This window comes from Girardinichthys multiradiatus, chromosome 1 (assembly GCF_021462225.1).
Source record: "Girardinichthys multiradiatus isolate DD_20200921_A chromosome 1, DD_fGirMul_XY1, whole genome shotgun sequence".
Taxonomy (NCBI): domain Eukaryota; kingdom Metazoa; phylum Chordata; class Actinopteri; order Cyprinodontiformes; family Goodeidae; genus Girardinichthys; species Girardinichthys multiradiatus.
In genome coordinates, this window is record NC_061794.1 from 105,391 (window position 1) to 249,569 (window position 144,179).

Here is a 144,179-nt window from a genome sequence, read left to right on the forward strand (position 1 = left end):
GCCTCAGACTTGGAGGAGCTGACCTTCATCCCAGCCGCTCGGCTGCGAACAGCCCTAAGTGCATGCTGTAGGTCTTGGCTAGAGGGGGCCAGCAGGACCAAGTCATGTGGAAAAAGAAGAAACGAAATCCACTGATCCCCAAACCAGGCCGCCTCCGGCCCTTTCCGCCTAGAAATCCGGTCCATAAAAGTTATGAACAGGAACGGTCACAAAGGGCAGGCCTAACTGAGTCCAACATGAAGGCCAGGTACTCCCCACTCCAGAGTAGAAGAGAGTCCAGCCCCTCTTGAGGAAATGGGTTCCAGAGCCAACACTGTGAGGTGAGCCCGACTATTTCTAGTCAATATCTCTCGACCTCCTGCAGAAGCTCGGGCTCTCTCCTTCCCAGCAAAAGTATCCGGAGATCGGGCCGCTGAGGTCTCCGCTTTTGTCTGCCCAATCCTCTTTGCACCGGACCCTCATGGTTCCCCTTGCAGGTGGTGGGCCCACTGCGGGATGGCCTCGCATCTCTCATTCGGGCTTGGCCCGGCCAGGTCCCGCGAGGGGCAACCCAAGCCACCAGCCGCTCTTCGATGAGTCCCAACCCCAGGCCTGGCTCCAGGGTGGGACCCCGGCTCCGCTGTTTCAGGCGACATCACATGCCTCAGTTGTATGGTCCTCATGAAGGTATCTTGAACCTTCCTAGCCTGTAGGATCATTCAAGCACTCAAACCCCTCCAGCACTTTAAGATGGCGGTTCAAGGAGGGGCCTATTCCTGTTTCTCCTATTCCCATTTCTCTTAAAGTCTACAAACGTCTCCTTTGTTTTATTTATTTATATACCAGACAGATCCTCTCCCTGCGTTTACACTCAAATGTAGTTGACATGAGCAACCTCCACCAATGAAAAACTAATGTACTTTGCTGTCCTTAACAAATGCATTTAATCATAATGTTTATTCTACTATTCAGCCATCCTACACTTAATCTGTTGTCAGAGTAAACGCATCTCACCCTGATGATTTGATGTCAAAGAATTTTGGCAGTCTGGCTGAGTATTGGCTCACAGGCTGTCCCTGTGAGCGATATTTTACACAGGTAAAGTATTACTGAAGGGATACTGAGCTGTTGCTTATATTTTAAAAAATTCTTTAGTTTCTCTTTCTTGTCGTGTTCTTACATTTAGTAATGGGTTGCGACTACGTTTTTGGAGTTTAAGATGTGTGACAAAAATATGCTGGTTCTGCGTTATAGTACAGTCGACAGGTTTTTTTCTTATTTCTTTCTTGTTTAGATGACAGCTAACATTTATCTGTGGAAAAAAACAATATCCTTTTTTCCTTCCTGCCTTTCGGGCAGGGTGCCTCAACTGTGAGGTTTTTTGTTACACTTTAATGGCAGCTTAACAGTCGAATGAGCGCTCACACAGAACAGAAGATCAAGAAGACACACAAGATGGCAGATGGTGCGGAGGCAAGTACTGGTGTTCCAGGCCAAAGTCACCCTCGAAAAAAGCCACTGATCTATAAGACAATTGATGGAAAGCTCATTGTAGAGGATGAGTTTTTCAGTTTTCTTGTAGTTAAAATTAAGACTGTGTGCCAGGATGAACTTGTTTTGCTTGCATCAAATACATTTGACTCTGAGTTGATTGAGTCCTCCAGGTAAGTTCTTTTTGAGCTGTGCCCTAATACTAAGCAGCAGTATGTGGCTTTTAAAGGGAACCAGAAAGGCGTCAACAGCATTAAAAGCTGTTAAAAGGTTCTGAATAAGTGCAGACAGTGACACGCCAAGTGGATGTCGGGGAGAAGTTGCGTGCATTTACCACTACCATTGACCACAGGGTAGCAGCAGTGGAGCAACATTTGGTGCCCTATTGCGGGGAATTGCACAACAAGGATATGATTGCTCCAGGAATCCTCAGCGCCAGTAAGCTGACAAGCTGGTAAGCTGATAACCTAGAGAAGTGACAGCGTACACGGATTCCCCCGTTCCACGGATGATGGTAACGTCACCATTGATGATTCAGCTTTGTTTACCAACGTGACACACGTGGTGTACTAGAAGTACCTAGGAGGCTATCACGGTGAGTAACATCTTGAAATGCACAGCAGTTGCACATCCAAATTCACCTATAAAACAAAGGTGACCTATGAAAGCTGAGAGTCATTCTGCCCAGGAAAAGAGCACAGCTAAACACACGAGTAAAAGATCTGCGCCTATTATTGGTACTGGTGTTCATAGCACCATAAAAGTGGTCCAGACGAAGCTTGTAAATGTCTTTGCTACAAGGTTTTTCCCAGATCTTGATGAGACACTTACGGACTATCTTGAAGAAAACCTCAGGCGTAATGTTTATTGTCAGTGCATTGTTACTAGGATATCGCTCTTTTAAAGTCAGTGTGGAGTGTGAGAATGTTGATGAGGTGTATAACCTGGAGCTGTGGCCAGAGGGTGTGTAGTGCGGCGTTACTATGAGCCACAAAGTAGGCCCATGAGGGATAAAAGGCCTGGGGTGACTACTTCCGGTGATGCAACTGGATTGGTTGGAGTGGCCGCAGTACATTTGTTGTAAACTAAATGCATGTTATATCCTACAACTGTTGGGGACTCCATGTTGGAAATACAGCACCAGATATAACGTGACATGTGGCCATGTTGGTTGTTGCAAAAATGCAAGATTCTTGGTCTTCAAGAATTTATCTAAACAGGATTTGGGAAAACGGAACAGTATTAACGACTGTTTCTGTGGAGCTGGGGAATCTACTATGGACCTTACTATGGGTATAGTGAGAGACCGAATACCAGGAGGAATAGCCATTTTATGGCACAAAAAGTTGGACTCAGTCATAAATGTTATTAAGACTGGTGTTGATTGGTCCATTGCTGTACATTTAAACATTAAAAACAAAGATCTTGAAATTATCAATGTTTACACACCATATGAATGTACTCAGAATTAAGACATTTATCTGAATGGACTTGCTTTCATTAACTCTTTCAGTGATGAGCATCATTTTACCTTTATTTGTGTAGTAGGTGATATGAATGCAGACATATCTGAAGGGCAGTCTCTGTTTGCTAAAAATACACTCACCGGCCACTTTCTTACGTACACCTGTCCAACTGCTCATTAATGCAAATTTCTAATCAGCCAATCACATGGCAGCAACTCAATGCATTTAGGCATGTAGACATGGTCCAGACGAACTGCTGCAGTTCCAACCGAGCATCAGAATGGGGAAGAAAGGTGATTTAAGTGACTTTGAACGTGGCATTGTTGTTAGTGCCACACAGGCTGGTCTGAGTATTTCATAAACCGCTGATCTACTGGGATTTTCACGCACTACCATCTCTAGGGTTTACAGAGAATGGTCCGTAAAAGAGAAAATATCCAGTGAGCAGCAGTTCTGTGAGCGCAAATGCCTTGTTGATGCCAGAGGTCAGAAGAGAATGGTCAGACTGGTTTGAGCTAATAGAAAGGCAACAGTAACTGAAACTATGCATTGCTATGGCAGGCCCCAATAACCACTCATTACGACCAAGAGAAGAAGAGCATCTCCGAATGCACAACATGTCGAACCTTGAGGTGGATGGGCTACAGCAGCAGAAGACCACACTGGGTGCAACTCATGTCAGCTAAGAACAGGAACATGAGGCTACAATTCGCACAGGCTCACCAAAATTGGACAATAAAAGATTGGAAAAATGTTGCCTGGTCTGATGAGTCCCGATTTCTGCTGCAACCTTCAGATGGTAGGGTCAGAATTTGGCATCAACAACATGAAACCATTGATCCATCCTGCCTTGTATCAACGGTTCAGGCTGGTGGTGGTGGTGTAATGGTGTGGGGGATATTTTCTTGGCACACTTTGGGCCCCTTAGTACCTATTGAGCATCGTGTCAAAGCCACAGCCTACCTGAGTATTGTTGCTGACCATGTCCATCCCTTTATGACCACAGTGTAACCATCTTCTGATGGTTGCTTCCAGCAGGATAACGCACCATGTCGTAAAGCATGAATCATCTCAGACTGGTTTCTTGAACATGACGATGAGTTCACTGTACTCAAATGGCCTCCCCAATCACCAGATCTCAATCCAATAGAGCACCTTTGGGATGTGGTGGAAGGTGATATTCGCATCATGGATGCAGCCGACAAATCTGCAACATCTGTGTGATGCTATCATATCAATATGGATCAAACTCTCTGAGGAATGTTTCCAGTACCTTGTTGAATCTATGCCATGAAGGATTAAGGCAGTTCCGAAGGCAAAAGGGGGTCCAACCCGGTACTAGCAAGGTGTACCTAATAAAGTGGCCGATGAGTGTATGTGTCACTTCTGTGATGATAATAGTCTTATATTGCCCAGTCAGCTGCTTCTACCAGCAGATAGCTATAACTACATAAGCGAAGCATGGCATACAATATCATGGCTTGACCATTGCATTAGCACTGCTGATACCCATGCTGTTGTAAAATCAATAGAAATTCTGTATGAGTGTACTTTTTCAGATCATGTACCATTTTTAATGATGCTGGACATTGAATGTCTTCCAGAGTTGACAAAAGGTGTAAATAATGGCTCTAAAGTCAAATTGTAATGGTCCCAACTTTCAAGAGATGACCTGATAACATACTGTATGAAGACTGTTTTCCTGACTAATTTAAGACTTCCTCTACAAGGTATTATGTGCTCAGATGGTAATTGCAATAATACTTCTTATTGTAAAGACCTTTGTGCTGTGTATGATAGTATTGTGGGTACCATGCATGAGAGCACTAGATCATACCTGACATGGTATTTGGTAACTCACCAATAAAACCAAGTAGCCATGTGTTAGAAATGCTCCCTATAAAATGGGAAGTATTGCTAAGAGAGATATAATGATAATCACTCCTAATAAAGTTAAGCAAGCTTTAGCACAGTTTTGATAATAAGGCAACAGCGGAACATCTGAGGTATGCTAGTCAAAAAGTTGCTGTGCTGTTTGCCATGTGTTTCTCTGGGTTTTCAATTCAATTCAATTCAATTTTATTTATATAGCGCCAATTCACAACACCTGTTGTCTCCTGCAGGATGGTGTTCAAGAACTTCTGTGTTTTCAAATCACACATACCGACATCAAAAGCAGCAACCTGCAGCTATGGCTCCAATCCCCAATATTATTTAACCTGTCATGTTGAATATTGTGCTGTGCATTGTGATGACTTAATCAGCTTCCTTTCACATTTAAAAACTCATTTTAAGAAAGGAACAGATGTAACCTGTCCATTTAAGCAGTGTAAATGAAAGTTTAATATTTTGTCTACATTCACATCACATTTATCAAGAGGTCATAAGGGAAGGACAGGGCAGAATCTGCTTGAAACCATTGTCCAGAAAATTAATGACATTGAAGGTCCTGAGGAGAAATCGTCTGTTACTATCGTGGTGTGTGATTCAGTTGACAGGTGTAATGGTACACCTTCATATGACGCTATGATAGAACACGCGGATGTTAATGCTGAAAATACAGATGAGGACTTCTTCAAAATCTGGTACTCTTTCATTTAAAGCTGCAGGCAAAAAGGTTACTTCCTTCATCTGTTATTCAAACTGTCATTGAAAGATTCCAAGAAATACAGGGGTTGGACAATGAAACTGAAACACCTGGTTTTAGACCACAATGATTTATTAGTATGGTGTAGGACCTCCTTTTGCGGCCAATACAGCGTCAATTCATCTTAGGAATGACATACACAAGTCCTGCACAGTGGTCAGAGGGATTTTAAGCCATTCTTCTTGCAAGATAGTGGCCAGGTCACTACGTGATCCTGGTGGAGGAAAACGTTTCCTGACTCGCTCCTCCAAAACACCCCAAAGTGGCTCAATAATATTTAGATCTGGTGAATGTGCAGGCCATGGGAGATGTTCAACTTCACTTTCATGTTCATCAAACCAATCTTTCACCAGTCTTGCTGTGTGTATTGGTGCATTGTCATCCTGATACACGGCACCGCCTTCAGGATACAATGTTTGAACCATTGGATGCACATGGTCCTCAAGAATGGTTCGGTAGTCCTTGGCAGTGACGCTCCCATCTAGCACAATTATTGGGCCAAGAGAATGCCATGATATGGCAGCCCAAACCATCTCTGATCCACCCCCATGCTTCACTCTGGGCATGCAACAGTCTGGGTGGTACGCTTCTCTGAGGCTTCTCCACACCGTAACTCTCCCGGATGTGGGCAAAACAGTAAAGGTGGACTCATCAGAGAACAATACATGTATCCACAGCCCAAGATTTGCGCTCCTTGCACCATTGAAACTGACGTTTGGCATTGGCATGAGTGACCAAAGGTTTGGCTATAGCAGCCCGGCCATGTATATTGACCCTGTGGAGCTCCCGACGGACAGTTCTGGTGGAAACAGGAGAGTTGAGGTGCACATTTAATTCTGCCGTGATTTGGGCAGCCGTGGTTTTATGTTTTTTGGATACAATCCGGGTTAGCACCCGAACATCCCTTTCAGACAGCTTCCTCTTGCATCCACAGTTAATCCTGTTGGATGTGGTTCGTGCTTCTTGGTGGTATGCTAACATTACCCTGGATACCGTGGCTCTTGATACATCACAAAGACTTGCTGTCTTGGTCACAGATGCGCCAGCAAGACGTGCACCAACAATTTGTCCTTTTTGAACTCTGGTATGTCACCGATAATGTTGTGTGCATTTCAATGTTTTGAGCAAAACTGTGCTCTTACCCTGCTAATTGAACCTTCACAGTTTGCTCTTACTGGTGCAATGTGCAATCAATGAAGACTGGCTAGCAGGCTGGTCCAATTTAGCCATGAAACCTCCCACACTAAATTGACAGGTGTTTCAGCTTCATTGTCCAACCCCTGTACAGTTGAATGGAATGAATAAGTTACATGAAAAACTTGCGTGGAGTACCCAAGACAGATATAAAACAAAGTGTTAGATGAAGTAAAAGATGATCTTTTCCAGAGTTGCAATACTCACGAACTAAAAACAGATCATAAGCATCTTTAAAGAAAACCTCACTTACATAGAACCATACCCAATTTGTTTGGGGAACAATCAAGCAGGAAAGGAATGTTTTGCTCAGTACATTCCAATAAATAAAAAAAACAATTGCTGGTCTTTTGCAGAATGAGTCTGTTAGAGAGCAACACCAATCACCCATCTGGGTGTTGGTCAAAAAGATATATTGAAGGATATCAGGGATGGCAAAATAATCTCCCAAAATGCGTTGCTTGAGTGTAATCCATTTTCTGTGGCTTGATTCTGTTTAAGGACATATTTGAGGTGGCTAATCCTTTGGGCAAGTAAAAAACACAAACTCCTTGCAGTCTACCTCAGTGTAGAAGACATTTTTTCCCATAACCGATCGTCTACAGGTCATATGTAATTTGTTCTTTGCAGAGACCAAGATTTCCGCTACTTTGGACATGACCTGGTGCTGGGAACACTAATGAAGGATCTAAAAGACCTTGAGGTGAGTGGTGTTGAACTGCCAAATGGTGAGATTCAAAGGGCCAGCCTCTCTGCCATTGTAGGTGATAATCTGGGGTCTCACGGTATTGGTGGTTTTATTGAAAATTTCAGCACCAGCAGTTTCTTTTGCTGATTCTGTAAAGTTAAATAAAAAATTGCAACTGACCCACTTTCAGCTGGACCTGGTAGGACTGCATAATATAAAACTAATGCCCAGGCTGAAGACTTGGATCAGAAAAAAATGGGTCAGGTTTGTCTGACTGTTTAATGAGCTATCAAACTTTCATGTTTGCAATCCTGGCCTGACCCAATGTATTGCTCATGATCTTTTGGAAGGCATTGTTTCCTACGATTTGGCCCTATACATCAAACATCTTGTAAAAGTTGACAAACAATTTACACGTGTCGACCTGAATCACAGAATAGATCAAATCAGTTACCTTGGTAATGATGCAAATGATAAGCCATCTGAAGTAAATCCCAGCAGTGAAAAACTTGCAGGACAGGCTGTTCAGCTCTCGTTTCTTTCAGATTACTGCCAGTACTAATTAGAGACAAAATAAAAAAGTCATCTGAAAACAATGTCTGGCAGCTTGCCCTATAGCTACGACACATGGTGGAGTTCATTTGTGCCCCAGTTACTTCCTTTGGTCAGATGGCCTACCTAAAAGTAATGGTAGAGGACTACTTGTATTTTAGAAAAATAACTGTTAAATGGCCATCATTTGAGGTCAAAGCACCACTATTTCCTTCATTTTCCAAAGCTGACAGTGAAGTGTGGGCCACTCATACACCTGTGGACGCAGAGATTTGAAAGCAAACAAACATATTTCAAACAGCGTCTAAGAAAACTGCATAATTTTGTCATAATGTGGGTTTCTGTTGGACCAATATGTGGGGAAGAACTCCTGAAGCTCGAAGTTTGCAGGTAAGACAACACTTTATTGCTCATGGCTTGGACACAGACAGGGTACCTGGCGAGCACACAAACACAAACAACACATACACATAACAAACCTTGGATCACCAGTGACCTGAAGGACCTGCTTAACAAGAAAAAAAGAGCCTTCAGAGAGGGAGACAGAGAATTATTGAGGAGTTTACAGAATCAACTTAGAGTCAAGATAAGAGACAGCAAGGAGGTGTACAAGAAGAAGCTGGAGAGCAAGCTCCAACAAAACAACATCAAAGATGTGTGGACATTAATGAAGAAGATCACGGGCTTCAGGCAGAGGGATGATTGGACCGATGGAGGTCTGGACAAAGCCAATGAACTGAACACATTCTTCAATAGATTCAGTTCAGAAACAAGCTTCGCATCCTCCTCTCCTGCTCACAGCCAAACAGACATTCTACCCTCTTTTGACCCACAGGACCCACAGCTGTCCAGTAACACCTCAAATTTTTTATCTTCCACCTCAGCCCTAGACCCTTCTGCTTCTACATGTTTGCCTTCAACCATATCAGAAGATGCTGATGCTTCCTTTGCCTCCCCCTTCCACCTATGTGTCTCAAGAAGTCGAGTGAAGATGCAACTGGAGAGACTGAATCGGAATAAGGCTGCAGGTCCAGATCATGTCAGCCCTAGAGTCCTGAAGGCCTGTGCAGAGCAGCTCTGTGGGATTATGCAGCACCTCTTCCACCTTAGCCTGGCCCAGAAGAAGGTTCCAGTGTTGTGGAAGACCTCCTGTCTTGTTCCAGTACCAAAGAAAACTCACCCATCAGTCCTCAATGACTATAGACCTGTTGCCCTGACATCCCACATCATGAAGGTCCTAGAGAGACTCCTGTTGGCCCACCTGAGTAATCAAACAGTAAACCATCAGGACCCCCTTCAGGTTGCTTATCGCTGTGGAGTTGGAGTTGAAGATGCCATCAAACACCTGCTTCAACAAACCCACTGTCATCTGGACAAAGCCAGTAGCACTGTGAGGATCATGTTCTTTGATTTCTCCAGAACATTTAATACAATCCAACCTGATTTGCTTTGTCAGAAACTCCAGAAGACTCAGGTGGAGGCCTCAACAATCTCCTGGATCAAAGACTACCTGACAAACAGACCACAGTTTGTGAGACTGAAGGGTTGCAAGTCTAACCAGGTAGTCAGCAGCACAGGAGCACCACAGGGGACTGTACTCTCACCATTCCTCTTCACTCTGTACACCTCAGACCTCCAGTACAAGACAGACCTCTGTCATCTGCAGAAATACTCAGATGATTCTGCAGTCGTGGGGTGGATCAGAGATGGACAAGAAGCTGAGTACAGGAAGGTGGTGGACCTCTTTGTGGCATGGTGTATTCACCTGGACAACAGACTAGAGTGGAGATGCAACTGTGAAGCCATCTACAAGAAGGGACAGAGCAGACTGTACTTCTTGAGGAAGCTTAGGTCCTTTGGTGTTTGCAGCAAGATGCTGCATATCTTCTATAAGTCTGTTGTGGAGAGTCTGATCTCTACTGCCATCATCTGCTGGGGAAGCAACATCAGAGCCAGGGACTTAAAAAAGCTCAACAAGATGATAAAGAAGGCTGGTTCTGTTCTGGGGACTCCTCTGGAACCTCTGGAGATCATTGTGGAAAGACAGATTCTTCATAAAATGAAGAACATTATGGAGAACCCTGAGAATCCTCTTCATGAGACTGTCCTACAACAACAGTGTCTTCAATCAGAGACGTCTTCAGATCTGCTGTAAGTTGGAGCGCTACAGGAGATCCTTCCTGCCCGCAGCCATCAGCATCTACAATGGCTCTTTGAAGAAACCTTCATAATGAGCTACAACAACATTTAATTTCCCTTTGGGATTAATAAAGTATTTTTGAATTTGAATTGAATTGAATTGATAACATAAGGAACCAGCGGGGAACAAAAGAAACAAACAGGCTTAAATAAAATAACTGAACAGCAGGGGGAACCAATGACAAACGTGACAAAACAATCAGGGGAAAACACAGAACAGGTGTGGACTTGAGGTTGCAGGGAGACAGAAAACAAAGGACTAGACCAGGTAATATAACAAAAACACAAGCAGGTATGACATAGACCCTCCCTTTAAGGGCGGATCCCAGATGCCCACAAAACAAAAACAAAACAAACATCTGACCAGGGTATGTGGAGGAGACCTCGGAAGGAGGGCAAGAGTTCAGGCGGCTGGCCCACAGGCCATTCCCGGCAGACCCAGAGTTCAGGCGTCCCGGGCAGATCCGGCGATCAGCAGGCCGGCGATGTAGGAGTTGATGATCAGACCGCCGGCGACGTAGGACCTGATGATCTGAAGGCCGGCGGTGGGACCAGGAGAACCCACTGTAGAGCTCAGAGGCGCAGTGCGGAAACCACTGAAACCCAGGCGAGTGGTGCAGAGACTGCTGATCTGACGGCCAGCGGCGGGACCAGGAGAACCCATGGTGGAGCTCATAGGCGCAGTGCGGAAACCGTTGGAACCCAGGTGATCGGTGCAGAGACCGTCGGGACCTTCGGCGAGGCTGTGGAGATCTGCGGCGCAGCCGCTGAGGCACAGCATGCATAGAGGGTGCGTCCTCGCTCTCCTCAGGGACAGGAACGGGAAGTGGTGACAGGTCCTCCACGAACTCCTCCAGAACGGGAACCAGGGATGGAGGCAGTTCGTCCTCGGAGCCCTCCAGGACTGGACCGGGAACAGGAGCAGGGAGTGGAGGCAGTCCATCCACGAGCCCCTCACAGACAGGAACAGAGTGTGAAGGTGGCTCGGCTTGGGACCCCTCCGGACAGGACCAGGAACAGGATCGGGTGTGGAGGCGGTTCATCCAAGAACCCCTCCGGAACAGGACCAGGAACAAGATCGGGGTGTGGAGGTGGTTCATTCAAGAACCCCTCCAGAACAGAACCAGGAACAGGATAGGGGTGTGGAGGTGGTTCATTCATGAACCCCTCCAGAACTGGACCAGGAACAGGATTATGAGTCGGGATCAGCGGCGATGGCTGATCAGGAGCGAAGCCATGAGCCGGAAAACTGTGTCAAGCTTTGGTGGAGAGGTGGGTGAAGGAGGGAGCAGGAGATCTCCTCATAGAAACGACAATTTCTTCCAGGGCCCTATGTCACTTGGCCTCAATGGTGTGGTGGATCCGAAGATCAGGGGAAAAAATCCCTCCTCTCCTCGAGCCAGTCTTGGAGGCTGCCAGCCATTTCCAGCCTTCTCCATGGTGAGCTGGGAGAGGTCACCAGGTGAAAAAATTATTTGGCCAGAACCTCACCCCTCTTGAATTCCCTCACCATTCCTCCCGCTTGGTCCCATTGGCTGGTTCCTTCTGGCATAATGTGGGTTTCTATTGGACCAATATGCGGGGAAGAACTCCTGAAGCTCGAAGTTTGCAGGTAAGACGACATTTTATTGCTCATGGCTTGGACACGGACAGGGTACCAGGCGAGCACACAAACACAAACAACACATACACATGACATAAGGAACCAGCAGGGAACAAAAGAAACAAATGGGCTTAAATACAAAAACTGAACAGCAGGGGGAACTAATGACAAATGTGAGAAGACAATCAGGTGAAAACACAGAACAGGTGTGGACTTCGGGTGCAGGGAGACAGAAAACAAAGGACTAGACCAGGTAATATAACAAAAACACAAGCAGGTATGACAAATTTTAAGAACTTGGGCTCCACTCTGGCTGAAAGGCAATAATGACAAAAGAGATGTTCTTGATGATCTAGACTGTCAGGCAAACACCGATTTCACATGAGGCAAAAGTGAAAGGGACAACATATGTGAAGTGCCTTGAGACAACATGTGTTGTGAATTGGCGCTATATAAATAAAACTGAATTGAATTGAATATGTTTCTTGTGGTGGATCAATGCAAAGAAGATATTGTCTTTTTAAAAATCAAAGCTAATACACTTAAAGGAAACTCTGTCTACTTCTTGACAGAATGTTATAGCTCTGTAACAATCAGTGCTCAAGGCTGTGTTGTGTTAGTCAGGAAGAACTTTTGGATTACTATCGATTACCCATATATAAACTGTGTGGTTTGTCGGTGCTTGCTCTTTTCCTTCTCTAGTATAATGTCAGCTACTATAAGGGAGGAAATTCAGAGGACTACTAACAAACCTCTTCCTGGACATCCTCAAGTGAAGTTGGAGAAGCTGGTGGAGAGGTTAGAAATAGCCAGGCTCACCTCCACACACAGCGTGGGCTTTGGAACCCATCTTCGAGAGAGAGAGACTGGACACTCTCTGGAGTGACCCGCAAGGAAAGTCGGCGAGCTGGGGTGGGTTTACTTATTGCCCCCCAGCTCAGCCATCTTGTGTTGGGGTTTACCCCAGTAGATGAGAGGCTTTTGGGTGTGGGACAGGTTGTTTTGGCCTATGGGCCAAGCGGTAGTGCGGAGTACCCTGCCTTTTGCGGTCCCTGTCAGGGGTGCTGCATGGTGCCCCTCCCAGGGACTCCATTATTCTGCTGGGGGACTTCAACGCCCACGTGGGAAATGACAGTGACACCTGGAGAGGTGTGATTGGGAGGATTGGCCTCCCCGATCTGAATCAGAGTGGTTTTTCATTATTGGACTTCTGTACTAGTCACGGATTGTCCGTAATGAACAGCATGTTCAAGCATGCACTTGGGTGTTCATCAGTGCACCTGGCACAAGGACACCCTAGGCAGGAGGTCGATGATCGACTTTGTTGTCGTGTCTTCAGACCTTTTGCCGCATGTTTTGGACACTCGGGTGAAGAGAGGGGCTGAGCTGTCCACTGATCACCACCTGGTGGTAAGTTGGATTTGCTGGAGGAGGAGAAACCCGGACAGACTTAGCAGGCCCAAGCGCATAGTGAGGGTCTGCTGGGAACGTACAAGTGGTCAATGTTCTCTGCCTTTATTGTCGATGCTGCTGCCCATAGCTGTGGCCGCATGGTCTGTGGTGCCTGTCGCATTGCAAATCCCCGAACCTGGTGGTGGACACCGACAATAAGGGATGCTGTCAAGCTAACGAAGGAGTCATATCGGCTGTGATAGGCTTGTGATGCGGCTGACGGGTACCGTGGGGCCAAGCGTGTCAAGGCCCCGGCTGTGGCAGAGGCAAAATCTCGGACCTGGAAGGACCTCAGTGAGGCCATGGAGAAGGACTACCAGTTGGCCTCGAAGAGATTCTGGCAAACCATCCAGCACTTCAGCAGGGGCAAGCAGTGCTTCTCCAACACTGTTTAAAGTGGGGGTGGGAAGCTGCTGACCTCACCTGGGCACATCATTGGGCTTTGGAACAATTACATCAAGGATCTCCTCAATCCTGCCATCACGCATTCCCTGGTGGAAGCAGTGGCTGGGGACTCTTTCATTGCCCAGGCTGAAATCACCAAGGTGGTTAAAAAGCTCTACGGTGGCAAGGCTTTGGGAATGGATGAGATCTGCCCAGAGTAACTCAAGTCTCTGGATGTTGTGGGGCTGTTGAGGCTGACACACCTCTTCAACATTGCGTGGTGGTCGGGATCAGTGCCTCTGGACTGGCAGACCAGGGTGGTGGTCCCCTTTCATAAGAAGGGTGACCGGAGGGTGTGTTCCAACTATAAGGGCATCACACTCCTCAGCCTCCCTGGTACGGCCTATGCCAGGGCATTGGAAAGGAGAGCCTGGCTGATAGTCAAACCTCGGCTTCAGGAGGAGCAGTGTGGTTTTCATCCTGGCTGTGGAACACTGAACCAGCCCTGCAACCTCTGCAGGGTACTCAAGCGTTCATGGGAGTATACCCATCCGGTCCACATGTGCTTTGTGGACCTGGAGAAGGCATCCAACTGTGTCCCTCTTGGTGCCCTGTAGGGGGTGCTCCAGGAGTACGGAGTCGGGGGCCCTTTACTAGGGGCCATCTGGTCTCTGTACAGGCGGAACAGGAGTTTTGTCCACATTGACGGCAGTAGGTCGGACCTGTTTCCGGGACATGTTGGACTCCGGCAGGGCTGCCCTTTGTGACCGTTCCTGTTCATAATATTTCTGGACAGGATTTCTAGACGCAGCCAAGGACGGAAAGGGCCGGAGGGGGACTGGTTTGGGGATCAGTGGATTTCTTTTTGCAGATGACTTGGTCCTGCTGGCCCCCTCTATGCAAGACCTACAACATGCACTTAGGGCTGGTCACAGCCAAACGGCTGGGATAAAGGTCAGCTCCTCCAAGTCCGAGGCCATCGTTCTCAACCGGGAAAAGGGTGGCTTGTCCTCTTCAGGTTGGAGGGAATTCCTGCCTCAAGTGGAAGAGTTCAAGTATCTTGGGGTCTTGTTCAAGAGTGAGGGGAGAATGGAATGGGAGATCGACAGACGGATTGGTGCGGCTGCTGCAGTAGGGATTACAGAGACAGCATATGATGCTGTGCTGGTTCGTTGTGGCAAAGACAGAGCTGAGCCGAATAGCAAAGCTCTCAATTTACCGGTCGGTCTACATTCCTACCCTCACCTACAATCATGATCTTTGGCTCATGACTGAAAGAATGAGATCCCTGATACAAGCGGCTGAAATAAGCTTCCTCCGTAGAATGGCCAGGCACTCCCTTAGAGATAAAGTGAGGAGTAGAGCCGATGCTCCTCCACATCGAGAGGAGTCAGTTGAGGCTCTGGTATCAAAATTGGGTGCCTCCTGGATGCTGTGTTCCAGGCACAGCCCACCAGGAGGAGGACCAGGGGATGGCCCAGGACAAGCTGGACGGACTGTGTCTCTCGGCTGGCCTGGGAGCGCCTTGGGCTCTTTGGGAGGACCTGGAGGAGGTGCCAGGGGAGGGGCAAGTCTGGTTGTCTCTACTGAGTCTGCTGCCCCGGAGACCCGGTTTCGGATAAAGCAGAATACAATGAGTATGAGTATAGTACAAGGGGACTAAACCTACATTCCACTCTGGTCTTGCAGCACTTTTTGCACCCCTCCATGTATGAGTATCCAGTGGAGGCAACATGCATATTCAAAGGTGAGAACTAATTCACTAATCACTTTGCTAAACGTATCCGGTAGTTTAGAAGCTTCTGATTTAAAAATGCAATATGTTCCCTAAAATTCAGAAACAGTTAGTTTGAATGTTAGCTCTGGCTACTCCAGCTTCCTCAAGCCGTCCAAAAACATGACTGTTAGGTTAATTGGTCTCTCTAAATTGCCCATAGGTTGAATGGGTGTGTGCATGTTTGTTTGCCCTGTGTTGCCCTTCGATGGATTGGCGACCTGTCCAGGGTGAACCCTGCCTGTCGCCCATAACCTGGTAGAGATAGGCACCAGCTCCCCAGCAACCCTGTACAGAAGAAGCGAGTATACACAGTGGAAGGACGGATGGTAGTTTAAAAACTAAGCTATATGTCTCCCGTCTGTTTTTTGGAGCTTTATTGGCCTCAACTCTGAAAAAGAGGAACAAAGACAGCAAAAGAAAAGGTGACATCAAAAACGACAGGATGACTTGAGCAAAAGAAACAGACAACAGTGAACCCACATCTCCACTCTCATCTGCAAATTCATGGACTACCATTGGAACTTTTATAATGGTAAGATTACACATTTAGCTACAATCTGTTCTCTCTGTTATGTGTTCTTTGTTTTTTTTCTCTTTTCCACAAGCTTCAGTAGACCAGGATCAACCACTGTTTTAGACTCCCTCTCTCACTGTGAAGGAGTCTAAAACAGTGGTCAGATACAGTAAAATCTCTCTCTCTCTCTGTGACATAACTGCGGTCCAATCTGCATTACATTTCATGTGTTGAATAAAACATTTCTCCTTTCTTTATCTTCTAGCAACCCTTTAATGAATTACTTGGATCAGCAGCAGGACCTGGACCAGTCTACTTTATTTTCAGAATTGTGTTCAGGACTCAGCACTCGTTCACGTTGGTTTTGTTTGGCTGTTCACAATATTTTAAACTGGCTGAAATTACTTATTATTTTTCCATCCATCCATACAATCTGGAAATTTCACATGACTAACTTGCAAAGCCTTGTTCTTATGCCTTTGGTTGACAAGCTTGTTTGGAAATTTTGACCCTTTGGCACATTTATTTTCCAGGTTATTTAACAGCTTGTATGAATTATAATGTTATTACCATGGGAGTTTTAAAATGGTGTCTGAATTAATAATGTTTTTGAATCAATTCTTGCCAGAGTAATTTTTACATTCAGGTTGCAATACTTTTTGATGTTTCTGTTAAAATATTTTCTTTTATTTTGATTCATTGTTGTGTGTTGGTTTCGAATTGACAATGAAGTAAAGTAATTTTATATATTGTTCTTTTATTTCCTTAAAATAACAACAGATATGGATATTTATTGCGAGTTTGTTAAATTAAGTTGAACTTTGGCATTCAACAGAAAGCAATAGCCATAGTATACAGTTTCAACTGAATTACTGTTGAAGTTACATTTTAGGAGGTGCTCTTAGGCTACTGTAAAATAAAATAACTTTTACTGTTCCAGAATTATATTATTATACTGTTGACACCTGTAACAGAATTACAGTAAAATTGTTATAAAATCACAGTACAATTGTAATAGAATTACAGTAAAAAATTTAATAAAATCTTTACAGGTTACTGTAAAGATTAAACTAACTGGCTGGAAAACCCTGTTGCCAGTACTTTACTGTATATTTTACAATTACTTTTTGTACAGGGTACACTTTCTCACCTAAAAGGTCTTTTTATTTTCATGAGTATTTACATTGTAGATTCTCACCAAAGGCAACAAAACTGTCAATGAACACACATTGAATTATATAGTAAACAGAAAATGTGAAATAACTCTTAAACTGTTTTATATTTTAGATTATTCCAAATAGTCACCATTTGCTTTTATTACTGGTTTGTTTTCTTGGCAATCTCTCCAGGAGCTTTATGAGGTAGTCACCTGAAATGGTTTTCCAAAGAGCCTAGAAAGAACTTCCCACGGGTTCATTGAGAGACAGCCAAAGGTTAATATTTTAGTCCTCACAGCAAAGGGTGGCTGGAGGCCATTCTCCCCTTACTCTTGAACAAGACCCCAAGATACTTGAACTCCTACACATGAGACCGGAACTCCCCTCCAACATGAAGAGGACAAGCCACCCTTTTCCGGTCGAGAACCATGGCCTTGGACTTGGAGGAGCTGATCTTCATCCCAGCTACTTCACACTCGGCTGCGAACCGCCCCTGCGCATGCTGTAAGTCTTGGCTAGAGGGGGCCAGCAAGACCACTTCCAATGTAAAAAGAAGAGACGAAATCCTCTGGCCTTGGCTGCGCCTAGAAGTCCTGTCCATAAAAGTTATGAACAGGACCGTTGACAAAGGGTAGCCCTGCCGGAGTCCAACATGCACCGGGAACAAGTCCGACTTAGTGCCGGCAATGTGGACCAAACTGCTGCTCCCCTTGTACAGAGAACGGACGGCCCCTAATAAAGGGCCCCCGACTCCATGCTCCTGAAGCAACCCCTACAGGGTACCACGAGGGGCACAGTCGAATGCCTTCTCCAGGTCCACAAAGCACATGTGGACCAGTTGGGCAAACTCCCATGAACCCTCAAGTACCCTGTAGAGGGTATAGAGCTGGTCCAGTGTTCCACAGCTGGGACAAAAACTACACTGCTCCTCCTGAAGCCGGGGTTCAACTGTCAGCCAGACTCTCCTCTCCAATACCCTGGCGTAGGCCTTACCAGGGAGGCTGAGGAGTGGGATCCCCCTGTAGTTGGAACACACCCTCCGGTCACCCTTCTTATGTAGGGGGACCACCACCCCAGTCGGCCAATCCAGAGGCACTGTCCCTGTCCACCACGCAATGTTGAAGAGGCGTGTCAACCATGACAGCCCACAACATCCAAAGCTTTTTAACCACCTCAGTGACTTCAGCCTGGGTGATGAAACAGCCCAACCCGAGTCCCCAGCCTCTGCTTCCACCAGGGAATGCGTGATGGCAGGATTGAGGAGATCCTCCAAGTACTCTTTCCACTCTTGCCTCTGCCACAGCTCGGGCCGCGGCACACTTGGCCTCACAGTACCCGTCAGCCGCCTAAGGAGTCCCACAAGCCAACCACAGCTGATAGGACTCCTTCAGCTTGAAAGCGTCCCTTACTGCCGTGTGCACCACCGGGTTCGGGAATGTCTGCCACGACAGGGACCGCAGAACTTACGAACAGCAGCATCAACAATAGATGCGGAGAACATGGTCCAGTTGGACCCTGTCTCCAACATCCCCCAAAATCTGGTCAAAGCCCTCCCGGAGATGGGAGTTGAACGTGCCTCGATTTTGTTGTCCTCATAAAGGTGTCTTGAACCGCTCTTTGTCTGACCTGTCACCTACAGCCTGTTTGACCGTACCAGTGTCAGGATCTGGGTTGTTTTTGTGTTTTTGTTCTTGCTACATGTGTTCATTTTCAGATGGTGCTGGAGCTCTCAGGTGTGCTGGGTGACACGTGCGACTTATTCCACTGATTACTCTGAGGAGTACTTAAGCAGGAGGCTGCCAGCACTTCGATGCCAGAGTGTTTACCATCAGTGGTACAAGCTCAAGCCAAACACTAAGTTTATGCTTTGTTCTTCGACCTCGTGTAACTTTGTGTATGCTCCTTTGCAGATTTAGAGAGCCTAAGCTTTGGATCTATGTCACTGTGTATTGACTACGTGTCCAGACGTTTCTCTGGATGATCAAGACTACCTATGTTATGTGGATTTCATATCCTATCTCCTGTCTTCGTTTGGATTCAGATCAAGCTGGCAGTTTCCTGCTCCCTTTGTCTCTTGGACCAAGCCATAAGTGTAATCTGTTCACCCTCCAACGTAAGCATCTGCACACCGAACTCATTCCTGTTCGCTCCGAGCTCACACAGGACAGCACCTAAGGAATCATCCACAGACTCACCTTCGACTAACCTGGATCCCGAATCTCTCTACCCCTGACCACAGCAACTTAGTAAGCAGAACTCTCGATCATATTAGTTTATTGTTTTTAGTTTCATTAACTTTTCGGTTCCCTGTTTTCACTGGTTTTCTTCCCCTCTTTCCATACAGTTGGAGTTTCGACCATTATGTTCCTGATTATCTTCTTTCAAATAAACAACCTTTTACCGATTTTGTTCTTCGGAGTGTTCTCTGAAAGTGTGTCAGATCTATTGCAAATACAATGACAACCAGGGGCATTTAAGCCCCAGGCGACATAGCCTTGAGGATCATTCATGTGAAGTGCCTTGAGACGACATGTGTTGTGAATTGACGCTATATAAATAAACTAAACTGAATCATTCGAGCACTCAAACCCTTCCACCATGTTAAGGTGGCGGTTCAAGGTTGAAGTAGTGTATCTGAATTTTTTTACCCTGAAATTAATGCTTCCTATCTTTATTAGTGAATTGTCACCTGTATTTATCAGTATTTTCATATTCAAAATCAAAATGTCATGTTTAAAAAATTACATTGAAATAAATGTAGTTTGTGAAAATACAAAGTTTAGAATTCTGTTGCTAAATTTTCAAGATGCCATATTCAACCACCAAAATTCAGCATCAAAATAGGACGTCTGAAATTCATGAAAACAGCTGAGATTCTAGATCAAGTCAAACCAATATCCAACCTCTTCATTAGGTCTTAATGTAAAACAAAACAAAATTGTGTCAGCGTTGCTGGAGATGATAGCTGACTAACAGAAACAGCTGGACAGATGAGTTACCAGCTGTTCACTTTATAGAAAACAGTTTTATATGAAACCCTGATAAAAATGCTGGATATTGATTCAACTTGATCTATAATCTATTGCTTTTCCCTGGGATCTTAGCTGTTTCAAATTGTATTTCAGACTGCATATTTCGACACTGAATTTTGCCAGTTGATTTTGACGGCTTGTTAGAATTTCTATTAGAATTATTTTATTAGACTTTTTTGAAACATGAAATTTTGATTCTGAATACGAAAATAGTGAAACATTGCTATTGAAACTTTGAAGCAGTAAATTCAGGGTAAAAGCAACTCAGGTATGCAGTTTCAATGCATTAATATTCACTGGTAACAATTCTATTTTATTTTTAATTCAAATCAGATGAAACAGATTTACGCTATAAATTTTGAGGATTATTATTATTTTTTAATTTATTTATTTCAAATTTATTGATGCACAAGAATGCACTTTTATTTTCATTGTATTTACATTTTTCAGATGTTTTTCTGTGCTTGCCTCTTCATGGGCAATAAAGTTCAATCTTAAGAAATCCTGTTTGCTTTTAGGTGTTTTTTTCCTAACTTGATATTAACTGTCATAAACTAGGGTGAAATATTTTTACATTGTTTAAAACGAATATTGATGTCAGAATTGAACTAACTAACTCTCAACTAAGGTATCTGCGATTGTCAAACACACGTAAGTCTTGTCTGATCAGCAAAATTAATTAGTTGTTTTGTGTCATTTTAAAATATAGTTGTACCCACCCCATTAAATTGGATCATCCACACTTAAATCAAACATGGGTGAATATGTTGAACTAACCTTTAAAAATTATGTTGGATTTACCTCTTGTAATTAAATAACAGTAACACCGACACATTATGTTGATTCGGCATGTTTACATTAATTTCACTCAACAAAACTTTCACTTGCTAAATGAGCATATTATAATTGGGTGGAAATACTTTCCATGAATGTTGTATGTTCACCCAACAAAATATTATTATGTTGGACTTACCCCTTGTGATTGAGTAATAATAAGACCAACACCATACACTGAGTTCGCTTCGTTCATCCTGGTCGGTGTTTACATCCCGCCGCAAGCTAACGTGCAGGTCGCACAGCGCATGCTCGCCGACCAGATACTGAATGTGGAGCGGACCAACCCGGACTCCTTAGTAATCGTCGTTGGTGACTTTAACAAAGGTAATCTGACCCACGAACTTCCCAAATATAGACAGTTTATAAAATGTCCGACCAGAGAGGACAACATTCTGGATCACTGTTACACCACCATCAGAGACGCTTATCACGCCGTCCCACGTGCTGCACTGGGCCAATCCGACCACATCATGGTCCACCTGATTCCTGCATACAGGCAGAAACTAAAGCTCTGCAAACCTGTTGTGAGGACGACAAGGGAGTGGAGCAGTGAGGCTGTGGAGAATCTCCAGGCGTATTTAGGCTGTACAGACTGGGATGTGTTCAGGACTACAACCAACAGTCTGGACGAGTACACAGAGACTGTGACTTCCTACATCTGCTTCTGTGAGGACAGCTGTGTACCATCATGCACCAGGGTGAGTTACAACAATGACAAACCCTGGTTCACAGCTAAACTCAGAAGGTTAAGACTGGATAAGGAAGAGGCCTTCAGGAGTGGGGACAAAGACATAGCCTCTCTGTATAAGTACAAGTTTGGCAAGGCAGTGAAAGAGGCCAAACGACTGTACTCTGAGAAGCTCCAAAACCAGTTCTCAGCCAACGACTCTGCGTCTGTCTGGAAAGGGCTCAAGCAAATCACCAACTACAAGCCGAAAGCCCCCCACTCCATCAACGACCGACGCCTCGCCAACGACCTGAACGAGTTCTACTGCCGCTTTGAAAGAGAAAGGGACAGTCCTGCAACCATCCCCCACGACGCCCCCCAACAGCTGCAGCCACAATCCACCACCCCCACCTCCCCAACCTCAAGAGGGGCCTTGGCACCTCCAACCCCCACCCTGACGTTCCCCCCCACCAGCCCCCTACCCACGCCGAGGACGGCTCTTTCCATCCAGGAGAGGGACGTCAACAAACTCTTCAGGAGACAGAACCCCCGGAAAGCTGCTGGTCCGGATTCTGTCTCACCAGCCAGCTTGAAGCACTGCGCTGATCAGCTGTCTCCAGTCTTCACAGACATTTTTAACACCTCACTGGAGACATGTCATGTGCCAGCCTGCTTCAAGTCCTCTACCATCGTCCCTGTTCCCAAGAAGCCAAGGACCACAGGGCTTAATGACTTCAGACCCGTCGCCCTGACCTCTGTGGTGATGAAGTCCTTTGAGCGCCTTGTGCTCTCACACCTAAAAGACATCATCGACCCCCTCCTGGATCCCCTGCAGTTTGCCTACAGAGCCAACAGGTCTGTAGATGATGCAGTCAACCTAGCCCTTTACTTCATCCTCTGGCACCTGGACTCCACAGGAACCTACGCCAGGATCCTGTCTGTGGATTTCAGCTCTGCCTTCAACACCATCGTCCCAGCTCTGCTACAGGAGAAGCTCTCCCATCACTGACTTCCTGTCTGACAGGAAGCAGCGCGTGAGGCTGGGGAAGCACGTCTTTGACTCCCTGACCATCAGCACCGGTTCCCCCCAAGGCTGTGTTCTCTCTCCTGTGCTCTTCTCCCTGTACACCAACAGCTGCACCTCCAGTCACCAGTCTGTCAAGCTTCTGAAGTTTGCGGACGACACCACCCTGATCGGACTCATCTCTGATGGTGACGAGTCTGCGTACAGATGGGAGGTGGACCATCTGTTGGACTGGTGCAGCCAGAACAACCTTGAGCTCAACGCTCTAAAGACAGTAGAGATGGTTGTGGACTTCAGGCAGAACCCAGCCCCACCTGCCCCCCATAACCCTCTGTGACTCCACAGAGTCCTGCGGCAGCTGAAGAAATTCAACCTGCCAAAGAGTATGATGGTGCCTTTCTACACAGCCATCATTGAGTCCATCCTCACCTCCTCCATCACCATCTGGTACGCCGCTGCTACAGCCAAGGATAAGGGCAGGCTGCAGCATGTCATTCGGTCTGCTGAGAAGGTGATTGGCTGCAGTCTACTGTCGCTCCAGGAACTGTACACCTCCAGGACCCTGAAGCGGGAATTCTGGCTGATCCCTCCCACCCTGGTCACAGACTCTTTGAGACTCTCCCCTCTGGCAGGTGGCTGCGGTCCATCCGGACCAAAACCTCACGCCACAAGAACAGTTTTTTCCCATCTGCCACCAGCCTGGTTAACAAAGCCCGGAAACCACCCTGACACTCTCCCTTTCTCACCCCCCCACCCCTTTTTTTGCTGACAGGACACCTGTAACCTGTAACTCTATGCGTTACATTAACGCTCAGCTTGGACTCCTGCTTTACTTGCACTGCCATACTTGCACAATGATCACCTGCACTGTTGTACTGCTCTGGCATCCTATAGTGCTCTACATTTACTTTCACTCACTTAAAACTGTGCACATATATTTATATTATATTGTAGATATGTTTATACTGTTTAATTTGTATTGTATTGCACCGACTACGCCAAAACAAATTCCTTGTATGTCCAAAAACGTACTTGGCAATAAAGCTTTTCTGATTCTGATTCTGATTCTTATTCTGATATGTTGAACCAGCATATTTACATTTATGTCACTTAATAAAACAATTTCTTGCTAAATTAGCGTATTATTACTGGGTGGAAATAATTTCCATAATTTTTTTATGTTCACCCAACAAATAATTTTTTGAGCGATATATAAAGCCTTTAATAATCAAGCTCCATCATACATCAGAGATCTGATTGTTCCATATGTTCCCAACTGAACACTCGCTTTCAGACTGCAGGTTTACTGGTGACTCCTAGGGTCACCTGTGTTTGTTTTTTGTGTGTATGCTCAATCTTCTCGAATCCTTAGTGGGTTGTGGCAGATGGACACTCAGACACTCACACTGACTCAGGTTCTGGTTCTGCTGGAGGTTTCGTCCTTTTAAAGAGGAGTTTTCCTTTGCTCAGTATGAGGGATTGCTGCAAAGTCAACAACATGATGCAAGCGAATGTCCACGGTGGCTACATGCACATCCATGAGCAGTGAATGCTGCAAGTCAATGACTCGATGCAATCTGCTGGGTTTCGTAAGATAGAAAACGTTTTAACCAATGTGAATACTATTCTTAACGTGACTTTATTGTTTGATAACTAGGATCAATTGGAATGTACAGTACAGACCAAAAGTTTGGACACACCTTCTCATTCAAAGAGTTTTCTTTATTTTCATGACTATGAATATTGTAGTTTCACACTGAAGGCATCAAAACTATGAATTAACACATGTGGAATTATATACTGAACAAAAAAGTGTGAAACAACTGAAAATATGTCTTATATTCTGGGTTCTTCAAAGTAGCCACCTTTTGCTTTGATTACTGCTCCACACACTCTTGGCATTCTGGTGATGAGCTTCAAGAGGTAGACACCTGAAATGGTTTTCCAACAGTCTTGAAGGAGTTCCCAGAGATGCTTAGCACTTGTTGGCCCTTTTGCCTTCACTCTGCAGTCCAGCTCACCCCAAACCATCTCGACTGGGTTCAGGTCCAGTTACTGTGGAGGCCAGGTCATCTGGCGCAGCACCCCGTCACTCTCCTTCTTGGTCAAATAGCCCTTACACAGCCTGGAGGTGTGTTTGGGGTCATTGTCCTGTTGAAAAATAAATGATGGTCCAACTAAACGCAAACTGGATGGAATAGCATGCCGCTGCAAGATGCTGTGGTAGCCATGCTGGTTCAGTATGCCTTCAATTTTGAATAAATCCCCAACAGTGTCACCAGCAAAGCACCCCGACACCATCACACCTCCTCCTCCATGCTTCACGGTGGGAACCAGGCATGTAGAGTCCATCCGTTCACCTCTTCTGCGCCGCACAAAGACATGGTGGTTGGAATCAAAGATCTCAAACTTGGACTCATCAGACCAAAGCACAGATTTCCACTGGTCTAATGTCCATTCTTTGTGTTCTTTAGCCCAAACAAGTCTCTTCTGTTTGTTGCCTGTCCTCAGCAGTGGTTTCCTAGCAGCTATTTTACCATGAAGGCCTGATTCACACAGTCTCCTCTTAACAGTTGTTCTAGAGATGTGTCTGCTGCTAGAACTCTGTATGACATTGACCTGTTCTCTAATCTGAGATGCTGTTAACCTGCGATTTCTGAGGCTGGTGACTCGGATGAACTTGTTGTCCGCAGCAGATGTGACTCTTGGTCTTCCTTTCCTGGGGCGGTCCTCATGTGAGCCAGTTTTTTTGTAGCGCTTGATGGTTTTTGCGACTGCACTTGGGGACACTTTCAAAGTTTTCCCAATTGTTCGGACTGACTGACCTTTATTTCTTAAAGTAATGAGGCCACTCGTTTTTCTTTACTTAGCTGCTTTTTTCTTGCCATAATACACATTCTAACAGTCTATTCAGTAGGACTATCAGCTGTGTACTGTATCCACCTCCTGCACAACACAACTGATGGTCCCAACCCCATTTATAAGGCTTGAAATCCCACTTTTTAAACCTGACAGGGCACACCTGTGAAGTGAAAACCATTTCAGGTGACTACCCCTTGAAGGTCATCAACAGAATACCAAGAGTGTGCGGAGCAGTAATCAAAGCAAAAGGTGGCTACTTTGAAGAACCTAGAATATAAGACATATTTTCAGTTGTTTCACACTTTTTGGTTCAGTATATAATTCCACATGTGTTAATTCATAGTTTTGATGCCTTCAGTGTGAAGCTACAATATTCATAGTCATGAAAATAAAGACAACTCTTTGAATGAGAAGGTGTGACAAAACATTTGGTCTGTACTGTATGGAGTTGACTTGGAATCTACAGGTCCTTCTCAAAATATTAGCATATTGTGATAAAGTTCATTATTTTCCATAATGTCATGATGAAAATTTAACATTCATATATTTTAGATTCATTGCACACTAACTGAAATATTTCAGGTATTTTATTGTCTTAATGCGGATGATTGTGGCATACAGCTCATGAAAACCCAAAATTCCTATCTCACAAAATTAGCATATTTCATCCGACCAATAAAATAAAAGTGTTTTTAATACAAAAAACGTCAACCTTCAAATAATCATGTACAGTTATGCACTCAATACTTGGTCGGGAATCCTTTTGCAGAAATGACTGCTTCAATGCGTTGTGGCATGGAGGCAATCAGCCTGTGGCACTGCTGAGGTCTTATGGAGGCCCAGGATGCTTCGATAGCAGCCTTTAGCTCATCCAGAGTGTTGGGTCTTGAGTCTCTCAACGTTCTCTTCACAATATCCCACAGATTCTCTATGGGGTTCAGGTCAGGAGAGTTGGCAGGCCAATTGAGCACGGTGATACCATGGTCAGTAAACCATTTACCAGTGGTTTTGGCACTGTGAGCAGGTGCCAGGTCGTGCTGAAAAATGAAATCTTCATCTCCATAAAGCTTTTCAGCAGATGGAAGCATGAAGTGCTCCAAAATCTCCTGATAGCTAGCTGCGTTGACCCTGCCCTTGATAAAACACAGTGGACCAACACCAGCAGCTGACACGGCACCCCAGACCATCACTGACTGTGGGTACTTGACACTGGACTTCTGGCATTTTGGCATTTCCTTCTCCCCAGTCTTCCTCCAGACTCTGGCACCTTGATTTCCGAATGACATGCAGAATTTGCTTTCATCCGAAAAAAGTACTTTGGACCACTGAGCAACAGTCCAGTGCTGCTTCTCTGTAGCCCAGGCCAGGCGCTTCTGCCGCTGTTTCTGGTTCAAAAGTGGCTTGACCTGGGGAATGCGGCACCTGTAGCCCATTTCCTGCACATGCCTGTGCACGGTGGCTCTGGATGTTTCTACTCCAGACTCAGTCCACTGCTTTCGCAGGTCCCCCAAGGTCTGGAATCGGCCCTTCTCCACAATCTTCCTCAGGGTCCGGTCACCTCTTCTCGTTGTGCAGCGTTTTCTGTCACACTTTTTCCTTCCCACAGACTTCCCACTGAGGTGCCTTGATACAGCACTCTAGGAACAGCCTATTTGTTCAGAAATTTATTTCTGTGTCTTACCCTCTTGCTTGAGGGTGTCAATAGTGGCCTTCTGGACAGCAGTCAGGTCGGCAGTCTTACCCATGATTGGGGTTTTGAGTGATGAACCAGGCTGGGAGTTTTAAAGGCCTCAGGAATCTTTTGCAGGTGTTTAGAGTTAACTCGTTGATTCAGATGATTAGGTTCATAGCTCGTTTAGAGACCCTTTTGATGATATGCTAATTTTGTGAGATAGGAATTTTGGGTTTTCATGAGCTGTATGCCAAAATCATCTGTATTAAGACAATAAAAGACCTGAAATATTTCAGTTAGTGTGCAATGAATCTAAAATATATGAATGTTAAATTTTCATCATGACATTATGGAAAATAATGAACTTTATCACAATATGCTAATATTTTGAGAAGGACCTGTATATGTATGATCTTTTTGTAGTGCCTTGAAATGTGTTGTTAATTGTTGCTATATAAATAAACAGATATTAATTAAATTGGCAGAGGCCTGGATAACTGAACAAAAGATCACTGTCATTGGAACAGCATGTACCTGTACCAGGATGGCTGCAAGAAAGCTGCCATTGAATCACATGCCTTGTTTTGCTCATAAAATGCAAACCACAACATTTTGCCTTGATTACAGTGGGGTTATTTTTGCTAACAAAGGGTGATGACATAGTAAGTTGATTTTATCATACGCCAGCCAATACATAGGAACTGCATCAGGAGCAAACAGCACTTGGGCAAGAAAAAAAAAAAAAAACTTATACAGAATTTTCACACAAGGTGAACTTCCATGCTGGATATAATCTCAAGTCTTTAAAAGACCAAGAGGCTGCCAAGGGTACACTTGACAGAGGCACAAACTACCTGAGTGGAGAAAATAGGAGAATCTATTTAACATCCTTGAACTATGCAGAACTATTTTATTAATAGGATTTATTGTTAGTTATCATGCATTTGGAAAGCTTTTTAAATTGACTGTTAATTGGTATAACTCCTTTCTCTTTGTTAAATTATTTACTACATATATGTGACTGAGGTCCTTGGAGGTTTAACTTACATCTCATGTTTTGTAGTGTTACCCTGTGCTTTGCCACATGGGCACCATGAAGATCTCTGATGAGGACTGAAACTACATATAAAGTTTTAAGACACCCTTCATGAAGGACCTATCTGACAAGCAATTTAAACTGAACCCTCAAATGCTTAAGGCCAGTATTTACCAAGAGGAGAGCATGGCATTGGATGACCAGCCTTGTGGCACTGCGGTAGGAAGAATCTAGCAGAGCTGGAATAACCCAAATTAGAATGTAAATAATCTCCAGGCGTATTTAGGCTGTACAGACTGGGATGTGTTCAGGACTACTACCAACAGTCTGGACGAGTACACAGAGGCTGTGACTTCCTACATCAGCTTCTGTGAGGACAGCTGTGTACCATCATGCACCAGGGTGAGTTACAACAATGATAAACCCTGGTTCACAGCCAAACTCAGAAGGTTAAGACTGGATAAGGAAGAGGCCTTCAGGAGTGGGGACAAAGACATATACAGAGAGGCTAAGTACAAGTTTGGCAAGGCAGTGAAAGAGGCCAAACGACTGTACTCTGAGAAGCTCCAAAACCAGTTCTCAGCCAACGACTCTGCGTCTGTCTGGAAAGGGCTCAGGCAAATCACCAACAACAAGCCGAAAGCCCCCCACTCCATCAACGACCGACGCCTCGCCAAAAACCTGAACGAGTTCTACTGCCACTTTCAAAGAGAAAGGGACAGTCCTGCAACCATCCCCCACGACACCCCCCAACAGCTGCAGCCACAATCCACCTCCCCAACCTCAAGAGGGGCCTTGGCAACACCAACCCCCACCCTGAAGTTCCCCCCCACCAGCCCCCTACCCACGCCGAGGACGGCTCTTTCCATCCAGGAGAGGGACGTCAACAAACTCTTCAGGAGACAGAACCCCCGGAAAGCTGCTGGTCCGGATTCTGTCTCACCAGCCAGCTTGAAGCACTGCGCTGATCAGCTGTCTCCAGTCTTCACAGACATTTTTAACACCTCAATGGAGACATGTCATGTGCCAGCCTGGTTCAAGTCCTCCACCATCGTCCCTGTTCCCAAGAAGCCAAGGACCACAGGGCTTAATGACCTCAGACCCGTCGCCCTGACCTCTGTAGTGATGAAGTCCTTTGAGCGCCTTGTGCTCTCACACCTAAAAGACATCATCGACCCCCTCCTGGATCCCCTGCAGTTTGCCTACAGAGCCAACAGGTCTGTAGATGATGCAGTCAACCTAGCCCTTCACTTCATCCTCTGGCACCTGGACTCCACAGGAACCTACGCCAGGATCCTGTTTGTGGATTTCAGCTCTGCCTTCAACACCATCGTCCCAGCTCTGCTACAGGAGAAGCTCTCCCAGCTGAGTGTGCCCAACTCCACCTGCAAGACTTCCTGTCTGACAGGAAGCAGCGCGTGAGGCTGGGGAAGCACGTCTCTGAGTCCCTGACCATCAGCACCGGTTCCCCGCAAGGCTGTGTTCTCTCTCCTGTGCTCTTCTCCCTGTACACCAACAGCTGCACCTCCAGTCACCAGTCTGTCAAGCTTCTGAAGTTTGCGGACGACACCACCCTGATCGGACTCATCTCTGATGGTGACGAGTCCGCGTACAGATGGGAGGTGGACCATCTGTTGGACTGGTGCAGCCAGAACAACCTTGAGCTCAACGCTCTAAAGACAGTAGAGATGGTTGTGGACTTCAGGCAGAACCCAGTCCCACCTGCCCCCATCACCCTCTGTGACTCCACAATTGACACTGTGGAATCTTTCCGCTTCCTGGGAACCATCATCTCCCAGGATCTCAAGTGGGAGCCAAACACCAGCTCCCTCATCAAGAAAGCCCAGCAGAGGATGTTCTTCCTGCGGCAGCTGAAGAAATTCAACCTGCCAAAGACTATGATGGTGCACTTCTACACAGCCATCATTGAGTCCATCCTCACCTCCTCCATCACCATCTGGTACGCCGCTGCTACAGCCAAGAATAAGGGCAGGCTGCAGCGTGTCATTCGGTCTGCTGAGAAGGTGATTGGCTGCAGTCTACTGTCACTCCAGGAACTGTACACCTCCAGGACCCTGAAGCGAGCAGGGAAGATTCTGACTGATCCCTCCCACCCCGGTCACAGACTCTTTGAAACTCTCCCCTCTGGCAGGAGGCTGCGGTCCATCCGGACTAAAGCCTCATGCCACAAGAACAGTTTTTTCCCATCTGCCACCAGCCTGGTTAACAAAGCCCGGAAACCACCTTGACACTCTACCTTTCCCCCACACACCCCCCTTTTTTGCTGACAGGACACCTGTAACCTGTAACTCTATGCGTTACATTAACGCTCAGCTTGGACTCCTGCTTTACTTGCACAATGATCACCTGCACTGTTGTACTGCTCTGGCATCCTATAGTGCTCTACATTTACTTTCACTCACTTAAAACTGTGCACATATATTTATATTATACTGTAGATATGTTAATACTGTTTAATTTGTACTGTATTGCACCAACTACGCCAAAACAAATTCCTTGTATGTCCAAAAACCTACTTGGCAATAAAGCTTTTTTGATTCTGATTCTGATTGACTTGCTGTCTTTTTGTACGACTGCATTGAATTGACTTTTAGTGTAAATTGCCTTAACACAACATTTGTTGTGAATGAGTACTATATAAATATTTCTGTAAATTGGAGTGTACTATTTTTGAATAAGTGCACGCACATTTTACTTATGCTGTAAATCTGCTCTTTCTGTACATTCTCTTACTCTTACTTTCTGTTTCTATATTTGTACCTACACTGCTCAAAAAAATAAAGGGAACACTCAAATAACACATCCTAGATCTGAATGAATGAAATATTCTGATTGAATACTTTGTTCTGTACAACGTTGAATGTGCTGACAACAAAATCACACTAAAATCTTCAATGGAAATCAAATTTATTAACCAATGGAGGCCTGGATTTGGAGTCACAGACAAAGTTAAAGCGGAAACAACTACAGGCTGATTCAACTTTGATGTAATGTCCTTAAAACAAGTCAAAATGAGGCTCAGTATTGTGTGTGGCCTCCACGTGTCTGTATGACCTCCCTACAACACCTGGGCCTGCTCCTGATGAGACGGAGGATGGTCTCCTGAGGGACCATCCCAGACCTCCCAGACCTGGACTAAAGCATCCGCCAACTCCTGGACAGTCTGTGGTGCAACGTGACGTTGGTGGATGGAGCGATACATGATGTCCCAGATGTGCTCAATCGGTCACAACCTCAGACCTCGATCAGGTCTGGGGAACGGGCAGCCCAGTCCATAGCTTCAATGTCTTCATCTTGCAGGATGAAGCCATCCACACTCCAGCCACATGAGATCTAGCACATGAGGTCTAGCATTGTCCTGCATTAAGAGGAACCCAGGGCCAACCGCACCAGCATATGGTCTCACAAGGGGTCTGAGGATCTCATCTCGGTACCTAATGGCAGTCAGGCTACCTCTGGCGAGCACATGGAGGCCGTGCGGCCCTCCAAAGAAATGCCACCCTACACCATTACTGACCCACTGCCAAACTGGTCATGCTGAAAGATGTTGCAGGCAGCATATCGCTCTCCACAGTGTCTCCAGACTCTGTCACGTCTGTCACATGTGCTCAGTGTGAACCTGCTTTCATCTGTGAAGACCACAGGGCACCAGTGGATAATTTGCCAATCCTGGTGTTCTCTGACTAATGACAAGCGTCCTGCACGGTGTTGGGCTGTGAGCACAACCCCAATTTGTGTACGTCGGGCCCTCATACCATCCTCATGGAGTTGGTTTCTAACCGTTTGTGCAGACACATGCACATTTGTGGCCTGCTGGAGGTCATTTTGCAGCGCTCTGGCACAGCTCCTCCTGTTCCTCCTTGCACAAAGGCAGAGGTAGCGGTCCTGCTGCTGGGTTGTTGCCCTCCTACAGCCTCCTCCACGTCTCCTGGTGTACTGGCCTTTCTCCTGGTAGCACCTCCAGGCTCTGGACACTACGCTGACAGACACAGCAAACCTTCTTGGTACAGCTCGCATTGATGTCCCATCCTGGATAAGCTGCACTACCTGAGCCACTTGTGTGGGTTGTAGAATCCTTCTCATGCTACAATGAGTGTGAAAGCACCACCAACATTCAAAAGTGACCAAAACATCAACCAAAAAGCATCGGTACTGAGAAGTGGTCTGTGGTCCCCACCTGCAGAACCACTCCTTTATTGAGTGTGTCTTGCTAATTGCCAAAGATTTCCCCCTGTTGTCTTTTCCATTTGCACAACAGCATGTGAAATTGATTGTCAATCAGTGTTGCTTCCTAAGTGGACAGTTTGATTTCACAGAAGTTTGATTTACTTGGAGTTATATTGTGTTGTTTAAGTGTTCCCTTTATTTTTTTGGGCAGTGTATAATAATATATATAGAATAAATAATATTCTATATTTTATTGTGTGAATCTGAATTTCTCAACTTGCATGTTACTGTGTTGCTGATTCTCCCCACTGAAAGATAATAAAGGTTACTTCTATTTTATTCTAAATAAACTAAGTTGAATTGAAATTGTACTCTGATTCTCAAGATGAAAGGGGGGGGGAACTGTGTCCTAAGTCTCTACAAAACTGACCCCTGCAATAGACTGCCCATTGCTAAAGGGCAGCAGCCTTTTGCTCTCGAGGATGTGTCACCCTGGCTTTGGGAAACAGAGACTAAGCTGAACTCAGGTGGGAATCCCTCCCTCTTTACCTCCCTAGGGCTAGATCACCAAGCAGGGTATACCGTGCCCTAAATTAAGTATGTATGCAAAAGAAAAAAATATTTTCTCTTAATTAAGTTAAAAAAAGCAGAAATTATGCAATATCATCATGACATTTTTTTCTCAAAATAAAGAAAATTCAAGAAGATGTGAATTTCTTCAAGAGTATTGGAATTAAATCTCACCTGACGTTCCATGTACTGCACAATATCGTGCTGCACCCTCCACTGAGCAATGCTTTTGTCACTCTGTCTGTGTTCAGAATGGAGGTGCCTGAAGGACAAAAGAGGTTAAGGTTATGAGAACAACACTGCTTTGAAATTATAAAAACTTTATTTCCTCAACACAGACAAGGCACTTGAAATAGAGAATCAGTCCACTCCTTGTGAAGCTCCCTGAAATTCTTAAATGGATTTTACTTGATAATTCTCTCAAGGTTGCAGTCATCCCTGTTTCTGGTGCACCTTTTTCTACCACACTTTTTCTTTCCACCTTTCATGTATCATATATTTTCACAATATTCAAATTTATAAAATTATCTGCAAGCCATAATCATGAAAATGACAAGAAACAAATCATTGAAATGTTTCACTCTATGTGTAGTGAATCTATATGATTTATTGCACTTTTTAAAATGAAAGACAAAAAATATTAAGCTTTTTTTTTTTTCGAGCTGTATTTGTAAAATCCTCCCCAGCTATAGAGCTACATATACAAAGCTTTAAACATGTCACCCCTTTACCCCATAGTACATCTGGAGTAGCTTGAGAATCTTTTGACAGTACAACTATTAGTCATGTATTCAACACATCTGTTCCTTAATGGAAATGTGGCTTCAAGATAATCAGTGTTGAAAGGAAGAGTTACATATTTGCTACAATCATGAGTGGCACAAAACTAACACTGCAAATCACACTGAACACAGAAAATCGCCTGTGAAAAAGGGTCTTGGCAGTATTATGTTGTGGAGATTGCTCATCTTTGGGAGGGACAGAGATGCTGGTAAATGTTGATAGAAAGAAGGTGGGTCCAAAATCATCTTCTTCTTCTGGCTCCTCCCTTTAGGGTTCGCCACAGCAAATCACCTGCCTCCATCTTACCCTTTTCTTTTTTCTCTTCACTGTTATACCAGTCATCTCCATGTCATCCTTCACTATGTCACTATGTTCATGAATCTTCTCTGGGGTCTTCTTTTCTCTCCTACCATCAAGCGCCATCTCCACCATTCTCTTTCCAATGTATCCACTATCTCTTCTCTGAACATCTCCATACAATCTCAACATTGCCTTTCTCTAACTTTTTCTTCAATTCTTCTAGTTCCTCTGATCTGCTCATATCTTATTCTATCAACCCTGGTCACTCCCTAAAAAAATTCGCCTCCAGCTCAGCCTCCTGTCTTTTGGGCACCTCCACTGTCTCCAACATGTACCTTAACAACTTTCACTACTGTCTTAACTTTTCTCTTCCTAGAAGCTACAACTGGCCTGGCTCTGTGTCTACCTGTGACACCTTTATGGAGAGGGAAATCGTCCGAGCTTCTGCTGGCAACAACTTAATGCTCACCCTCTACAGATGATCCGCATGGCCCTGTCTTTTACTGTTTAACCCTTTCTCTCTCCTAGACATGGCTACTGACTGAGCTTCTACTGTGACTAACTCTATGTGCTCTCTTTCAGACTGTAACCTTGAAAACTGGCTCAGAGTTGATCTGTTCTTTCTTTCTAGGTGAAACGACTAAAGGAGCTACATCCATTAACATTTACTTTTCCTTCCCATAGAAAGTACTCCTGGATCAGTGCTTCTTTGTTCTCTTTGTGTCTCTGCTCTGTTCTCTCAAACCCCCAGTCGGTCGTGGCAGATGGCCGCTCACACTGAGCCTGGTTCTGGTTCTGCTGGAGGTTTCTTCCTGTTAAAAGGGAGTTTTTCCTCTCCACTGTCGCTACATGCATGCTCAGTATGAGGGATTGCTGCAAAGTCAACACCAGTGACTGTCCACTGTCTCTACATGCTCATCCGGGAGGAGGGAATGCTGCAAGTCACTGACTGGATGCAATCTGCTATGTTTCCTTAGACAGAAATTTTTTTTAATCCAATTTGAATAAATAACTAACTTTGACTGCACTGTTCAATGGTTAGGATTAATTGGAATGTATGAACCTGACTGTTGTGAAGAGCCTTGAGACATGTGTTGTGAATTGGTGCTATATAAATAAACTGAATTGCATTGAATTAAAGGCTTTTACTCTCAATCTTGGAGCTATCCCTCTGTGACAGATCACTCGTCTACATCTACTCCACCCTGCCCATTCTCTTCTTCACCTATATTTTACACTGGTTGCTGTTTTTAATGCTTGACCCCAGGTAGTTTCTTTCTCCAGTTTCACCTTTACACCTGTCTCCCCCTCATTTACACACATTAATTCTTATCTTGCTTCTGCTGAATTTTATTCTTCTTCTCTCTAATACAAACATCTATCTCTCTAAGTTCTCCCCCACCTGATGTCTACTTTTATCACAAATTACAATGTTATTAGCAAAAATTGTGGTCCACGAAACCTCCTGTCTGACCTCATCTATCCACCTATCCATCATCACTGCAAACAAGAAGGGACTAAGAACTGATCCTTGGTGTCCTTTCTGTGCATAAAACCAAACCCCAGCTCACAGATCCGAATGTCTCGTCTTATCCCCCGTTCAACTAATCTCTTTCAGAGCTTCATCGTGTGACTCTTCAACTTAATCTGGCTGAAGCTATTACAGGTCCTTCTCAAAATATTAGCATATTGTGATAAAGTTCATCATTTTCCATAATGTCATGATGAAAATTTAACATTCATATATTTTAGATTCATTGCACACTAACTGAAATATTTCAGGTCTTTTATTGTCTTAATACGGATGATTTTGGCATACAGCTCATGAAAACCCAAAATTTCTATCTCACAAAATTAGCATATCATTAAAAGGGTCTCTAAACAAGCTTTGAACCTAATCATCTGAATCAACGAGTTAACTCTAAACACCTGCAAAAGATTCCCGAGGCCTTTAAAACTCCCAGCCTGGTTCATCACTCAAAACCCCAATCATGGGTAAGACTGCCGACCTGACTGCTGTCCAGAAGGCCACTATTGACACCCTCAAGCAAGAGGGTAGGACACAGAAAGAAATTTCTGAACGAATAGGCTGTTCCCAGAGTGCTGTATCAAGGCACCTCAGTGGGAAGTCTGTGGGAAGGAAAAAGTGTGACAGAAAACGCTGCACAACGAGAAGAGGGGACCGGACCCTGAGGAAGATTGTGGAGAAGGGCCGATTCCAGACCTTGGGGGACCTGCGAAAGCAGTGGACTGAGTCTGGAGTAGAAACATCCAGAGCCACCGTGTACAGGCGTGTGCAGGAAATGGGCTACAGGTGCCGCATTCCCCAGGTCAAGCCACTTTTGAACCAGAAACAGCGGCAGAAGCGCATGACCTGGGCGACAGAGAAGCAGCACTGGACTGTTGCTCAGTGGTCCAAAGTACTTTTTTCGGATGAAAGCAAATTCTGCATGTCATTCGGAAATCAAGGTGCCAGAGTCTGGAGGAAGACTGGGGAGAAGGAAATGCAAATTGCCAGAAGTCCAGTGTCAAGTACCCACAGTCAGTGATGGTCTGGGGTGCCGTGTCAGCTGCTGGTGTTGGTCCACTGTGTTTTATCAAGGGCAGGGTCAATGCAGCTAGCTATCAGGAGATTTTGGAGCACTTCATGCTTCCATCTGCTGGAAAGCTTTATGGAGATGAATATTTCATTTTTCAGCACGACCTGGCACCTGCTCACAGTGCCAAAACCACTGGTAAATGGTTTACTGACCATGGTATCACTGTGCTCAATTGGCCTGCCAACTCTCCTGACCTGAACCCCATAGAGAATCTGTGGGATATTGTGAAGAGAACGTTGAGAGACTCAAGACCCAACACTCTGGATGAGCTAAAGGCCGCTATCGAAGCATCCTGGGCCTCCATAAGACCTCAGCAGTGCCACAGGCTGATTGCCTCCATGCCACGCCGCATTGAAGCAGTCATTTCTGCAAAAGGATTCCCAACCAAGTATTGAGTGCATAACTGTACATGATTATTTGAAGGTTGACGTTTTTTGTATTAAAAACACTTTTCTTTTATTGGTCGGATGAAATATGCTAATTTTGTGAGATAGGAATTTTGGGTTTTCATGAGCTGTATGCCGCAATCATCCGTATTAAGACAATAAAAGACCTGAAATATTTCAGTTAGTGTGCAATGAATCTAAAATATATGAATGTTCAATTTTCATCATGACATTATAGAAAATAATGAACTTTATCACAATATGCTAATATTTTGAGAAGGACCTGTATAAGTCTGTACGCCTACATTGTTCTCAAAAAAAAAAAAAAACGGGCCCCAGCATGCTCCTCCTACACTTTCCAAGCATGTTCTCACTCTCCGGGGCTCCATACCTCTACAGGTGTGTCATGTGGACCAAATGTCTGTTTCACACGTCACCCTGTTCAAAGCTGCCCTATCGAAATCCTTACTATTTCCCTTACTTTCTCTATTCAACATCTCTGCTCCTCTCTCCTCCTCTCTGTCTCATTTCTCATGTTTCTTTCTCTTCATGTATCAACTTCTCAAAGTTCTCCTTCCACCTTCTCACCAAAGTCTGCTCATTCACTAACACATTCCCTTCTCTATTTTATATAAACCCAAACAGTTGTATTGTCCTTCTAGCTCTATCCCTTTGTTTAGCTAATCAGTACAGATCCATTTCACTTTTCTTACTGTTTTCTAACCCCTCTTACAGCTCTCACAGCTAGAAGCCTTCTTCTTTGCCGTTGCTACCACTCTCTCTCTACTTGCTGCATCTCTCTGACTGTCCCACTATTTCTTTGCTACCTTTTTCCTCTGGTTGCTTCCTCATTCCACCTCCAACTTTTTTCATCTTCTTTCGTCTGGCCTGTAGTTATGCCACACACATTCCAACTAGTTCCTCTTACCACCTTAGCTGTCTTTTCTCAGTCCTCTGGTAGCAATTCACCACTCCCAAGAACTTTCCTTAACTCATCCCTGAACTTTCTACAACACTTCAGTTTCAACCATCTAATCCGTGGCTCTGACTTTGCTCTCTCTCTTCTTTGTTTTCACTTTTATCCTACGCACCACCATTCTATGCTGCTTTGCTACTACTTTACAATCCTCTACTTCTATCAGGTGGCATTTCCTACAAAGGATATAATACACCTGTGTGGATCCTCTTCCATTACTAAATGTGACCCTATATCCCTTCCTCTTCTTATAATACATGTTAATCACAGCCATTTTCTGTCATGTTAGAAGAAGTGCAGATTGGGAACTAGAGAGTATAATGTTGAATAGGAGAATTTAATTAATACCAAAACAAACTCACAACTGTTGTGGCACATGGAGAACAGAACAATGACCACAAAACAGGCAGATTAAATGGAGAACCGGAGTAAATGGTAGCAGAATGGAAGGATCTGGTGGAAAACATTGGCCAACAGTGAACTTAAATCCAGATGGAAGCATGTAGAAGGACAATGGAAGCTGTTGTGTGCGCAGCAGCTGAGGCAGAAGGTAGGCAGGAAGACTAAGGGTAACTAATTAACACAGAGGAGTGGAACTAAGACAGAAAGAAACAGTTAACCAATGGGAAAAGACAAATACGTAATACATAAGAGAATTGACTAGAATACACAAGGAACAGAACACAGGAAAATACTAAGAAACTAAACACAAAGGAACAATCTAATAATGAACACAGGATAAGGCATGATCTTTTGAAACATAATAAACAACAAAGAGATGATGAGAACACAAATGAAAACCAAAACCTAACATCTACAGGATATAAGATTTTCATCCTCTTAGCAAAATCCACCACTATCTGTCCTTCTGTGTTGCACTCTTTTACACCATACCTACTAAGCACCTCCTGGTCAACTTGGTTTCCTTCACCATGTTCATTGAAATCTGCTTCTTTCACATATTTCCCCCCTAGTTTGCTTCAGATATCCTCTTTCTCTTCCAACTGACATCTTGATGTGCATATGGGCACCGATAACATTCGACAACAGACCCCCAACTTCCAGTTTCTACATAATGATCTTGTCTGAAACTCTATTTTCCAGCTTTACCAAATTGTTCTTTCAAGATTATCTCTGCCAAGGGTGTGGCGCTGGTGGTGCAGGGGTGCACGACTGATGTATGGTGGCCTTAGTCCTCGATGCAGGCTGTCGCAGGATCGAAACCCAGCCCTTGTGACATTTTCTGCATACACTTCCCCCACTCTCTCCATCAATTCCTATCTGCTTAGTGTCAAAAAATAATAAAATAAGACCACTAGTGCAGCAAAAAAACATTTAAAAGAATATACCTACTCTATTGCTTTTCGTTCCTGTACCATGGTGGAACAGTTTGAAACCACCAACGAGTCTCCCGGCCTTGCTTCCCTTCTCTTTGGTCTCCTGCACTCATAGAATATCTTCCTTACTTCTCTCCATCATGTTTGCCAGCTCTCTGTCTTTACCTACCATTGTCCATATATACAAAGTCCCTACTCCAACCTTTACACTCCTGCCTTTCCTCTTCTCTTATTGCCTCCCAACATGCTTTCCTCTGATCCTTCTCGCTGGCTGTTAGCCAACAGTAGTCCTATTTCCTTCAGGACCCTGTTGATCAATAAGCACTGGAGGGGCGCATTGTTAACTTAGGCCTTGACTGATCTGGTATGGCAGTCATCCCAAGGTGTATGTGGAATGCTCTTCTTCATGACACAACCTTCCAGTTATCTGAGCTTCAGACCAGCACTGAGAGATTACACTAATTACACACCCACAATGGCTGTTTTGAGAAAGTTTGAAATAAATACTAGGTGATACTGTTAGGACATGTCATGGGCTGTAAAAAGCTTGAGACCGGGGCAAAGATTCACTTTCCAACAGGAAAATAAACCTAAGCATACAGCCAGAACTACAATGAAATGGTTCAGATGAAGGTATATTCATTGATTAGAATGGCTTGATCAGCATCCCAATTTTAATACAACTGTGGCATGAATGCTTTTAGAGGACACTTTGCCTCACATTTACAGTGCTATGGCAGGTATGTAATAGCAAATACATTTCTTAACAGCTCTGAATGTCACAGATGGACAAGAACAACATCAAAGGTAAAAACAAAATGGCACACTATAAAAAGAAAATGACGGAACAAATAACTCAACATATCCTTACACAATAGCTAAATTAAAATGTTTCGTCTTCTGACCCAATACACAAACATTACATGGGGAAGCATCCTAAACAATATACAGATGTTAATTACATGACAGGATTTTACATTTATCAACGCTCTCTTTTTCTGTTTCTTTACATTTGGAGTCAAGTAAAACATAGTTTCAGATGTATAAACACAGTCAAAAAGAAATGGTGACAGAATTACAATTCAGCACATTAGTTTATAAAACAGCAGTTATAGAGTCCATGACATGGTGGTAAATAATCAGCCTAAAAGTGCTCTGTAAATCTAACATCAACCACATCGGGTGTGTTCACTAGTTTCCACAACACATCTGGTAAGCGGAAACCATCTCAGTTAATTTATCCTAAGATCCTAACTAACAATAAGTCAGAAAAATATCTAAGGTGGATTGGGACCGTCAACATTTATCATCCTACAGTTGTCTAACAATTGGATTGATTAAGTGCTGTTTAGGAGACTGTTTGGGAGCCTACTTACTTTAGGAAAGTGGAGAAATTTTCGAATACCAATCCACAGCCTGGCCAGCGGCAAAGACCGCTTACAAACAGTGCACTCATCACCTCTGGAATGCTAGGAGAAATAGAAAGGTTTTTAGTCTTTCTCGGTGTTAAACAGCAGAAAAGGCCTGTAAAGTAATTAAATTCATTTCAAAATGTTCTGATGACCACACCCATGAACCAACTAATGAAACCTATCCACCCCATGTGAAAACACATTAGTGGTTCATTGAAAATACACAAATCTGGTCTAAACATTATTAAAAGGCAGCAGGGGAGCCCACCATTTAAAAAAATAAAATAAAATGAGTGAAAAAAGAAGAAAAAGTGTTGGTGAGTTGGAAGTCTAGAAAGAAACAAGAAGGGTGTAGACACAGTGCCCAAGTCTAGTCCTACAGATCTACTACCGTGCAGCTTATAGATGCATACCTTCTCCAACACACCTGAATTAAAAATGTCTGAAAGTTCAAACAAATCTCAGCAGAGAAGGGGTCCACATATTCACTTAAGAACAAAAGAGAGCAACTCTCAAAAGGGTTTACAAGTTATTGCTTGGAAACAATTACTGATGTGAAATCAATCATTATACACACAAAAGAGGCAGGATGAACAATGAATAGTTCCATGTGTATGTTGTTAGATGCGTGGATATTACAACTTTTGACTTTTTAGAAACAATTTTAAGATCCTGATCAAACTCACAGAAAAAAAATATATTACAAATTTTCTTATTTGTAAGATGAATAAATATTTGTGTGAGAAAATTATAATAATTATAACTATTATATAGGAGAAAAAATATTTATTGTAGAAGGATCATGTCTTATATGTGCAGTATACAATGCTACAGTAATATGAACAATACATAATTTCAAGTACCTAGTACTAAATACAAATCAAATAAACATATTTTAAATAAGCTGTATAAAATATCTGTAGACATATAAATAGGTTAAGTCCCACCAGGTCATTGGCAGTAAAAGCAAAAAATTAATGTCACATGTCTCTTGCAATTTCAATGTCTGTGTAGCTCTTATGTTATCGGCATGACACAGATGTGGAGCAATTCTGGATTGGAGCATTGGAGCAAAAGCCTGTTTCCCTAGAAAGACGTTGGGTGTTTGAAAAACAGAGGGACTGAGTAAAGGGGAATGGAGTAAGGAACTAATGTACAGGGGGCACTAACATTTATGCATCTAAAGGATCTATAACCATTAATGTTTCACTTTTCTGTCCTTTTGAAAGAAATACTGGCTTAGTGCTTCTGTGTTCTTTTTTTTGTCTCTGCTCTGTTCTCTCAAACCTCCAGTTGGTCGCCACAACCGACAGGGGTTTGAGAGATGGCCACAGATGGCCGCTCACACAACTTTGTTCTGCTGGAGGTTTCTTCCTGTTAAAAGGTAGTTTTCCTCTCCACTGTCGCTACATGCATGCTCAGTATGAGGGGTTTCTTCAAAGTCACTGTCCACTGTCGCCACATGCTCATCCAGGAGGAGTGAATGCTGCAAGTCACTGACTCGATGCAATCTTTTTATTATTTTCAATGATAAACTGGATCCGACTCCACTGTTTGATAGTTAGGAATAACTGGAATGTATGTACCTGACTTGAAATCTGTATGATTCATTTGAATTGACTTTGTGAAGTGCCTTGAGACGACATGTGCTGTGAAATGGCGCTATATAAATAAAATTGAATTGAATTAAATTTATACTCCTCCACTACCTCGATTTTTTTCTCCCATGATGGAATTAATGGTTGACCTATTCCCATTTCTCAAGAAATCTACAATTCTCTCCTTTGTTATTTTTATATTCCAGATGAGATGATTGCTACTACACCTTGCCAAAAATCGATCCACCTGCTCTCTCTACTCTCTGATACACCCTACGACTATCAGAGATGGACAAGAAGCTCTTGATGGATGTTATGCTCAGCATCCATCAAGATGCTAAGTACAGCATCTTAGTGTTAGTGAGCACAAGATGGGTTATCTGCTCATTAATACAGATTTACACAGATTTGTGAATAACACTTGAGAGAAATAGGCCTTTTGTGTACATAGAAAAAGTCCTAGATCTTTGGTTTCAGGTGACGAAAAATAGGCGCAACAAAAGTGTTGCATTTCTATTTTTGTTCAGGGTAAATAGTTGTGCCTAGCGTTTTGCTAAAAGTTTCAGGCAGAACTTTTGTTTTGCATCTTGTGTAAGTTTTGCTTTTGCAGCATTGTGACTTTTTCAAAATTTCCAAAAGGAAATCTGGATTTTATTTACTGACCTTAACAAAAACATTAAACTTCAATGTGAATATCGATATATGGTCTTCACTGACGCTAAGTGATCTTGCTCTTTTATGATGGATGTAGTAAATTCATTAAGTTTGCATTTAATTACCAATTATTAAGCCTGGTCTTGATTGAAGGTTGCTTTGGATGGTCGCTGCTCGATGACAGAAAATAAAGGCTTGGGCTTGTTGACAGCATCAGAGTGGAATTTGACCAGGGAAGATGACATGTATCCACCTCCTCTTTACAAAGAAAACTAGATCCTTTACTGTCTGTATGATAGGGCAGAAATTAACTTTGTTATACTTTGAGTTATAAGGTACATAGAAAGTCAGTGCATGTAGCTTGTTCATTGGTAAAAAAAAGGATAAAAATATAATCTTTAATAGATAAAATAAATCTTTAATTTTAAAATTGCCAAACTTTTGTAAGACTACACTAAAATTCAGAATTAGACTGATCTGAAGTCAACATTTGGTATAGTATAATTGCCATGGATGTGCATTTTTGACTACCACAAGTCAGACAAAAATATTTTCTTACCATGTTGTTGTCTGGAAGCTGTTTGCGGAACATGACGCAGCACTGATGGTCTCTTATGTTTATGCGACAGGATCTCATCCATTCTGCTCCAAAACTAAAAAACAAAGAACCATCGCTGTCAGCATCCACGTATCCATGATACACCCTTAACTGCCTTCTAAAGCACAACTCTCAGACAGAAAACCGAGAATTTTAAATAGCTATGCTATTAGGAAGCATACGGGTATTCAAATTATTATGGCATGTTCAAGGTGTTCAGAAAAAGGCAATTTGAGTTCATCAGAGAGATAGCCTGGGGGGAGAAACTGTCTCTGTGGCTGCTGGTTTTTGCAAATAGTGTTCTATTGGTGTCCGGGATGTGTGGGGTCTATAGAGATGTTAGCTGCCTTTTCCTGACCCTAGACCTGTACAAGGATGGAGGGAAGGTTAGGCCTAATGGTCCTCTTTGCAGACCTGATTGTTTGTTGATGTCTGGACCTGTTTTGTGCATGAAACAAACCACACAGGGCACACTGAGTGTAGAAGACGAGCAGCAGTTCCTGTGGTAAGTTGTACTTCTTGAGTAGCTGCAGGAAATAAAGTCTCTGTTGGGCCTTCTGCCGAACAGTGTCTATGTGTGAGGATCAGCTCAGGTCCCGAGAGAGGGTGGTTCCTAGGAACTCCAAGTGATCCACAGTAGACACAGTGTTGTTGAGGATTGAGAGGGAAGGCAGTATTGGGGTAGTTCTCCTTATGTCCATCCCTGCGTGGTCATGGTGGTGAGGGATAAGGTGTGGTCCCAAGTTGACTGCATCATCTCCTGACCTGTTTGCCCAACTTCAGGGGAGCCTGTGATGCCCTTTAGATGCTTCAACACCAGTTGCTCAAAGGATTTCATGACCACATACATCAGGGTGACAGGTCTGTAGCCATTTAACCCCATAATAGTGCATTTATTGAGGAGCAAGAAGATGGCAGACAAGGGACAATGCATATGGTTTGAACTAGAAGCCAGAAAAATTAAACCACAATCTAGCACATCTCTGGAAGCAATGCTGACGTGTGTAGATTTAGGTTAGTAAAACCAGAGGAAACGGAAACAAAGACAGAACTGGAAAAAGCTCACATTACCAGGAACATTAACCCTTTAAATACTGAAAGTGTTGTTTGACCAGCCCCTTTGTTCTCTGCTCTGCAATGTGGTTCAGGCCAGTATCAATGCTTGGATCCCAAGGATTCAAAGTTTTTCTTTTTACCCACGAAACTCTGACAGACAGAACTTTATCCACTGCTGCTCCCACACTCTGGAACACTCTCCCTAAACACATCTGTGACTGTACAGACCTATCCATATTAAAATCGTATCTTAAAACCCACGTTTTACAACTCCTTTTAATGTGTGATTTTTTTTAGTCCTGTCTTATTCTTATCCTGTGTTTGGTAATGTCGAGTGTAATGTATTTAAGTGTATTGCTTTTATGACTTAACTGTACTTAAGTGTTTTGATCTTGTGATTTTGTTTGACTCCTGTGAAGTGTCTGAGTTTTTTGGAAAAAAGAATGCTGCAAGGGCCTTTTATAATCGCTTAACTTCTTTCAGTGCCGTGTTTTCAGAGCAATTTGGGGACTTTGCCATGCCCCAAAATGTACACAACTTTACCCAAAATGTTCCCCTAACAAATATTTTTGTTCTTTAATGTTGTCATCAGTGGGCGTGACCAATCATTTTAGCCACGCCCCCAAACGTGAGATAGGTCAAAACGTAAGTTGTAGAGATCTGAAATTTGGCACACTGGTAGAACTCCTCAAACCAAGAAAAAAAAGTCTGTTGGGGTTATGCCCTAAAATGCACAGGAAGTTGGCCATTTTGGATCAAAGGGTAATTTTTGGCTGTTTTTCACTTTTACTTGAACTTTAAAGAACTCCTCCTGCAACTAAACCAACATCTTCCAAAAGCCGCAGAGCCCCACCACCTCCTAATCTCGTACTCGTACTCATCGTCTTCCGCTTTATCCGGGACCGGCTCGCAGGGACAGCAGACTCAGCAGAGACGCCCAGACGTCCTCTCTCCCCAGACACCTCCTCCAGCTCTTCCGGGGGGAGCCCAAGGCGTTCCCAGGCCAGCCGACAGACAGTCCCTCCAGCGTGTCCTGGGTCGTCCCCTGGGCCTCCTCCCGGTGGGACGTGCCTGGAACACCTCCAGAGGAAGGCGTCCAGGAGGCATCCGGTATAGATGCCCGAGCCACCTCAACTGGCTCCTCTCGATGTGGAGGAGCAGCGGCTCTACTCCGAGCCCCTCCCGGATGGCCGAGCTCCTCACCCTATCTCTAAGGGAGTGCCTGGCCACCCTATGGAGGAAGCTCATTTCTGCCGCTTGTATCCGGGATCTCGTTCTTTCGGTCATGACCCAAAGTTCATGGCCATAGGTTGAGGGTAGGAACATAGACCGACCGGTAAATCAAGAGAGTCGCTTTTCGGCTCAGCTTTCTCTTCACCACAACGGACCGGCACAGTGCCCCCATAACTGCGGCAGCCGCACCTATCCGTCTGTCGGTCTCCCGCTCCATTCTTCGCTCACTCGTGAACAAGACCCCGAGATACTTGAACTCCTCCACTTTAGGCAGGAACTCCCCTCCATCCTGAAGAGAACAAGCCACCTTTTCCGGTCGAGAACCATGGCCTCGGACTTGGAGCAGCTGATCTTCATCCCAGCCACTTCACACTCGGCTGAGAGCCGCCCCAGTGCATGTTGTAGGTCTTGGCTAGAGGGGGCCAGTAGGACCACGTCATCTGCAAAAAGAAGAGACGAAATCCTCTGGTCCCCAAACCAGACCCCCTCCGGCCCTTGGCTGCGCCTAGACATCCTGTCCATAAATGTTATGAACAGGACCGGTGACAAAGGGCAGCCCTTCTGGAGTCCAACATGCACCGGGAACAGGTCTGATTTAGTGCCGGTAATGCGAACCAAACTCCTGCTCTGCTTGTACAGAGATCGGATGGCCCCTAGTAAAGGGCTCCCGATTCCATACTCCTGGAGCACCCCCCACAGGGCATCACGAGGGACACAGTCGAATGCTTTCTCCAGGTCCACAAAACACATGTGGACCAGTTGGGCAAACTCCTCTGAACCCTCGAGTACCCTGTAGAGGGTATAGAGCTGGTCCAGTGTTCCACTGGACGAAAACCACACTGCTCCTCCTGAAGCCAGGGTTCGACTATCGGCAGGACTCTCCTCTCCAATACACTGGCGTAGGCCTTACCAGGGAGGCTGAGGAGTGTGATCCCCCTGTAGTTGGAACACAACCTCCGGTCACCCTTCTTATGTAGGGGGACCAGCACCCCAGTCTGCCAATCCAGAGGCACTGTCCCCGTCCGCAACGCAATGTTGAAGAGGCGTGTCAACCATGTCAGCCCCACAACATCCAAAGACTTGAGGTACTCAGGGCGGATCTCATCCAACCCCAAAGCTTTTTAACCACCTCGGTGACTTCAGCCTGGGTGATGAAAGAGTCCAGCCTCGAGTCCCCACCCTCTGTTTCCACCAGGGAATGCGTGTTGGCAGGATTGAGGAGATCCTCGAAGTACTCCTTCCACCGGCCGATAATGTCCCCAGTCGAGGTCAGCAGCTCCCCACCTCCACTGTAAACAGTGTTGGCGCAGCACTGCTTCCCCCTCCTGATGCGCCGGACGGTTTGCCAGAATCGCTTCGGGGCCAACCGGTAGTCCTTCTCCATGGCCTCATTGAACTCCCAGGTCTGAGTTTTTGCCTCTGCCACCACCCGGGCCACGGCACGCTTGGCCCCACGGTACCCGTCAGCCGCCTCAGGAGTCCCACAAGCCAACCACAGCCGATAGGACTCCTTCTTCAGCTTGACAGCGTCCCTTACTGCCGGTGTCCACCACCGGGTTCGGGGATTGCCGCCGTGACAGGCACCGCAGACCTTACGGCCGCAACTACGGGCAGCAGCATCGACAATAGATGCGGAGAACATGGTCCACTCAGACTCTATGTCTCCAACATCCCTCGGAATCTGGTCAAAGCTCTCCCGGAGGTGAGAGTTGAATACATCCCTGGCCAAGGGTTCCGCCAGACATTCCCAGCAGACCCTCACTATGCGCTTGGGCCTGTCAAGTCTGTCCGGCTTTCTCCTCCCCCAGCGGATCCAACTCACCACCAGGTGGTGATCAGTGGACAGCTCAGCCCCTCTCTTCACCCGAGTGTCCAAAACATGCAGCTGAAGGTCTGATGATACGATGATACTCCGCACTACCACTCGGCCCGTAGGCTGAAATGATAGTCAGAGACCTCTCCCCAACCCGAAGGCGCAGGGATGAGACCCTCTCATCCACTGGGGTAAACCCCAACACGAAACAGCTGAGCTGGGGGGCGACAAGCAAACCCAACCCGGCCCGCCGCCTCTCCTCGTGGGCCACTCCAGAGTAGAAGAGAGTCCAGCCCCTCTCGAGGAGATGGGTTCCAGAGCCCAAGCTGTGCGTGGAGGTGAGCCCGACTATTTCTGGTCGATATCTCTCGACCTCCCGCACCAGCTTAGGCTCCTTACCTCCCAGCGAGGTGACATTCCACGTCCCTAGAGCCAGCCTAAGCATCCGGGGATCGGGCCGCCGAGGTCTCCACCTTCATCCGCCACCCAATCCTCTTTGCATCTTCCAAAAGCCACAAAGCCTCACCACCTCCTAATCTATCTCCTTCAAATCAGGATCATCAAATCTCTTCTCTGTGGTACAGTCTGGGCCCCAGTGGTAACTCTATCATATTTCTGTGAAAAACTTGGCCCCTAATAGGAGATAGTTGTATAATACCTGTGCTTCTATGTGACAGCAAGAACAAAGCAAAAGTGATAAGAGACATTAATAAACAATCAAACTTTAAAGCCTAAACTGTCAGGTACAACCAGACACAAAGTAAATATCAGCCACGAAGTCATGTTAACTGGCTTTATTGAACACATCTCTGTCAGGAAAATAATTTTTAATCAATGACTTCATTACTGACCATAATCTTGATGTTATGTTTTTAACAGAAACATGGTTACATGAATTTAATGAAGATCCCATTCTGATAGAGTAAACTTTTGCAACAAACAGACCTCTTCCACGCAGGTCCCCAGCGAACTTGGATGGAGGGACACAGCACGTTAATGTCTCTTTGCTGGCAAACAGACATAACTCTTCAAACTGGATCCAAGAGTGTCATACGATCATGCGATCATATGCACTAAGTTAAGTAGGAATGAATTGCTGCTTGTGTATCTGGTATTCATTCATGAACAGGGGTACTTAAGGTATAAGTGTGGCTTGACTTTTCTCTCTGAGGTCTACAGAATCAAACTGTGTTCCAGAGAGTTCCCAGCAGAGACCCTGTCTCTACGACGCTGGGTGGACTAGTTTTCCCGGTCTGAAGGAAGGACAACGGGACCGCATCACCGTGGCAACAGCTGTAACGTGCAGTTTGGCAGGCCGACAGAACGAGCCGCCCCACCCCACAGCTACAGAGGTTAGCAAGTTAACCTTTTGTTCACTGTGGATGCTTTCTTCAACTTCGTTGCCCCAGACAACTTTTCCTCACCACGGTTCACATAAGAGGTTGTGTTATGGGCAGAACGAAGTAGTTTAGAATGAAATAATCTAAAAACTTTTCATTTTATGACGTTTGGTTTTGTTTATGTTGAAAACAGCCATCTTAGTGCTAGCAGATTATCTGCTCAGCACATGTGCTTCGTTTGTGTGTTCTGTGTTTGTGTTTTTTTTTAAGTTAAGACAAACTTTATTTAAAGGGTATTTTAAACACAGAAGATTGGCCATAACGTGCCGTCCATGCATATGCATTTTAACCCTTTTATTAATAGTATTTTAAAGGTATATGTTTGGTTCTGATGATAAGCTATAAGCTTCTTTTGTTAGCTCCAACTGCTAACAGCTAAGGACACATGCTCGCTTGCTAAGATCATTTACCCAAAAAGGTTGTTAGTTTTCAATCTGGAAAATAATATTTCCCTAAATATTATTTTACTAAACTTGAAAACTACGTAAACACCATTAAGCCCCATTTCAGTAAACACCATTAAGCCCCATTTCTCCAGAAAGATTTGGTTTTTATTCAAAATAATATTTCCTTAAATATTATTTAACTATTTCCTTAATAATATTTATTTAAATATTATTTTAATAAATAAAGGCAGCTAATTAAACACTGTTGAGAATTGGTCATCCAGAAGGTTGGTTTTTTTCAGCAAATTATTCTTTAAAATAATATTTTTTTTAAATAATATTTTATCTGATTTTGCATTGTGAATGGTTGTCTTAAGGTATGCCAAATATTGCCTAAGTTAGTTCCAAGACTAACTTAATTCACTTCCAGATTCTTCAAGATAATCTTTGGTTCTCAAACATAAACATTGCATGGTAATGTTGCATCACTCTTTTGGTCATGATTTTAATCATCTTTAATCAGCTTGTTTATATTGTACATAGTCCATTAGTCTTCATTATTCTTTAATTCTGCTTGGTAGTTTAGTTGGATTGTTTTAGCATAGTAAAGAGTTTGTTGATTGAAATATGTTTGACTTTGAGTTGACTTATTTTTGTTAATAAATTCTTGTATTTTAAGAAATTTTGTGAATTCATTCCATGTGTGTGCAGAGTTTTGCTGTTCAGTAATGTCAGAGCTTGGCTCCTCCCTTTCAATTTTGTCCTAATACCACCGCCTTATTGGGCTGGTATTCACAGGACGACCCGTAACAGACCAAAATATTATTTGATAAAATATTAAAGTACTTGTCGTCTTCCGCTTGTCCCCAGGTCTTCTGGATCAAATCTACTCTGCATACCCAAAACCAGAACTAAACATGGAGAAGCAGCTTTTAGTTCTTATGCTCCACTAACCTGGAATAGATAAATCCAGATAGTAATTAGAGTGGCCTTTGACTGTGTTATTTAAACATTATTAGTTAAGTTTTCAGTCCAACTTCCCTTTCATTTTCTTTTCAATAATTCTATCATTAAGTTTTTATTTAATTTATTTTTTTTATTATTTTTCTTAATTATTTAATTACCTTAATGCAACTGCAATGTCAGTCAGTCATTTTCTACCGCTTATTCCATAGTGGGTCGCAGGGAAGCTGGTACCTATCTCCAGAGTGAGAGGCAGCGTACACCTTGGACAGGTCGCCAGTCCATCGCAGGGCAACACACAAACAACCATGCACACACTCATTCATACACCTAAGGGCAATTTAGAGTGACCAATTAACCTCACAGGCATGTCTTTGGACTCTGGGAGGAAGCCAGAGTACCCAGTGAGAACCCACTCATGCATGGGGAGAACATGCAAACTCCATGGAGAGAGAACCCCAGCCGGGAATCGAAACCAGTACCTTCTTGCTGCAAGGCAACAGTGCTACCAACTGCGACACCATGCAGCCCACAACTGCAATGCTACTGAAATGTGCTATATAAATAAACTTGCCTCGCCTTGCCAAAGTTGGCATGAAGGATGACCTTTGGGTTCCCGACGATCCTATGGGGTCATATGCTGACATCATCTAAGCCCCGCTCCTTCAGACCAGGATGTCACTTTTTTTTTATTGGGAAAGGTCGCTATATGGCTGTCTACACTCAATCTGCTCCAAACTGTGTGAGCTGACTAATAACTAGTGGGTCTAACTTCATTTGAAGCACAGTCACTTTTCATAAAAGGGTGTGGTCGTGGTGACGCGGCGAAGTTTGATGTCACGCAATGGCCATATATTTGGCTCTAATTTTCACATATATCATCTGAACTGCACCAAATTGAATATGATTGATCCAAGTCCAGTTCCCAAAAGAGATCTGATGAGATATTTGGTGGGCATAGCCTAATTCTTCCACAGCACCCCCCAGAAAAGCTTAAAAAATCTGCCCTAGGCCATGCTTTGACCAATGATTACGAAAATTGGTACATGCTTCTGCCTCTCTGCCTGCTCAGACGCTTTTCTCCTAAGCTCCCTGCTTGCTTGCATTCTTTTACTCCTAACTTTTTATCTCTTAGCCAAAATTACAGAAATATTGGACTAAAACAACTTCTTACCAGCGACTCCCAAGGATTATTATTATTATTTAAATGTTTTTTTTTTAAAGGACTTTGATGTTTTTATATAATCGAACTCGAAAGCAGGACAATTTCACGCCAGCTAATCAGCACAAAATGCATCCCTTCACCACAGAGGACTTCGACAAACGTTTACAGAAATTGTCTGTTTTGGAGATGGAAATCCACCGACTAGAAGTGAATGTGGAGGTGAATATGGGGTACAATGATGATTCAACTCTGCCTGTGATCTCAAACAGTGACAGCCAGCTCAACAACTCAGCCGGCAATCAGAACACTGAGAATAAACCTACCGGCAGACCCTCCTGGCATGTTTTGGGCATGCCCAAAAAATCAAGGTGGACGACTCACTGGAAGATCTCAGCAATTAAATAAATTAGAATGGCCAGAATTATAGAGAAATGTCCCCGTTTCCCCTGGGAAAAGGAGTCTTTGACAGCGAGCTGCTGTCACAACTGATAGGAGTGAGACAGCTGGAAATAATGGAGTTCTCCTCCAAAACAGATTTGCTCCACTACAGAATGAAAACCAGGAAGATGATCCATCTTCTGAGAACATTAAAAGGGTTGAGAACAACCTTCATTCTAAACAGTCTTCTCCTAAGCTGCCAGAGAAAAAGCGCCCCACCAGACCAAGAACCCTAATAGTGGGCAACACAGCTGTGGATGGGATTAAAAACTTCTGCAACAAGAAAAACACAGAAGTTCTGATTGGTGCCAGTAACGTGGTGTCCAATATCTCAGAGAATATTCTAGCAATCATAGAAAAGCGCCCGTCCCTAGAAAACCTTATTATACACTGTGGAGCCATGGATGACGTGGCTAAGAAAAAATCAGAAGGATTTCACTTGTCTTCTGAATATTGTTGGAGGTCTCAACATCAAGGTGTTTCTCAGCGGACCCTTTGCACCGATTTTCTGTGGAGATGAGATTTTTTCCAGACTTCTCATGATTAATAAGTGGTTCTCTGTGATACAGTCTGGGCCCCAGTGGTAACTCTATCAGAAATGAGCATGTCCAGGAAAAACTTGGGCCCCTAATAGGAGATAGTTGTAAAATCTCTGTGCTTATTCGTGACAGAAAGAACAAAGCTAAAAGGACAAGAGACAGTAATAAACAATCAACAAAAGCCATAAACTGTCAGGTACAACCAGACACAGAGTTAATATCAGCAACTAAGTCATATAAACTGGCTTTACTGAACATTAGATCTCTGTCAGGAAAATCATTTTTAATCAATGACTTCATTACTGACCACAATCGTGATGTTCTGTTTTTAACAGAAACATGGTTACATAAATTTAATGAAGCTCCCATTCTGATAGAGTCAACGCCTCCGAAATACAATTTTCTTTGTGAGAGACAGCAAAGAAAAGGTGGAGGGGCCACTTTGTTTAAAGATTTATTAGAGTGTGAAAAAGTATTTCTGGGCAAATTTGACTCTTTTGAATATTTGGCTCTCCAGGTAAAGAGACCGGTCCGAACCATGTTCTTGAATATTTACAGGCCTCCTAAGTCCAAAACAAACTTTATCAGTGATTTTAATGAGCTTTTATCTGTGAGATGTGTTGATTATGACTGTTTAATTATTGTGGGAGACTTCAACATTCACATGGACAATCCTGAAGACAGAAGTCCAATAGATCTATGTGACACTCTTAGAAATGTTAACACATGTTAAACAGCAAACGCACAAACAGGGACATATTTTGGACTTGATCATCACTAAGGGTCTAAACATTTCCAAGGTGTCTGTGACTGATGTTGCTGTATCTGACCACTTTTCTGTTATTTTTGAAAGCATCATCTGCAATGACTCAGTTTGTTAAAGAGACATGATAAGAAAACGCATCTTTAAGGACGGTGCTGCTGAAACCTTTAACCAGATTTACTCTTCTACCTCCACTTTGCCCTGTAACACTGTAGATGAACTGGTAGATAACTTTCATTCTAAAATCTCGGACATCATTGATTCAATTGCTCCAATTAAAGTGAAAGTCATTTCTGGGAAGAAAATGTCTCCATGGAGAAGTGCTCCTCCAGTCAGAAGTGAAAAAAAGACTATACAGATATAACCTACAACTGAAAAATGCAAGGGAATCTTTCTTTTCTGAGATCATCAGCAAAAACATTAACAATGCTGGTGCATTATTTGCCACGGTTGACAGGTTAACAAACCCTCCTGTAACTGTAGCATCTGAACTCCACTCTACCAGGGCCTGCAATGAATTTGTTAACTTCTTCACTGAAAATACCCAAAAGATCAGAGGGGCAGTCAGCACATCCACATCAACTCCAGGACCAATGTTGTCTCCAACTAGAACTGATTTTGACAAAATGTCCTAATTTCACAAAATAAACAGCAAAAACTTAGAAGAAATCGTACAGCAACTAAGCTCTTCTTCCTGCTGTCTCGATCTTTTACCCACAGCTTTCCTTCAGAAAGCTTTGCCTGTAATATCATCTGATTTAACACAAATAATAAACACGTCCCTTTTGTCAGGTGTTTTCCCCCAGGCCCTAATAACAGCATCAAACCTCTATTGAAAAAGATCAACTTGGACAAGCTGCTGCTGCTACAGAACTAGAGGCCTATATCAAACCTCCCCTTCATCAGTAAGATAATTGAAAAAACTGTGTTTCAACAGTTAAACAACTTCCTAACAATGACCAACCGCTTCGATGTCTTCCAGTCAGGCTTCCTGCTCACCACAGTACAGAGACTGCTCTTGTCAAGGTGTTCAATGACATCCGTATAAATGCAGACTGTGGAAGAACCACAGTGCTGGTATTATTGGACCTTAGTGCAGCATTCGACACTGTTGATCACTCCATTTTATTAGAGCGCCTGGAAAACTGGGTCGGCCTTTCTGGTACAGCACTCAACTGGTTTAAATCCTACTTGAAGGACAGGAATTGTTTGTGTCAGTAGGGAACTTTACATCAGAGAGCACAAAAATCACATGTGGCCTTCCCCAAGGGTCCATCTTAGGGCCCCTCCTATTCAACATCTACATGCTCCCCCTTACTCAGATTTTAATAAACAACAACGTAAGTTATCATAACTATGCAGACGACACAGCTATAAGTTACGATGTCACCAGGTGACTATGAACCCATTCAAGCACTGGGTAAATGCTTAGAAGAAATCAATGCATGGATAGGCCTAAATGTTCTTCAGCTGAATCAAAACCAAACTGAAGTAATAATCTTTGGACCAAAGGAAGAGCGTTTAAAGTTAGCACACAGCTTCAGTTAATACAGCTAGAAACCACCAGTCAGGCTCGAAACCTGGGTGTAGTGATGGACTCAGACCTGAACCTTCAGAGGCACATAAAGACAGTAACAAGGTTGGCCTTCTATCACCTAAAGAACATCTCCAGGATTAAAGGACTAATGTCTCAGCAGGACCTTGAAAAACTAATTAATGCGTTCATCTTTAGTAGAATTGATTACTGTAACGGTGTCTTCATAGGCCTGCCTAAAAGGTCGATCAGACAGCTGCAGTTGATCCAGAATGCTGTTGCCCGCGTCCTCACTAGAACTAACAAAGTGGAGCACATCACCCCAGTTCTAAAGTCCCTACACTGGCTCCCTGTAGCTCAGAGAATAGAGTTTAAAATACTTATGTTAGTCTATAAATCACGGAATGGCTTAGCACCAAAATACATTACAGACTTTTTGTCAGTGTATCAACCAGCCAGACCTCTCATGTCTTCTGGCTCAAATCTACTCTGCATACCCAAAACCAGAACCAAACATGGAGAAGCAGCTTTTAGTTTTTATGCTCCACTAATCTGGAATAAACTGCCAGAAAACTGTAAAAGTGCCGAAACCCTAGGTTGCTTCAAATCAAGATTAAAAACTTATTTTTTTAGAGTGGCCTTTGACTGTACCATCTAGGCATGATTAGTTGTGTTTTCAGTCCAATCTTCCTTTCATTTCCTTGTCCATCATTCTATTTTCTTTATTTTATTTTACTTTTTTAAATTACCTCTGTTGTTTGATTTTATCATTTGATTTGTTTTTCTGTGTCTGTATCTGTGTTTATTTGCTTTGTGATTGTAATGTAATTGTATGTACAGCGCTTTGAGTGTCTCGTTGCTGAAAAGCGCTATATAAATAAACTTACCTTACCTTAACCTTACACATATGTAACTTCTCAGGGCCTACAAAAAAGTCTCTCGGAGCCTTTCTCCAAACCAGACAGGAATTCAGCCATTTTGGATTGAACTTGCAATTTTGACCCTGGTTTTGCCTTTTCTAGCCTCTGTATCTCAGCAAACACCTACAGCTTTTCACTTCAGACATCAAAATGCTCAGTGCACTCTCAAGGTACTGGGGATCGAAAGTTATCAAAAGCTTTTTGCTACATCAAAGCATGTGGGCGTGGCCAAGCCTCAAAATATGACTTCTCGCTCTAAAAGACAAAATTAATATAGCACTAACAAGGAATGTCGCAGAAACACCAAACCTTCTGGGATTGATCCACATTGGGCCCCAAACAATATTTAATGGTCAAATGCTAAGATCATCACAGTCAATTGATGACATCACTTTACCACCGTCTACTAACAACCAAGTGAGTGCAGCTTCCATCAGGAAGGTCGTATTTTCCCCAAATTTTGAATGCTTATCATCAGAGCAGAACTCAGCATGACCGAAAAACGTATGACAGGGTGCTCATAGTGCCACCTAGTGGCGAGTTGTTGAATCGAGCCTCAGTCTCATCTCTGCCATGGAGGCAGCGATGCCAGGCTGCCATGGTCACTGCACAGGCCAAGTGGTGCTGAGCTGCGAGGTCCTACAATGCTGCTTGCAACTTTAATTATTATTATTATAGATCTCCTCAACCTTAAGTCTGTGCTGTCACAGAAATAACAGGAACAACTCTCTCCCTGGCACTGGAAATAATATATTATTTGCACTGTAGTGATGCTGAAGAGTGTGACTTAGGCCATGCATTTTGACTTGCATGACTTTTGATTGCATGATTTCGGTCTCATTGAAAAACTGAAGACTTTCCATGCACCAAAATCAACCGTTGCTTGGGCTAAAACTGTCATGATTTTAGAGATAGGCCAATTACTCAAAATAAGAAAAACTTATTAACTATTTTCAAATGGCTAAATTTATTTTTTTGTTGAATTGGGATTTACATTTGATTGATTTTCTAGTTTCAAGGCAAAAGGTGCAGTTAACTCTGTCACATATATCTTTCCCCCAACTCTGCTTCTTCCATGCTAAGAGTGAGAAGTATTCAAAAGTGGGTTACTAGAGAAAAAAAAAACTAGTAGGTACGGACCTTGGCACCTGGATGGTGGGGATGGGCGTTGGTGGTGGAGTGGTTGTGCAGCAGTGGCTGGTAGCTGAGATATGGGGGTGGGGGTGGGTTGCAGGGCACTCTGCTTGTGGCTGGGTCCCCAAGTGGAAAGGGGTCTGTATTAGCTATGTGCACCAGCTGAGGGGGTGCATTCTGGATGTCCCTGGCCTGGTGGGTGGGCATGTGGGTAGCAGCTTGGTACACTCGGGGTGTGGTGGCATGGGAGAGTTGGGTTTGATTTTGTGTCAGTCACTGCCTAAGGGTGGTGTTTAGACTCCTTGGTCTTTCTATTGCCTGCCTGGTTTGGGGTACTTGTTTGGGAAGGGGGGGTTTGGTAACCTTGTGCCTCTCTGCCCTAGACGCTGCTGCACCTGGGCTTTGGTCCCAACCTGCATCCATGGCCGCCGTATGGCTACTTTGTGGGGGTGTCTGGTATCTGACTGGGGTTGCCGCAGCCTGCCCCTTGCAGCACTTGGGCAGTAAGTGCTATGAAGTTACTACTTTTATCACCATTGCAAACTATTCACAATTCCATGACATAAACTAGCACACACACAAACAAGAGTGAAATGTGTTTATGTGTTTAAAAGAGCAAGATGATTCTGCATATTGTTAGATACTTGAGAAGTACAAAGTGGATCAAGCTGCATAAAAAAACCAAATTTCTGGACAAAATCAGTTAAGCAGAGAGTCTGACTAAATACATTTTGATGCACATGCAGACCAGCAATGTGTAGGATTTGCAGGGAGCTAGCACATGTAGTAAAGCACAAGTGGAGCAATTGCAATGTGAGACAGCTGGCGCATTAGTCAGTATACTGAGTGAAAGTTGCCAGATACAATGCTGGTAGACACATTGAACCACAGCTTGATGAAGTTTGATAGAGGTCAAATTCTCAGGTTGGAGTTGAATGATCCTTACAAATGACCATAGCATGGAGTTGAAAGTGCATAATTAAAAGGTACATTTAAGAGAGGTATATTATAAAAATTCTTTTTTTGTTGTTCAATAAGATATATTTTGGTTTCAGAAGTTATGATCAACTTAAAAGTAACTTTGGGCTTTAAAATGGGTGTGCATACACATCATGTATGTACATATTATTATTTTTTATCTTTATTTCATTTCCTCTAGTGTTTATATATTTAAACTTAATGTCATTATGTGAGTGCTTGAAATCATAGTCAAATTCCTTGTTTGTGCACAAAATCTTGGCAAATTAAGCTGATTCTGACATCATCCAAAGCTCCACTCAGATAAGTATTCTTTTCTATACAGAGAAATTTTCCATCTTGTTTTTGCCCTTACAACACATTGAAAAAGTTCTAACTTGTGTTTAGGAAGTGGTAAAGTTTGTTCCTACATGTTGGCGTGAAGATACATGTTGCACACCTGACTTCCTGAAGAATGTGGTAACACCACGTGCATAATTTGAGGTGGGGGATGATGAACATGTCTCTCACTGATATACAAAAGCACCTTTTCTACCACATACCATCATATTTTCATGCAGATAAAAGATAAAATCACATAGATAAAACAATTTCATATTTATTTACATCTACTTCAGTGGCATATACGTTTATGCCCATTTTTATATATTACACATTTTTATTTAATTGCGTAACACAAAACATTTTTTAATTTATAGTTAAACATACAAAAATAAATAAGTGTAAAAGCAGCTATGGGGCAAAGAACACTGTGCAGTGCCATTAAGATTTATATTCAAACTTTATTAATTTGGTGGTTATTTTTAATAAATCCTGTAGAATAATTAATGGGGTGTACAGGCTGTAAACCTTATTCTTATAGTAGCGGAACAAAGACTTATGTAATTTCTTAAAAAGGCTACTCTTGCACTGAGAAATGTTATCATCTGATTTAGTTTGTATAAAATTATGTAATCAGACACACCAAAGTATAAAGTTCTGTGCAAACTCTGGTATTTTAAAGAATCAAATAAAAAATATATTAAAATATCATTACACAATAACAAAGTCAGGTAAGAAACATGCATTTCTAATTCTATTTTTTTACCACATAAAGCCAGTAGGTAATGTGCATATGTTAGAACTGTACAAAGTACTTCCAGTGAGAATATAGACTGTTTTCAATGTTCTCAAAATAACATAGCAGGCACTCAGCAAATAGAAAATTACTTATCATCGTGTTCCGGTTCATCCAGGACCAGGTCACGGGGGCAGCAGACTCAGTAGAGACACCCAGACTTCCCTCTCCCACCTCCTCCAGCTCCTCTAGGGGGAGCCCAAGGCGTTCCCAGGCCAGCTGAGAGACATAGTCCCTCCAGCGTGTCCTGGGCTGTCCCCTGTGCCTCCTCCCGGTGGGACGTGCCTGGAACACCTCCTGAGGGAGGCGTCCACAAGGCATCCGGTATTGCCACTTCAACTGGCTCCTCTTGATGTGGAGGAGCAGCAGCTCTACTCCAAGATGGCCAAGTTCCTCACCCTGTCTCTAAGGGAGTGTCCGGCCACCCTACGGAGGAAGCGCATTTCAGCCGCTTGTATCCAGGATCTCATTTTTTCGGTCATGACCTAAAGTTCATGTCCATAAGTGGAAGCTTCCCTTTTCTGCTCAGCTTTCTCTTCACCACAACGGACCGGCACAGACTCCTCATTACTGCAGGAGCTGCACGATCCGTCTATTGATCTCCCACTCCATTCTCCCCTCACTCACGTCTCAGTGCATGCTGTAGGTCTTGGCTAGAGTGGGCAAGTAGGACAATGTCTTCTGCAAACAGAAGAGGCGAAATCCACTGGTCCCCGAACCAGACCCCCTATGGCCCTTGGCTGCGCCTAGACATCCTGTCCATTAATGTTATGAACAGGACCATGATAAAGGGCTGGCCTAATGGAGTCTAACATGCACTGGGAACAGGTCTGACTTAGTCCCGGTAATGCGGACCAAACTCCTGCTCCGCTTGTTCCAGATGGCCCCTAATAGTGGGCCTCTGACTCCGTACTCCTGGAGTGCCCCCCAAAGGGCACATCGGGGGACATGGTCAAATGCCTTCTACGGGTCCACAAAACACATGTGGACCGGTTGGGCGAACTCCCATGAACCCTTGAGCACAATGTAGAGGATGTAGAGCTGGTCCAAGGCTACATGGCCAGGATGAAAACCACACTGCTCCTCCTGAAGCTGTGGTTTGACTATCGCCCGGACTCTACCCTTCCAATACCATGGCATAGGCCTCACCAGGGAGGCTGAGGAGTCTGATCCCCCTGTAGATGGAACACACCCTCTGGTCACCGTTTCATGAAGGGGGACGACCATCGGGCTCTGCCAGTCCAGCGGCACTGACCCCGACCAACTTGCAATGTTGAAGAGGTTTGTCAGCCTCAAGAGCCCCACAACATCCAGAGACTTGAGGTACTCAGGGCAGATCTCATCCACCCCCAAAGCCTTGCCACCGTGAAGGTTTTTAACCACCTTGGTGATTTCAGCCTGGGCAATGAAAGAGTCCAACTCTAAGTCCCCAGTCTCTACTTCCACCAGGGAAGGTGTGACGGCAAGATTGAGGAGATCCTTGAATTACTCTTTCCACCACCCAAAAATGTCCCCAGTCAAGGCCAGCAGCTCCCCACCTCCACTGACAAGAGTTTTGCCGAAGCACTGCCTCCCTCTTCTGAAGTGCCGGATTGTTTGCTAGAATTGCTTCGAGACCCACCTCACCAAACTCCTCCCAGGCCCGATTTTTTGACTATCACAGCCGTCAGCCACCTCGGGAGTCCCACAAACCAACCACAGCCAATAGGACTCCTTCTTCAGCTTGACAGCATTCCTTAGTGCAGGTGTCCACCAAAGGGTACAGTGATTGCCACTGCAAAAGGCACCACAGACCACATGGCTAAAGCTACGGGCGGCAGCCTCAACATTAGAGGCCGAGAACATAGTCCACTCAGACTCTATTGCCCCTTTTCCACTGGCTCCATTTGGCCCTACTCGACTTCGCTTTGCAAGCGTTTCCATTACAGTTTTTTCAGTACCGGTACCTACTTTTTTGGTCCCTGCTCCTGAGCAGGTACGACTGGGGCTGAGTGGGGACTACATGTGACATGACCAGACTGCTTTTTACTCCCATTGGTCATGGGAGGAGGAGAAATGAGAAGGCTTTCGTTGAGACAGTGCAGGGAAAAGTTAATAATATTTGAGAACAACTACCATAATATTAAGGACCACAGTGGCCGGAGCAGGTCAAACATGTAATTTTACTATTTACGGGTCATAAACCATGCCTGAAGGCTGACAGAACAGGAAAAGGACAAATCACCTTTCTAAATTACATGCAGGCAGAGCGCTGTATGTAATAACATCCTAAACCAGCTGATCACACATACAATCAGCTGTTCAGAGGCACAAACATTTCCCCCAAAACACACAAAACAGAACCACCATGAAACGTGTTTGGTTCGGAAATTTATTTACGGTCCTTTAGCAAACCAGCATCTGCAGGACGAGGGAGCAGGTATAGAGCCACTGCCCTGTAATCAGACTGCCTGCATTGGACCAAACAGGAGGACTAGCCCGCTGAATCTGCAGAGCACAAATATGCAATATCCAACCTAAAACTAACTTCGAAGGTCAAAAGTCTGTGGTTTTGTGCTTTTAAGTCCTTGTCCTCTTTATTGCCATGGCTGAGATGAAAACGTTTCATAAAGCCCAAAATTGTAACTTCTTCAAGCAAACTTTGGAGCTTCACCATCCAGACAGCACCGTCTCTCCTCTCTGCTTCTCTAGCCACAGCCCCCCTTACATCAGAACCCCTGAGCCTTATTTTATAAGTTCTGGCTGGGCAATGGTCCAGATAATTATCCCAGTGGATCATTTTAAACATAAAAACTTAAAATAAGACACTCTTGCCCATACATTAATACAAGAAAATTAGTATTTACAGGTGTTGGACAATGAAACTGAAACACCTGTCATTTTAGTGTGGGAGGTTTCATGGCTAAATTGGACCAGCCTGGTAGCCAGTCTTCATTGATTGCACATTGCACCAGTAAGAGCAGAGTGTGAAGGTTCAATTAGCAGGGTAAGAGCACAGTTTTGCTCAAAACATTGAAATACACACAACATTATGGGTGACATACCAGAGTTCAAAAAAGGACAAATTGTTGGTGCACGTCTTGCTGGCGCATCTGTGACCAAGACAGCAAGTCTTTGTGATGTATCAAGAGCCACGGTATCCAGGGTAATGTCAGCATACCACCAAGAAGGATGAACCACATCCAACAGGATTAACTGTGGACGCAAGAGGAAGCTGTCTGAAAGGGATGTTCGGGTGCTAACCCGGATTTTATCCAAAAAACATAAAACCACGGCTGCCCAAATCATGGCAGAATTAAATGTGCACCTCAACTCGCTTGTTTCCACCAGAACTGTCCGTCGGGAGCTCCACAGGGTCAATATACATGGCCGGGCTGCTATAGCCAAACCTTTGGTCACTCATGCCAATGCCAAATGTCGGTTTCAATAATGCAAGGAGCGCAAATCTTGGGCGGTGGACAATGTGAAACATGTATTGTTCTCTGATGAGTCCACCTTTACTGTTTTCCCCACATCCGGGAGAGTTACGATGTGGAGAAGCCCCAAAGAAGCGTACCACCACACTGTTGCATGCCCAGAATGAAGCATGGGGGTGGATCAGTGATGGTTTGGGCTGCCATATCATGGCATTCCCTTGGCCCAATACTTGTGCTAGATGGGTGCGTCACTGCCAAGGACTACCGAACCATTCTTGAGGACCATGTGCATCCAATGGTTCAAACATTGTATCCTGAAGGCGGTGCACCAATACACACAGCAAGACTGGTGAAAGATTGGTTTGATGAACATGAAAGTGAAGTTGAACATCTCCCATGGCCTGCACAGTCACCAGATCTAAATATTATTGAGCCACTTTGGGATGTTTTGGAGGAGCGAGTCAGGAAACTTTTTCTTCCACCAGTATCACGTAGTGATCTGGCCACTATCCTGCAAGAAGAATAGATTAAAATCCCTCTGACCACTGTGCAAGACTTGTATATGTCATTCCCAAGACGAATCGACGCTGTATTGGCCACAAAAGGAGGCCCTACACCATACTAATAAATTATTGTGGTCTAAAACCAGGTGTTTCAGTTTCATTGTCCAACCCCTGTAGTTTATTTATGTTTGTTTTTTACTTATTTTTTATCATTTCACAGAGATTTCACCGACCCCCTCCTGGACCCCCTGCAGTTTGCCTACAGAGCCAACAGGTCTGTAGATGATGCAGTCAACCTAGCCCTTCACTTCATCCTCCGGCACCTGGACTCCACAGGAACCTATGCCAGGATCCTGTTTGTGGATTTCAGCTCTGCCTTCAACACCATCGTCCCAGCTCTGCTCCAGGAGAAGCTCTCCCAGCTGAGTGTGCCCGACTCCACCTGCAGGTGGATCACTGACTTCCTGTCTGACAGGAAGCAGCGCGTGAGGCTGGGGAAGCATGTCTCTGACTCCCTGACCATCAGCACCGGTTCCCCCCAAGGCTGTGTTCTCTCTCCTCTGCTCTTCTCCCTGTACACCAACAGCTGCACCTCCAGTCACCAGTCTGTCAAGCTTCTGAAGTTTGCGGACGACACCACCCTGATCGGACTCATCTCTGATGGTGACGAGTCCGCGTACAGATGGGAAGTGGACCATCTGTTGGACTGGTGCAGCCAGAACAGCCTTGAGCTCAACGCTCTAAAGACAGTGGAGATGGTTGTGAACTTCAGGCAGAACCCAGCCCCACCTGCCCCCATCACCCTCTGTGACTCCACAATTGACACTGTGGAATCTTTCCGCTTCCTGGGAACCATCATCTCCCAGGATCTCAAGTGGGAGCCAAACATCAGCTCCCTCATCAAGAAAGCCCAGCAGAGGATGTTCTTCCTGCGGCAGCTGAAGAAATTCAACCTGCCAAAGACTATGATGGTGCACTTCTACACAGCCATCATTGAGTCCATCCTCACCTCCTCCATCACCATCTGGTACGCCGCTGCTACAGCCAAGGATAAGGGCAGGCTGCAGCGTGTCATTCGGTCTGCTGAGAAGGTGATTGGCTGCAGTCTACTGTCGCTCCAGGAACTGTACACCTCCAGGACCCTGAAGCGGGCAGGGAAGATTCTGGCTGATCCCTCCCACCCCGGTCACAGACTCTTTGAGACTCTCCCCTCTGGCAGGAGGCTGCGGTCCATCCGGACCAAAACCTCACGCCACAAGAACAGTTTTTTCCCATCTGCCACCAGCCTGGTTAACAAAGCCCGGAAACCACCCTGACACTGTCCCTTTCCCCCACACCCCCCCTTTTTTTGCTGACAGGACACTTGTAACCTGTAACTATGCGTTACATTAACGCTCAGCTTGGACTCTCTTATACTGGACTCATCTTATACTGCTCTATATTTACTCTCACTCACTTAAAACTGTGCACTTATATTTATATTATATTGTAGATATGTTTGTACTGTTTAACTTGTACTGTATTGCACCGACTACGCCAAAACAAATTCCTTGTATGTCCAAAAACGTACTTGGCAATAAAGCTTTTCTGATTCTGATTCTGATTCTGATTACTTTAATGTGACAATGTAAAACAGTAACGTTATAGCAGCACAGTGATCTACACTCATGGCTGGAGGCAAGGCTTCAGTCGCCATAGCTTCAGCCGTTATGGGGTCAGTGGAAACACAACAGTTACCGTACCAAATAGAGCGAAACCGAGTGGTGCAGAGCTGCGCCGGCTAAAATGAGCCATTGGAAAAGGGGCATATGTCTCCAACCTCCCCCGGAATCTGATCAAAGCTCTCCCGGAGGTAGGAGTTAAATACATCCCTGGCCGAGGGCTCCACCAGACATTTCCAGCAGACCCTCACTATATGCTTGGGCCTACCAAGTCTGTCCGGCTTCCTTCTCTTCCAGTGGATCCAACTCACCACCACGTGGTGATCGGTGGACAGTTCAGCCCCTCTCTTGACCTGAGTGTCTAAGGCATGCGGTCGAAGGTCCGTAGACACAAAGTCAATCATCGACCACCTGCCCAGGGTGCACTGATGAACACCCTTAAGCTTAAACATGGTATTCATTATGGACAATAAATGATTGGCACAGGCGTCCAATAATAAAACACCACTTGGGTTCTGATCAGGGAGGAAAACTTCCCACTGTAGGTGGTGGGCCCACTAGGGGATGGCCTTGCATCTCTCACTCAGTCTTGGCCTGGCCGGGTTCCAAAAGGAGTAACCCGGCCACCAGGCGCTCGCCAACAAGTCCTGAGTCCAAGTCCAGTGGTGGCTCTGGTGTGACCCCTGCTCTGCCATACCAGGCGACTCATACAAATGGTAAATGGACTGAACTTATATAGCGCTTTTCCAGTCATAAGGACCACACTCAAGCCACATTCACCCAATCGCACTCACTAATGCTCACACATTCATACACCGATATGCAGATCAGTAGGCAACTTGAGGTTAAGTGCCTTGCCCAGGGGCACATCAACATATGGCAGGAGGAAGCTGGAATCAAACCCACAACCTTCTGATTGCAAGACAACTACTCTTCCTACTGAGCCACAGTCGCCTCAATAATACAGGAATTATTTAAATAGCTAGAATAACTAGATACTCTCATCTTGAAGTAATGAGATGGAGTGCTCTAGTCATATCAATGCTTCATCATTTCATACCCCATGTAGCCATCTGGTGCTTGACATTTCCCTGCATCAAATCATTCCTGCAGTAGGACTCTTGCACTTTGTTAAGCTGTCAAAAAACACACAGTAGATCTCTGATCCACTTAACACTGTTATGTTGCTATTAGTAAATTGCCAAAATTTACACAGATGACCCATACGGCCTATTTGCTTCTTCACTGTTGCTTTACCATAATTGTAGAGCTACTTGGTTCTGTAGCAGTTGCAATAAAAACTACATTCCTGTAGTCGTGCGAGGGGGTCTTGGCCAGGCAGTGTGCGGCATCGATTGGTATGTGGCTTCGCTTTGGTGGAGTGGCTGTGGCTGGCCTGCTTGGTGTGGTGGGGTGTGCCGTGCGGGATTGTGTGTAACTGGCATACTGGGTCACATCCAGGGTTTGGGTCTGGCAGTGTGCCCAGTCCTTGGCGTGCTGTGGTGGCCTTCCTCCGATGCTTCTTTCTGTGGCTCTGGCCCCTGGCTGGTCACCGGGCTGCGATAGGATGGGTGGGGCGGTGGAACATGTCTTGTGCCTGCACTGGGGCAACTGGCAGGTTGTGCTTGGCTTAGAGTGGTTGGACAGCCTGGCCTGGTTACCCAAATGGCACATGTTTCTTTCTCATAGACTGGCGGGCTGGGGCTGCTGGCACTGGCCAGATGGTTGGGCGGGCTTGGCGGTGTGCTTCTCTGCTGGCAGTAGGCGGCGGGTTAAAGGGTGGCGTGGAGGGGCTGGAGCATGTGGGGTGTTTTTCCCAAGGCTATCGTTGCAGTGGCAGTAATGTGGTGTGTTTGTGTGGTGGGGGACGCCGGCCCTGGGTGCCTGGCCAGGGACATCTTGCCGGGTGAATTTGTCCCATCTTGGTGTGGGGTTGGGGTTTCCATTGTAGGCACGGTGCTCGGTGGTGTCTGCCCTGTTGTGCCTGTGGCTGGAGGTTGGGGTGGAGATGCATAAGGCCCTTGTCTTGCGGTCGCGGCCCGCTGTGTGGTCGGGGGAATGTGGCAGGGTGCTTGGAGTGGGGCTGTGTGTGGAGCTTGCACTGTGTGGGTGTGGCTTCATTGGCTTTTCGGGGATGAAGCTCAGCTGTGGGGGGTGTGCCCCTGTGCTGTGGGGAGGGAATTCATGGCATTTGGGTTTGGGGCATGTGTTCGATATCTGTGTCCTGGTTGGGGGTGGCCTTGTGGGAAAATTTATGTTGGGGTTCATGGGGGGCTCATGGGGTTTGCGGACTAGTTTGGACCATGTAGACCCCTCTTTTGTACATGGCCCCCTCTCCGGATATGGATGGGGGTTGTTGGTGACTGGGGTCGGGGCAGTGGGTCGGGGTCCAGGCCCAGCCAGTGTTGCTCAGTTTCAGGCCCCAGCCCAGTCTAGCCTAGCCAAGGTTCAGGTGCTGGGGCGGTCTGCCTGTCTCCACCCCTAGAGGGAAGGGGACCACATCCTGGGTCCAGAGGCTGGTTGCCCCTCTGGGGTATCGGCAACTGGTGCTGGGACTATAGTGTATTTATGGGGAGTGTGAGTGAGTGTACAATGTCCATTGTTGTTTGTCTTTACATTGGGTGTCTTGACCCCTGGGCTCTGTCGGGCCTCTGCTTGGGGAGTGATATGTCCCAGGGTCTCAGGTCTCTGAGTCCATGGCTGGATCTGCTTGTGCATAGATGGCTGCTGGTGGGGCCTGTGGGCTCGTCGCTGCAGGGGCTTCTGCACTTTGGCTGCTGTGTGGTTCCCCTGGGACTTTCCCCTGTTCTTCTCTGGGGGGGTTGCTATAGTCCAGGGGACAGTTCTCCTGGGGTTCCTGCACTCTGGGGGGCCTCTGGTTGTCTATGCCTCGAATCTCCTCCATATCTGTCCCAGGTCCAGGGAGCAGGTCTGTGGCTCCTCACACTTGCTATTACATATTTTTATGGAGAAACCTTGCATACACAAGCGCGCTCACACTCAGACCCACAGGTGTTTAGATTCAGGTGTTAACAGATACAGGAATGTTCTATATTGAGCCGCATTTACCACTAAATACATCTTGAGGGCTGGGGAAGGAGTAATTGTCATACCTGCTTGTGTTTTGAGTTCTTGAGTTTGTGTTTTATTTTACTTGGTCTAGTCCTTTGTTTTCTTACTCCCTGCACCCCAAGCCCACACCTGTTCTCTGTTTTTCCCATGATTGTTTGGTCACGTGTGTCATTGGTTTCCCCTGCTGTCCAGTTTTGTATTTAAGCCCGTTTGTTTCCTTTGTTCCCCGCTGGTTCTTTATGTGTTGTTTGTGTTTGTGTGCACACCTGGTACCCTGTCTGTGTCCAGCCATGAGCAATAAAGTGTCGTCTTACCAGCAAACTTCGAGCTTCAGGAGTTCTTCACCGCATATTGGTCCAACAGAAACCCACATTATGACAGTAACAACATAATAAATGATTGAAAGAGGTTTCACAAACCATACGAAGAGGTTTACTTCTCCAATGATTGAAAATGAAAGTGTCAGCAAGAATACAAATGTCTAAACAACATAGATGGATGAAAGCATTACACTTGGAATTTTGTGATGAAAAAAGAGCATTGTAGGCTAGAATAAACATGGATTACAGAGTCCAGTCAATGGAAAGAGATGAACACCCAGAGCACAGTTTGAGAATGCCACGTCTGAGGAGATCTGATGTGATTAGAAAGCATTGAGTTATGATTAAGAGTTCTTGTGAATAATTTGCCAAAAGGGACAAATAGGGCAAATAGGCTTCTTAGGAATAACCTTTATTAATATTATTCAGAGCTGATTTTCCCATTTATACCATAGTAATATAAAACACAAGTTCTAATGTTTCCCTTTTGTTAGAATGGCATAAGGATGCTCATAGACACACATTACAAGAATAATGGCCCAAGGGTTGTCATGAATGACCTGAGGCACTGGGTTTGATAGTGGAGCAGCCAGTATAAATGGTAAATGGACTGAATTTATATAGCACCTTTCCAGTCATACAGACCGCTCAAAGCGCTTTACACTAGAGCCACATTTACTCAATTGCACTCACTAACACTCACACATTCATACACCGATCAGTAGGCAATTTGAGGTTAAGTGCCTTGCCCAGGGGCACATTGACATACAGCAGGAGGAAGCTAGAATTGAACCCACAACCTTCCAATTGCAAGACAACTACTCTTCCTACTTAGCCATAGTCGCCTCTATAACTGGTATGATTAGAATGCAGCACACTTAGATTAAGTATGGACACCCGCTACTACACAATCTACCAGATAGACACCACAATGGTGACACATAGTCTACTGACAATCTCTGAGGGAGGGCACATCCATTGCATTGGAGTGCCAGATATAAAACTACATGTGACCTTCTATCGGGGCTCTTCGTCATCCTTTCACAGACTGCGACAGTCCGAGACGGGAGCCTCAGCACTTATCTATGTAATCATTCCTCTGCCTAATTTAGATTAAAAGAGCTAAAAGTTAGAAACTGTTTGAGAGTCATTCCTTTAAGAGTCAGAGTTAGATAAAGTGTGTGATCGCTACTGGGGACCAAGGACCGGAGGAACTCCGAGATTTCTGAACGCCAACAGGGTGTGGTAGCTCCGACAGGCTGCTTACACAAAAAGTAAACAGCAATGATAAAGATCCACAGTAGTGGTGGTTGGTCTTTTAGACCCTTACAGAACTTAGGTTTACCCTTGTAAGAATATGTTAAATATAACTTATTTCAGGAACTCAATGACTTCTTTGTACGATTTGAGGCTTACAACAACACCCATAACAGTAGCTCTTTCTAACATCCAGTGACTGATCTTATCAATTGATGTGAAACACGTTTGTCAGCATGAATCTACATAAATCAGAGGTTCCAGAAAACATCCCTAGTCAGGTCCTCAGGAATTGTGTAAAGTAACCAAAGGGTGTCTTTGGTGGCAACTTTAATGCCTTGCTCAGCCAAGCAGTTTGCCAACATGCCTCAAATGGCAAATAACATATTTGTTTCAAAGACTTCAAGGTCAGGCTGGCTACATGACTAGTGCCCTGATGACCTCACAACTTAAGTAATAAAATGCTTCAATCAGTTGGTAATAAAGCAAAATAAGAACTGTCTACCTAAAAATTTCTGAATGCATTAGAGTCTAAAGGTAGGTCAACCTGTTCAAAATATGCAATTTTCACAACAGCAATCATTCTACAGTTGGTGGAAAACTGAGGCTCTGATAGATGGACAAGGTGCTGCGGTGTGCTGACGGCCATCCAATTCGACCAGAGTCTGTTTTTGCTGGAGCACGGCCGGAGTCATTAAGTATGAATCATATCATGCCACCAGGAAACAGAACAGTTTCACAAACAGTTCACTAAAGACAGACTAAATCTTGCTATATTAATAAATACACACATTTATTTATATATACACATGTATATATCACCAGTTGTTTACATTAGATCAATTAGATCAGTTACTGGATTAACCAAGGTATTATAAATCGAGCAATTAAACATTAAATGCACCAAATTAGGCAACAAATATTGCTTCACTACACTTGTAGCCATTGTAGAACAAAACACATAACAATTTCTGGATGCATAAAACAAAAGATTAAGCAGTTTAACTGGTTTAATTTCCACAGAAGCAGTTGTTTTGGACTTGCTACCACATTTATCACTAGGTTTCATTGTCGATCTATGTATAGTTCTTGGCCCAGGATAGCTCCACTGGGATTTTCAGGTGACCGGACCGGAGCAGATACATTTTTTTTCTTTATATTAGAATCTTTAGAGAAGCATTTGTTTAAATATATCATTAGTGCGTGTAATTTATCTTATTTTAATAATAATAATTTTGGATGAATTAATTATTAATAATAACTGCCAATATCTAAATGTACTTTTGCAACAAGGCAGTATTCTTACCTTGTTGCCGTTTGGCAAGAGCAGCGACAACCTTTTCTTTGGTGAACTTTTCACATCAGTTGCACTGAATAGCCTGGCCATGGCATCTGCTTTCAACATTCTCTTTCGTCTGTCAGATATACCGACCTCTGACATAATTTTCCTGGTGCATTCAGAGGTTTCTTGTTCGAAACAATTTGCTGAATAGTCCTCTGATCACAACTGGCTGTGTTTGAGTTTTCCAGCTCTGATCCTCATCACTTCAAACTAACGGCTTCTGTCATAGTATTTTTGCCACCACCAGCAATGCAAGGTTTCCCCATATGAATGCTGTTTTTAACTCACTTTGGCTTCTACCTGAACCGTTTATAATTGACGCTCACACAATAAATGACCGGAGACTTTCCCTTTGACGTAATTTCCAGGCGTCTTTGGACTTGCAAAATTTAACATCGTAATATGCCTGTTCTGAGGCACAATTGTCTTTTATCACATCTTTAATCCTAATACAATGTCAATTACAGCCCAATTCCTTTAATATTAAGATGTTTTCTTTCAGTTTCTGCATTTGTGGGAAAAGCGTGTAATAGGCATTTTAAGTCATCAATTGGAAATGTTTCAAGCTTTGTGGCATTATTCATTATCCTGCTAACAGTAACCATCAGAAGATGAGTAAACTTAGGTGATAAAGGGATATACAATTAATCCCAAAATTATTCATACCCTTGGAGATTTTGATTTTAAATTATTTTTTCAACCAAAACGTTTGTTTTGGATAGGATGCCATGAGTATGAATCATTTTAGGCTTAACTGTACATGGTCAGCAACAATACTCAGGAAGGTTGTGGCATTCAAAAATGCACAATTGTTACCCAGTCAGCATTGTTAGATGAACATTTGGCTGAACAATGTCTTAAGTTGTTCACAGAAATTCAGGTTGGTTCTGTAAATAAAACTGAAAGGTTTTTCTGATGTATAAAGTTAGTTTTAGAAATGTATTAGAAAACCCAATTTCTCATCAGCCTCTGTTTCATGGCTGTTTCATCTCTGTAAACAGAAACTTAGTCACAAAGATGTTGCTGCTTTCATTTAAACAAACTGAACTTGGTTTCTAACAATATTGAGGAGGCAACGTACTGTCAGTGTGCATCCTGTACAACTTAAATGTCAACACTTTAGTTAAAAATGTCTGTTGTTTCTATCTGTTAGTTTAGTATAAATATGTAAGTAACCAGTCCGGTTCTCTCAATATTTCTTTCAGTATTTTTCAAACACTAATATTACTACTATAACTACAAAAAGGATGAAATTTGATTTATGAGGCTAAATCATATAAAGCTATCTTTGACCTTGACCACCCGCCCCGACCCCAGCCTCTAACGACCCCCATCTGCAGAGGGGGTCATAAACATAAGAGGGGCCTACCTGGTCCAAATGAGCCCATCAACCAAAGCCTCCCCAGCACAAAGCAGTCCCAACCCCCAAGGAATTCTGATCTCAACCCCATGAGCCCCCCACCCCCAATGAACCCCAACATTAATGTTTCCACAGGGCCATCCCAAACCAGGACAACTTGATATCAAACGCATGGCCCCATGCCCAAACACCATGAAACCCCTTTGCACAGGGGCACACGACCGCAGACGAGCTCCACCACCAAAAAGGCAATGAAGGCACATTTACACAGTACACTTGTGGAAGCTTCCCACTTGTGGAGCTTCCACAAGTAGGGTTTAATGTCTTGTCCAAAGCCACGTTGAGACAAACAGATATCCTGGAAAATGTTTGAAATGTTCTCAATGTGATTTTAAGGTTCACAAACCTCAGCAACATGTGAATATTGGTTGTATGTAAAATTATATGATAGGACTCTTTCTTTCACTCATCTGAAAGCCACATCAGGACTACAGCATGCATTTATACAGCGTACAAAGAGCAGATATGCATCATTTGCAAAATCACACCCACATACACAGGAATTCAGTAGAATGTAAGAGCACTCAAATGTTGTGGTTTTTTCAATGTGAATTCTCATTCTGCCTTTCATTCTTTACTTTGTGTTGACTGAAAAAGAGTTAACCTTCAGTTGCCACCCTGCTCCCTCAAAGTAGTGAGCTGATCCATGATTTCCTAATCTTAAATATAATTTTGTGTTTTCACATCTGTTTACATGCATTGTTTTTCTTTAGTGACACTCCCTATTCCCATGTGCAAATATAGCAATAGACCACATTACAGTTAAGAATATTACATGTCTCATACTGGCAATACTACAAAATGTGTGGGTTTACTACTCTCATTTCTACTGACATGACATGTCAAAGTAAATGAGTAGAAGACTTAAGCTCACTTGATGTAAGGTACTTTTAAAAATCGATCTACATTATTTCCACTCAAATGTAAATTGTAACTTATAATTGCACGTTTTAAGCCTTATTTTGCCTTATCATTGATTACATGCTTTATCCTGTTTGGGGGATGATGCCTAAAGTCTATAGTAACCATCAGGGTGACAGAGGTGTGGTAGACTCAGGACAGGAGGCCAGTGAAGCACAGGGCATGATAAACAAACATAGCCTTGCATACTCACACTTACACCTAATGTGAATTTGGAAGGGCCCATTTGCCTAATGTAATACATGAAGAAAACCTACAAAGCCATTGGAAGTAAATGCAAAATGGACTTGGAAGAGCCTTGGCCACGTTTAAAGCTGCAGTCCCTCTTGCTGAAAGGCATTTACTTTTGTAGTCAGACAACACTTTGCTAATTCATTTATTGTTATGTACTGCAATAAATCCCGGATGTATACTTCAAAACTTTAGGCACACACATCTTTGGGCAAAACAGAATTGCTACTGCTGTTTTGTTAAGTATTAAAAACGTGGCGCTTGTCCTCTTTTCCACCACACAGCAATTAGACCCTAAATGACAGTGGTCATCAGTGTCAGGATTTGTGTTTTTCTGATTTCGGCCTTTGTGAGTTCTGTTTTCCACAGAGGATCTCTGTTGGGGGCGTGGCTGACCAGTGGCAGGCAGCACACCTGTTGGTAATCTTGCTCGTCTGCTGCTGTGAATTTAAGGAGCTGCAGGAGACTCATTATGTGCCTGAGATTCCATGCTGTTGGTAGAATCAAGACCTTGAATTTATTTACTGAAACTACTAGTGATTTCTTATCTCTTCCTAGCTTACTTTTGTGCTTGTTGTGTCTTTAAGTTGAAAGCTCCCTGGTAATCCTGGATTCCTCCTCAGATGCCTCTGTGATGGTTTACACTGGATTCTTCCTCACTCCACGATTGTCCACTGCAGCTCCTTCACCTCTAATTGACCTACCTGCCCACTCTCCAACTCACTATTCATTCCTCTCAAAGATCCCAGTGATCCAATTAGCTCATAAAATCTTCAAAAATGCCTCACCACTCTGAGATATACAGGTCCTTCTCAAAAAATTAGCATATTGTGATAAAGTTCATTATTTTCCATAATGTCATGATGAAAATTTAACATTCATATATTTTAGATTAATTGCACACTAACTGAAATATTTCAGGTCTTTTATTGTCTTAATACGGATGATTTTGGCATAAAGCTCATGAAAACCCAAAATTCCTATCTCACAAAATTAGCATATCATTAAAAGGGTCTCTAAACGAGCTATGAACCTAATCATCTGAATCAACGAGTTAACTCTAAACACCTGCAAAAGATTCCTGAGGCCTTTAAAACTCCCAGTCTGGTTCATCACTCAAAACCCCAATCATGGGTAAGACTGCCGACCTGACTGCTGTCCAGAAGGCCACTATTGACACCCTCAAGCAAGAGGGTAAGACACAGAAAGAAATTTCTGAACGAATAGGCTGTTCCCAGAGTGCTGTATCAAGGCACCTCAGTGGGAAGTCTGTGGGAAGGAAAAAGTGTGGCAGAAATCGCTGCACAATGAGAAGAGGTGACCGGACCCTGAGGAAGATTGTGGAGAAGGGCCGATTCCAGACCTTGGGGGACCTGCGGAAGCAGTGGACTGAGTCTGGAGTAGAAACATCCAGAGCCACCGTGCACAGGCGTGTGCAGGAAATGGGCTACAGGTGCCGCATTCCCCAGGCCAGGGCTACAGAGAAGCAGCACTGGACTGTTGCTCAGTGGTCCAAAGTACTTTTTTCGGATGAAAGCAAATTCTGCATGTCATTCGGAAATCAAGGTGCCAGAGTCTGGAGGAAGACTGGGGAGAAGGAAATGCCAAAATGCCAGAAGTCCAGTGTCAAGTACCCACAGTCAGTGATGGTCTCGGGTGCCGTGTCAGCTGCTGGTGTTGGTCCACTGTGTTTTATCAAGGGCAGGGTCAATGCAGCTAGCTATCAGGAGATTTTGGAGCACTTCATGCTTCCATCTGCTGAAAAGCTTTATGGAGATGAAGATTTCATTTTTCAGCACGACCTGGCACCTGCTCACAGTGCCAAAACCACTGGTAAATGGTTTACTGACCATGGTATCACTGTGCTCAATTGGCCTGCCAACTCTCCTGACCTGAACCCCATAGAGAATCTGTGGGATATTGTGAAGAGAACGTTGAGAGACTCAAGACCCAACACTCTGGATGAGCTAAAGGCCGCTATCGAAGCATCCTGGGCCTCCATAAGACCTCAGCAGTGCCACAGGCTGATTGCCTCCATGCCACGCCGCATTGAAGCAGTCATTTCTGCCAAAGGATTCCCGACCAAGTATTGAGTGCATAACTGTACATGATTATTTGAAGGTTGACGTTTTTTGTATTAAAAACACTTTTCTTTTATTGGTCGGATGAACTATGCTAATTTTGTGAGATAGGAATTTTGGGTTTTCATGAGCTGTATGCCAAAATCATCCGTATTAAGACAATAAAAGACCTGAAATATTTCAGTTAGTGTGCAATGAATCTAAAATATATGAATATTAAATTTTCATCATTACATTATAGAAAATAATGAACTTTATCACAATATGCTAATTTTTTGAGAAGGACCTGTATATATATATATATATATATATATATACACACGCAGTTGGTAGCACTGTTGCCTTGCAGCAAGAAGGTCCATGGTTCGATTCCCAGCCGGGGGTCTTTCTGCATGGAGTTTGCATGTTCTCCCCGTGCATGCGTGGGTTCTCACCGGGTACTCCGGCTTCCTCCCACAGTCCAAAGACGTGCCTGTTAGGTTAATTGGTCACTCTAAATTGCCCTTAGGTGTATAAATGAGTGTGTGTATGGTTGTATGTGTGTTGCCCTGCGATGGACTGGCGACCTGTCCAGGGTGTACCCTGCCTTTCGCCCATAGACTGCTGGAGATAGGCACCAGCTCCCCCGTGACCCACTATGGAATAAGCGGTAGAAAATGACTGACTGACTATATATATATATAGATAAATAAATATATATATAAATAAACTTCTTTTCAATCTGACTCCTGCTGTTGGTTCTGCATGTGAGTCAGGAAATTGTCTGCCATAACAACCAGTCTGTGTGCTAATTTTGCAAACACCATAACCACCAATGAAAGACTTGCAGAGTTCATATTCATATGTTTAAGTTGTTTCTTCATGCTGTGCCTGATTTTATTTTAACTGGCTGTGTGAGTCGAAGCAGGTGCAAGTCCTTCCACTCTTTTGCCATGAAATGGAGCTAGGATGGGCAAATTAGGGACAAAGATACAAGACACAATAAGGTAAGGGTGAGCACTGGGGCACTACCTATAATGGCCATGTCATCTATAAGTTGGTGGTCTGAATCAAACAAAATAATTCCAAACTAGAAAAACTTGCATTTCCTGCAAAAATGCAGTGTGAATTCTGCAAGCTGAATTTTGCAGCTGATAGCTGGCAAAAAAAGTTGAAATTTACTGCAGTTAATCTGCTGAAATGTGACGAATTAGCAGAAAACAGAAATTGTAATCTCCCCTGCTTAAAACTGGCAGAAAGAAGCTAAGGTTGACAGCAGACTATCAGTTGAAGTCTAATAAATTTGTAGAAATAGCAGAAACATTAGCAAAGAAAAACATATGACCTGTTTAAATAGGAAATGTATCAGCTAAAAAACAGCTTAACAAGGAGAAGTAACCTCAAAACTAATTAAACTAATTGGTATTGAAAAAACATTATAATTAGCTTCAAAGCTAACACTAGCTAAAATGCTAACATTAGCATGTTGGCCAACATTAACTTACTCCATTCAATATGTTCATTTTGCCCTATGGGTGAAAATAAGCCTAAATGCTAAAATTAGCATGTTGGGTAACATTGACGTACTACCTTCAATATGTTCTTTTAGTCCTACAAGTGAAAATTAGCCTAAATGCTAATGATAACTTAAATGCTAACATTAGCGTCATGGCTAACACTAGCATGTTGGCTATCATTAATGTAGTCCATCTATAATGCTTACAACGGCCTATATGCAAAGGTCTATGAAATTGCCCTTGAAGACTAATAACTGTTATCTATCTGTTGGAACAGCAGTACATGCTGTTTAAGTACTCAAAACAAAATGGCCACCATGTAGTTGCTCTCTATGAAGATGGTCAAAGGGTAAGGGGTAGGGTCAGGGTTCGGCCATTGAAATGAATGGAAGTCAATGGAAGTCAATGTATACTCCTCACAAAGACACTAAAACAGGGATGTGTGTGCTTGTGTGTGCATGTCTGTGTGGGAGACAGGGAGAGAAGAGAGGCAGAAAGAAAGACAGAGTCACATACAGACATATACAGTGAAAAATACACCGGACATTGAATAGAGCAGTGAGGAATGAATCAATCAGTCAGGAAAGAGTGTCAGTGTAACTTGACATCTGCTGTTTCTCACTCATGCAGCACAACACTCTGTCTCCCCCAGGCCTGGCATTTTAACATGGAGGCGCATGCTCCTGAACTATTGCACATAACCTGGAAACCGTAAGGGCTATCGACGTCATTCTTGGACCCTTTTTTCTCAGAACGGACAGGGGAACGATAATATCAATCTTTTTTTGTTCAAAATATAATATTAAAGGCACAACACTAGGTTAATCGCGAAGGAGAACCCTACCTTTTGATGTATAATTTGTGCCAGTAGAGTGAAAATTAAGCGAGTGAGGAGAGTTTGTTTGTTCTTTCTCAGGTTATTCAAAAACCTAGAGCGTACACTCTAGCAACACGAACATTACGTCATTGGATTACATTATAAAACTGAAAATCTGAAAAAATTGTACTAAAGTTTGAATCAAAATTGTAGAAAAACTGTAAAAGATATCAAAACGTTCAATAGTAAAAAATAATAGCAGAAGGTTGTGAAAGCATTTTAAAGTTGAATGGTGTTTCTGGTTGAAAGTATACAGAAGTAGTTAAATGGCAAAAACAATGAAGTTTTAGCAGAGTTTTTGTCATTTTCCATTCATTTCAATAGGGGCAAAAACTTCATAAAAAGCAGAATATTTTAAAAAGTATAAAGAGTGTTAATAACAAAAATAGTAGCCGGAATGTCATAAATGAGCAGAATATTACAGAAGTTAGATGGCAGCAATAGCACAAAGTATGCAGAAGTAGTAGCGAATCAAAAAGTGTACGGAAGCAACCAGAATAAGAACTAGAAAAATTTCCATTTCCTGCGAAAATGCAGTGTGAATGCTGAAAGCTGAATTTTGTAGCTGAAAGCTTGTAGAAACAAGTTGATATTTACTACAGATAGTCAGCTGAATTTAAAAAAATTAGAAGAAAACAGAAATGCTAAACTCCTGTTGAAAGCTGGCAGAAAGTGGCTAAGGCTGAAAGCAGAATGTCAGCTAAAATCTGATAAATTAGTAGAAATAGCAGAAACAGCAAAGAAAAACTGTTATCTGATCTGTTTAAGCAGGACTTAAAGACTTTTAGCTATAAAACAGTGTAACAAGGTGAAGTTACCTCAAAACTAATTGTTGAAGTAGTTGTTGAAATGCAAGAACTGACAAAAACTTTAAAAACGCAGGAAAGAGCTGCCCATAGATGAGCTGAAAAAGCATAGACTGAAGCAAAAATATAGCCAAGAAGTTGAAGTCAGTGGTAAAATATATGAAGAAAATGGCAGAAAATTTAGAAAAAGAATGAACTAACAACAGAAACCTGAGAAAACACATAAACAAACAAGTAACCGCCTAAAAAAGGCAAATGTGTTCTTCAGCTAAGTGAGAAGAGAGGAGAAAGAGAAGCTAAAATGCTAACATTTGCATATTGGCTATCATAAAGAGAAACAGGATCTCAATACTGTGATTGCCTTCAGCATTCACACAATAAAGAGAAACAGGATAATAAAATAATAAAGAATAAAGAGAAACCGAATATCAATAGGCATTGTGTGAATGCTAAGCAGAGATAGCATATAACTTATGTTCACTAATTTAATTAGCTGGCTAATGAATCAATGGAATTAAATGTACTTATGCTGAAGAAGAATTGCTTATATCATCTCCATTTGAATTCCATATTGGAAATTATTGACAGATTTAAAGTAATATAACTACTGTATATTGCATTTGTAATGTATAAAATTACACCTGCTACATGAAACCTCCAATGTAAAAAAAAGAAAAAAAAAGAAACTTCATGTATAAAGTACTGTATTTTCTGGAGTACAATTCGCATCACTCAAATAATATGTCATGAAGAGGGGAAAAAAACATAAGTCACACTTATTTAGAAATTTATTTCACAAAATCCAAGTCCAAGAACATGCATTTAATCTGGAAAGGCAAGTTATTCAACTATACAATAGCACACAGAACAACAAGCTAAGTATCCGGTATGTTAACCTAAGGTAACTGACCTCGTCCATGCTGATAATATTATGCGGTGACACGTGTTCAGTTTCTGCTTTTAATCAAAATCATGAAAACTGTCAACATTGGCTTGGAAATCTCCAGGCAGTTTCTGATGCAACGTTGTCCGCACTCTGATAGAGAGGTGGTTATGTTGCAAGAAGACCTGCTTGCAAAAGTAATTTATATTAATATCCATGGCAACTACCAGTATGTGTAGACATTACTCCACTGTTGACAAGCCTCTCCTGGCAGAACGTCGTCCAATCCCCCATCTGTAGACTTGTTTCTCTTGCTCTGACCATCTTGCTTTCAGCTTTCTTTGTTTTCTTCATTGCTGTAAGAGTAACCTCTGCTTTACGCCAGGTTTCACACTCACTCCAAACGTTCTTTCTACCGCTTGATTACAGTTTTGGTCTGCATATTATATTTTCCTTGATTTGTGTGTACACAATTGATTATTTATGTAATTGAAATAAAGCATAGCTTTTTTATGCATCTGTTGCTACAGCATACATAATGTCCAGTTAAGCCAGGAACCTATGGATTCTTTGAACGAGTAGGGAAATTCTGTAGAGTACAGGTTGGAACTTTTAAAACGGCATATAGAACATACTATGCACCACTCCTATAAAATATTTCCAGGTGTTAGACAAATGTCTCAATAATGGACTGATAATAACCCTATGAAATCTCATTCTGCTCTATGCAGACGCTTTGTCAACACTGATTAAGATGCACTGGTCTTAATATGCCAAATGATTGGAGTGGCACCAAAGGCAGGAAAGTCTAATCTATTTTCTGATTAATTCAGCTAAAAATGATTTTAGCAGCTGCAACTCTAGCAGACCCCGTATAAAGCACTGGACTTATTCCAAGATAGTTGCACAATCATTACATATGTAGCAAGATAGCAACTTTGGGACATCATGACAAAACTAAAATTGAATGGAGGTACCTTAAGAAATATTGTCCTTACTGCATATATATATATATATATATATATATATATATATATATATAGTGTGTCCTAATGTGTTTGTTCTGTTCTGTTCTTCTTTTGTTATTTGACTGACAAATTTCATGTTAAGAATCCTAAGAGATGCTGACATTCAAAAACTCCACAGGAGAAACAATGTTGCATTATAATACCTAGGTAAGAAAATACAACATTGATACAACACTAATAGCATGAAGTCAAACTGCTGAGACGTACAGTCTCAGCTCGGATCACAATCAGATGCAGCTGGATGTAAACTAATTTTAGCTCTGAAGCTTCTGAAAGACCAATTAGTACACAAGCTAATGACGTTTAATAGCCCAACATGATTTCCCATTCTGGTTTGATAATGTCAAAGAACAGACATGATAAAAGCTATTTTGATTTCTAATAACTACAAGATCAGACTCCAACATTTTTCTGAGTGTATGCCTATTATTCACCATAGTTAACACACTAAGCACAATCTGGCAGGAATATGTGTTCTTCTAAAACTGTCCCAGTAGTGCAGTATTTATGGCTTTCAAAAACACAAAAGCCCCTTTTCAATGCATAAATCTGGGAACTATTTCAACCATTCAAGTCATACTGAAAGGGCCTATGAAAGGGCAGTTTCAGGAATGTTGTACAAAATTTGAAAGTTTGGAACATCAAACACCTGTTTAGTTATGATTTATAGACTGTAGCAAGTGAATCAGAAAAGCATTTGTAATTATGCTGATCCACAGTTTAACTGAGGAATGTACATCAGAATACCAGAGTAACAGGACTATTGTTCTGTTGAAATAGTTTTTTTTTGTGACAAGGAGAGTGAAAAAGCTCAAAGTAAGAACAGTAGCTGCAGAAAAATAATCTAGCTCAATCAAACTGAACACATAAAAACTGAAAACCTTTTTTAGGACAATGATACAAACCCAACCACCAGAAATCATAGCAGTGGATTTGGGAAAAGTTATACACTGACAAAACATAGAGTGTACAAAGCATGCAGATGGTTTAATGGATTCTGTGATAATCCTCTGTCAGACTACACTAACTGCTTTAATTTACTATTTAGCTACTTTAAATGAATTTGGCCTTTTGAAATATTTGACTTCAAGCTTTAAGTTTTAAAAAGGGAACATTTTGAAATTGAGGAAAACCTTTCAAGATTCCAATGAAGGTTATACTAATTGTAAAAAGTATTTCTTCTGCTGAGAAATTCCAAAAGTTTTGAGAGTCAGTTCTGGGCCAACACAGCAAGCATTGATTGGAATTGCATGAAATAATCTTTCCATTAGTTGGTTTAAAATTCCTAAAACAAGACTTGAACTGACTTAAACATTGGCTGTTACTGGTGTGTGTGTGTGTGTGTGTGTGTGTGTGTGTGTGTATGTGAGTGTGTATGTGTGTGTATACAAGTGCTGCCTTGAATAAATGCTTATATGACTGAGCCCGTAAAGTAATAACTGAAAGAGACAATGTTTTCCACTAACATCATATATCTGTACTGCTAAGTTAAGTGTAAAAACAGATGACAGATACTTGTATAAATAAACAACATATTAAAGTCAAATTTTTTTTTTTAATGTTCTTTTGAATAATGTAACTGAAAAAAGAATCTGTGTATGAAATAAAATTCATTCAACATTAAATTCATTTTAATTTAAGAAGAATCTTTATACATCTAATTAAAATAAGCTGTCTTGCATGTTGACATACGAATGTTGTATTGTTTGAAGTGTAATTACTGTAAAACTCACTGACTACTTTCTCAGCTCTTTGGTTTTGAAATTATCTCAGAGAATTTAAACTTTTAAAGTCAAACAGGTCTTACCGTATGCAGAACCTCCCATTTGCCACAGTCTTTGTTTTCTATGCTGAAATAATGTAGTGTGCAGTGTGTTATCACACAGGAAATCCACTTTTACCTTAACAAGAATCCACAATATATATCTGTTAAAGACAACCTAAAAATTTTGTCTGAATATTTTGTAAAACAACCAGGAATGTCAGGGTTTAAATCAATTGATATATTTTTTCATAACTCAGTTTAAATATTGAAATATTACCTAAATAGCTTTAAATTGTACTGACACTACATCAACACTCCAAATAAATGTAAGAAAGCAACAAACCTCACGGCAGTCTGAGGAGAAAAAGTCAGCTGTGTCATCTACTCTCACTATTTATACTCATGGCTGATGTCAAAGACCGAGAAGAGTGTTATGCGCGTCTGCGTATTTACTTATTTAATCATAACATGCTCATTTATTCTTGTTTTGTTGCTTGGATAATTTGACTTCAGACATATTTTTTGTAGATGTGTATAAATATAATTAATGCATTCTTGTCTGCATTTTGGGTTTTTTGGCACTGGCATGGTTTAAACGATATGAGAAAAAAGAACAGCCACATGGAAGAATTTGTAGCTAAACAGCTATAATCAATACAGAAAGGGGTGATAGGGATGGGGAAGGGGGCGTAAAAGCAGCTGACATTACCTGAGTTAGCCAGTGACTATGGGAAGGAAAGTTTTTCTAAGTTAGAAAGGAGAGTTAGAAAACAGGCAAATAGACAACTGGCCTAAACACAGTGACAAAGACTGAAGAGAATCAATAGCGGGCTCCTAGAGGCAACAAGGGAGCTCACATAAGCTCACACAGTGACAGGAGTCAAATAAGGACGCACAATTAAGAAAAACTCGATTCAGTACAATTCAATAAAAAGAAAAAAAACTTTACTAGTCCCAAAGGTAAATTAAATGTTATCATAACTACTAACATCTAAGTTTCTTCAGAGTTATTAGAGATGGTGATGGCTGAAAACACTCAATATTCTTTGCAGTCTGTGTACCATTGATGCCATTGTACAGCCCCAAATATATTTTTTATTTGGAATTCAAGGTACAAATCAAAAAACTGAAGACTTACTCTTGAGTAACATTTGAATAACACCTAAATTCTGCAGAATGCTAAGCCACAGATAATTAAATGAAGAGGTGATGTTTAGTGTAGATTAATATTACCAAACAAACATTTTTTTTAAGTTAGTATGAGGAAATTATTTCAAACAATAAAAATATTTCCAAAGTTACATATTTTTGAAATAACTAATAATAACAGAGGGTTGTATCAAATATCTTTCTGTTCGTTTTTAAGTATATATATTTATAGATAACTATGCCTTGAAACCAGTGTGACTGTAGATTTAAAAAAAAATCAGGATAACCAGCACTTCAAGAAACTCTTAAAATTTAAGGATGCGTTTAGGCTACATGCCGTCGTCAGCTTGTTTCAAATCCAAGACAATCAATGTACAGGTCCTTCTCAAAATATTAGCATATTGTGATAAAGTTCATTATTTTCCATAATGTCATGATGAAAATTTAACATTCATATATTTTAGATTCATTGCACACTAACTGAAATATTTCAGGTCTTTTATTGTCTTAATACGGATGATTTTGGCATACAGCTCATGAAAACCCAAAATTCCTATCTCACAAAATTAGCATATGATTAAAAGGGGCTCTAAACGAGCTATGAACCTAATCATCTGAATCAACGAGTTAACTCTAAACACCTGCAAAAGATTCCCGAGGCCTTTAAAACTCCCAGCTTGGTTCATCACTCAAAACCCCAATCATGGAGGCAGTCCTACGACTGCCGACCTGACTGCTGTCCAGAAGGCCACTATTGATACCCTCAAGCAAGAGGGTAAGACACAGAAAGACATTTCTGAACAAATAGGCTGTTCCCAGAGTGCTGTATCAAGGCACCTCAGTGGGAAGTCTGTGGGAAGGAAAAAGTTGTGCAGAAAACGCTGCACAACGAGAAGAGGTGACCGGACCCTGAGGAAGATTGTGGAGAAGGGCCGATTCCAGACCTTGGGGGACCTGCGGAAGCAGTGGACTGAGTCTGGAGTAGAAGCATCCAGAGCCACCGTGCACAGGCGTGTGCAGGAAATGGGCTACAGGTGCCGCATTCCCCAGACCTGGGCTACAGAGAAGCAGCACTGGACGGTTGCTCAGTGGTCCAAAGTACTTTTTTCGGATGAAAGCAAATTCTGCATGTCATTCGGAAATCAAGGTGCCAGAGTCTGGAGGAAGACTGGGGAGAAGGAAATGCCAAAATGCCAGAAATCCAGTGTCAAGTACCCACAGTCAGTGATGGTCTGGGGTGCCGTGTCAGCTGCTGGTGTTGGTCCACTGTGTTTTATCAAGGGCAGGGTCAATGCAGCTAGCTATCAGAAGATTTTGGAGCACTTCATGCTTCCATCTGCTGAAAAGCTTTATGGAGATGAAGATTTCATTTTTCAGCACGACCTGGCACCTGCTCACAGTGCCAAAACCACTGGTAAATGGTTTACTGACCATGGTATCACTGTGCTCAATTGGCTTGCCAACTCTCCTGACCTGAACCCCATAGAGAATCTGTGGGATATTGTGAAGAGAACGTTGAGAGACTCAAGACCCAACACTCTGGATGAGCTAAAGGCCGCTATCGAAGCATCCTGGGCCTCCATAAGACCTCAGCAGTGCCACAGGCTGATTGCCTCCATGCCACGCCGCATTGAAGCAGTCATTTCTGCCAAAGGATTCCCAACCAAGTATTGAGTGCATAACTGTACATGATTATTTGAAGGTTGACGTTTGTTGTATTAAAAACACTTTTCTTTTATTGGTCGGATGAAATATGCTAATTTTGTGAAATAGGAATTTTGGGTTTTCATGAGCTGTATGCCACAATCATCCGTATTAAGACAATAAAAGACTTGAAATATTTCAGTTAGTGCGCAATGAATCTAAAATATATGAATGTTAAATTTTCATCATGACATTATGGAAAATAATTAACTTCATCACAATATGCTAATATTTTGAGAAGGACCTGTATCTTAAAAGAGATTAGAAAACATCTAACCCAATCATTGGGAAACTAGGCAATAAGAAGAAACATCTGTATCAACTGCCAGTTCAATCAGTGGCGCACTAAAGAAACAACATACAAAATATACAATACAAATAGTGAAAAAGGTTTAATAACAAAAACTCACTCACAGCAGGAGGCAGGAACAAAACAACAAACGGGCAGGTGAGACAGGCATGGCATGATCAAAAAACAAGACATGATATGAGAAATGTTTCCGCCATGAATGACAGAACAGGTGTGTATTTATGGAGCGTGACCAGGTGAAACAAGAAGACAGATTAATAGGTGCAGGTGATCCGAATTAACAGAACAAAACATGACTGTAGCAAAACAGAGACTCTTGAACACAAACTAACAGAAACTAGAAAAACATGAAGCAAAAGCATAACCAGATCCGAAAACCAAACTTGACAAAACATGAACAAGACGACAAAACTAAAGCATACCAGGAAAATACACAGAAACATGATTCAAAACTTGAACTGTAAATAAGACCAACAAAAACCCAGAAACCAAAAACCAAACTGATAGGTATTATTTAATCAACTCAGAGGTAAGGAAAGACACCGAGTCAGTTTTACTTGCAAGGGTAGCTGTGCACTACAGACTACGAAGTATTAGCCCCCTCTCTCTTTATTTATACATGCTTGGTCACACACAGTTCAAACATCATTAAGGGTGAGGGTGTATATGTGTGCTCCCTGGGAGAGCGGTTTGCTCCCCAGTCCTTCCCTCCCCATCCCCAGACACCTCCCTCTGCCAGCTCCATCACAATACCACTCATGGAGGGCCTTGGGGTGCGGGTGCGCCATCGGAGTGCCGCAAGGGTTTTCCATCTCTGCGGTCCAATGGCAGCCTGTGCCCCAATTTTATTGTACAACTTAGACACTCATTTATAACATTTTCATGACATTCACATGTAGGGTCTTGGGGGTGGGCACCCTCAATGGCATCAGGGAGGGGAGGATATCCTAGTAGCCTAACCTCTGGTGCCTGCGCTCACCTCTAAGGGTAGACATTGAGGGTTCAGAGTGGGGGGGCAGACCCTCTTCCCCACCATTTTTTTTCTTTTTAAATGCACACTACAACAACATGCATCAACACCACATTTGAGCTAACCCTAACCCTAGGCTAGGGGTCTTTTCACACCCCCGTTCGCTATTTCCCATCTGTGCTGGGGGGGTTGGGCGGGCTTGGAAGTGTGCTGCTCTGCTGGCTGGGGGTGGCGTGGAGGGTCTGCGGCCTGTGGGGTGGAGGGGTGGAGGGGTTGTGTCCACTTCTAGGGCGTGGGCTCACTGGCGTTTGGATCGGCTGGGCAGCGATGGTGGAGCTGAGCTGGATAGTGTTTCTCCCTGGGCCATCGTTCCAGTGGCAGTGATGTAGTGTTTTTTGTTGCTGAGGGGGGCGTGGTGGGGTCACTGGCCCTGGGGGCCTGCCGCTGGCCGGGGACCTCTTGGTGGATGAGTTTGTCCCGTCATGGTGCGGGGTTGGGGGTCCGGTTGTGGGTGCGGCGCTGGGTGGGGTCTGCCCTGTTGCGCCAGTGGGCGGGGGTGGCGTTGCATGGGGCCCTTGCCTTGCCGTTGCGGCGCGCTGTGTGGTGGGGGAGCGGGGTGCGGCGGGGGTTCTTAGAGCGGGGCTCTGTGTGGAGCTTGCGCTGTGTGGGTGTGGTTTCATCGGCTTCTCGGCCACGGAGTTCACCTGTGGGGGTGTGCCCCTGTGGGGGTGGGGATTTGTGGTGTTTGGGTTCGGGGGAATGTGTTCGATATCGGTGTCCTTGTTGGGGGTGGCCCTATGGGGAGGTTCTTGTTGGGGTTCACAAGGGGTGGGAGACTCATGGGGTTGGGATCGGAGCTCATTGGGTGGTCGGGACTGCTCCGTCCTGGGGCGGCTCCAGTTGGCATGTTGCTTTGGGCCATGTGGACCCCTCTTTTGTACATAGCCCCCTCTCCGGAGGTGGATGGGGGTTGTTGGGGAATGGGTTCGGGGCGGGGGGGCGGGAGCTGGGCTGGGGTCACCTGGGTCTGGGCAGTACCGGCGCTGTCTGCCTGCCTCTGCCCCAGGAGGGAAGGGGACCACCTCCTGGATCCGGGGGCTGGTTGCCTCTAGGGGGTACTGGCGCCTGGACCTGGGAGTATAGAGTATGCATGGGGAGTGTGAGTGAGTGTATGACATCCATTGTTGTTTATCCTTACGTTGGGTGTGAGTGATTTTATGTGTATGCATGAGGGTGGGAGTGGGTGATTGTGACTGTGTGCCTGTTTTTTTTTTTTTTTTTTTTTTTTTTTTTTTTGCGGCAGGTTGGGTCTCTGCCCGCTGGTGTACTTGTGGTTCTCGGTGTCCGGGGACGGGTGCTTTGGTTTGTGATGGCTCACTACCGGTGGCTGCTTGCCGGGGCCTGGCCCCCTTGGCTCCGTCGGACCTCTGCTTGGGGGGTGGTGTGTCCCGGGGTCTTGGGCCTCTGTGTCCATAGCTGGATCTGCTCGGGCGTGGACGGCTGCCGGTGGGGCCTGTGGGTTCGTCGCTGCGGCTCCCTGGGGCTTCTGCACTGTCGCTTCTGGGTGGTTCCCCTGGGACTCTCCACTGCTCTTCTCTGGGGGGGTTGTGGTAGTCCCGGCGGTGGTTCTCCTGGGGTTCCTGTGCTTTGGGGGGCCTTTAGATGTCTGTGGCTCAGATCTCCTCGGTGTCCGTCCAGGGACCATGGGGCAGGCCTGTGGGTCCTCACACTCGCTATTGCATATTTTTGTGGAGAAACCTTGTATACAAAAGCGCGTCCACACCCATACTCAAAGGTGTTAAGCTTCAGGTGTTGACAGATACACAGATGTTCTATATTGGGCTGCACCTCTCACTAAGTACATTTTACATTCAAAATTACCGTGTACTATTTAGTTAAAAAAAAAAAAAAAAAAAAAACAGCTGCAGGTGTATAAGCAAGGAGGGTGTAATCTTGTATTCTCTTCATCCTTCTTTCTCTTCTCCACTCTTTCCTCCTTTTCTCCCCTTTTCCCCCCATCTCTCTCTTTTTTGAGCTTCTTTTTTCCTTTTCATTTCAGTCTCCGTGTCCGTAACAATTGAAATATTCCCAAAGAAGTTTATAATAAAGTTTTATAAATATCAAGCAGAGCTTTAGCTGTGATGCTCCGCCTGTGAAAGTAAATCTGTTGGGCAATTTCTTGGCACTCAGACAACAATTCTGAGCGATGCTCTGCCGGACAGGACAGAAAAAGGAACAGGGTCCGGCGGCGCTTCCTCCTCGAACCCCTTGTCGCAGGGTTCAGAAGCCAGAACAAGGACCATTTCCTCCTTGAACCCTTCAGGAACAGGGTCCGGTGGCGCTTCCTCCTCAAACCCCTTGTCGCAGGATCCAGAAGCCAGAACGAGGACCAGTTCCTCACTGAACCCCTGCAGACTAGGAGCAGGACCTGAGGCGTTGCCGAGACCCTCAGTGGCGTGGGCAGAGGCTGAGGCATCAGCCGGACCCTCAGTGGCGTGGGCAGAGGCTGGACCCTCAGTGGCGTGGGCAGAGGCTGAGGCTTCGCCGAGACCCTCAGTGGCATGAGCAGAGGCTGAGGCGTCGCCGAGACCCTCAGTGGCGTGAGCAGAGGCTGAGACGTCAGCCGGACCTTCAGTGGCGTGAGCCAAGGCGTCACTGGGGCCCCGATGACTTGAGCCTGGGCGACACTCTTACGACGTCCTCTGCGCCGTGTGGAGGGGGTTGAGGCTGACTTAGGGTCAGGCGTCATCCCAGGCTGCGGTGTGTCAGGCTGTGGTGTGTCAGGCTGTGTTTATCTGGATGCTCTGTAGCTGCGCTCTGGAGACCTGGCGTGGGCTGCTCTGCAGAATTGGCCTGCAGACATGGCGTGTGCAAAGGTGGGCGGCAGTAAACCAGCCTTACTGCAGTCTCATAGTCCCTCTCCACCTGCCTGATTCTCTCCATCAGCTCCGGAGAGGAATACATGAGGCTGGTCTTCCTTAAGCTCTTTATCTGGCGTACATAGAACCTTAGCCGCTCCTCCAGTTCATCAGGCGAAGACTCAGTGCTATGGGCTGGAGCGAGCGAAGACGACATGGGCAGAGCTGCAGCGAGCCCGGCAGACAGTGCTGTGGCAGGCGAGGATGCGGGACTACTAGTTGCAGCGAGCCTGGGAGACAGTGCTGTGGCAGGTGAAGATGCGGGCTTACTTCCTGCAGACCTCACGTCCGCAGACAGGGAAACCACCTCCTCGCCAGCCGACCAGCTGGCAACCCCTGCACGTCGGCATTTATTGCGGCAGGAGGAGGACGTGGGCTTCACTGTTTAGCTTCACCTGGTCCTCACATCAAACAATAACCTCCCCAGCAGTTTAAGACCAGTCTGTTTCACAACCTCCTTGTCAGATCCTTATACTGCTCAATTTAGTTAGCAGTATAAGGATCTGCTAACTAAATTGTTACCCTCCATGATAGTTTGTCTTTCTTCTTGTTCCTTGTTGTTCCTGGTGCACATGAGTTTTCCTAATGCTGTGCTTCTGTTGTGGATAAGAATATTAATATCTTATTTAATACTTTAATATTTTATGAAATAATATTTTGGTCTGTTAAGGGTTGTCCCGTGAATACCAGTCCAATACGGCAGTGGTACTAGGACAAAATTGAAAGGGATGAGCCAAGCTCTGGTAAAACAGCAAAACTCTGTACACACACAGAATGAATTCACACAATTTCTTAAAATACAAGAACTTATTAACTAAAATAAGTCAATTCAAAGTCAAACATATTTCAAACAACAACCTCTTCACTATGCTAAATCAATCCAACTAAACTACCAAGCAGAATTAAAGAATAAGGAAGACTAATGGGCTATGTACAATATAAACAAGTGAAACAAAGCTGGTTGAAAACCATGACCAATAAAGTGATGCAACATTACCATGCAATGTTTATGTTTGAGAACCAAGGATTATCTTGAAGAATCTCAGTCAGAGAACATAGAACTAAGTTTTCAAACAAGGTTTATTAAAAATGACAGTAAAATCAGTTGATCTGGAAACAGGAGTGAGGTGTTCTGTGAGAGGAGGCTTTGGTTAGTTCAGGTAGTCCATGTGGTGAGTTCGACGGTGACAGGGTCGGAGTCCAGGATCCGTAGACCGTTGGAGAGTGGCCAGGCAGGTTGTGAGGGAGGTGAGGCAACTTGGCAGTGGTTTATCCAGTGTAGAGTTACTGTCATCAGAAGCTTGGTAGGTGGTTTCTGGGGTTCGGCAAACTTGGATCTGTGGAGCAACAGGCGGACTTTACCACACTTTACCACAATGTAGTGGACCATCAAGTGAAGAGTAATTGTCTCACGGCTCCCTATGTATGCTCCCTATAAATGCTCCATCACAAAAGCCAGCAGGTGTGCTGCATCAGCTGGCTGCCACGTCCACCAGTGGATCTCCTCCAGAGCAGCAGAGTTCTTACCAATCAACTCATTCACATACACACACAAACACCAATATGACAGAACTAACTTAGGCAATAATTGGTATACCGTTAAACAACCATTCACAATGCAAGATCAGATAAAACATTTTAATAAAACATTTTAAAGAATGATTTGCTGAATAAAACCAACCTCCTGGATGACTAATTCTCAATGATGTTTAATTAGCTGTCTTTATTTATTAAAATAAAGACAGCTAATTTATTGTTTTTCTAAATCTGGCTCCCTAATGTGGCCATGGCAACTTCTGCTAACTGGCTATTGACAAAATATCTCCTGGATATTGTATAAACACGACGCTCTTCCCCAGCACTCCCCTGCCAGCTGTGTGCTGATAGGACTATGCGGCTGACTGATAAAACTTCCACCTCTCTTCTCAAGGACAATGGCTCTTCTATCAGTGTTGACAGTCTAATTCTTGCAAACACACTCGAACTTACAGGAGTTGGACAATGAAACTGAAACACCTGTCAATTTAGTGTGGGAGGTTTCATGGCTAAACTGGACCAGCCTGGTAGCCAGTCTTCATTGATTGCACATTGCACCAGTAAGAGCAGAGTGTGAAGGTTCAATTAGCAGGGTAAGAGCACAGTCTTACTCAAAATATTGAAATGCACACAACATTATGGGTGACATACCAGAGTTCAAAAGAGGACAAATTGTTGGTGCACGTCATGCTGGCGCATCTGTGACCAAGAGCCACGGTATCCAGGGCAATGTCAGCATACCACCAAGAAGGACGAACCACATCCAAAAGGATTAACTGTGGATGCAAGAGGAAGCTGTCTGAAAGGGATGTTCGGGTGCTAACCCGGATTGTATCCAAAAAACATAAAACCACGGCTGCCCAAATCACGGCAGAATTAAATGTGCACCTCAACTCTCCTGTTTCCACCAGAACTGTCCATCGGGAGCTCCACAGGGTCAATATACACGGCCGGGCTGCTATAGCCAAACCTTTGGTCACTCATGAAAATGCCAAACGTCGGTTTCAATGGTGCAAGGAGTGCAAATCTTGGGCTGTGGACAATGTGAAACATGTATTGTTCTCTGATGAGTCCACCTTTACTGTTTTCCCCACATCCGGGAGAGTTACGATGTGGAGAAGCCCCAAAGAAGCGTACCTCCCAGACTGTTGCATGCCCAGAGTGAAGCATGGAGGTGGATCAGTGATGGTTTGGGCTGCCATATCATGGCATTCCCTTGGCCCAATACTTGTGCTAGATGGGCGTGTCACTGCCAAGGACTACCAAACCATTCTTGAGGACCATGTGCATCCAATGGTTCAAACATTGTATCCTGAAGGCGGTGCCGTGTATCAGGATGACAATGCACCAATACACACAGCAAGACTGGTGAAAGATTGGTTTGATGAACATGAAAGTGAAGTTGAACATCTCCCATGGCCTGCACAGTCACCAGATCTAAATATTATTGAGCCACTTTGGGGTGTTTTGGAGGAGCAAGTCAGGAAATGTTTTCCTCCACCAGTATCACATAGTGACCTGGCCACTATCCTGCAAGAAGAATGGCTTAAAATCCCTCTGACCACTGTGCAGGCCTTGTATATGTCATTCCCAAGACGAATTGACGCTGTATTGGCCGCAAAAGGAGGCCCTACACCATACTAATACATTATTGTGGTCTAAAACCAGGTGTTTCAGTTTCATTGTCCAACCCCTGTACATTCGCACCCTCAGGATTCCACCGTAGCCTTGCTAAATCTTTACTTATGTGTGTGTTGCTTATCCCCTGCTGAGGTTTTTCAGACTCTATTCTGCTATTCTGTAGAGAATGTAGCGGGAGATTGACAGATGGATCAGTGCGGCTGGCACAGTAACGGGGGCACTGTGCTGATCCATTGTGGTGAAGAGAGAGCTGAGCGAAAAAACAAAGCTCTCAATTTACCAGTCCATCTACGTTCCTACCCTCACCTATGGCCATGAACTTTGGCTCATGACCGAAAGAACGAGATCCCGGATACAAGCGGCTGAAATGAGTTTCCGCCGTAGGGTGGGCAGGCACTACCTTAGAGATACGATGAGGAGCTCGGACTAGAGCCACTGCTCCTCGAGAGGAGCCAGGTGAGGTGGCTCAGGCATCTATATTGGATGCCTCCTGGACGCCTTCTTTGGGAGGGGTTCCAGACACGTCCCACTGGGAGGAGGCCCAGGGGATGGCACAGGACATGCTGGAGGGACTATGTCTCTCGGTTGGCTTAAAGTCTTCTTCTAACAGTTACTTTTGAAGCCTACTGTTGATTGTGTAACAAAATTGGGAACGATTGGTGAACGGGCGGTGGAGTCGCATTTAGAAAGGGCTGTTACCGGTGCGAATGGCCTGAGGTAGACGACAGTATCAATGAGTTCTGTTATCTGGCCACATCCCAGCACTTGCGCTGATACCTTCACGCTGCCTCAGAGAGACAACAGCTCGGCTACTCCGGACAGATAAAACTGCATATGTAACCCACTTTAGACTAGCAGACTTTACCAGGAGAGAACCTATTTCTAAAATGACTGGTCTGTTCGTGCTCATGTTCGATGAAACTGTGAATCAAACTAGCAAAACCAAGCAGCTGGACCGACACGTATGTGCACGTTTCTGGGAAGGGGAGGGGAACGCAGCAGCTTATGACTTATTAAAGCATGTTAAAATAAGTAAAAGTTGTTTTAGCAAACATGCTTACTGCCATATTCATTATATTTAAGTATTTGGTAACAAAAAAAGCTACTCAAGTAGTTACTGTAACATCTGATTCAATATTTGAAAATTAGATAATCAGAATGACAAAAATATAAGGTTATGTGCAAACTGTGGAATCTTAAAAACTAGCATAAAAGTTATACAAAAACAACATAATTCCAAAATTCATTCATAATGGTCTTAGAAATTCTTAAAGTTGAGTTGGAGACACCAGCAGAAACCCTGATTTTTGAAGTGATTCTGGAAGTTATAAGGTGTTTTTATTAAAGTGGACCTATTATGCAAAATTCACTTTTTGATCGGTTTTAAATTTGGCCTGTTCACCAATGCTTCTATAAAAAGTCCAAACAAAAGCTTTATTTGTCAAGTGTTGTCAAAGCTTTATTTGTGTCCCTTTTTGTTCAGAAGAAATGCTGGTGCAAGTGGAGTAAAAGGGAATTCAGAAATGGGTTCGAGATCCAGTGACAGATGACTGCTATGATTACTTGAAATTGATTCAAGAGGGTAAGTTCAGTTCTAATTTTGTTGGTATGCCAGCTACTATTAAATGAAGTAAGCTTAGTTTTTCTGTCTGGCGCTATTGCTATACCTTCATCAAGAGTCCAGGACATAAACTTGGGAAGTCCCGTTATGGCATCGAACGGTGTTTAAAGATAACAAATGTCAAAATATGTTGTTGCCTAAGTAAAATTGCATGTTTGCTTAAATCATAAAAGACAATCAATGAATCGAAATATTTATTGGTTTGACTGTTTGCAGTCAACGTCATTTCAAAAAATGGCATGTCACTGCTTGAATGGGGATAAATAATGTTCCTCAGAAAATAAAGGGGTTATTATTATAATACAGTTTCAGTTAAGTTTATCTATATAGCGCCGATTTACAACACGTCATCTCAAGGCACTTTACACAGACAATTCAATCAAATCATACAGACAGATTGGTTAAAATTTTCTAAGGAAACCCAGCTGAATGCATCAAATCATTGACTCTGCAGGATTTGCTCCTACTGGACGAGCATGTAGCAACAGTAGACATTCGCTTGCATTGTGTTGTTCACTCTGCAGCAGTCCCTCACAACGAGCATGCATGCAGCGGCAGAGAAGAGGAAAAACTTTCTTTTCACCTGCTAGAAGGAGGAAGAAGAAACCTCCAGCAGAACAAGGCTCAGTGTGAGCGGCATTCTGCCGAAGCTGACTGGGGGTTCAAGAACACAGAAGCAGACACACAAAAGGAACATAGAAGCACTTATCCATAAATACTTTCTATGGTAGAGAGGGTAATGGTAAATTAGCTCCACTGGTAGCTCTGTCTAGGAAAGAAACTGTTAAGCAGATGAGCTCTGAGCCGTTTTTAATGTCAAAAACAATGAAAGAGAGCACATACAGTTGTCACAGTAAAAGTTGAGCCCCTAATAGGAGATAGTTGTAAAATCTCTGTGCTTATACGTGACAGAAAGAACAAAGCCAAAAGGATAAGAGACAATAATAAACAATCAACAAAAGCCATAAACTGTCAGGTACAACCAGACACAGAGTTAATACCAGCAACTAAGTCATATAAACTGGCTTTATTGAACATTAGATCTCTGTCAGGAAAATCAATTCTAATCAATGACTTCATTACTGACCACAATCTTGATGTTCTATTTTTAACAGAAACATGGTTACATGAATTTAATGAAGCTCCCATTCTGATAGAGTCAACGCCTCCGAAATACAATTTTCTTTGTGAGAGCAGACAACAAAGAAAAGGTGGAGGGGCCACTTTGTTTAAAGATTTATTAGAGTGTAAAAAAGTATTTCTGGGCAAATTTGACTCTTTTGAATATTTGGCTCTCCAGGTAAAGAGCCCGGTCCGAACCATGTTCTTGAATATTTACAGACCTCCTAAGTCCAAAACAAACTTTATCAGTGATTTTAATGAGCTTTTATCTGTGATATGTGTTGACTATGACTGTTTAATTATTGTGGGAGACTTCAACATTCACATGGACAATCCTGGAGACAGAAGTCCAATAGATCTATGTGACACTCTTAGAAATGTTGGTTTGACTCAACATGTTAAACAGCAAATGCACAAACAGGGACATATTTTGAACTTGATCATCACTAAGGGTCTAAACATTTCCAAGGTGTCTGTAACTGATGTTGCTCTATGTGACCACTTTTCTGTTATTTTTGAAATCATCATCTGCAATGACTCAGTTTGCCAAAGAGACATGATAAGAAAACGCATCTTTAAGGACGGTGCTGCTGAAACCTTTAACCAGATTTACTCTTCTACCTCCACTTTGCCCTGTAACACTGTAGATGAGCTGGTAGATAACTTTCATTCTAAAATCTCGGACATCATTGATTCAATTGCTCCAATTAAAGTGAAAGTCGTTTCTGGGAAGAAAATGTCTCCATGGAGAAGTGCTCCACCAGTCAGAAGTGAAAAAAAGGAGTGTCTAAAAGCTGAACGCAGGTGGAGAAAGACTGGAGTCCAAGTTCACTATATTATCTATAAAGAGAGACTATACAGATATAACCTACAACTGAAAAATGCAAGGGAATCTTTCTTTTCTGAGATCATCAGCAAAAACATTAACAATGCTGGTGCATTATTTGCCACGGTCGACAGGTTAACAAACCCTCCTGTAACTGTAACATCTGAACTCCACTCTACCAGGACCTGCAATGAATTTGTTAACTTCTTCACTGAAAAAACCCAAAAGATCAGAGAGGCAGTCAGCACATCCACATCAACTCCAGGACCAATGTTGTCTCCAACTAGAACTGATTTTGACAAAATGTCCCAATTTCAAAAATAAACAGCAAAAACTTAGAAGAAATCGTACAACAACTAAGCTCTTCTTCCTGCTGTCTCAATCTTTTACCCACAACTTTCCTTAAGAAAGCTTTGCCTATAATAACATCTGATTTAACACAAATAATAAAACATGTCCCTTTTGTCAGGTGTTTTCCCCCAAGCCCTGAAAACAGCAATTATCAAACCTCTATTGAAAAAGAGCAACTTGGACACAAACTGCTACTACAGAACTAGAGGCCTATATCAAACCTCCCCTTCATCAGTAAGATAATTGAAAAAACTGTGTTTCAACAGTTAAACAACTTCCTAACAATGACCAACCGCTTCGATGTCTTCCAGTCAGGCTTCCTGCTCACCACAGTACAGAGACTGCTCTTGTCAAGGTGTTCAATGACATCCGTATAAATGCAGACTGTGGAAGAACCACAGTGCTGGTATTATTGGACCTTAGTGCAGCATTCAACACTGTTGATCACTCCATTTTATTAGAGCGCCTGGAAAACTGGGTCGGCCTTTCTGGTACAGCACTCAACTGGTTTAAATCCTACTTGAAGGACAGGGACTTTTTTGTGTCAGTAGGTAACTTTACATCAGAGAGCACAAAAATCACATGTGGCGTTCCCCAAGGGTCCATCTTAGGGCCCCTCCTATTCAACATCTACATGCTCCCCCTTACTCAGATTTTAATAAACAACAACGTAAGTTATCATAACTATGCAGACGACACAGCTATAAGTTACGATGTCACCAGGTGACTATGAACCCATTCAAGCACTGGGTAAATGCTTAGAAGAAATCAATGCATGGATAGGCCTAAATGTTCTTCAGCTGAATCAAAACCAAACTGAAGTAATAATCTTTGGACCAAAGGAAGAGCGTTTAAAAGTTAGCACACAGCTTCATTTAAAACAGCTAGACACCACCAATCAGGCTCGAAACCTGGATGTAATGATGGACTCAGACATAAACCTTGAGAGGCACATAAAGACAGTAACAAGGTCAGCCTTCTATCACCTAAAGAACATCTTCAGGATTAAAGGACTAATGTCTCAGCAGGACCTTGAAAAACTAATTCATGCGTTCATCATTAGTAGAATTGATTACTGCAACGGTGTCTTCAGAGGTCTGCCTAAAAGGTCGATCAGACAGCTGCAGTTGATCCAGAACGCTGCTGCCCGCGTCCTCACTAGAACTAAGAAAGTGGAGCACATCACCCCAGTTCTAAAGTCCCTACACTGGCTCCCTGTAGCTCAGAGAATAGAGTTTAAAATACTTCTGCCAGAAAACGGTAAAAGCGCCAAAACCCTAAGTTGCTTTAAATCAAGATTAAAAACTTATTTGTTTAGAGTGGCCTTTGACTGTACCATCTAGGCATGATTAGTTGCGTTTTCAGTCCAATTTTCCTTTCATTTTCTTGTCCATCATTGTACTGCTCTCGCACCCAATACTGCTCTATATTTACTCTCACTCACTTAAAACTGTGCAGATATATTTATATTATATTGTAGATATGTTTATACTGTTTAATTTGTACTGTATTGCACCGACTATGCCAAAACAAATTCCTTGTATGTCCAAAAACGTACTTGGCAATAAAGCTTTTCTGATTCTGATTCTATTCTCTTTATTTTATTTTACTTTTTTAAATTACCTCTGTTGTTTGATTTTATCATTTGATTTGTTTTTCTGTGTCTGTATCTGTTTTTATTTGCTTTGTGATTGTATTGTAATTGTATGTACAGCGCTTTGAGTGTCTCATTGCTGAAAGGCGCTATATAAATAAACTTACCTTACCTTACCTTACCTTACCATAGCTATGTCTAGGAGAAAAACAGCACTAAACACTGAAAAACAGGCCCAACTCTGTCATCTATAATTGAAGTTGTTGACGGCAGCAGCCCAGATGATGCCTCCCCCCAGGATGGTGTCACAGCTAAATATAATGACTCTAATAGTAAGATTTAGGCCCATCTATGTATTCCTCAAGCCTAGTCAGTTTATTTGTTCCCCGCTCATCCTTGATATGGCCTTTTTTGAAGTAATAATTTATCAATTTTTTTTCTCAAATGGTTATGTGCATTAGAAATTTATGTAAACTGTGCCAAAAGTAAAGGTAACACTGCATGTTGAAAATGTAGTTCTTTCTGCAAATTTTGTAATGTAATACACTTTGTCTTGTTTGTTCTGTGTGTTATAGGGGCATTACTAGGATCCTCAAAGTGGGCAGGGCTACCTGGCCTATTGACTGAAAACTGTTCAGCGTAACACTGCAAGCTGCGTCAAGAGGAACTCTACGTCTGCTTTTCAAGGCGGCCCGAAAACTCTGAGGGAGACCTTCACATCTGAACACCTGTTTGATGATGAGTGCAAATAAGCAATGCCTATAATGAAGCATTCGTCAAACCAGGAAGTTGTCAAAGAGAAACTGAGGGCAACATTTCAGCATAGACAGAATATGCTGATCTGGAACCATCATCGCTCATCTTGGATTATGCATGACCTTTTAGAGGGTGTTGTGCAATATGAACTTCAGCTTCTTTTTCAGTACATGGTTAGGACTTCTATAGATTCAAACACCCTTTCAGAAAGGATACAGAGCTTTAACTACGGATACCTTGAGGGAAACAACAGACCTAGTGCGGTCAAACTTGATGGCAGCAACGACCTTGGACTCAATGTTATCCAGTCGCAATACAACCTTGATTTTTGGAGATCTAATTGACAGGGACAGCTGTTACTGGAGAGTAATTCTTCTTTGCTGCAGAGAGTAGTTTAACACTCTTCTCTGCAGCTTCTGTACTGCAACCCACCCATTACCCTATTAAGACAGTGCCTTGCCCACGGCCAAAACTGAATAGATTTAAATATAATCTAAAAGGAGGAAATCAGGAAGATCTCATAAAAATAAACACAACTCAGACTAAAAATGAAAATAAAACAATTAAATGTGGCTTACTGAACATAAGATCTCTCTCTTCAAAGACTTTGCTAGTTAGTAACCTGATTTGTGACAATCAGATTGATTTACTTTGCCTCACAGAAACCTGGCTGCAGCAAGAGGATTATGTTACTATAAATGAGTCAACTCCTACTAATTATTTAAATTTTCACATTCCTCGAAATACTGGGCGAGAAGGAGGAGTAGCAACCATCTTTCAGTCCGATTTATTGATTAGTCCCAGACCAATAAATAGCTACAACTCTTTTGAACATTTAATCCTTAGTTTTCCTCATCCAAATTGCAAAGCACTAAAACCACTTCTGTTTGTTGTTTTGTACTGTCCACCAGGCCCTTACTCTCAATTTTTAGATCAGTTTTGAGACCTTTTATCTGATTTAGTGTTAAATACAGATAAAGTTATTATAGTGGGGGATTTTAACAGTTGGTAGAACTGTTGCCTTGCAGCAAGAAGGTCCTGGGTTCGATTCCCATCTGGGGGTCTTTCTGCATGGAGTTTGCATGTTCTCCCTGTGCTTGCGTGGGTTCTCACCGGGTACTCCAGCTTCCTCCCAACGATCCAAAGACATGCCTGTTAGGTTAATTGGTCACTCTAAAATTGACCTTAGGTGTATGAATGAGTGTGTGCATGGTTGTTTGTGTGTTGCCCTGCGATGGACTGGCAACCTGTCCAGGGTGTACCCTGCCTCTCGACCATAGACTGCTGGAGATAGGCACCAGCTTCCCACTATGGAATAAGCGGTAGAAAATGACTGACTGACCTTTGTCTTCATTCTCTGGACCTTGTGCTGACATATGGCATTGAGTGTAAAGACATAACAGTATTCTCTCATAACCCTGTCCTGTCTGACCATTTTTTAATAACTTTTGAGTTTAAGTTAGCTGAGTACTCCTCACCTGAAAGAAAATTTCATTATAGTAGATCATTATCAGACAATGCTGTAACAACTTTTAAAGAATCTGTTCCACTTTTAATTTCCTCATTATCACAGAAAAACACAGTGGAGGACAATAATTTTGTTTCTTCCCCTTCACAAATTGATTCTCTTGTTCATAGTGTTACTTCATCATTGTGTGGTGCATTAGACAATGCAGCCCCCTTGAAAAAGAAGGTAATCATTCATAGGAGGCTAGCTCCCTGGTTTAATTCAGAGCTACGTACTTTAAAGCACAATTTTAGAAAATTGGAGAGTATCATGAATTGCTTAGATAGTCGAATTAGAACAAAACCAGAGAATGAAACAGACTCAGCACACAGGATAAGACAGTAAATGAGGTTTATTTCTACTGTAGACTTTGTTTAAGGAATCTTGAGTTGGAGTTGTCCAGAAGCCAGAGGAGGAGGAGGAGGAGGTAAATCCAGGAATCCAAGGAGAGAGAGCGAGAGTACTGGTGATGAGAATATTTACAGTGCAGTCCTTAGGAGGGAGTATTACCAGATGTTGGTAGGCAGGTAGGCAGATAGGCTGGTCGACAGGCAGGCAGACGGATAGGCAGACAGACAGAAGTCCACATAACTGAGGTTATGTTCCAGCAAAGGTCTGTATCAGCAGCTACCTTAAGAAGCCCATGAGCTCATTAGGAGAATGCGTTGCAGCTGCAGACAATGAGCTGCCAGAACCAACCAGAAGGGGAGGAGCAGAGATCCTACAGTACCCTCCCCTCAACGATTGCCTCCAGGCAATCCAGAACGCTTTTCAGGATGGCGTTTGTAAAAGGACGTGATGAGAGCAGGGTCCAGGATGTGAGAACGGGGAACCCAGGTTCTCTCTTCAGGTCCATATCCTGCCCAATCCACAAGATATTGCAAACCACACCCCCTACGCCGAACATCCAGGATACGATTGACCGTATATGCAGGGTGGCCATCAATGAGTCGAGCAGGAGGAGGAGGCTTGGTGGGAGGACTCAGGGGGCTTTCCGAGACTGGCTTGATCTGGGAAACATGGAAAGTAGGGTGAATATGCATGGAAGATGGTAGTTTGAGTCTCACCGCAGATGGGTTGATGATCCTCTCGATGAGAAAAGGGCCAATGAAACGGGGGGCCAACTTTCTAGAAGTATCTTTTAATTTAATATTCCTGGTGGAAAGCCAGACTCTCTGATTGATGCGGTAGACAGGTGCAGCAGAACGGTGACGGTTAGCGAACCTCTTATTTTGTTCCAGGGTGCGTAGGAGGGTCCTCCTGGTCTGTTGCCAGATCCTACGACACCTGGAAACATAATGCTGAACAGAGGGGACCAGGATGTCAGATTCAACACTGGGAAACAGCGGGGGTAGATAGCCCAGTGAAGCCTCAAAGGGGGACAAACCAGTAGCAGAGGAAATATGTGTGTTGTGAGCATATTCGATCCATGTGAGATGTTTGCACCAAGAAGAGGGGTTGTCATTTATTACGCATCTCAAGGCGACTTCAAGTTCCTGGTTGCATCTTTCTGTCTGTCCATTAGATTGGGGGTGATATCCAGACGAAAGACTTACGGAGGCACCAAGAGCTTTGCAAAACTCCTTCCAAACTTGCGAGATGAACTGCGGGCCTCGGTCAGAAACAATGTCCAAAGGTATGCCATGGATGCGGAAAACGTGGAGAACCAGGAGTTGGGCAGTCTTCAATGCAGACGGAAGCTTGGGTAAAGGAACAAAATGGGCTGTTTTAGAGAATCTGTCAACAACAGTAAGGATGACTGTGTTACCGTCAGATGGCGGGAGACCAGTGATGAAATCAACGGAAATGTGGGACCAGGGGCGGCTAGGGGTGGGCAGAGGTTGAAGAAGACCAGCAGGGGGTTGATTAGTGTTCTTGTTTCGAGCACATGTGGGACAAGCTGCAACAAAATTTTTAATGTTGAGGTTCATAGTCAGCCACCAGAAATACCTTTTGGTAAATGTGGTCATACGAGTCACCCCAGGATGACAAGTCAATTTATTGTTGTGCACCCAATCCAGAACTTTATTGACGACAGAGTTGGGAACAAACAGCTTGCCCACTGGGCCAGTACCTGGGTCAGGTTCGGACCTCTGTGCCTCCCTGATGTCCTTTTCAATGGCCCAGGTGAGGGCGCCCACAATACAAGAATCCGGTAGGATGGAAGCTTCAGTCTTGAGTTGGTCAGAATGAGAGAACTGGTGAGAGAGCGTCAGGCTTAATGTTCTTGGAACCGGGTCTGTAGGAGATAGAAAAATGAAAACGAGCAAAAAACAGAGACCAACAGGCTTGTCTGGGGTTAAGTCTCTTGGCATTTTGAATGTAGGAGAGGTTCTTATGATCAGTCCAAATGAGAAAAGGGACTTCAGTACCCTTTAACCAATGCCGCCATTCATCAAGCGCCAACTTGATGGCTAACAGTTCACGGTTGCCCACATCATAATTTTGCTCTGCTGGAGACAAGCGACGAGAAAAATAGGCACATGGATGGACCTTATCATCCAGAGGAGACCGTTGAGATAGAATAGCCCCTACTCCAATGTCAAAAGCATCAACCTCTACAATAAATCGTGCACATGGATCAGGATGGGTCAATATGGGTGCTGAAGAAAAGAGTCTTTAATTCCCCAAATGCCCTTTCTGCCTCAGGTGTCCAATGGAACGTTTTCAGAGAGGAGGTGAGTTGAGTGAGAGGTGCAGTGACCTGACTGTAGTTCCTTATAAACCTATAAAAATTTGCAAATCCCAAGAACCTTTGAAGTTGCCTGCAATCAGTTGGAGTAGGCCACTCTGCCACTGCCTTGGTTTTCTCGGGATCGGTTCTGTACCTGCCTGCCTCAAAAATAAAACCCAAAAAAGACACAGATGTGACACTGAATTTGCACTTTTCGGCTTTAACAAAGAGTTGATTCTCAAAAAGCCTCTGGAGAACTGTTCTGACATGCTGGCGATGTTGTTCTATGTCCTGGGAAAAAATCAAAATGTCATCCAGATAAACAAAAACAAAGAGGTTGAGAAAGTCACGAAGAACATCATTAATAAGAGCCTGGAAAACAGCGGGTGCATTAGTCAACCCGAAAGGCATAACCAAATACTCAAAATGTCCTAGGGGGGTTTTGAAAGCTGTTTTCCACTCATCACCCTCTCGGATCCGGACCAAATGGTAAGCATTGCGCAGGTCGAGTTTAGTGAAGATCTTGGCAGAATGTAATTGTTCATGTATGGAATCAATAAGTGGTAGTGGGTATTTATTTTTAATAGTGATTTGATTCAATCCTCTATAATCAATACAAGGTCTTAATGTGCCGTCCTTCTTACCCACGAAGAAGAATCCGGCACCAACAGGGGAGGTAGACGGACGAATGATCCCAGATGCTGAAGAATCCTCAATGTACTCTTTCATGACCTTTCTCTCGGGTCCGGAGAGTTCAAAGAGTCTGCTGGATGGTAGCGGAGCGCCTGGGAGGATATCAATAGGGCAGTCATAGGGGCGATGCACAGGTAAAGAAAGAGCCCCTTGTTTTCTAAACACAGGTGCGAGATTGTGGTATTCAGGTGGAACTTTGGACAGATGAACAGGCTCAGAAGGTTTGAGTTGTTTGATAGAGTGAGAGACAGCAGTCTTTAAGCAGTTCTGGAGACAGAGATTACTCCATCTCTCTACTCTGCCCTCCACCCAATTAATAACGGGATTATTTTTCTGCAATCAGGGAAACCCCAAAACTAATTGTGGAGAGATGGAAGAGACAACAAAGAAATCACCCCATTCATGATGGTTACCAGAGGTGATGATGTGAAGCTGAGGCACTTTAAATCTCACTTGAGACATGGTTTGACCAGTGATACCAGTGACAGAAAGGGAATGGTTGAGAGGCTGAGAGGGTATTTGAAGTTTATCAACCAGATCCAAGGAAATAAGATTCTGTTCAGCACCAGAATCAATAAAAGCGTCAACAGGAAACCTCTCTTGGCCAACAATAATAGTGACCGGAAAACACAGACGAGAGACAGGGGAAGAATGGGATATGCTCATCAAAGTCCCCTGACCTATTGACGAGCCCTCTCTTTTCCCTTCTTGGGGCATCTTGTGATAAAATGTCCATGAATTGCTTAGATAGTCGAATTAGAACAAAACCAGAGGATGAAACAGACTCAGCACACAGGATAAGACAGTAAATGAGGTTTATTTCTACTGTAGACTTTGTTTAAGGAATCTTGAGTTGGAGTTGTCCAGAAGCCAGAGGAGGAGGAGGTAAACCCAGGAATCCAAGGAGAGAGAGAGAGAGTACTGGTGATGAGAGAATATGGTGCTCTACACATCTAGAGGATTCCTACTTAATCTGGAAAAATAACCTACTGCTGAATAAAAAGACACTTCACCAAGCTAGAACAGCTTAATTCTCATCATTAATAGAAGAGAACAAGAATAATCCTAGGTTTCTCTTTAGTACAGTTGCTAAACTTACACAGAGTCATAGCTCTGTTGAGCCATCCATTCCCTTAGCTCTCAGCAGTCAGTCAGACTTTATGGGATTCTTCTTAAATAAATTGGATTCTATTAAAAATTAAATCTTTGACATACTTCTCATAAAGAAACAAGTTATGTTCGCCTGTCCCAGAAAATGTAAGCATGGTGTCTGAATTTTTAGATGAGAACATGCCACGCAGCGCGTCTCCCATCCAGCCACAGCACAATAAGGTGTTGCATTGCATTGAGAAGAGGTGTAGGCCGCATTCTCAATAACTTGGAGATTACTACGTGGAGTGCTGTGACCCAAAAGTTGTCTGAAATCTCCCAATGCTAAAGTTATACCAGCTAATAATCTAACTCTACTAACCATGGCCTCAGTAAACGGATTATTAGGGTGGATGTACGGTGGTGAAGGCGACACCTCGGTATCTGTGTTTAGTTCCTTGACACGCAAGCAGTTGCATTAAACGCTTCCGATTTCTCTCTGCCTTGTCCTCCACATTTCGTGCATATTTGCCCTTATTCAACACACCCTCTGACAATTATAGGTAATTTAACATTAAAATAATATAGGACAGATTGTACCAGTTCTCTGTCTCGGCTGGTTTTAGACTGATTGTAAATTATTGTGAATCAAACAAAAAAAGGTTTGCAATAATTGTACTGTTTATTTTTGTTAGAAGCTGAATGAAGGACAAGGAGAAACAGAGTTTAGGACTGAAGAAAAACCATTTTGTTGAAGCGAATAATGACACATTTTGAGGTATTTAGAAAATAACTTAATCTGAATTTTGCTGACAAAAGTTTTAGCCCATTTCAAAGTTAGCATTCAGGTTCTATCACTATCTTCGTCTGAGTTATACTGCTCTGAAATGAGCCGCAAGTGTGCAAATAACTATTTTTTGTCTTCTCCTTTTACCTCATTGTCAGGTTATTGTGGAGCGGGACGTGAGTATATGGAACACAAGTTAAAAAGCTGATTGTTTTTAAATAAAAATGTGAAGTCCAGTACCATTTTGTGGCTGCATCTTTTAAATATTTCGAAATGTCTTTTATCAAGAAGCCCGCCCAGGTCTAACTACGCGCCTGGTTATACGTATTTCCCTTCACTTTGACAACATTTTCCAGACATTCTTTCACTTTATTAACGTCGTGGGAATCTATATGAGCAATCCAAATACGATACAATTCATCTATTTTGTTTTGCAAGGGGTTTCCAACCATTTTCCTTGTCAACATCTTCAAACACCCTATAATACTCCTCCATGTTACTATTTGATAACTGCAGCACAAAACCAACCAGTTTTCGAATCACCATGCTTGTTTCCTCAAAATTTCACACAGCTCATGCGATGATGTCACCTCTCACTCGCAGCCAAACACACACACATACACACACTGTGCACAGCAAGGAGAAAAGAAAGCAGCACAGACAGTTGAAACCCTACGGTTGCCGGCAACAAAGAGAAAGGTTCTCAGTTAACTGAGTGTAACATTTAGGTCCGGACCAGGGAAGTTACTCCCGAACTCAACGGCCACACTTTTTAGTCGCTTTCAACCGCGGCGGGGCAAACCGGTCCTATAACTGCGTCCTGTTTGAGGTAAGCGGAACCTCCGGGTGAGCCAACCCGTTCCTAAGTCCAAACGTCCCCAACTAAACTATATCCACATTTTGGGTGAGCCAAATCCCGAGTGTGGAACTCTCAGCACGATCCATAACTCCACGTCTGGTAGAAGGGGTGCCAGGCCAGCGACCAGCTCCGGGGCACAGAGTTTTTTATCCTAACTGCTCTTCTAAACCGCCTCCGCGCGGCCCATTAAATACACCTCAGGTTGATCACATCATACAGCGGGGAAACCGCCAAGTAAAAACCTCTTACCTTCATCCCCGCTGGTGATGTGATTTCCTTCGGTTATGCTCACGACATCCGGGTCATGGCACCAAATTGTTGAGGTAAAATAATGCTATCACTGATATCCTTGCGGCCTCAACCTCACCCAGTCCGGATGTTGTGAGAAAGAACAAATGAAGAGCAGGAAATTAAGATTAACACAAGTTTAATTTGGATGATAATGTCAGGATCTGTGCTTTGTCTGTTTGTTTGGTGCTTTTACTGTGCTTAGCCCCTAGATGGCGTGGAACGTGGAGGAGAGGTGACAGGTGTTCTTCATTCCCTTGATTACCTACTGAGGAGTATATTAGGAGGAGGCTGCCAGCAACTCACTGCCAGAGTGTTGTCCCTTAGAGGTACAGCTCAAGCCACATTACCTTGTCTTATTCTTGCCTTGAACTTTTAGTAATTTGAATTTTGTTACCTTGCAGGATTACCAGAACCTGAACTTGCCTTGTCTTGTGGAACTCTGCCTGGATTAACAACTTCTGGAAAGAAGCTATCCAGCTCCATGAGCGAAGACTCTAACCACTCGTTACTTCATTGGACCTCACCGGTTGGCAGCCTCCTGAATTCTTCGCACCTTGGATTACCACTCAAGAACCCTGTCCACCCTCCTCCTTCCACTGCGCCAACTTCTGAAACCCTGGACCGTCTTATCATTCTGGCACACCATTATCCACCATCATCTACCTCATGGGTAAACAACTATTTGGTCTCTCTGCTCCTCCACCTTCTGGCGGATCATTCCATCATCCCAGTAAGGCTGAATTATTATTCTTTAGTTTTTGACCCTGAGTATTCCCTGCTTACCATCCTGTTTATTTTACAGTTGGTTTCCCGGTACAAGTTTCCCTGCCCACATCACTACACTGTAAATAAACTCTTCACCGAAAAACTTTGTCTCCTGAATTGCTTTCTGCATGTGGGTCAAATCCGTTAAAACCAATATGACAGATAATAAGTCCAATGATTTCCAATGCAAAATGAATACATACAGAACAATACAAAGAAAGAAAATTACCTGAAGGCCTTCAGGGAGAGCTCGGTGTCAGCAAAAAGGCTGTCTTTAACCAAGTAATCTGCCCATTCACAGATGCCAGAACATCTTATACCATCTACTTCAAAGCTTACTGACTGTGCCTCCCCCTTATGCAGTCTGGCGCTGTAAATCAGCCAAGCCCCCCTTGTGGGTAGTTTATTATCTATACCATGCCCAAAAGGAGACATTTATTGCTTTATTGTCCATACAGCATTTACTGCTTGCAGCTGTTGAGAACATCCTGAACATCGTGACCTGGGATTAACCCTTTCTCCTACCTGAAGCCTGCTGTCACCTCTGACTTCTCCCTCTCAGGCTCACAATACATGTTATGTCTCAGTTTTATGGTTATACATGCAAACTGAACTAATAGCACGAAAGTACATGATTTTAATTCTCAACAAGGTCTTGAAGTAATGTTTATGTCAAGGCTAAAGTCATGGGGGTGAGGCCTAGGAATAGTCCTAATATTATATCCAATACTATTTTTTTCTCCGGGGAATTTGCCACCCCTGCAGGAAAATAGCTATTTTGAAATATAAAAGGCACGTAGTGGCCTTGAAATTAAACAGCCGGTGGACTGAGTAGAGGTGAGTTGAAACCTCTTTGAAATGCCTGAGAGGCAGAGATTTTAAGCGCTGAGTAATATTTGCCTAAAAGGCAAAGAGAAACTGCAGTTAAGTGCACATGACCAGGTTTTTTCCGAGGGGCATTCAGAGATGACCCCTTGGAGAGTCAAAGCCTGAAACTTAGAAAGCTGCAGTATTTTTGAGATCTCTGTGGTGAGTTAGTTTGGTGTTCTGCAGAAATGTTAAATCCTGTTAAAGGGATCGGGGTCAATAATCTAATAATTAAAATGTGTGGATACATAAAAATTTTGAAATTGACTCGCTAGACCATCAACAAAGTATTAATCAGGTCAGTGGACCCCCAGGAGCATGAAAGGGTATGAAAATGGATGAAAAGGTGTGGATGAGATGTATGAATGAAAAGGTCTGCATATGGCAGATAGATGAATGAACAATGGTGTTTTGCATTCATGTGAGCTGTATGCGATGTCAGACTGAAATTTCTAAATTCTAGAATTCTAGAATAAAAATTCTAGAATTGTGCCGCTCAAGGTGGCAGCAGGTTGGAGTAGCTCTGTTACTTTTGATTCTGATTTATTCTTTTTTGGGAGCTGTTCCTCTTGTGGTGGATACAGTTGATTTTTTTTTTGGACGACTGCCCTCTCCGTTGTCGGATGCTGTGCAGCTTGGAGGATTTTTCTTAATACTTCCTATTTTTGGACATTTGTTATGATGCATTGCCATGGCAACGGGGTTGTTTCTTACAACCGAGAGCAGCTGATTTAATATCTCAAAAGCTCAAATAATACTTCAACTACAACCCCAAATCCCCGATGAGTTGAAAAGAAGATGCCGTGCATGCAGAGCAGGAGCTAAGAGAAGAGAGAGAAGGAGGAAGTTCAAACCATCTCTTCCGTCGATTATGATGGGCAATGTGAGATCGTTGGGAAACAAGTTGGATGAACTCCAAGCCCTACAAAGGACCCAGCCAGAGTACCGGGCATGCAGTATCATGTGTTTTACTGAGACATGGCTGCAGGATCATATCCCCAACTCCAGCGTCTCTCTGCCTGGCTTTTTAACCATACAAGCAGACAGAGATTTAAAGAGGAGCGGCAAATGTAAAGGAGGTGGACTGGCATTACTTGTGAACAACAGATGGTGTAATCCAGGACATGTTACTGTGAAGTGTCATCTCTGCAGTCCAGATATTGAACTGTTGGCAGTAAGTTTTCGTCCATATTATTTACCCAGAGAGTTCACCAGTGTTATTTTGGCAACAGTTTACATTCCACCTTCCGCTGTTGCCGACACTGCATGTGATGCCATAAGCTCAGTTGTTGCTAAGCTACAGACACGACACAAATCCCAATGCTTTTGTGCCAATTTCTGGTGATTTTAACCATGCTTCACTCTCTGCTACACTTCCAATGTTTCAACAGTTTGTCAGCTGCTCTACCAGAGAAAACAAAATATTGGATTTGTTTTATGCAAATGTCAAGGACTCATACATCTCTACAGCAAGACCTCCTCTAGGCAAATCAGATCACAATCTTGTTTTTCTCTGCTCGAAATATACGCCCCTTGTTCAGAGGCAACCTGTAATAAAGAGGACTGTGCGAAAATGGTCACAGGAAGCTGAAGAGGCTCTGCAAGGTTGCTTTGAGGCTACAGACTGGGACGCACTGTGCCAGCCACATGGAGAGTACATCAATGCCATGACTGAGTGTGTAACCGACTATATAAACTTCTGTGTGGATAACATCATCCCCACCAGAACCATGAGATGCTTCCCCAATAACAAACCTTGGATCACCAGTGACCTGAAGGACCTGCTTAACAAGAAAAAAAGAGCCTTCAGAGAGGGAGACAGAGAATTATTGAGAAGTTTACAGAAGCAACTTAAAGTCAAGATAAGAGACAGCAAGGAGGTGTACAAGAAGAAGCTGGAGAGCAAGCTCCAGCAAAACAATATCAGAGATGTGTGGACAGGGATGAAGAAGATCACGGGCTTCAAGCAGAGGGATGATCGGACTGATGAAGGTCTGGACAGAGCCAATGAACTGAACACATTCTTCAATAGGTTCAGTTCAGAAACAAGCTTCACATCCTCCTCTCCTACTCACAGCTAAACAGACATTCCACCCTCCTTTGACCCACATGACCCACAGCTGTCCAGTAACACCTCACATTTTTTATCTTCCACCTCAGCCCTAGACCCTTCTGCTTCTACGTTTGCCTTCAACCATATCAGAAGATGCTGATGCTTCCTTTGCTTTCCCCTTCCACCTGTGAGTCTCAAGAAGTCAAGTGAAGATGCAACTGGAGAGACTGAATCGGAATAAGGCTGCAAGTCCAGATCATGTCAGACCTAGAGTCCTGAAGGGCTGTGCAGAGCAGCTCTGTGGGATTCTGCAGCACCTCTTCAACCTTAGCCTGGCCCAGAAGAAGGTTCCGGTGTTATGGAAGACCTCCTGTCTTGTTCCGGTACCAAAGAAAACTCACCCATCAGTCCTCAATGACTATAGACCTGTTGCCCTGACATCTCACATCATGAAGGTCCTAGAGAGACTCCTGTTGGCCGACCTGAGTAAGCAAACAGTAAACCATCACAAACCCCTTCAGTTTGCTTATTGCTGTGGAGTTGGAGTTGAAGATGCCATCATACACCTGCTTCAACAAACCCACTGTCATCTGGACAAAGCCAGTAGCACTGTGAGGATCATGTTCTTTGATTTCTCCAGTGCATTTAATACAATCCAACCTGATTTGCATTGTCAGAAACTCCAGAAGACTCAGGTGGAGGCCTCAACAATCTCCTGGATCAAAGACTATCTGACAAACAGACCACAGTTTGTGAGACTGAAGGGTTGTGAGTCCAACCAGGTAGTCAGCAGCACAGGAACACCACAGGGGACTGTACTTTCACCATTCCTTTTCACTCTGTACACCTCAGACTTCCAGTACAAGACAGACTCCTGTCATCTGCAGAAATACTCTGATTCTGCAGTTGTGGGGTGGATCAGAGATGGACAAGAAGCTGAGTACAGGAAGGTGGTGGACCACTTTGTGGCATGGTGTGGAAACAATCATGTCATCTTGAACGTGACTAAAACAAAGGAGATGATTGTAGATTTTAAGAGAAACAGGAATAAGTCAAAAACTATTTCTATCATGGGAGAAGAAGTGGAGGTGGTGGAGGAGTATAAATACCTCGGTGTTCACCTGGACAACAGACTACAGTGGAGATGCAACTGTGAAGCCATCTACAAGAAGGGACAGAGCAGACTGTACTTCTTGAGGAAGCCTAGGTCCTTTGGTGTTTGCAGCAAGATGCTGCATATCGTCTATAAGTCTGTTGTGGAAAGTGTGATCTCTTCTGCCATCATCTGCTGGGGAAGCAGCATCAGAGCCAGGGACTTAAAAAAGCTCAACAAGATGATAAAGAAGGCTGGCTCTGTTCTGGGGACTCCTCTGGAACCTCTGGAGAACATTGTGGAAAGACGGATTCTTCATAAAATGAAGAACATTATGGAGAACCCTGAGCATCATCTTCATCAGACTGTCCTACAACAACAGAGTGTCTTCAGTCAGAGGCTTCTTCAGATCTGCTGTAAGACGGAGCGCTATAGGAGATCCTTCCTGCCCACAGCCATCAGCATCTACAACGGCTCTTTGAAGAAACCATCATAATGAGCTACAACAACATTTAATTTCCCTATGGGATTAATAAAGTATTTTTGAATTGAATTGAATTGAAATCTGTATGAGTGTGGCCACTGAAGTGAATTGCATGTGATGAGAGACTAAAACTGCATGTTCTGGTTTTGATTAAATGCTTTCTAAGTTTCATTTTCTGTGTTAAAACAACAAATGAGCTTTTGTGGTGCTAGGAACTTTGCTTTGATTTTTTTCATGGTACTGTTATGATTCTGGCCTGTCTGCCTGGTCTGCTTTCACTCATGCTATCAGCTCATCTGCTTTACCTGTCTGCTGCTGCGCTGCTGTGCAATCACCGTCATGCCACACACCCGTGGAGCTGCTGTTATATACAGCCATCTGACAGGCAGACGGTGCCAGATTTTCGAAAACATTTGTGAGTAGTTATCCAGCGTTCCTTCCTGACTAATCTCGTTCTCTGACCTTGCCTTGCCTCACATATTTTGTCTTCCGGCCTGCCCCTTGTCTGACGGATTGGATTTCTGGATTTCGACTCTGTTTTCTGCCTCTGGTTTCATGCCCCTGCCTGCCCCTTGTCTGACGCCTCTAGCCTTGGAACTCGACTCTGTTTATGTCCCTGGATTTACACCCCAGCCAAGCCCCTGGTTTATTCAGCCTGAGCCCGCCTGGCTCTCAAGTCCCCCTGGAATTTTTGTCAAGAGGACAGTCGCAGCTCTCTGTGTTCCAGTCACAGCTCCATGATTCCTGCCTCCACGTCAGCACCCTCACAGCCTGTTGAGTGGTGGCCTAGTGGTTAGAACAGGAGGTTTGTGTTCCAGAGGGGACACAAGGGGCCAGGTTCGTATCCTGCAGATTACCACTCTGGGTCCCTGAGCAAGGCCCTTAGCCCCAGAATGCTCCCTGGGTGCTGCACAATGGCAGCCCACTGCTCTCTATAAGGGATGGGTTAAATGCAGAGAACAAATTTTGTTGTAATGTACATGTGCAATGACCAATAAAGATGATTATTATTATTATTGCCCCCAGAGTTCCTGATCTTTCCGCTGTGGTAAGAGAACCTAGACTCAAGCCTCCTGAGCTGTTTAAGGGAGATCTTGACCAGTGCCGTGCTTTTCTTACTCAGTGTGAGATTCATTTTGAGCTTCAGACTCCTTCGTTCACTTCTGAGCGCTCTAAGGTGGCGTTTGCTATTTCCCTGCTATCTGGAAAGGCTAAGCAATGGGGCACTGCGGAGTGGCAGAATGGTTTGGTCACGTGTGCTTCTTATGCTGCATTTTCCAAGGAGCTCATCAGGGTTTTTACCCAGTTCTTCCTAGTCGTGAGGCTGCCAGAGGTTTACTCTCCATAAAACAGGGAGAGAGCGAAGTGTCACATCATATATCATTGACTTTCATTTGTTGGCAGCTGACAGTTATTGGAATGAGCATGCTCAAATGGATGCTTTCATGCAAGGTCTTAATGAGAACATCAAGGATGAACTGACAACCCAGGACTACCCTGCCTCCCTTCACCAACTTGAGGACCTGGCAACCCGAATTGATTTACGGCTCACAGAAAGGAGGAGGGAGAGGCGTCATAAGGAGGTTAAACCTTCCTCAGCTCACAGTCCTGTTCTCCACCTAGAACCCAAGGGTCTTCCACCCCCTTCTGAACACCGATATGACCATGAGCCCATGCAGTTGGGTCGATCAAAGATTTCTGTGGGGGAGCGCGATTGACAAAAGAAAAACAACTTGTGCTTTTATTTTATTTATTTATTTTATTATTTCACAAGATCTCCTGCAATAACAAACTCATCAGTCTTTACCTATCGCCAAGAACCTTTCCCTAATGTAATCTGTTTCCAGACAGGCCTGTTTCCTTATGCACAGAAGAAAGAATTCACAGAATTCATCTTATAATGGTAAACACAATAATAACACTTTTAATCTATTCAAACGCAGCTTTATGCCTCTACATTCCTCCTCGTCCCTGGTCACAAATTGCCATGGACTTCGTGACAGGTTTGCCAGTTTCTAATGGCTTCACACTTCTGCTAACTGTCATCGACAGGTTTTCAAAGATAGTTCACCTTGTCCCTCTCAAGAAGTTGCCTTCAGCCAAGAAAATGGGGGACATTTTGGCATCTGACGTTTTTCGCCTTCACGGCATACCCACAGACATTGTCTCGGACAGAGGGCCCCAGTTCGTGTCACGTTTCTGGAGAGAGTTTTGTTCCTTGCTGGGGATTACAGTCAGTTTGTCCTCAGGATTTCACCCACAATTGGACGGACAAACTGAGAGGGCCAACCAGGAGGTGGAGACCAAACTTCGTGCACTATGTGAGTCAGACGCAACAAAATGGTCTCAAAATTTACCCTGGGTTGAATATGCTGTCAACACCCTCCTGGCTAGTGCCACGGGGATATCCCCTTTCCAAGTTGTGTTTGGTTTTCAGCCACCCTTGTTCACAGTCCAGGAGAAAGAAGCTGAGGTTCCTTCTGCTCAGGCCATGGCCCTAAGAAGTCAGCGCATCTGGAGAAAGGCAAGAACGTCCATGATCAGGATGTCGGAGGTGCAGGAACACACAGCAAATTGTCGGAGAGTCCCTGCTCCAAGCTACCAGGTGGGACAGAAGGTTTGGCTGTCCACCAAGGACCTCCCGCTTTTTGTTGACTCCCGTAAGCTGGCACTTCGTTTTGTGGGACCTTTTCCCATATCCAAGATCATCAATTCTGTGGTTGTTCGTTTATGTCTGCCTCGCGCCATGAGAGTTTACCCCACCTTCCACGTGTCCCGTATCAAGCCCTATTTTTTGTCCCGTCTCTTTAGGGTTAGGGTTAGGGTCTCTTTGCAAGTCCTGAGTTTTATTCAGCCACTAACTCGTCTCTCTGTCCTCAGTGTTTCGTGGAAGCTGACTGCTGCTCTCCTGCTTTCTGATCGTGAGTCACTGAATAAACCTTTTAACTTTTGACTTTGTGTTTGGCTGAATTTGGTTCTCTGTCTCAGGCCGTGATAGGTTCCTACAGGTACGGGTCAAATGTTGAGTTATGCCCAAGTCAAATATAGGTATAGTTGTGTTACTGGTTAAAATTACTGCCGGAACCTTTTTCACTCTCAAAGGGATAGACGTAAAACTCCTTATGCACTTTGATTAGAATAAAAGCATCCTTTAAATAGCGGAGGAGTTTCTGGTAGACATTGTAGAATATAAACTATGTGTGTAATATAAACTATCCATGTGTGTAACTGGAATGTGTGGAAATAGAGGGGTCAAGCTTAGGGAGTGAAGCATAGAAGGGGCCTAGGGAGTGAGAAGCATAGAGAGTGCAAGGTCATAAATTAGGAGAGGACAGGGAAGGCCAGAGACAGGGGAGGATGAGTTGCATGTTACAATCAGAAGTATTCCTTATTTGGACCTAAGGGACTGTTATGTTATGTTATACATGTGTGACATGATATATGTATATGTTGAACACACCCTTGAGACTGAATAAAACTAGTTGGAATGGAGAGTTGATCAGAGTTGGGCTCACAGATACTTGGCTGGAGTCTCCATCTCTCACTCTGCAGAGGTGAACATAAGTAGATTGTACTTGTGTTTATTTCACTCTTTGAAATCTGTACCCAAATCAACGGACCCGGGGAAGCAGAGATGGCTTCAACAATTGGTGGCTCGTCCGGCATTTGGAACAACAGGCGAAAGATATTTGGACCACTGACGAGGACCAACAGACATCAGACACGGGCTAGCCAAAACTACAAAACAGGTAAGCAGAACCTGTTTAATCAAAACAATCCTTTTGGATTTTCGATAGGCTAAATTAATATTGTGTCTGATGTCTAAGTAAGTCTGAGTCTGACAAAACTTAAGAAAAAGAGTGTCATAAAAGTTGACTAGGATTTAAACTGGTGAATAAGATGTTGTTTTAAGAGAATTACAAGACTTAGTGGTGGTATTGTGTGGAAAAATATAGTAGTTTCTCGAACATGGCGGTTCAGAGTACGTCCTCGACGGAGATCTACTGTTAAGCTGGGTCAGAGGCCTGGGGAGAGTGAGAAACCCCAAATTCTACAGAAAAGAAAATACACTAAGATCAGGCAAAACACTTGGGTGTTTTATGTGAGTTCTGCCCCAGTAAAACCGGATTACAGACGTAATAAAAGCACAAATACATAGTCTGAGAATAAGTCCTGTGAAGTGATAAACTGTGAGTTGGAGGAAATAATCCAACGAGATTAGGTTTGTGATAAAGTAATGAACTGTGAGCTGACATAGAATTCAGCAAGATCAGGCTTTTTGGTACAAAACTCATGAGCTGTGCACAGAGGAAATAATCTGTGTTACAGACATTATTGGGGGAGTGAGTGAACATTTGTGTATGACTGGAGAAGCAGCTGTGGAGAGCAGCTTTCTCATTGCAGGTAATTGAACGCAGTTTTCTATCTGGAAATCTTACGGATAGACTGCTGATTGCTGCTTTTGATGAGTAACGAAATATTTCTCTGTGAAAATTCTGATTATAAACACATAAACTTAGAAGGAACAATATAAGCGGTGGAAATAACACCGTAAGATATAGAAAGTTCTGTGAGTTTGACATGTTTTTCTTAAAGAGCTGTGAACAGCAGTTATTATAACTGTAAGACCGGTCATGAGCTGTTAAGTTGGAGAAATAACCAACAACAGACTTGTTAGGGTTAGAAAAGTGCATGAGCTGGACACACAACACTCCGGCAAACATTAGACAAGATTTATAGTTTAAGTCCATGAGCTGTGAGACACACACACACTGGCCAATAAAAACAGGCTTTTGGGGGTTGAATGTGTTCTGGTGTCTTGGAGGTTGGTCAGAACTGAATGCGTGTGACTGAAATAACGCATTAAATATATCTTTTAGAAAAAAGCATAGTAATTGTCATAAGATGGAAAGAACAAGACAGATAGAGAGAGTGGTTTTGTTTGAAAAAACAAATGCAAAAAAAAGGAGAGGGATTTGGCACTAACTAAAGGATAATTAATTGACTACGAGGCGGACGTCGTTCTAAAACACCACAGGGTCGACCCAAAACAAAAAGTAAGGAGATCTATAGTTATTCTCCTTTTGCCTGCTAATAATGTAGGTGGTGTTGTGGAATAGATATCTGTTTTCTCTTAAATTTACAGTCTTCATCAGTTTTGGGTAAAATATTTGTTGGTTGAAATAATGGATTACGGTAAAGAAAATGATATATTTTCGTATTTGTCTAACTGGATTTATTATGCATATGAGTGAGAAGAGAATACAAATGAGTGGCAACAAGATGGCGCCGCAGATGGTCGCCTCGGCGTGTTGGTGCGCATTGTTTTGTTTTGTTTTTTGCTTTAAAACGGTCTTCTGTGATGGTACCCGGAGCTCTCTCACCAGAGAAGAACTCATGAACATCAGGGCTACTACACCAGAGGAGTTATTTCCAACATTTCTACCTACTGCTCTGGAATATTTGGACATTCTGGTCAAAGGTGCGCTCACCTTTGTTCACGCGGTGAAACGCCGGAAGAGAGGGAAACGGGCTGGGGTGCTGGTACGTCTTCGCCAGCGTGGACTACGAACACCGTTACCTGGAATATTTCTCTCTAACGTGCGCTCACTTCCCAACAAAATGGAGGAACTACAACTGTTGTTGGGGAAAAACAGGGACTTTTATTCATCGGCAGTTTTGTGCTTCACGGAGACGTGGCTGTGTGGATTAATACCGGACTCCGCGCTGCAGCTGGCAGGATTCCAGCTCTACAGAGCGGACAGAGACACGGAACTCTCCGGCAAAGTGAAAGGTGGAGGAATCTGTTTTTACCTCAACAGTGGTTGGTGCAACGACGTGACAGTGATTCAGCAGCACTGTTCTCCAGACCTGGAATCCTTCATCATAAACTGTAAGCCTTTCTATTCCCCCCGTGAGTTCGCTTCGTTCATCCTGGTCGGTGTTTACATCCCGCCGCAAGCTAACGTGCAGGTCGCACAGCGCATGCTCGCCGACCAGATACTGAGTGTGGAGCGGACCAACCCGGACTCCTTAGTAATCGTCGCTGGTGACTTTAACAAAGGTAATCTGACCCACGAACTCCCCAAATATAGACAGTTTATAAAATGTCCGACCAGAGAGGACAACATTCTGGATCACTGTTACACCACCATCAGAGACGCTTATCATGCCGTCCCACGTGCTGCACTGGGCCAATCCGACCACATCATGGTCCACCTGATTCCTGCATACAGGCAGAAACTTAAGCTCTGCAAACCTGTTGTGAGGACGACAAGGAAGTGGAGCAGTGAGGCTGTGGAGAATCTCCAGGCGTGTTTAGGCTGTACAGACTGGGATGTGTTCAGGACTACTACCAACAGTCTGGACGAGTACACAGAGGCTGTGACTTCCTACATCAGCTTCTGTGAGGACAGCTGTGTACCATCATGCACCAGGGTGAGTTACAACAACGACAAACCCTGGTTCACAGCTAAACTCAGAAGGTTAAGACTGGATAAGGAAGAGGCCTTCAGGAGTGGGGACAAAGACATATACAGAGAGGCTAAGTACAAGTTTGGCAAGGCAGTGAAAGAGGCCAAACGACTGTACTCTGAGAAGCTCCAAAACCAGTTCTCAGCCAACGACTCTGCGTCTGTCTGGAAAGGGCTCAAGCAAATCACCAACTACAAGCCGAAAGCCCCCCACTCCATCAACGACCGACGCCTCGCCAACGACCTGAACGAGTTCTACTGCCGCTTTGAAAGACAAAGGGACAGTCCTGCAACCATCTCCCACGACGCCCCCCAACAGCTGCAGCCACAATCTACCACCCCCACCTCCCCAACCTCAAGAGGGGCCTTGGCACCTCCAACCCCCACCAGCCCCCTACCCACGCCGAGGACGGCTCTTTCCATCCAGGAGAGGGACGTCAACAAACTCTTCAGGAGACAGAACCCCCGGAAAGCTGCTGGTCCGGATTCTGTCTCACCAGCCAGCCTGAAGCACTGCGCTGATCAGCTGTCTCCAGTCTTCACAGACATTTTTAACACTTCACTGGAGACATGTCATGTGCCAGCCTGCTTCAAGTCCTCCACCATCGTCCCTGTTCCCAAGAAGCCAAGGACCACAGGGCTTAATGACTTCAGACCCGTCGCCCTGACCTCTGTGGTGATGAAGTCCTTTGAGCGCCTTGTGCTCTCACACCTAAAAGACATCACCGACCCCCTCCTGGACCCCCTGCAGTTTGCCTACAGAGCCAACAGGTCTGTAGATGATGCAGTCAACCTAGCCCTTCACTTCATCCTCCGGCACCTGGACTCCACAGGAACCTATGCCAGGATCCTGTTTGTGGATTTCAGCTCTGCCTTCAACACCATCGTCCCAGCTCTGCTCCAGGAGAAGCTCTCCCAGCTGAGTGTGCCCGACTCCACCTGCAGGTGGATCACTGACTTCCTGTCTGACAGGAAGCAGCGCGTGAGGCTGGGGAAGCACGTCTCTGACTCCCTGACCATCAGCACCGGTTCCCCCCAAGGCTGTGTTCTCTCTCCTCTGCTCTTCTCCCTGTACACCAACAGCTGCACCTCCAGTCACCAGTCTGTCAAGCTTCTGAAGTTTGCGGACGACACCACCCTGATCGGACTCATCTCTGATGGTGACGAGTCCGCGTACAGATGGGAAGTGGACCATCTGTTGGACTGGTGCAGCCAGAACAGCCTTGAGCTCAACGCTCTAAAGACAGTGGAGATGGTTGTGAACTTCAGGCAGAACCCAGCCCCACCTGCCCCCATCACCCTCTGTGACTCCACAATTGACACTGTGGAATCTTTCCGCTTCCTGGGAACCATCATCTCCCAGGATCTCAAGTGGGAGCCAAACATCAGCTCCCTCATCAAGAAAGCCCAGCAGAGGATGTTCTTCCTGCGGCAGCTGAAGAAATTCAACCTGCCAAAGACTATGATGGTGCACTTCTACACAGCCATCATTGAGTCCATCCTCACCTCCTCCATCACCATCTGGTACGCCGCTGCTACAGCCAAGGATAAGGGCAGGCTGCAGCGTGTCATTCGGTCTGCTGAGAAGGTGATTGGCTGCAGTCTACTGTCGCTCCAGGAACTTTACACCTCCAGGACCCTGAAGCGGGCAGGGAAGATTCTGGCTGATCCCTCCCACCCCGGTCACAGACTCTTTGAGACTCTCCCCTCTGGCAGGAGGCTGCGGTCCATCCGGACCAAAACCTCACGCCACAAGAACAGTTTTTTCCCATCTGCCACCAGCCTGGTTAACAAAGCCCGGAAACCACCCTGACATTCCCCCTTTCCCCCACACCCCCCCTTTTTTTGCTGACAGGACACCTGTAACCTGTAACTCTATGCGTTACATTAACGCTCAGCTTGGACTCCTGCTTACTTGCACTGCCATACTTGCACAATGATCACCTGCACTGTTGTATTGCTCTTGCATCTTATACTGCTCTATATTTACTCTCACTCACTTAAAACTGTGCACTTATATTTATATTATATTGTAGATATGTTTGTACTGTTTAATTTGTACTGTATTGCACCGACTACGCCAAAACAAATTCCTTGTATGTCCAAAAACGTACTTGGCAATAAAGCTTTTCTGATTCTGATTCTGATTCTGAATGGCTGCACTTGAGTGTGAGTGACTGTAGAAGCGGTGATTATATTACAAACTGTATTGCCATAGAGTAAAAAAAAAAACAAAGACAAGTTGTTCAACATGGCAGGAGAGATTGATTGTCGAAGGAGGAGTAGATGACAGGGAAGGTTTACGTAGATGGTTGAACCGAGAATATAAGAGGTATCTGAAGTATAAAGAAAGTTGGTTGATTTAAACATGATGAGAAAGGGCGACTTGGTGGAATAAAGTGTAAAGTTGAAGCAAAAGAGCTGAAGTAGGGCCTAAGAGAGACAGAAGCACAAGAAATGCTTAGACTTTTAAGAGGGATTACACTATTGGAATCAAAAGTGCATGATTTATATGAGAAAGCTTCTCAACAGATGACAGAAAAACAGTTTCTGGAAGAACACACACCATGACTACTCGTAGCCAGAGCGGTCCATCCAGATTTCAATGTCCGTTGTTGACCTCATCAGTTGGAATGACAAAATATGTCCTTTTTTCATTGGGAGATGTACAGGCATTAGTGGATAAGTTGCCACCTATTGCAGGATGTGGACGTGTCTGGTTACAGGAATTAGATACATTGACTAAAGGCATGACACTGGCCTTGGGTGACTTTAGAGCAATTTTGGGACGATCTGTGCGTCCCTCGGTGGCTAGGGAGATAGAACAGAATGCTGATTGCAGTAAGGACCCTGATGACACACCCCTGACACGTATAATGACAGCCCTAGGGAAGGCCATAAGAAATCAAACTCCATTACAGTCCCTCAATTCGATTGGGACCCTAATCAGCATCCTAAAGAGCACATTAGTGCTGCAGTGGACACGTGGATGAGACACACAGGAGTCAATCCTAAGGGTGACGGGACAGGAATGGGACAGCTGTTTAAAAAGCCATATTAAAAGGAGTTCCTGTTGACATGTGTCAAAAGATGAAAAATAATCTTGATTTGCAGGGAACAGACTTCACAAAGTGGGAAAAACATTTAATTCACCATTTACATACAGCTCAGGAGGCAGAGAAAAAGAGAAGAAGAGAAAGAGCACCTACAGAACTAGCTCCTTAAATTACAGCTGCAAGAGGCCATAGAGAAATTAAACAAGAGAAAAAGTGATATAACTAAAAATGTAATGTTAGCTGCGCCTCAACCTGTTCCTCCGGCTGCATCTTCAGCACACACCCCTACGTCTGTGACTGATCAGTGGCAAGGAGGGGGGTTACCCCCTCCTCCACCCTATCTATTTTTATAATTACAGGTATAGAGGAGCCAGTGTGCAGGAGCAGAACCACCTCAACGATCCCTTTCTCAGGTCCAGGAGGATCTGAGCGAAAACACAGGAGAAGACAATCTCACTTCTCTCACCCAAGAAGGGGCAGAATAATCCCCGGGTGAGAGAAATTAGCTCTAGGTCAGTCTACACCTGAGGGCTGAAGATCAGATTTCTCACACCACTGAAGGGGCAGAATAATCCTCAGGTGTGAGAACGCAAGGCTCCAGGTCAGCTTACACCTGGGAGCTGAAGAGAAGAAAGAACAGCAGAAGAAACGGCGGGAGTGATTGAGTTTCTCTCTCACTGGGAGTGGTGGAGCTTCCCTCCCACCCCAGAAGACACCGTTTGGCGAACATTTTATATTTTATATTACATTTTGATGTTTCTGTATCTTTTTCAGGTTTCAGGCATATTTAGAGATTTTAGATTTTAAAAGCACCAGAGAAAGCATCAACTTCAATAATATTCTTGTGGGTGGAACAAATTCTTGGATTAGGCTCAGACTATTTCATTAACCTTATTGGTGGGATAATACAATATGACAGTGTTAGGGCTTGCAAGATAGAGGACCCCAGAATGCAGACTAGCAGGCAGCATCGCCGAGATCCTCAGTGGCGTGAGCAGGAGCTGAGGCGTCGCTGAGACACTCAGTGGCGTGAGCAGGAGCAGAGGCGTCGCAGAGACTCTCAGTGGCGTGAGCAGGGGCTGAGGAGTTGCCGAGACCCTCAGTGGCGTGAGCCAAGGCGTCGTCGGTACCCCCGATGACTTGAGCCACAACGTGTGGAGGAGGTTGAGGCAGACTTAGGGTCAGGCGTCATCCCAGGCTGTGGTGTGTCTGGAGTCAGGCTGAGGTGTGTCTGGCCTGGAGACAGGCTGAGGTGTGTCAGGCTGTGGACCTGACGTGGGCTGCTCTGCAGCAGCGCTCTGGAGACCTGACATGGGCTGAACTGTAGCATTGTCCTGCAGACATGGCATGGCAAAGGTGGGCGGCAGTAAAACTGCCTTATTGCAGTCTCATAATCCCTCTCCATCTGCCTGATCCTCTCCATCAGCTCGGGAGAGGAATACCTGAGATTGGTCCTCCTAAAGCTCTTTATCTGGCATGCATAGAACCTTAACCGCTGCTCCAGCTCATCAGGTGTTGCCTCAGAACACCGGCCTGGAGCGAGCGAAGACGGCATAGGCGGAGCTGCAGCGAGCCTGGGAGACAGTGCTGTGGCAGGCGAAGAATACTTGCTCCAGCCCTCACTTCGTCTGGCAGGGAAACCCCCTCCTCGCCAGCCGGACCACAGGAGGGTGCTCCGCGCCGACGTTTCTTGCGGTGGCAGGACGGGGAGGGCTTCACTGCCTGACCAGAGTGCGCAGCCAGAGGAGCAGGCGGAGAACGGCGTTGAACCACCTCCTGCTCCATCTGCTCCAGCAGCAGTGGAGACGGCAGAACCTCCAGGTCTTTGGGCAGATGCCCCATAGCCTCCTCCATCTGCAGCTCAACCCAGCGATCCAAGGCGTCTGCCTTCTGCTTGACCGCGGGGTCCGTGGTTGGCGGAAACATTCTGTTAGGGCTTGCAAGACAGAGGACCCCAGAATGCAGACCAGCAAGCAGACAGTCTATGATTTATCCTTGCTTAGTTAGTATGCAAATGTATTTTTAGTCTAATATAAGGTTTTGGTATTTTATTATGTCGAACAATGTGAACGTCAGAAAGTGAGAGGTGCAACAAACTAAGAGGAAAAAATGAAAAATAGAGAATACAGCTTGATTTAATGATTAATATCAGACTGACAGGAGATGAGAAAGGACTTGTGATTTAACAGGAATCAATTTATTGTGTGGAAGAGATTTGAGTTAGTCCATGCCAGAATTGTCGTTTCTATAGATTAAACATTAAGGGACAGAATTATACAATGACTTAATGAAAAAACAAAACAAATAAGGAACAGTTAAAAAGGAATATGAATAGCAAGTTACTGGCTTATGCTATGTGCTACATCACCTTAAAATTCAAAATTACAACCGTAATGTTATAGATTTTGTTATGGGGAAAACTTTGCCAATTTTTGCCAAGTACCTCAACAAAATTAATATTAGAAAGATGAAAATGTAATGTGTTTTTCAACGTTTTATAAACAGTGTCAACATAAAATTTACAAATGCAGAGTTTTTATGTTTAAAAAAATAAATTAACTCATCTTGAAAAAACAATAAGGCAGCCATTAAAGAATGGAAATGTTTGGTTATGGCAGAAGAGTGGAAAATATTGTGTCTGTCGTATCGAGGCAAAGTCTCATTAAGGAAGCTGCCTGGTATTTTGTAACTTTCTGACTGATTCCTCAGCGAATTCAGCCTGTTAATTTGGAGAACCAAACTGAACATCCACAGCAGAGCCTGGGTGGACAAAAGAACACTGCTGCAAGGCCTGCTCAGACATCAGAGGACAGAGAAAAATGCTGGGGTCGACAAAATAAAAGGCCAAGCAAAGGAATGGTCTCCACACACGTTAACAAGGCTTTGGACAGAGCAGCACAAAGCCTCACCGAACAGCCCAGCCAGATCAGACCAGAGGCTGAAGAGATAAATGCAAGATGTGCTAAAAAGATTCACTTAGATCAATTAAATTCATTTTTCTTTTTACAAAATACAGAATAACCTAATATCTCTCAATCATCCAAATAATTAAACAATTTAGCCAAAATTGTTTATTAATTACATGGAGACTGAGTATTTTTGAAACTGAATTATAATAAGTTACAACATTAAACAGCTTCTGAACAAAGCATTGGTGGCCATCATGAGTTCTTTCCATAGCAAAACAATGTATTGCCTCTTGAGCTCCAACTAGATGATGAATACAATTTCCCTTTATAAAGGTTGATAAGATATTGAAGGTGCAGGTGAGACTGGGGAGCATCTTCTCCCGATCCAGATCAATAAGTACTGGTGCCCCCCAGGGGTGTGTTCTATCCCCACTCCTCTTCTCCATGTACACAAATGACTGCACCTCATCGGACTCGTCCGTGAAACTCCTTAAGTTTGCAGACAACACCACTGTCAATGGACTGATCCAGGACGGTGATGAGTCTGCATACAGACAGCAGGTGGATCGGCTGGTACACTGGTGCGGCCAGAACTACCTTGAACTGAACCCACTCAAGACTGTGGAAATGGTGGTGGACTTTCGGACAACACCACCCCCATACACCCCCCTCACCATCCTCAACAACACTGTATCGGCCGTGGACCACTTCAGGTTCTTAGGAACCACCATCTCTGAGGACCTGAGATGGTCTTCACACATAGACACTGTTCGAGAGAAGGCCCAGCAGAGACTGTACTTCCTGAGGCAACTCAAGAAGTTCAACCTTCCACAGGAGCTGTTGGTCATCTTCTACACTGCCATCATTCAGTCTGTCCTGTCTTCATCCATCTCAGTGTGGTTTGGCTCATCCACAAAACAGGACAGGTCCAGACTGCAACGAATAATCAGGACTGCAGAGAGAATAATCAGAGCTGACCTTCCCTCCATCCAGGACTTATACAGGTCTAGGGTCAGAAAAAGAGCTGTTAAAATCTCTACAGACCCCACACACCCTGCACATAAACTGTTCAGAGCTTTACCTTCAGGCCGCCGCTACAGAGCACTGTTCACTAAAACCAGCCGCCACAGAGACAGTTTCTCTGTTGAACAGTTAATAGAGTACCAAGCAACAGCATACAGATGTTGCAAATGCACCTTTTTATTACATATGTGTATATTGTACATTGTAAATTGTAAATTTGTATATTCTGTAATGCAAAAACAAAACAAAAGAGCAAAGTGTACCGGAGTCAAATTCCTTGTTTGTATGCACGAACTTGGCAATAAAGCTGATTCTGATTCTGAAGATGTTAAAATGGGACAAATTAAAAAGCTCAAACTAACCAGATATTTTAAACAAATTAGTATTGCATTTGGGCAAATTCTTTAATGGTAATTAGGAGTCTAACAAAGTCAGAACTTGCAAAATCACTCGCGCAAAGGGATTCAAAGGGGGGCGGAGGATAGCCTGAGAAGCTGTATATATAACGTTTTATATATATATATATATATATAACCTTAATAGACAGGTTAGGTTACTACTATGAAACACACTTGGTATTTAACAGAACTGTTCCACTGTTGATGCTGTGACCTTAAATGGCTAAGGAACTGATATTAGAACAGTTTCTATGAGTTTCGAAGCAGATTAAATGATGAGACTAGGGAAACTCTTTAAAATAATCAAATAAGTAACCACATGGGATCAGAAACAGATTAACTGTCGGTTGGAAATTTCATATATATATTTGCATTCAATTTTAAGCTACTACTTTAATTTTCACTACTACCTGTCCAGGGTGTACCCCGCCTCTCGCCCATAGACTGCTGGAGATAGGCACCAGCTTCCCCGCGACCCACTATGGAATAAGCGGTAGAAAATTACTGACTGATGACTGACTAACTGACTTTCATTTTCATTTGAATCCTTTGTTGCTTGTTTACATTTTTTTTAATTCATGGGAATCTTATATTAATATAAAAAGAAATGTGAATTTCTACAAAGCTCTGTTGTTAATTAATTTCTTTACTTTTTTCTTTCTGCATATAAATAGGTTCATGTCCGACGTTACCATGACCTTCTTTGAAACTGTCAACTATGAAACGTGCAGTGACACAGATGAACATTATGGGGCCAGAGATGTTTCGTGCTGGAACAGATTCAGCCTCACTATTAAGTGACACAAACAGGCCCAGGGTTTGATTGCATGAGTTGCATTTAAAATCTGACTAAGAAATAACTAACTGTATTGCTTTAAGTCTATTTATTTTTCAGAAGCTGCTAATCTTTCACCCACCTTGTTCCAATGGAAGACATACAAATGTTATCAAATGTTCTGTTACATAGGGGAAGGTAAGATCCAGAAAACATTCGTAATGTTGCCTCATGATTTATCTAATTGAAACTGGAAATGGCCATAGGGATACTGTTGAGTCATTCCTACAATGCAATCCATGTGTCGAGTACATTTGAACAGTAAAGCATTCACATAGTTAGGATGACAAGTAAATGAAGGTACATTTTACAAACAATTTTCAGTTGCTAGGCAGACTGACTAGCAAACTAGGCATGGATCAATTGAAATATTTGACTTATTGTGACATAGTTACCTTTACAAAAGGAAAGCATATAATAGGGAAAACATAAATTAAAACATTTTGGCATGGCAAGAAAATAACCTTTAATGGAAGTAACTTACTTTGGACATAAATGTTATTAGGTATGTATTCAATAGTTTAAACGTTTTTCTTTTCAAATAGTATAGACCTACTTAACTTACACAATATGCTTGAGATAAAACAAAAATGAAGTTGAGTTGCCAAAAAAAACAAAAAACAGTTATGAAAACTTTGAATTACACATGCATGGAAACCCGGTGAACAGTTTACTAAGTTTCTCCAAATAACTATACTTTTGAATATTCCCTCTTTTCTACTTTTAAGTATTTGTGTTGAACAATATCAATGTTAGTAAACATTATTTTTTCCTAAGGATTAGATAAATCACAATATGTTGAGGAAGAGAATTGTGGAACATTGAGAAACATTTCACAACTTCAGATAGTTGTTTATGATGTTAGACTGGAGGTGACTTCCTTAAATGTATGCTTTTAGTGGTTAAAATTCGACAGAACAAAACGTTTCAAATAACAGAACTGGCAATTCGGAGTCTTTGGTCGAAGGAACATTTATTTATACCCTTTGTTGAGGATTGCTAGAAAAGGATTTTCTGCATCTTTATCGTTATCACAAACTAAACCTTGAAATTTGATCTTCAATAGATTCTTAGAGTATTTTCAGATGGAAGGTGAAAATAGATTTTAGAATCCTTCACTGACAAACCATTTAGGCACAGAATCAAACAAACGGTTAGAGATTATAGGACTTATTTGAGGATAATGATCATAAAAGGTGTTAATTTAAAATGGAGATCCTAACATGGTGCATTCTGAGATTATTATGCCGATTGATCCCTGTTATATCCTATCAAGTACAGAGACAGACAGTCAGAGCTCTGAGGAATCCTGAACATTCTTGTGATAAAAGTCATCCAAAAACAACTGGAAGGAGACAGCATTTGGCTTAATTTTATGTGTTGCAGGACAGAAAGCATGAAATATGTCAAGGAATTAGAGCTCTTCAATAGTGTAAAATAGGAAACAACCTTATTTTCTTCATAATGACAACCGAACAATATTTCTAGTAAAAGTAGAACCATCAGCCACAATTAAAACAAAACGACTGATAAGGGACAATAACTTGATCCTAATCCTCTTGCATGAATACATTTTAAATTAGTTAATAAAATTTATGAGACTAGACTTTATACATATCACAATCTGTGTTGTGTTACTGTGTGTGTGTGTGTGTGTGTGTGTGTGTGTGTGTGTGTGTGTGTGTGTGTGTGTCTTCCTGTCTTCCTGGAGAGGCTTTGCTGGTGGGCTCCGGATTCACTTCCTTCACCTTTGGACAGAAAAACCCTGGAACCCAGCTACCAGCTGCCTCTGCAAGCTCCAACTATCCTCCAGCCTGCCCGCTCTCCAACTCTACTGGAAGCACACCTTCTGACCCTCCGGATTGCTGCCTACGGATTGTGCCCCAAGAACCACCCCCCCCCCTTTAGATCATCTACCTGGACATCACAAGCCCGAGAGTCTGGACTAGACGACCAGAGAACGCATACTTTGGGAGAATTTTTTGGGAGAACAGTTTTGCCTCTTGAGATAATAAAATTTTTGAAACTTACCTGTGTCCTAGAGTGATTCTGCATGTGGGTCAGGAAGATCGGTTCTAATATGACAATACACTACATGTTAAGAACTAACAGATGAGAAAATAAAAGAATTCAGGGCTAAGAAGACAAATGCATAACAAACAAAGTTCATACGAAATTAATATAACAATAGTAATGGCGAATTATGACAGTTTTAATGTTTTTAATGTGTTATCTTAAATGCTAAGAGAACTCTGTGGGAAGTTTACCCTCTAACATATTAGGTGAGAATGTCAGTGTTAAACTGATGCTTAATGTAAGTGTTATGTGATTTTACTTCAGTTCTAAACTTTAGCAGATGTTTCCACGAAACATTTTTTAGAAGATGAAGTAGGGTCAGGAACTAGTTTTTGGATTAGATCCCAGAGCAGAGTCATAGAGAACAAAGTTTCGACTTAGGAAAGGTGCTACATACAGGCTCGGACAGGAACGGAAAACTACTTGTCTGTGATGAGTGAAGAAAACTAATTAAATGTGCAGAAAAATGTGCAGAATAACAGAACGAATAGATAAATAAGCCCTTAATCAAATAAAACGTATAGCATCATCAGGAGACATAAAACAATAATCACAGGCAAGACTCCTACAAAACAAACATCAATAGTGGATTTAATTGTGCATTTAATTGCTTTGGAAGGACTTCAAATGTCAAGATCTTGAATCAGCAGAAAAAACAGGAAGCTGAAGGAAGTGATTAGAGAATTTAAAACCTGGAATTTGAATAAATAAATAAAAAATGTTGTATGACACCAGACACCTCCTCCAACTCCTCCGGGGGGAGCCCAAGGCGTTCCCAGGCCAGCCGAGAGACATAGTCCCTCCAGCGTGTCCTGGGCCATCCCCTGAGCCTCCTCCTGGTGAGAAGTGCCTGGAACACCTCCTGAGGAAGGCGTCCAGGAGGCATCCGGTATAGATGCCCGAGCCACCTCAACCGGCTCCTCTCAATGTGGAGGAGCAGCGGCTCTACTCCGAGCCCCTCCCGGATGGCCGAGCTCCTCACCCTATCTCTAAGGGAGTGCCCGGCCACCCTACGGAAGAAGCTCATTTCAGACGCTTGTATCTGGGATCTCATTCTTTCGGTCATGACCCAAAGTTCATGGCCATAGGTGAGGGTAGGAATGTAGACCGACCGGTAAATCGAGAGCTTCGCTTTTCGGCTCAGCTCTCTCTTCAACACAACAGACTGGCACAGCGCCCCCATTACTGCGGCGGCCGCAGCAGCTAAAATCCCTGCAAAACTGACACCCTGTACATAAACTGTTTAGGCTTTTACCTTCAGGTTGGCGCTACAGAGCACTGTTTGCTAAAACCAGTCACCAGAAACAGTTTCTTCCTCCAGGCTGTTTCTCTGATGAACATCAGGGTTCCAGAACAACATCATGCATACTTGAACTCATCTCACATCATCTTCTCTTGTAAATTCACTTGTGTATATACACCTTGTCCATCTCTCAGTGAACCTCTGGGAAGTCCTTTCAGGGCTCTTTGGAAATCATTTATGGTGACCACCTCATGGAGAGAATGCCAAGAGAGCAAGGCAGTAATCAAAGCAAAGGGTGGCTATTTTGAAGAATTTAAAAAATAAAAATGTTTAGAGTTATTTAAATCCTGTAAAGACTCACAATAAAAACACAAAGATGCCGATTAGAGAAGTTAAATAGCAGATGTTTATTTCTTTGGCGCTCGGACCCCGGAGGAAGACATGAATGCTATGAATGACATGAGATTGAATGAATCATTTAGGACTAGGATTAGAGATGTCTTCCCCCCTGGGATCCGATACTGGTGATGGAGTGGAGGCCCGATAATAAGAGAGTTGGAAGGAGCTAGGAAGCCAGATGGTGGCGATGGGGTGGAGGAGGGTCGAAGCTCAGCGGGAGAGCAGGGAGATCCATGGTTGGAGATCCTTAAAAGCGAAGCCTTGAAGGGTGATTGGCTGAGGAGCAATGCAGACTTGACGCTGATTGGTTGGAATGGAGACGCATGATGGAGTCATAGTACGGAGCCGGTGGTGGAGATGAGTCTTCCAGATAGAATTTTCGGCAGAACTCCATTAACCACTATATACAATATAATTCCATGTGTGTTCATTCATAGCTTTGTTACCTTTGGTGACAATCTACAATGTAAATGGTCATGAAAATAAAAATACACATTGAGCAAGAAAGTCTATTTAAAACATTTGACCCTTAGTGTATGTATTTTCAAAAGATATTTTTTATTTCCATTTATTATATCAGAAAAATCTTCACTGAGAGCAAAGTGTGTACCGGAGTCAAATTCCTTGTTTGTATGCACAAACTTGGCAATAAAGCTGATTCTGATATTAATAAAAGCCATCTGCCTTTCTATAATCATACCCCACCACAGACAATTCTAAACAGATATCCCTTATAACGGAACGTCGAACATTTAGGCATTGTTTTATCTTCAAAAACCATTTCAATATAATTGTATCCCATTAAAAAAAAACAAAAAAAAACCAAAGAAATCTTAGTGTCAAAATTAACTCCTTTAAAATGAACCTTCGATCAAGATTGCTGTACTTATTTTAGACTTTAATCAAGTAATCATGACCCAGAATTGGTTTTAAAATGTTTAACCTGAATATGATATCCACTGGAAAAATATTGAAGCATATGTACTTTCTATGCATTTCCAAGCAGTCTTGGTTGATGGAAATCTACATAATTACTAAATTAATAATATTGTTAATCCTTGGATGGAAACGATTCTCAATGTATGGTAAACCATCACAAAAGAAAATAAATTGGAGGGAGTTATTTTAATTTCATGCACATTTTAAGATTTCACCCTAAATAAACTTGATACAAGGTTTAGAGACTGGACACTCAGGGGAAATTCTGCCTTTTGCACAATAGTAAAACGAAGGACTTTATCTGACTTTGAATAAATGAAAAGGAAATATTCCCTTGACAAGCAAGATTTTTATCAGTACTTGCAGTTAAGAAATTTTATAAATAAAAAAAAAACGAAATGCATTTCTGACAAAATGCACATTTGACTGAAATATTTCCAAAAACATACAGTATCGAAAATAAAAGCAAAACCATCTCATCTCTAAAAGTCAGTGTTTGGTTAAAAAACTCAGCTCTTCATTTTAAAGCAAAAGAAAAAGAAAGGTGGCATAGTAATTACTGAGGAGTGGACAGTGAAATGGACATACCAATGGACATGTAGTAATTTATTAAGATGGTATAAATTTGGGACAGAGTTTATACAATGTACCAATCATAATTAAATAGTACATTATCACACCTACTCAATGTTATAGTTAACATAAAGTTTTGGTGAAAGATTTCTCTATTTTTCTACTTATTGTTAGTAATATCACAAGTACAAGGATCTAAGCAACTATCTGTTATCGTTTCCTCCATAAACTATGCATATATCATGATGACAACTAGAAATTCTCTCCTCGCTGTTTGAGGGGTTAAAAATTTAATAAATACAAGTTTTTGCAGTTCTGAGAAGTAAACTTTCTTTTTCATATCTTGCCACTATTGTCTAAGATGGAAACTATTTCTTCAGCCAGAGCAGTTTTTTGTAAACTCAGTAATCAGTGTAAAATGTCACACCAACGCATTTTTGAAGAGGAAACAATAACACCAGTAAGCGCTGGGGAAGCCCATTTACATTCTTTGACATTCTAACAGGTGTCAACAGCGATTTCTGAGATTATTTTTTCTGCAAAGGTCATCTCACCTAAGAAAATGCCACTGAAACAAAACAGAAGCACAAAGCTTATGTTTCTTCATAAGCTTTGAAATAAGGCAAAGTTCTCCTCGTTTGTTCTCGCCTATATCTACATCCTACCACAGGCCTGCACATGCAAAGCTGAAAAACATCTCACCGAGCTGATGACAGAAGTGGAGGAAAAACACCTAGACTTTCTCATCATTGTTTTTGGGGATTTTTAACAGTGCAAACCTCTCAAATGAACTACCAAAATACAAACAGCATGAAAAGTGTCCCACCAGAGATAAAAACACTCTGGACCACTGTTACACAGTCATAAAAGAAGCATTTTGCGCAGTCCCCGTTTACCTTTAGGACTCCCCGATCATTGTCTCCTTCATCTTATTCAGATTTAAGGGCACAAATTGAAAACCTCTAGGTTCGTGGTTCACATTGTTAGGAAATGGACTGATAAGTCAGAGCAGATGTTACAAGCCTGCTGTGACTGCACAGCTTCAGCTACTGACCTGAATGAACGTACTGAAACTGTGACATCGTACATCAGTTTTTGTGAGGGCATGGTAAATGGTAATTGGCCTGCACTTCTATAGTGCTTTATCAAGTACCCAGAGAACCCAAAGCGCTTTACACTACATTCAGTCATTCACCCATTCATACCCACGTGCACACACTGACAACGGTAAGCCACACTGTAACCACTGCTGCCTTGAGGCACACTGACAGAAGTGAGGCTGCTATACACAGGTGCCACTGAGCCCTCTGACCACCATCAGCAGGCAAGGAGGGGGAAGTGTCTTGCCCAGGAACACAATGACTGAGGCAGACATGTGACGTCAGCATCGCAATGTATTGCCGGAGCGTGGGATAGGGAGGTTAGTAGAAGCAGGCATCTTGTTGGAGAGGTGCGGTTTTGTTTTGATTAAACATTCCAAAAAAACCAATTCAATGGCAAATGGTTGTTGTGTTATTAACTGCCACAATTGGTCTCATGACCAGAGAGGAAAACGGATCCCAAATGGAGTGCGTTTTGTCCAATTTCCAGCGTGGAAGCAACACAATGGAGCACAGTTGGCAAAGCTAACAAAGAGGTGTTGCATGGCATGGGTGTTGGCTCTAAGGTTATATAAATCACCTTCAACAACATTTTACCAAAGCATGTTTGTGTATTCACGGCATTTCCACTCAGGTTGGCATGATTTGAGGGTGTTTGGGTTTTTGTTTGGGTTCTAGTTATTCTTGTTTTCAGTTTACATTTTGGATCTTGTTTCTGTTTATTATTTTCCTGGCTGTGCTTTGGTTTCTTGTGTTCTAGTTCATGTTCTGTTCGTTATGTTTACTGATTAGTTTTTATCCTTAAATTTCTGTTTTGCTCCAGCCATGTTTTGTTCTCTCTTGTCTGTTTGCAATTAGCCTCATTCGGTCCACCTGTACCATGTTAATCGGTTTTGTTTTCCACCTGTACCATCCTCCATTTATACACTTTCATTCTGTTCATTCCTAGTGGAAACATTTTGGATCACATAATCTTTCTTCATGTCATGTCCTTTGTTCATGCCAAGCCTGTCTTGCCTGTCTGTCCATACCTGTTTTTGCAACCTATTCCTGAAGTTTCATTACAAAGATACTTTATTGATCCCCGAGGGGAAATTAGAATTCCACTACAACCCATCCAAACAGACATCCACAATTTATTAAATTATTTACTCACCACCCATGCTTCCTGCCGTCTGCATTCTGGGGTCCTCTGCTACACCGAACCTGACACAGGTAAGTTTAATAAAGTCATATTAAAATCCTATTTGGTACCTAGGAACTGTACATAAGCTGCAAAGCTACATATGGCTAAGCATGTATTTCAATCTTGGGGAAGACAGCCTATGAATTTATGGATTCCGATCCTGAATAGGTACCTTATTTACATCTTGGACCCACAAAAGTTAAAGCAACAACTCCGGAGCGATTTGCCCAGATAAAGCGGCAAAGAGCTACCAGAGAGGTGAACTCTGCACCTGTAGCCTCAATGGATGTAACTGGTCAAATAGCAGACATGAATGAAACAGCACTGAATGTTGAGATGGATGGAGCTGAACACAGGTCAGACGTGGATGAAAATACAAAAGATGAAAATGAACAGAAAGAATGCAGAGAAATTGCCCAACAGATTTAATTCCACAAGCAGAGCATCACAGCTAATGCTTTAAAGCTCTGCTTGATATTTATAGAAGAAACTTTATTATAAACTTCTTTGGGAATCTTTCAATTGTTACGGACACGGAGACTGAAATGAAAAGGAAAAAAGAAGCTCAAAAAAGAGAGAGATGGGGAAAAAGGAGGAAAGAGTGGAGGAGAGAAAGAAGGATGAAGAGAATACAAGATTACACCCTGCTTGCTTATACACCTGCAGCTGTTTTTTTCTTTTTAACAAAATAGTACACGGTAATTCTGAATGTAAAATGTACTTTGTGAGAGGTGCAGCCCAAAATAGAACATCTGAGTATCTGTCAACACCTGAAGCTTAACACCTGTGAGTATGAGTGTCCTTCTCAAAATATTAGCATATTGTGATAAAGTTCATTATTTTCCATAATGTCATGATGAAAATTTAACATTCATATATTTTAGATTCATTGCACACTAACTGAAATATTTCAGGTCTTTTATTGTCTTAATATGGATGATTGTGGCATACAGCTCATGAAAACCCAAAATTCCTATCTCACAAAATTAGCATATTTCATCCGACCAATAAAAGAAAAGTGTTTTTAATACAAAAAACGTCAACCTTCAAATAATCATGTACAGTTATGCACTCAATACTTGGTTGGGAATCCTTTGGCAGAAATGACTGCTTCAATGCGGCGTGGCATGGAGGCAATCAGCCTGTGGCACTGCTGAGGTCTTATGGAGGCCCAGGATGCTTCGATAGCGGCCTTTAGCTCATCCAGAGTGTTGGGTCTTGAGTCTCTCAACGTTCTCTTCACAATATCCCACAGATTCTCTATGGGGTTCAGGTCAGGAGAGTTGGCAGGCCAATTGAGCACAGTGATACCATGGTCAGTAAACCATTTACCAGTGGTTTTGGCACTGTGAGCAGGTGCCAGGTCGTGCTAAAAAATGAAATCTTCATCTCCATAAAGCTTTTCAGCAGATGGAAGCATGAAGTGCTCCAAAATCTCCTGATAGCTAGCTGCATTGACCCTGCCCTTGATAAAACACAGTGGACCAACACCAGCAGCTGACACGGCACCCCAGACCATCACTGACTGTGGGTACTTGACACTGGACTTCTGGCATTTTGGCATTTCCTTCTCCCCAGTCTTCCTCCAGACTCTGGCACCATGATTTCCGAATGACATGCAGAATTTGCTTTCATCCGAAAAAAGTACTTTGGACCACTGAGCAACAGTCCAGTGCTGCTTCTCTGTAGCCCAGGTCAGGCGCTTCTGCTGCTGTTTCTGGTTCAAAAGTGGCTTGACCTGGGGAATGCGGCACCTGTAGCCCATTTCCTGCACACGCCTGTGCACGGTGGCTCTGGATGTTTCTACTCCCCCAAGGTCTGGAATCGGAAATACTCAGAGGCATAAAGTGCACAAGTAAAATTTGGCACTGTAACTTCAAAAATAAAACTTTAAAAAAAAAATCTGTAACAACAGCATTACTGTGCAAAACACTGGAGCTCTGAGGCATTAAAGTCTAACCACAACAAAAGGCCTCAGGTGTATAAATTCTAGCAGCTACAGCAGCATTGTTGAGGCAAATACTCAGAGGCATGAAGTGCCCTTGTAAAAATGTAGCACTGTAACTTCAAATGTAAAACTTCAAATGTAGAACTACAACCTATATATATTTGTATTTATATCTATGTCTAAAATGTGTAACATAAAAACAAATATTTTTTAGTAATACCAATATGTAACTTATATTTACATTTAGATATCTATCTATCTATCTATAGATATATAGAGGGGTTGGACAATGAAACTGAAACACCTGTCATTTTAGTGTGGGAGGGTTAGAGTGTAATGCAGGTAGGACTCCCACCACAACAGTGGGAGTCCGATGCATATGCCCTACTGAGGCAGTCGATAAATCCACAGGTAAGTAGAATATAAATAATAATTTTTATATATAATAGTACTTAATACTAATGTGATTTATTTATTATTTAAACTGTTATTCATTTAGGCCAGTGGGTGATTTAGTTCCCAATCTGGCAATCCAAATTTTAGCTGTCTTGATTCTCTATCCTCTAGTCCATCTGGGGTCCTGATCCAGCAGCATGACCTGTGCTGCTTCCCAGCTGTGCAGAATAAAATGGGCTTCAAACAAAAAATGTGGTTTTCTGGGTGTTTTTTTATTAACATTTCTCTGAAACAATATCAATCTGCAACAAACATTGTTGGCTGTTTCCCCCACGAATCTGAGGGAGCAAACAATGCATGTGACCAAAAAGACAATTCTGTGTCCAAGGATTCCCACAATGGGGGACAAAATAAACTGTTTGAGTAGTGGGATTTTGAAGCCATTTAATATGTTTGAAATACTGTCCATGTCCACCTGTAGAATGTTCCTGTATTTTATTAATTTTAGCATGGACAAGTATGTCTTGCAGGCTTTTAGATATGACCTCCACACCCGTCAGCCTTCCACTGTCAGTTTGGAACACTATAAAATTGTTTTTGATTTTCTTAGACAGTAATACGTTATTTGGAGAAAATGTGGCTATGTGGGGAATTAATTTCCCCGCCAATTTGAGTCTAGAATTTGAGAGGCTCTTCAAACACCTTCTTTAAAAAGACCTGTGGTAACCTCTAGTGGTCAAAGAAGCATATAGCACTCTGACTGCCTCAAGGAAATCTGTATGCAAAGTGCATATCCTTTTAAACCCCAAAATGTGGGACTTAACAAGGCCAGCAAATGTGTGCCTGGGATGGAAACTTGTTTTATATAATAGGGCATGGGTGTCGGTAGGTTTAAAGAAAACGTTTACTTCTAATTTGCCCATAAATTCAAAATTTGGACCTTTAAAGGTGGTTGTGTCTAAAAAATCTACTACTGTAAAGCTAGTAGATGATTTTAATTTAATAGAGGCATTAAATTTGTTCAGAGTGTCCAGAAAGTGTTTGAAGTCCTCCTCAGAGTGTGGCCTCCCCATTGTCAAGATACCTGTAATAATGTGAGGGTTTTTTATCACAGCTGTCCAAGGCTGCTGACTCCCAAGCAGCCATAAAAATATTTGCATAGGCAGGAGCAAACATTTTACCCATGGCTGTTCCTTTAAGCTGTAGGAACCACTCATTATTAAATAGAAAGTCATTATGAGTGAGATTGATTTCCAAAAGTTGGAGAATCTCCCTATCTGGTCTCTCCACATCAGGATACTTTAAAAAGACATTCCGGACTGCGTTTATACCCTCTACAGTAACAATATTTGTGTATAAGCTGTCTATATCAAGGGTAAAAAGCATGGAATGTACAGGAATTTGAATGTTTTTTATTATTCCAATAAAATGATAAGTATCTTTGATGTAACTATTATGTTTTTTGGAAAGGGGATTTAAATAAAAATCAATAAATTCAGCCGTTCCATAAGTCTCACTGCTACAATCTGAGACTATGGGTCTACCCGGTGGGATCTCATAAGGAATACTCCATTTAACTGGATATTTGTGTATTTTTGGAAGAATGTAGAACAGTCTGGGTCTAGGTTCAAGGGGCTTTAATAAATACGTTTTTTGTTTGGTCGAAATGAATTTATTCTTCCATAATTTGTTAATAATAGGACCAATTAAAGGAATTGTTTCCGGGTAAACAGGCTGAGCCAATTTCTGGTAATAATTGGGATCAGATTATTGTCTGTAACATTCCCACAAATATTGCTGCTTGTCCAGAATGACTATAGCTCTCCCTTTATCTGCTGGTTTAATAACTATGTCTGGATGATTAATAGGTTCATCCAGTGCTGAAATTTCAGCTGGGGTCAAATTGGAAGCCAAATGTTAAAATTTAGGATTATTCTTCAATGCTTCAAAGTCCCTATTAATTAGAATTTCTGTTTCGGGAGACAACTCACTCATAGGAGGCGACCAGATAGATCCAACAGTAAAAGGCTGAGGGGTACTTTTAGAGTCTGATCCTCTGGTTTCTATTGTTAATTCTGAAGGAGAGGATTAGCATCTCAACCTTGGAAGACTGGGTGGAAGAACTGATTGGCCCCAACCGGTAAGTAGAGGTTGGAGTCGAGGTATGATGAGGGGATTCAGGGGTGGGTGAGACAGCTTCTCTGCAGGAGTTCGGGCTGCGGTGACTAGGTCCAGGCTGTGGGCTCAGAGCAGTAGGTACAGGTGAGTGTATAGGCAAGGCACGGGCCGACGCATGTCACGCAAGAGCTCATCTCCTTATGTTAGACCCAGGTGGAAGGTACACAATAAAACAATCCTAATACCACATCAGGGAGCGAGCAAGGGTCCAGGAACCGGGCAAAGATTGTGCAGGTAATCCCAGGAATCGGGTGAAGCCAGGAGGGGCCTCCACCCGCCGCAAAGCCAAGCAAACCAGTTGGGAACCACGGCCGCTGGATAAACCCCGTACCGGAATGGGGCCAACAGGGGACTCGACTAAGACCTCCTGGCTGCACCCAAGCTGGCAAGGATCCCCCGGCCACTGAAGGAAACCCAACATCAGAATGTGGCGGCGATAGGTCTCCGCCCGTCGTATAGCAACAAATCCGGCCGAAATCCCTCATCCACCACAGGAAAACAGTACCGGAATGCAGCTAACAAAGGGTTCTTAAGGACCCTTGGCACCACACACAAACCAGCAAGTATCCCATAGCAGACAAAGGAAACTCGGTCACGGAATGAAGCCACAACGGGTTTCAATCCTACCGCAGGCAACCAAACCGGCCGGCATCCCCCAGCCAACCATGGAAACCCAATACCGGAAAGAAGCTAAACAAGGGGTTCGGATGAAAACCCCCGCGCCGCAGTACGATCCGGCTAGGAACCCACACTAGCCAAAGGACAACCGGTCACAGAATGGAGCCACAACGAGTTTCTTCCCCAAATGGCAAGTCAAACCGTACAAGGGCCCCCACCACCACTCCACCCATGTCCCCACACCCCTGCTCACACCCCCAAAGCAGGAGGTTGTAAGTTAAATGTTTGGAAGGGAATAAAAATTGAAATTAATCTAATAGAAAAGGTTTTAAATCAGATTTAAAGGCGATTCAAACATTACGTTAATAAGATTAGAATAAAATTTAATTAAATATATACTTCTAAGTTATAGGGGATCAATAAGTATAAAACAAAAATTTATGTTAAAAGTGATATTTAAATTAAAGTAAAAATTTAAGACACATCATCAGTAGTGGAACCCGGGATCATTGGGTGTTTCAGCCATTATCACTAGAAACCCTACCTGAGGAAGGCCCAGCCAAGGTTGATCAAGCCTTGGTGTGTGTCATGAAGACCAATTGGTTTTTATATAAAATTGTTCAATAGAAAAAAGAAATAAGATAATGAAATAGTGAAATTAAGAATAGTTAGGGTTATAGGACTTAAAACTGAATATTGAAAATAAACAATATAATAAAGCTCGAGCCTGGAAAAAAGTTTAAATAATCTGAATAAGCAAAGGGAAGGGTTGTCCTAGGTCCCGGTGCATCCACGGCCTAACCACCTAAGCTGGGTTAGGGGATGTAAATTTGGAGGGAGATGACAATTTGAAGGAGCCCAATTGTTGAACCACCAATGTGAGGGTTATCACCTAGAGGCTAACCGAAATGGCAGCAGCAAGCTGCCACCATCCCAATGCCATAGGTAACGGGGACCTGGATATCTCCTGGAACCCTGGAACCCTGAAATGGAACAACAGTTTAGAGGATGGATCGGATTGGACGTGTGAGGTGGAAAATGGACCGTGCATGAGTGAGGTTAACACTCATAGAAGACTGGGCCACGTTTAAGGTCCTGATGCCCTGGACCACCACATCCTACCAGAGTGGAACGCAGGAGGGCCGCATACTTACCTCCTTACCCAAAACCTTTCGGTAAACAGGCCGGTTGTTGACACCGTGAGGTCACTCCGGCCTGCCCTAGTAAGGTTGAGAAATGGTCTCATCTGATGGGATTGAGGCCCCCCCCCCCCCCAGAGAAGCAAGCCCCTCTAGGTCGTTACCGCCTAGAGAGGATTGCTCCTTAGCACACAAAACGAGCACTGATCGCGTCGACGTGTCGATATTGAAAAAGCTGTATCGCAAGCCTGAAAGAGTAAGAATTTGCTCCTAAGAACACAAAACGAGCACCGTTCGCGTCGATATTGAAAAAGCTGTATCGCAAGCCTGAAACAATGAGTATATGCTCCTAAGAACACAAAACGAGCACCGTTCGTGTCGACAAATCGATGTTGAAAAAGCTGTATCGCAAGCCTGAAACAGTGAGCATTTGCTCCGGCTAACAGAGAACGAGGACCGTTATTGTTGATATTGAAAAAGCTGTATCGCAACCCTGAAAGAGTGAGGATTTGCTCCTAAGAACAAAAAACGAGCACCGTTCACGTCGATATTGAAAAAGCTGTATTGCAAGTCTTAAACAGTGAGGATATACTCCCTCGAACACAAAACAAGCACCGTTCGCTTCGATATTTAAAAACCTGTATCGCAAGCCTGAAAGTGTGAGGATTTGCTCCTAAGAACACAAAACAAGCACCGTTCGCGTCGACAAATCGATATTGAAAAAGCTGTATCGCAAGCCTGAAACAGTGAGCATTTGCTCCGGCGAACAGAGAACGAGGACCGTTATCGTTGATATTGAAAAACCTGTATCGCAAGCCTGAAAGAGTGAGGATTTGCTCCTAAGAACAAAAAACGAGCACCGTTCGCGTCGATATTGAAAAACCTGTATAGCAAGCCTGAAACAGTGAGGATTTGCTCCTCATAACAAAAAACGAGGACCGTTCTTGTCGATACCGAAAAAGCTGTATCGCAAGCCTGAAACAATGAGTATCTGCTCCTAAGAACACAAAACGAGCACCGTTCGTGTCGACAAATCGATATTGAAAAAGCTGTATCGCAAGCCTGAAACAGTGAGCATTTGCTCCGGCGAACAGAGAACGAGGACCGTTATCGTTGATATTGAAAAACCTGTATCGCAAGCCTGAAAGAGTGAGGATTTGCTCCTAAGAACAAAAAACGAGCACCGTTCGCGTCGATATTGAAAAACCTGTATAGCAAGCCTGAAACAGAGAGGATTTGGTCCCGCGAACACAGAACGAGCATCTATATTGAAAAAGGTTTATCGAAAGCCTGAATGAGTGCGAATTTCCTCCTTAAAACAAAAAACGAGCACCGTTTACGTCGATACTGAATAAGCTGTATCGCACCCTGAAGGAGTGAGACTTTCCTCCTAAGAACACAAAACAAGCACCGTTCGCGTCGACGTGTCGATACTGACAAAGCTGTATCGCAAGCCTGAAACAGTGAGACTTTCCTCCAAAGAACAAAAAACGAGCACCGTTCGCGTCAATATTGAAAAACCTGAATCGCAAGCCTGAAAGAGTGAGACTTTCCTTCAAAGAACAAAAACGAGCACCGTTCGTGTCGATATTGAAAAATTTGTATCGCAAGCCTGAAAGAGTGAGGATTTGCTCCAAAGAACAAAAAACGAGCACCGTTCGCGTCGATACTGAAAAAGCTGTATCGCAAGCCTGAAAGAATGAGGATTTGCTCCAAAGAACACAAAACGAGCACCGTTCGTGTCGATATTGAAAAATTTGTATCGCAAGCCTGAAAGAGTGAGGTTTTGCTCCTAAGAACAAAAAACGAGCACCGTTCTTGTCGATACTGAAAAAGCTGTATCGCGAGCCTGAAAGAGTGAGGATTTGCTCCAAAGAACACAAAACAAGCACCGATCGTGTCGATATTGAAAAAGCTGTATCGCAATTCTGAAACAGTGAAGATTTGCTCCCTCGAACACAAAACAAGCACCGTTCACGTCAATATTGAAAAAGGTTTATTGTAAGCCTGAAAGAGCGAGGATTTGCTCCTCAGAACACAAAACAAGCAACGTTCACGCCGATATTGAAAAAGCTGTATCGAAAGCCTGAAAGAATGAGGATTTGCTCCAAAGAACACAAAACGAGCACCGTTCGTGTCGATACTGACAAAGCTGTATCGCAAGCCTGAAAGAGTGAGACTTTCCTTCAAAGAACCCAAACGAGCACCGTTCGTGTCGATATTGAAAAACTTGTATCGCAAGCCTGAAAGAGTGAGGTTTTGCTCCTAAGAACAAAAAACGAGCACCGTTCTTGTCGATACTGAAAAAGCTGTATCGCAAGCCTGAAAGAGTGAGGATTTGCTCCTAAGAACACAAAACGAGCACCGTTCGCGTCGATATTGAAAAACTTGTATCGCAAGCCTGAAAGAGTGAGGTTTTGCTCCTAAGAACAAAAAACGAGCACCGTTCGCGTCGATATTTAAAAACCTGTATCGCAAGCCTGAAAGAGTGAGACTTTCCTCCAAAGAACACAAAACAAGCACCGTTCGTGTCGATATTGAAAAATTTGTATCGCAAGCCTGAAAGAGTGAGGATTTGCTCCAAAGAACAAAAAACGAGCACCGTTCGCGTCGATACTGAAAAAGCTGTATCGCAAGCCTGAAAGAATGAGGATTTGCTCCAAAGAACACAAAACGAGCACCGTTCGTGTCGATATTGAAAAATTTGTATCGCAAGCCTGAAAGAGTGAGGTTTTGCTCCTAAGAACAAAAAACGAGCACCGTTCTTGTCGATACTGAAAAAGCTGTATCGCGAGCCTGAAAGAGTGAGGATTTGCTCCAAAGAACACAAAACAAGCACCGTTCGTGTCGATATTGAAAAAGCTGTATCGCAATTCTGAAACAGTGAAGATTTGCTCCCTCGAACACAAAACAAGCACCGTTCACGTCAATATTGAAAAAGGTTTATTGTAAGCCTGAAAGAGCGAGGATTTGCTCCTCAGAACACAAAACAAGCAACGTTCACGCCGATATTGAAAAAGCTGTATCGAAAGCCTGAAAGAATGAGGATTTGCTCCAAAGAACACAAAACGAGCACCGTTCGTGTCGATACTGACAAAGCTGTATCGCAAGCCTGAAAGAGTGAGACTTTCCTTCAAAGAACCCAAACGAGCACCGTTCGTGTCGATATTGAAAAACTTGTATCGCAAGCCTGAAAGAATGAGGATTTGCTCCAAAGAACACAAAACAAGCACCGTTCGTGTCGATATTGAAAAACTTGTATCGCAAGCCTGAAAGAGTGAGGTTTTGCTCCTAAGAACAAAAAACGAGCACCTTTCTTGTCGATACTGAAAAAGCTGTATCGCAAGCCTGAAAGAGTGAGGATTTGCTCCTAAGAACAAAAAACGAGCACCGTTCGTGTCGATATTGAAAAAGCTGTATCGCAATTCTGAAACAGTGAAGATTTGCTCCCTCGAACACAAAACAAGCACCGTTCACGTCGATATTGAAAAAGGTTTATTGTAAGCCTGAAAGAGTGAGGAATTGCTCCTAAGAACAAAAAACGAGCACCGTTCACGTCGATATTTAAAAACTGTATCGCAAGCCTGAAAGAGTGAGGATTTGCTCCAAAGAACACAAAACGAGCACCGTTTGTGTCGATGTTTAAAAAGCTGTATCGCAATTCTGAAACAGTGAGGATTTGCTCCTCAGAACAAAAAATGAGCACCGTTCGCATCGATATTGAAAAAGCTGTATTGCAAGCCTTAAACAGTGAGGATATACTCCCTCGAACACAAAACAAGCACCGTTCGCTTCGATATTTAAAAACTTGTATCGCAAGCCTGAAAGTGTGAGGATTTGCTCCTAAGAACACAAAACAAGCACCGTTCGCGTCGAT

The 144,179-nt window shown here is 43.4% G+C and overlaps 2 protein-coding genes across 2 annotated transcripts; both read right to left on the minus strand.

The window, feature by feature from the left end:
- Window positions 1-15,814: 15,814 nt before the first annotated feature.
- On the minus strand, window positions 15,815-82,283 carry LOC124880084 (forkhead box protein P1-like). The gene is made up of 6 exons (XM_047385026.1): window positions 82,196-82,283; window positions 43,597-43,690; window positions 43,163-43,325; window positions 40,750-40,842; window positions 33,166-33,253; window positions 15,815-15,820 (listed from the first exon to the last, which is right to left on the minus strand). Exons 2-6 carry the CDS (start codon window positions 43,676-43,678, stop codon window positions 15,815-15,817), a joined length of 432 nt encoding a protein of 143 aa, XP_047240982.1. The 5' UTR covers window positions 43,679-43,690; window positions 82,196-82,283.
- Window positions 66,338-89,361, minus strand: LOC124880158 (extensin-like). Its single transcript, XM_047385133.1, has 3 exons — window positions 89,112-89,361; window positions 87,615-87,768; window positions 66,338-66,821 (listed from the first exon to the last, which is right to left on the minus strand). The coding sequence occupies exons 1-3, from the start codon at window positions 89,359-89,361 to the stop codon at window positions 66,338-66,340; spliced, it is 888 nt and encodes a 295-aa protein (XP_047241089.1).
- Between the last annotated feature and the right edge of the window lie 54,818 nt (window positions 89,362-144,179).

Bases quoted from the DNA above. Each gene is read 5' to 3' on its own strand.
- LOC124880084 (XM_047385026.1), bottom strand. From the start codon at position 43,678: ATGGATGAGATCCTGTCGCATAAACATAAGAGACCATCAGTGCTGCGT. The intron at 43,326-43,596 runs GTAAGAAAATAT...CCTATCATACAG, and splicing joins AGCTTCCAGACAACAACATG to ACAGTAAAGGATCTAGTTTT. The intron at 40,843-43,162 runs GTAATTAAATGC...TATTTCTCCTAG, and splicing joins AAGACCAGGCTTAATAATTG to CATTCCAGAGGTGATGAGTG.
- LOC124880158 (XM_047385133.1), bottom strand. From the start codon at position 89,361: ATGTCGTCTTCGCTCGCTCCAGCCCATAGCACTGAGTCTTCGCCTGAT. The intron at 87,769-89,111 runs GTCTCCAGAGCG...ACGCCCGAGCAG, and splicing joins TGCAGAGCAGCCCACGCCAG to ATCCAGCTATGGACACAGAG. The intron at 66,822-87,614 runs GTACACCAGCGG...CCCTCCCCACAG, and splicing joins CCGGACACCGAGAACCACAA to CACAGGGGCACACCCCCCAC.